At 43.3% G+C, this 143711-nt stretch overlaps 4 protein-coding genes and 1 pseudogene across 4 annotated transcripts; 3 read left to right on the top strand and 2 right to left on the bottom strand.

Annotated features, from left to right (window-relative positions):
* Positions 1-4295: 4295 nt before the first annotated feature.
* On the bottom strand, positions 4296-6129 carry FOXE3 (forkhead box E3). The gene is made up of 2 exons (XM_037500730.1): positions 6112-6129; positions 4296-5270 (listed from the first exon to the last, which is right to left on the bottom strand). The coding sequence occupies exons 1-2, from the start codon at positions 6127-6129 to the stop codon at positions 4296-4298; spliced, it is 993 nt and encodes a 330-aa protein (XP_037356627.1).
* Positions 6130-34716: 28587 nt separating this feature from the next.
* On the bottom strand, positions 34717-58452 carry CMPK1 (cytidine/uridine monophosphate kinase 1). The gene is made up of 6 exons (XM_037499538.2): positions 58224-58452; positions 40912-41058; positions 39968-40120; positions 38307-38383; positions 37990-38086; positions 34717-36823 (listed from the first exon to the last, which is right to left on the bottom strand). The coding sequence occupies exons 1-6, from the start codon at positions 58392-58394 to the stop codon at positions 36782-36784; spliced, it is 687 nt and encodes a 228-aa protein (XP_037355435.1). The 5' UTR covers positions 58395-58452; the 3' UTR covers positions 34717-36781.
* On the top strand, positions 49344-50135 carry LOC119235817 (60S ribosomal protein L6-like; annotated as a pseudogene).
* A 14426-nt stretch (positions 58453-72878) lies between the features above and the next one.
* On the top strand, positions 72879-116633 carry STIL (STIL centriolar assembly protein). The gene is given in 18 exon segments (XM_037498929.2): positions 72879-73021; positions 75538-75614; positions 79864-79971; positions 81692-81804; positions 82145-82332; positions 83335-83582; positions 86540-86623; positions 88126-88212; positions 89786-89936; positions 92621-92730; positions 95656-95770; positions 97185-97654; positions 97656-98148; positions 101208-101373; positions 103643-103871; positions 107672-107882; positions 109450-109700; positions 115083-116633. Coding segments are annotated over 17 exon segments (3849 nt in total). The 5' UTR covers positions 72879-73021; positions 75538-75579; the 3' UTR covers positions 115873-116633.
* A 14319-nt stretch (positions 116634-130952) lies between these two features.
* On the top strand, positions 130953-143501 carry TAL1 (TAL bHLH transcription factor 1, erythroid differentiation factor). The gene is given in 6 exon segments (XM_037499864.2): positions 130953-130991; positions 133641-133796; positions 137203-137399; positions 137402-137642; positions 138785-138879; positions 143020-143501. Coding segments are annotated over 4 exon segments (981 nt in total). The 5' UTR covers positions 130953-130991; positions 133641-133796; position 137203; the 3' UTR covers positions 143469-143501.
* The last annotated feature ends 210 nt before the right edge of the window (positions 143502-143711 follow it).

Genomic DNA, 143711 nt, shown 5'->3' with positions numbered 1-143711 from the left:
GGTCAACTAATCTTTGACAAAGGAGCAAAGACTATGCATTGGAGCAAAGAAAGTTTGTTCAATAAATGGTGCTGGGAAAACTGGGTCGCTACATGCAAAAGAATGAAGCTTGACCACTACCTCACACCATACACAAAAATCAACTCAAAATGGATTAAAGAACTAGACATAAGACCTGAAACCATAAAATACATAGAAGGAAATATAGGCGAAACACTACGGGATTTGCACATCAAAGACATCTTTACGGACACATCACCCAAAGCAGTGATAGTGAAGAGAAAGATAAACAGCTGGGACTACATCAAATTAAAGAGCTTCTGCACAGCAAAAGAGACAATAACAAAAACAAAGAGAAACCCCACCAACTGGGAGAACATTTTTGCACCCAACACTAATGATAAAGGACTGATCACAAAAATCTGCAAAGAGCTGATGAGACTCAGCAACAACAAAGAAAATAATCCAGTCAAAAAATGGGCAGAAGAGCTAAAAAGAAACTTCTCTGAAGAGGAAATGCAAATGGCCAACAGACATATGAAAAAATGTTCAACATCACTTGTAATCAGGGAAATGCAAATCAAAACTACCATGAGATACCATCTCACACCAGTGAGAATGGCACATATTAAAAAAACTAGCAACAACAAATGTTGGCGAGGATGTGGAGAAAAAGGAACTCTTGTGCACTGTTGGTGGGAGTGCAAACTGGTCCAACCACTATGGAGAGCTGTGTGGAGATTTCTGGACCTACTAAACATAGAGCTTCCATATGATCCAGCAATTCCACTCCTAGGTATTTACCCAAAGGACACAGAAACATCAATTCCAAAGAGCACCTGCACCCCTATGTTTATAGCAGCACTGTTTACAATAGCTAAGCTTTGGAAACAACCCAAATGCCCAAAAATAGATGACTGGATCAAGAAGATGTGGTACATATATACCATGGAATATTACTCAGCATTCAAAAAAGATAAACACATGCAATTTGCAGCAACATGGATGGCACTGGAAGGGATCATGCTCAGCGAAATAAGCCAAAAAGAAAAAGAAAAATACCGGATGGTCTCACTCATAGCAGGAATCTAGAAAACTTAAATAAGGGACCAGGAAAATGAATATAAGAAAGTGAAAATCAAAATCAACAAAAAACTATGAACCAGAGACACTTGTTGGGGGGGGGGGCGGGAGGGGAAGGATTGGGGTCAGAATGGGGCGTTTGCAATTGTATGGGGGAATATAAAAATAAAATTTAATATTAAAAAAAAAAAAAGGCTTTTATTTGACTTGTTAGGTTATATGCTTCTTTCAATTTAATAAAAACAAAAAATTGTTTAAAATGTGCCTTCAGATTATAGATGAATTATAGATGAATTCTAGTTTCCTAAATAATTCTAGTTGGATTATTTTCTCCAAACAGAGGGAAAATCTCACATCCAGAGAAAAAAGTGTTTGGTTGCTTTTTAAGTACAGAGTTATGGTAGGACTTTTGTTCTGGCTTTTCCCCACATCTACCACAGTGTCAAAATTTTTAGGGCACTAATGACAAATCTTTCCAGACAGTAAACTCCATAAGGGCATAAATAGTCTCGCGTTTGCATCTGTATAGGCCCTGGCAAGTAGTAGAAAGTCTAGCTCTCCACTATTTGAGTACAGCTTCTCAAAAATCAAAATAAAATTTTCTTCTTCAAATGGTGTTACACACCGCCTCTTAATAAGTTCCTTGCCAATCCAAGATATGTCCAAGGAAGGCAAGGACCCCTTCCCCTCTACTGAAGCCCTGAAGTGCTTCCTGCTACTTGCTGGGCCACAGAGAGAGGCAACTTCCTCACTGACAAATGAGGAAATAGCCTCCATCTCTACGTCTTTTACTTCTTTTTTTTTTTTAAACTCTTTTTTTTTTTTTGATTGATTTATTTATTTATACAAGCAGTGGGTACAGTCAGAAGCACGGGAGGGTGAGAGAATTCACCAGAGCCAGAGCGGGGAGCAGAGCAGGCAGAAGGACCCAAGTACACTGCTGAGGGGAGCAGCGGGCGGCAGGAGAGGTCTGCGCGCCATGTGGGACCCTGCCCGGCGGCCGGGGATCGAGCTGATGCTGCAGAGGCTGTGGGCAGCTTCGCAACCCAGTGCTCAACTGCTGCGCCACTGGGGAGGCCCTCTACGTCTTTTACTTCTTTTGCAGACCACTGAAAGGATTGCAAATGAGAATGTGTAGAAGGTGCCAGAGAACCGTCAACTCAGTCATTACTCAGTACTAGACACTGGTGTTCATTCATTCATTCAACACATATTAGGTGAAGGGCTGCCATGCATCAGGAAAATAAGTCTGACTTGCTCAAAGGGGCTAATAGCTAGGGGGGTGATGTCAATCCAGAACATTTCATTCCCAACTGCATACCTACTGCCTTCCCAGTTCTTTTTCACATATCCCACACCTTTGCCCTTTGGGGGCTGCCTGCTCCCCACCTCACCCCCCATCACCACCCTGGAGCTTTAAACTTGTATATAAGGAGGTGCATCAGGTATGTCCAAAATGCAAATCACATTCACCCTGGGCTCAGGATACACTGGTCACCCCCCCTCACTCTTGCCCCTACCTAATCTGGAAACTGCTAGACCCAGCCCTGGGTCTGAGGGGGGGGGGGGCTAGGAAAATCCTGATGCTTTTGGCATCAGGCCATTTGGGTCAGTACCAGAAAGCAGGACAAGATCAAAGGTCACTCCCTCACAGGGTAACCTCTGAGTCCCTCCACTCAGTGCTGCCCTGTCCTTGGTATTGTGGACAGCCATGAATCAGCTCAGATGGATGCTGTCCTAGCTCCCAATCCAGCAGGGGAAGTAAGATAGGAGGCCTAGCTAATGGTGCCACATCTAGCTCCAGAAGCGTGCAGGGGTCATGTGGCTCAGTCCCACTCCTTAAAATAGGGGGCCCAGTCCCACTCCTTAAAATAGGGGGCATCAGTCATTAAAATACCCCAGTCTATGCCCAGCACCTTTCCTCTAGAATATTGGAGGAAATCACTAGAATCTCATGATTCAGTGAGTCTGAATCATGGTGAGTCTGAGAGTCTGCATTTCTAACAAGCTCCCTAGTGATGCTGAAGGTCATGTTCCACACCTTGAGAGCAAGGCTTCAGCACTCCTCTCATGTCTCTGAGGAGTAATTGGAGTCATGTCCTTTCCCCACTGGTCCATCAGCCAGAGGTCTTTCCTATTTGTTTACTGATATATTTCGGGCCTAGTACCATGCGTGGCACACTCAATAAATATTTGTTGGAGAAATGGCCAGTGCTCCCTTATCCATGGGAGCTGGAATAACCCCACAGAGCAGACAAAACCACTACTCAAATAAACTCAGGAGAGCGTGTACATGTGTGTGCACACCCCCTTCCCATCTCTACCAGGTTCTGGGACACACAGTTATTGGCATTTTATTAGGGCTACTATGGGTGCAGCTACGTCTTGATCATGTCCTAATCCTAATCCAGATCCTAAACAAAGCTCACTAGCTCCCAGACTACTCCCCGAAGTCACCAGCCAGCAATGGACCCAGAGGCAGGTTTCTGCTTCCATTTTAATTAAACCAGCTTTAATTAATAATAACCTAACAAACCCTAAAATGTCCAGATCTTGGGGCAGCCCACTAACTCCTCTTTCAGTCAGAAGCCCTCGGTGTTCTTGGGTCAGAAGTCTCGGAGAACTGTCCGCGGGACCCCGGGCGGAACAGCCCGGCCAGAATTGTCTGTGGAAGAGGAGCTCTCTTCCAGAGGAAACTGAGGACAAACAAGTAAATGGGGGTGGGAGCCTTGTGGGGAAATGAAGGGAAGACAGCAAAGGCGTCCTGAACCCAAGTGCCTGCCCTCTCCTGCGCTGTAAAAACAAGAAGGCGGGTAGAAGAAAGGAACCAGTCGGGAGGCGGCAGCTTGACACCGAAGGTCTGGGTTCCCAAGGCTGGGGATTCACCCGAGACCAGGGGTGCGGCTCAGTGGTGGTGACCCAGCTCCCGGCCAGGGCCCCAGAACAGCGCCGCGGGAGTGCACGGCGGCCGGGGCCCCGCCGCAGAGGGAGAAGAAATCAGGGACGCACAAATGGGGGTGCAGGGAGAGAGGCACTGGCCCGATGGAGAGATGGCGGCCGTCTCCCCGGGACGGGGGACAGGAAGATGTAACAGGTGTGCTTCGCCCGAGAGGCCAGGCCCGCGCCCCAGGCCCCCGGAGGCGCAGTCGGGCGGCGCTCCCCGCGGCGCGCCAGCCCTGAGGAGACGCGCCCCCGGGCTGCTGAGGGGAGCCTCACAGGTAGCGCTCCAGCCCCGGCGCGAAGCCCGGCGGGCTCAGGTAGGCCTCCCCCGGGCCCAGCGGGCCGAACGCCGCCACGGGCCCCGCCAAGGCCAGGAGGGGCTCAGCAGGGAGGGGGCCGGGGCCGGGGCCGGGGCGCGTCGGGGGCGGCCCCAGGCGGTCGGGGGCGGGCGAGTAGAGCGGCGGGAAGGCGGCGCCGGCGTCGGGCGCGGCGCAGCAGGGCGGCTGGGGGGCGCCGGGCCCGGCCGGCTCGGGCGGCGGGCTCACCAGGCTGTGGACGCTGAAGAGGCGCGGCGGCGGCGGCGCGGGGCCGGGGCCGGGGCCGGGGCCGGGGCGGGCGGGCGGCGGCGCGGGCGGGGCGGGCGCGCAGGGCGCGGAGGGGCGGGGCGGCGGGCGGGCGGCGGGCCCGGGCGGCGCGGCCTCGGGCGGGGGCGGCGGGGCGCGCTTGAAGCGCTGGCGGCGCCGCAGGAAGCTGCCGTGGTCGAACATGCCGGCGGCCGCCGGGTCGAGCGTCCAGTAGTTGCCCTTGCCGGGGTTGCCGGGCTCGCGCGGCACCTTGACGAAGCAGTCGTTGAGCGTGAGGTTGTGGCGGATGCTGTTCTGCCACTTGCGCGGGCCGTCGCGGTAGAAGGCGAAGCGCTCGCTGATGAAGCGGTAGATGGCGGCCAGCGGGAGGCGGCGGCCCGGGGCGTGCGCCAGCGCCATGGCGATGAGCGCGATGTACGAGTAGGGCGGCTTCCCGCGCTGCTGGGGCCGCCGCCGCCGCCGGCCCGGGCCGGGCGCGGGGTCCGGCTCTCCGCGGCCGGGGGCCGCCCCCTCGGGCTCGGGTCCAGGCTGGGCCCCGGCGAGCGGCGACGGCGGCGGCCCCGACGGCGCGACAGACGGCAGAGCTGGGAAGCCCGGACCAGCGGCGGACGGTTCCATGTCGCTGCGCCCGGCCACTGGGGAGCGGCAGCCCTGGCCTTCGCCCTGGAGAGCAGCGGCTGCTGACCCGCCTTATATGGCACAGCCCCCCCGCAACCCCCCATCCGGGAGAGTGCGCTCGGACCTTCCCCCCCTGACCAGCGCGTCCCCTCTGGTTTGCTTTCCCAACCCCCTCTCTAAGCCCACAGCCCCCACCCCACCCTGTATTTCGCCCCTCCCTTCGTCTCTTCCCTTCAGGCCAGTCTTTCCCACACCCAGGCTCATCCCTTCCCCACCAACACTGGGTCAGCCCTCGCCTAGGCTCCATCCATCCTACTGGGGTCAACCCCTACTTCCCTTTTTGCGCCTTGCCTTGCTCAATCTCCTCCTCTTTGGGTCAATGCTAACCACAAATTCACCCATTACTTTTGGCACCCCTTCTCCGAGCCCCCCTTCCCTTTCTGCTGAGTCCCTTCCCCTCCTGCCTCCTCTCCTAGCCTCCTCCAGGTCCTTCCAACCCCAGCTGAGGCAGAGATGACACCCCCTCCTTGGCAGCGTAGCCAGCCATCAGCATTCCTGAGGGTGACCTGGAGGCTGCGCTGGTCAGGGAAGTGTCAGGTCACCCTCGGAGGGACGTTAGTCAGTAGAGAAAGGGTAGGGTCCAGGAAAAGGCAGAGCCACATGTTTGGCTTTGTCTAGGGGAGGATGTTGTCAACTTCAGGGTAACCTCTCCCTGCTACCTCCCCCACACGGGAGTCCTGTTCACCCTACATTCTTTGAAAAACACAAAATCATGAGGGTTCAGCTAACAGATTTGGGAACCAGAGGACTGGTTTAAATCAAGAGCCTCCAGAAAATCTTTAACGGGAAGTTGCTATTCTGGCATGTCCCTTCTGTTGCCCCCCACCGGGGAGGAATCTCCCATTGTCACCCACATAGCATGCAGGGACCATGCACACACCACAGACTTGCACTGCCTCCTAAGTTCCCAGGTGAGTTACTGGGTCAGAGAGAGACACCCCCATCACCCAAGTGCTTCCACAGACTGGAATTTGAGAGAGGTGCTTACTGACCCAGAATGAGCACACTCACATATCACAGAGGCTAGAAGTGGGAGGGGGAATCATAGCTATTTTTATTAAAAACTCTGGGAAACACCCCCCCCCCCCACCATCCAGAGGCAATGCTGTCTTAACACCATTTCAGGAAACTTCCAAAGTGACCAGAGAGCCAGCTGGGCTTGGAGGGAATTATTTGGTCAAGGAATCTTGTCTCAAAGAGCCTTGTCTAAGGGACAGAGGAGATGGGGAACAGAGTGATAATGGGTGAGGCAAGTGGAGTGCCTACAGTTTCTCTCCAAGGGGACCCTGTCTGGGTGGCATGCAGGGCCAGCCCTTGAGGGCCAGGACCTCCTTCAATTTGGGGCCTTAGTTGCCTGGCTTGCCTCACTCTGGGCCTGGTTCTGGCCCTGGCATGGAAGACTGGGTTCAGATGTTTAAGGCTAGCTGCAGCAGGCCTGTGAATGAGCTCCACCATCTCCCTGGGAGCTCAAGGGGCGCCTTCTCCCTGCTCCAGTCCAGCCACTGTTAAAACAGCCACAATTCTGCATATTGTGAACAAGGTCAGCACTTGATGCCCATTATCCCACTTAAGTGTGAACACCTTGTGGGGGACTTGTGAGTACCCCAGTTTTGCAACTGAGGAAAGTAAGGCCCTTAGAGCTTACGTGACCTAGCTAACTTCACACAGAGTTGGTGGCAGAAATTCAATTGGAGTTCAGAGCACTCTTTTTAGAACACCATCTTTTAGAAATAATTTCCTCTAGAATTCTCCCAGCTCTCACAACTTGAGCTGCTAGTCCCTCTCCTGGCCTCCAGGTCAGCAAACCTAAGAGCATATTGGATAGCAACCTTCATGCAGCACACCCTTCAAGCCAACCCGCTCCCCTTCCCCGAGTTCCAGATCTCAGCAGATGGACCTCCTCAAAACCTACCACCCAGAAATGTGGACAACATCTGGGCTCCTACCTCCCCCACATCCAGGCAATCTCTAAACCTGTCAATTCCACATGGACTCCATGTCACCCCTCCTTCTGTTCTGCCTCAGCTTAGCCCACATTGCTCACCAGACACTTCGCAGTGCTCAGAGGCAATGTTATAGGACAGCCCTGATACAAAACGGGGTGCCTGACTGTGGGTCCTCACCCGCGTGCTTAAAAGGACTTATCAAAACTCTACTGCAGGCACACGCGAAAGGTTAATAAAAGGTTTATTTACAAGGGAAGGGGAAATGAGGAAATGTACAACTCAGGGAGAAAAGTGGGAGACAAAGTTTTAAATGCATCCTACCCAATCCACCGATCTGGAATCCCAAATGGTGCTCTGAGAGCTGGCTGCAAGCCAGGAGCCGTGAAGCCAGGAAGTGAGCGAGAGAGTGAGCCCACGTATTTTGTTTTTATACCAAACCTGGCTGCTTAACTCCACCTTCAGGTCCCAGCCACCTTCCCTTTGGTGGTGACGGGATTTGTCTTTCCCAATGTCTTGACGGTTTTGGTCTGGAGTGGGGGTGGAGTCCACAAAGCCTGCATGGAATTAGCTCAGGACATCCTTTCCCCCTAACAGCAAGAGATGAAAGACCCACAATCTGCATGATCTGGTAAAGAGATGGGCACACAGACAACGGCCACCACAAGAGAGGTGGGCAGAAGGGTTGTAGAAGCAGAGGAAGGAGATGACACTAAAATCTAGAGGCCCCACCCCACAACAGATGAGCAGTCAGCCCAGTGTATTCACCGAAGGCCCCACCCCACTGCCCTCTCCACCTCTAACTCTAGGGCCTGAGCCCAGTTCACACCTCACACAAGACATGGTGAACAGCTGGACAGAAAAAGCTAGACAACTGCAGCAGCAGTTTCCTTGCCTGTCGAAGAGGAACAGTGATGAACCCTCTCCTGGTTGGTATGAAATTCAAACGAGGTCCTGGATGAATGTGCCCGGCCTTCATGGGCACTTGGTAATAAGATTTTTTTTTTTTCAATAACACAGCTGGCATTTCCAGTATTAACCCAGAAATAGGAGAGAAACAATTTCAGACTCTGCATGTTTTTTATTTTTTGTTTTTTTAAAGATTTATTTATTTATTTATTTATTTATTTATGCAAGCACTGGGTACAGTCAGAAGTGCAGGGAGAGTGAGAGAATTCACCAGAGCCAGAGCGGGGAGCAGAACAGGCAGAAGAACCGAAGTACACTGCTGAGGGGAGCAGCGGGCGGGCAGGAGAGGTCTGCCCACCATGTGGGACCCTCCTCCTGGTGGCCTGGGAGCAAACAGGCACTGCAAAGGCTGCGGGCAGCTTCGCAACCCAGTGCTCAACCGCTGCGCCATCGGGGAGGCCCTCAGAGTCTGCATGTTTTCAACCAGATTCAGTGTACCCCTGCAGCTCAACTCAGGCACCGAGGCACCATCTTGTCCCACTTTCCTTTAGGGACGTAGCCCCTGGAAAGGTGCCTGGCACAGCCCCTGTGTGGTATCTGCAGATGAGGGTAAAGAGTGCTCTTCCTGCTTCCCACGACAGCCTGCCATTTTCTTGTCCTTTCAATTTTCTAATCCATATGTGGAGCATGGGACATAGGATATTTTCAGTAAACGGTACTGACTATGGAGTAGGCCATACTAACCCTGGGGAGGGTGGGGGTACAGAATTTGGTCAAAGGGGTGAGAACCCAGACTTTTCTAGCTCTCAGTGCCTGCCTGACCCCCTCCAATGGCCTGCTTCCCAGAGCCAAGCAAGCCGGTGTCAGGGGGTAGCCCAAGGGCTAATCCATGTTTTCAGCGTGGCTGGGCCCTCTGTTCACAGGCCCTGGGCCGGATGGGATGTGGCTAAGCATCCGGGCATAAGATGGCCAGTGAAGGCGGCCCCTTTCTCATGGGCCTGGATCCCAGGCAGCCCAGTGTCTGAGTGAAGCCCCTGGGGCAGGAGGAACACAGCGGCTGGGCTGGGCAGCCCTTTGTCTGACCACGCTGGGTGGATATTCAGGCTGGCAGGAGGGATTAGTGGCCAGGGATTGGCCCTGGGGCCGGCCTTCCCACTGCCCTTTGGAGGCCAAAGGCCCAGGTCAGGGCACACAGTGTTGATGGCTCCCTAGATAGGAGAAATTCCCACCCTGTCCAAAGCTGTTAGCATTAACCCCAAGGCTCCCTGCCCCCAAACCCACCTCTATAGTGACACCAGGAGCCAAGACGATTTCAAGGCAAGGAGCAGAGGATGCAGGCAGAGCTTCCCCACCACTCTGCCAGGAGGGAAGTCTGAAGCTGAATGCCACTTTAGGTCCTTAGTCCAATTCCCACCCCCTCTGCAAGAGCCCCATATAAAGATGGGGGGGGGGGTGCAGTGGCAGAACTATTTAAGCTGAGCTATCACCAGACCACGAAAGGGTTCCTGGAATATTGCTCAAACCCCTTTAGTTTGAGTTCACTTCAGAATCACTTCCTCCCAAAGGCCCCCATCAGAGCATCCATAGACCCCATGGCCCAGAGGCTACAGAAGGGGCTTAGGAACCAAAGGAAATCTTAGGGATACCCTCACCCCACCCCCTGCACCCTGTTATCCTTAGGGCTGCTGCAGGGCCTCCTTCCCCTAGCCCCCAAAACTGGAGCTGCCGAGGGTCTAGTTCTTTCCTCGCGAGCCTTTGACCAACAGTTCCAAGCTGGTTGAGGGGCACATTGGGACGTTTGTTGGTGTAGCCTTTTCTAACCAGGCTAGTCCTGAATGAGGGATAGAAGGAGAAGCCCCAGCCTTATTCACACAACCTGACCCTGTTGGTGAGCCCAGTGAGCCGAAGGACCTGTTCCAGGCTCAGGAAAGGGGCAAAGATAGGCCTGGCTTTGGGGAGAGCATCTGTGAAGAACCCAGGAGGAGCCCCACCACCATCACCATCCTCTTGGCGACTCTTCGTTCCTCAAGCACTTCCATTCAGCCGATCCTAAGAGACTGTGTCCAGGGTGCCCAGTGCTCCATCAGTGAGGAGTCCGACTCGTCTCTGCCTTCACTGTGCTCAGCTGCACACACTCCCCATACGAGTTGGTAGGTGTGCAATACAGGCAGAGAAGGGACTGTGGGGTATAAAAGAGAGACCTCATCCAGCTTGGTGAAGTTGGTAAGGCTTCCTGGAGGGCATAAAATTGCAGCTGTCCAGCGTGGCAGCCCCAGGCTGGACGAGAGGCTCACTGTCTGTGCCCCGTGCTGTCCCATCACTGTGCTTCCCTGATTGACTCTTCTGTGTCTGGTTCCCACACTAGACTGTCTCCATGGAGGGCAGGTGCCATATTGCACTCATTTTGGATGCCTGGCTCTCTATTTAGTCAATGACCCTACACAAGCTAATGGTCAATAAACACGTGTCATATGACGGAAAGGGCGCTGGATACCCCAGACCGAGAAAACTATAGATGTAAAGGTCTGAAGGCAAGAGAGTCTGGTTCATTCTGCAGAGTCTGGTTCATTCATGCAAGACTCCGTATTTTTCTAAGAATTACATGAGCTAATATACGTCAAGTTCTCAGGACATATCAGTGCTGTGTGTAAGCTGTTGTTGCTGCCGTAGTGACTATTCGCTGAGCCAGTGTGCAGTGTTAAGGGACCGAGAAAAGAAGGCAGACAAGGTCAGATTGTAGATGACTTTATTTCCAGGTCAAGGAGCTTGGATTTTTCCTTTGAATTGTCAGCAGCCACATGACATAGTCAGATCCCTTGTTCAGATCAGTGTGGCACAGACAACCTGGAAAGGGAAGGGGCTGGAGGCAGAAGGGAGGCTGAGCCTGAGATGGTGTGAACCATGGCTCTGGCTCCAGGGCTGCATGAGACCCTTTGTTTCCTTTCATTCCAGATCAGGACAAAGAACCTCCAGCCGTCTATCCTAGACAATGTCTTAAACATCCACTCTGTCACATAGTCCAGGGACTGACCATCATCCTCTACTCCTTCCTTTCCCTCTCCCACCACCTCCAGTTACCAAGACCTGTCAGTTCTTAGAAATTTCTCTCAAGTCCTTTCTCCTCTCTTGTCCTTTGTCTCAGTTCTTATCCAGGTTAATTGTCACACTGCCCACTGCAGTAGCCTTCTGGCTGGTCTCCACACCTCCCCCTCCTATTCCTTCTCTACCTAGCAACTAGAGAGATCGCCCATGTGGGCCCTGCTTAAATACCTAGAGGGGCTCCCCGTTGCCTCCTGAGTCAGATACTGGCAGGTTCCATACAAGTGACCTGCAGCCTGACTGCCCGACCCCTCCCCACCTCCCTTGCCCAGCTTCCCCTGCAACACACGCATTCTACACGCAGCTACTCTCAGCCAAAGTGCCAAGTCCTCTCTCATCCTGAGTCTTTGCAAACTGAAATGAGCACAACCTGCTTTCCCAACTTTAGATACAAATACAAACTCATTTGTTTTTCCATTGCCGTCTCTTGATCTCCTAACACCTTTATTAATAAGAAGTCCCTCTGGTCCCCCTGAAAGAGTCCCACTCCACTTTGTCAAACAAATAACAAACAAGTGAACAAAAACCCTGAGGGTGTTCCCCTGCAAACCCAGAGAGGGAGATCACCACTTCTCCCCCCAGCCACTGCCTGGAAGGCCTTGTCTTCCTTGACCTGCCTGATGCACACGCCTTCCTCCCTGTCCTTTGAGAACTGCTTACAGATATAACCTCTTAATCCTCTAGAAAATATTCCCCAGTGTCTCTTTCCCTTTCCCTTCCACAGGCAAAAGGCCTATGGTGCCTCTGCCCTGGCCTACTCAGAGAGACCTCAGCACATGCCCCATGTCTGCCTCCTGTGCCCACAACATCCTAGACCCAATGCCAGACTGCAGAACTGCAGGACTCAGTGCCCACTAGTTGACTGACAGCCTTGCTGAATGAATGAATGAGTAATGAATGAACAAGGGAACAAACAACCACATGTGTCTGGAGCGGCTAAAGTTCCCGTGCCTGACTTCCAGCTAGGAATCTGCCTCCTGCCCTCACTGCCTCTCTGCTCTGCTCTGCAGCCCTGGGTGAGACCCCCCACCAGGTCCTGCTTCAGCAGGGTCCAGACTCAGCACGGGCTCAGACTCAGACAATGTTGGCTCAGCCCTGAGAGTGTAATTCCAGCCGCTCCTAAACCACAAACTCGGCATCTGAAGTATGTTCCGTGTCATTTTGGGCTGTCAGCGTTCTGCCATCTACCTCCTCCCTGCGCTCTAGTCTCAGGGCTCTCCTAGTGCCCTGTTTCTTATTTCCAGAGAAGCTGAGAAGCAGTAACACTGTCGGCCAGGCTGGCTGACCCAAGGGAACCCAGGCTGAAAAGTAAGTTTGAATTCACCGCTTAGTTGCAGTAAGATCCTGAGCAACCAGCACGACTCCAGGGCCCCTGTTAGACCCGACTGCCCAAGAACTCTGAGATGATTGAAGACAATGACTCCCAGTCTATGGGCCCCTTCACTAAAGCAAAGTATCTGGAAACCACGTGGCACCCACTACTCTCTGTAAAGTGGAGGCACAATATGTCTCACACACGCAAGTAGGAATGTTTTTCCAATGTATGTCGCTGCTGTGGCTGATAACCACATTGAAAAGCTTTGAGTCATTTTTATTTTAAATCCATAAATGGATGCTAAAAGCACAACCGCTATCACATGGAATGATGGAGAGGCATTTTTTTTAATGCCTACTCTTAAGTAACCACTTTAGTCCAATATGCCTTCTTTACAGTTTTGGAGATTGAGCCCCAGAAAGGGGAGAGACTTGCCAAAAGTCAGTACAAAGTCAAAAATAGAGGCTTAATTCTGACCCCCATCTCCTTAGCATTTATTCAACAGTATTTACTAAGTTCCTGTCTTGTGGCAGACTCTGTGCGAGGCACTAGGGAGCCAATGAAAGACCAATACTCCTAGGATCCACATCTGTCTGAGAGGGGGGTGAGTGTTCTGCAGGGAAAGGGGACATTGAATGAAGACTTTATCCAACTGGCCAAAGAAGTCATTGAAGGACTGGCCCTCCCCGGTGGCGCAGCAGTTGAGTGCTAGGCTGTGAGGTTGCCAGCAGCCTCTGTAGCGCTGGTTCGATCCCCAGCTGCCGGGCGAGGGTCCCACATGGTGCGCAGACCTCTCCTGCCACGCTCACTGCTCCCCTCAGCAGTGTACTTCCATCCTTCTGCCTGCTCTGCTCCCCACTCTGGCTCTGGTGAATTCTCTCACCCTCCCGCACTTCTGACTGTACCCAGTGCTTGTATAAATAAATCTTAAAAAATAAATAAATAAAATATACTTGTCACTTCTTTAAAAAAAAAAAAAAGTCATTGAAGGACTGGAATCAGAAAGTGATGTGACAAGATTCCTCCTGTACTATAACCACTGTATTTGCAATGTGGAAGATGGAGCAGAAGGGTTTTATCATTGAGGACACTTGGATTCAAGTAACAGAAACTCTCAACTCAAAGCAATTTGGGCTGTCGGGAAATACTTTCTCCCCAACAAGAAGACCAGAAGCAGTGAGGGTTCTGTGCCCTTTCTCACTAGACTCTGCTATCCCCCATGGGTTGCCTTCATCTTCAGGCTGACAAGATAATCACAGCACCCAAAACTAGGATAGCCCAGTTCCTAGAATCAGGAGGAAGAGAGGTGGTCTCTTTCAGGAGAGGAAGCTCTCCTCTGCTCTCATTGGCTAGAAGTGTACCACGCCCCCATTCCTAAACCAATCACTGCAAGAAGGTGTGAACACCAGGCTTGACTGGGACTCCTCGGAACCACCTACCCCTAGTCTAGGGATGGGTCGCTTTCCCCTGAAGCAGGTTGCTTCGTGGAACACAGCGGACACTGAAAAACAAAAAATAAACCAAAAAAAGCACCAGTTCCCTTAGGGAGGAGGAGAGGAAACCTCAGCGAAATCTGCTATTATGAGGCAGGCAGATCAGACTGGAGTCGACAAGACAGGGCAGCTTCTATAGAGCCTTGCCCGAGAGGCTCCTGTGGTGTCTCCTGACTTGGTCTCAGCTCCTTAATACTAGACCTGGCACCCATCCTCTTGTGGATCTGGGCTCAGGAGTCCCTGAGAGGAAGAAGAGTGGTCAGAAAAGACCATGTATTTCTTCAGTGGGACACACAGGCGCCCATCTGAGAAGCAGAGACCAGGGAGTCAGATCTGAAAGACCATCCGGCTGGGTGACCCAGGCAACCATCCTGACCTACTTGAGCCTCCGTTTCTCCTTAGAGAAATGGGAGAGGACATTCTCATTCTTGAGCAACTTTCACCACAAAATGTTAAATCTTTATCACCAAGGATTGGGGGGGAAGGGGGGTGGAACAAGGGTTTAAGAAGGGAAGGGGAGGTTGATAGGAGGGTTAAGAAAAAGCAGGGTAGAGAGGCTAGAACTGGAGTGGCTCCCCTCAGCTTAGGAGATTTAGGCATCCCATCCCAGCTCTGCTTTCCGATTCCAGGCAAGTGTTGGTTGTTTGAAATTGGCCACAGTGGGAGTTTCTACCTCCCAGAAATTGGCAACTGCTGCAAATCAGGATGCCCCTCCTTCCCTGTCCTGAGATCCAGCTATTAAACCCTCAGCAGTCCACCACTTGACCAGACTCCAACCATTAAAATAATAAAGCTCAGGGCCTCCCTGGTGGTGCAAAGGGTTAAGAGAGCACAAATGAAGCTCTCCACAGCCACTGCAGCACGAGTTCAATCCCCAGCCAGGGAGCTACCCACATGGCACAGCAGACCTCTCCTGTCTCGCCCGCTGCCCCCTTCAGCAGTGTATTTCAGTCAATCCGCCTGTTCTGTTCCCCACTCTGTCTCTGGTGAATCTTCTCACACCTCTGGCCCGTACCCCAGTTCTTGTATGCATAAATAAACATAAATCTTTAAAAAAAATAAAGCTCAGAGGAGATTGAGATTCTCAGGTTGTCTAGAGCCGGGGCCTTGAGAGACAGAGGAGCTATCTTTGGGACGGCTAAGCTCACACTCTTGGAGCTCTCTGTGCCCAGCTCCAGGCCAGAGCCTTATGTACCACCTCTAATGTGGGATTCTGTGAGTCTGACTGACCTCCCTACTTCACCCTGAGTTCTATTATAGTTCATTCTGTTTGACTCAGTCGCCTTCCAGTAGGATTTCATGTTGTGGGACATGCTCAGTGAGGTGTGGTAAGGATGGCCATCACTGTTATGGGGGAACATGCTGTGTATCTGGGTGGACAGGCCTAATGCCCTGCAGGAAGTTTGGGTCCACTCCCTGAAACACTGGGCAAACCCTGGGAGAGGTAAACCTTTGAGGAATGCTTGATAACATGAGGATGTCTTCATGATATTAAGTTAAATACCAAAAAACAGTACAAAAGTGACATGGGATGCTTCTGATGTTCATGTATATTATATGTACATAGAAAAAAATAGGAAGTAAAGATACTAAAATATCACAGTTATCTCTGGGTGATGGAACTGGGGTGCTTTTTCTTTTTTTCTTTTTGGGAGTTAGAATGATGAACATTATTGACCAAGTTGTCAGATTGTGCCCTTGAGACACACACCCTTTGCTGTACGTATGTTAACTCTTCAAAACACAGATTTTTAATATTTGTATATATTTAATACACCAGAAACCAATAACAATGGTTGCCTTGGGGGGAGAAAATGGTATGGGATGGGAGAGGGAGATTTTAGCTCTGCACCATTTGTATCTTTTGAACTTGGAATCATGTGAGTATCTCACCCGTTCAAAAATGGGTTGATTGAATCCCCCTACCCTCAAATAGACACTAAGCATGCAGGAGTTCTTCAACCAGAAAAACTGCTAATTTCAGAAACATCCCCAATTTACAAAGCAGGAAATGAAAGTTCATAGAAGCAGAGGCAGGCTCCAGAGTTAGCCTCCCTAGAAAGCATTTCCAAGCCCCAGGGCTTATCCAGTGGTAGCAGCCCTCAGTGCTTTGGGGACTTTGAGTTTACAAATTTCAGCTTCCCTACAAATGAATGGCCACTTGCTAGATGTAGAAATTGAAAACTCACCCCTTATCACTTAGAGCATTAGTTCCTGGTCTCCCGCCTGATACCTCACTAGGCCAGCAGGCATAGTCCCCCCAACAGTCTGTTAAGGGAAAGATTCGGTAGACTGTCCCTAGGAGGCCTGGAGAGGGCAGCCACTTACTCCAAAATCCTGCAGCCAACTATATGTGTCATGGAGGACTAGAACCCCAGAATGGGTCCAGAACCTCTAGCAGGGAGAAGGATGGTCTGTCCCAGAGGCGGGAAGCACCATCTGGAACAGTTTATGCCTTTGGAGTAGGCGTGCAGTCATTAGTAGGGCTTTGGGATGTTTGGGGGCAATAACTGCATGTTTTTCCCAGGGTGCATTGTGAATTGCCTTTGCTCAGAATGTAATGAGTATGTTTCCTACAAGGGACGGATGTTTACGCTGCTCCTCCCAGGCCTGCCTGGGCTGCTCTTCTGCTGTCGGCTTGGCACTGGGCTCCTGGCATTCCTATTTATAGATGGGTCCAACAGCCTTAGGACCACTCACTGGATTCAACTGGGAGCCTCGCTTCCCTGATGGGACCGTGGACTAGTGGGGCTGGCATGGGGAAGACTCATTCCCTCCACTACTTTACTGTGGTCAAGAGTCACTTCTTTTCATCTCTGTTCAAAGACTCCACCCTAGGGATTTTCCAAGCTTGAAAAATGGAGGTTTGTTATTGTTGTTGTTTCCCCAGAAATTACATGCACAGATTATGCAAATAAGTTCCACTTGTGTCCCTTCCCCTCCCCTCCTAGGCTGCCGCTTTGCTCATTCTCCTTTGCACCCTCAAAAAGGTGGGTTCTTCTGCCTGGACTGCCTTTCTTCCTCTCTCCAGATCCACCTGCATCTGAAAGACTCAGCTTCTGCCACCTCCTCCAGGAAGCCTTCCAAACTATTTGTCTCCTTTGACTTCCCCACAGCTCTTGTGCTTCCCTCTGTCACAGCCATGACCACATTCAGTGCTGAAGCCTTGCTTAGCTCCCTCCCCTACCCAGCTCTGTGAACCTGAGAACTAAGTATATGAGCTATTCCTCTAGTAAGAGTGCCAGTGTCCAACATTGAGCCAGGGACAGAAAAAATGTACAGTGGATGCTGACTGACTAATTGATAGTCAATAGAGCATCAAGGACAGGGCCTCCCTGAGAGTGCAAGGGGTTAAGACACAACACGTGACGCTGTCCGCAGCCTCTGCAGCATGAGTTCAATCCCTGGCCAGGGAGGTGACCCACATGGCACAGCAGACCTCTCCTGACTCACTCGCTGCTCCCCTCAGCAGTGTACTTCAATCAGTCTGTTCTGCTCCCTGCTCTGTCTCTGTTGAATCCTCTTACCCTCCCACATCTCTGGCCTGTACCCCAGTTCTTGTATGCATAATAAATTAATCTTAAAAAAAAACAAATAGAGCATCAAGGACAAAGGGGCAGGGTGTGACCCCATCATTTTATAGATAAGGATACTGAGACTTGAAGAGGGAAGGGAGGGATCAGGAATTGTTGGCACAAGTGACAGGATACCAACTCTAACTTTAAAAAATGCATGAGGGGAGATAGATTGGCTATCAACTCAGGGTGAGGATGAAGCTGGATTTAAGGATGTCTGGAACAAGTTCTCAAACATCCGCTTCAGGTCAGCTTCCCGTTCCCAGGCTACTTTCTCCATGAGGTTTGGGAACCTGGCCGTTCCGTGCACCCAAACTTACAATTCAGCAAACAGAGGTAAAAGAGCTGCTGTTAGAAAAAGGACCTGGACAAGCACTTGGCTCTAGTGTGGGATCCAGTCACCATGACTATGGGGATGTAGCCGGCAGTCGTGACCCTTGCTCCTCTTCCCCTTCCCAGAGTGGATTAACTCAGAGTTGGACACCTGCTTCAGTGGAACCAATCACCCGCTTTTAGGAATTTGAATATTCTTTCCACCTGTCTGGACCTACCAGGTGCCAGAGATGCAAAAAAGGCCAGGCTGGGAAGAGACTAGGACAGAGAGAGAGGCAGGGAGATGCCTCCCAGGTTCCTGAGGGCTTTCTCCAACTGCGTCAAGTCCTTCTCTGGGTTAGGTTGTTGGACACTCCCGGACATTGTGATCCAGCCCTTTCTTTGTGGACACCACTGTAGTTGATTTCTTGTTGCGATAATAGGATTTTTTAGCACACACCCCAGTGCCTTTGTGGAAAACAAGATCACTGTGTGAGTCCACCGGGATACTTCAGCCTCTGTAGGTGGTCTGGTGAGGAGAGGTGAGGAGGGCTTCCCTGGAGCAACAGGACTCCTTGTCCTTGAAGATGGGAGGGCTATCAGCAGAGAGGAGAGGTAGGAGGGCTTCTCAGGGGACACCGGAGGTGATGCAAGGGAGTCCAATTTGAAGGAGCTGAATGGACAGCCAAGCACAGAGGTGAAGTAGGGGCCAAGAAAGACAGTGGTCTCTGGCCCCCTAGAAGTTCCTCCAAAACATCCAAGTGTCTGGAGCATGTCGGGAGGGTTAGGGAGACATTCACCTCGGATGCTGGTTACAAATCCAGTCACTGCAGTGAACACGTCCCTCCCAAGCTAACCCACCAGACACCAGGCTATTTGCCATTTCTGGACCTGCCCCTCACGACCCCTCCCCTAGGCCCTTGTGCAGTTCCACCAGCCCTTCCATCCTACCTCAGCCTCCTCCAAAGCCACCTCACCCCAAAAGCTTTTCCTGTGGCCCTCCCCCAGCCTCAGACTGAAACCCGGGCTCTCTTTCTGGCTTCCCCAGGGTCCCTCTACCATGTAGTTTATATTATAATTATCTGTGCAGGAATCTGTTTCCCCCACTAGAATGCGAGCCCCGGGGCTAGCACTCAGATCTGATTCATCTGCTTCTCTATTGCCCAACAGGGGGGCTGGTTCACGGAAGGGAAGTTTGCTAAATGCCTGAGTGTATCCACTGTCTGAGCTAAGCATGGAAGAGTCATTTTGCTGCCTCCTTATCAAATTCCCTCCCCGACCTACCAGCCCAGAGAGGAGCAAGATGCAAGGGATGTGAAGGAGGCGGTCCTCCTGCAAAGGGTGGGTGGTGGGTGTGGGTCTGTGTGCAGAGACACGCATGTGCTGCATGATTGTGAGCCCTGGTAGGTGTGGGGAGCACTCTCTAGGTCACAAGTCAAGGAGTGTACCCCCCAGGGTGAGGCAGCTTGACTAGGTCTTCAACCTCCTGGGCCCATGCTTCATCTAGTCACATGGCCCTAGGACCCACAGATAGGAAACCTGGAGTTTATTGGGATATGTAGTCAATGGCTCCAAAGCCAAACACAGCTGGCCTGGAGTCCAGGAGGATCTGGGGCACAAGGGTCGATCTAATCTACCAAACCATTCTCCTGGAAGATCCTGCTGCTCTTGGTTAACCTGTAGTTCCACATCCAGGTTGATTAGATGCTTCCCTTCCTTATGCTGCTCCCCAAGTCTCACAAATGGCCGGAAGAGTTTGGAGTGGCAATTTGAAAAGAAACTGGATGTTCAAAGGTTGGACAAAGCAGAAAGAAGCAGGAAATGAGTACTTACTGAGTGCCTGCCCGTTCCACCCTTGACTAATTTCATCTCTTCGTCCCCACGAGCCTAGCTGGAAGTCCTTTCTCCATGTGTATGGCCAGAGAGACAAGTGCCCTGGCACCAGGTGGCTTGCCCCAGCTTGAATAGGTGAGGGGTGGAGCAGGGACTTGAACCCCTTTCGAAGGTGGTGCCCTCTCTTTATGGCTTTCCATCATCTTTAGAGGGCTGGAGGTGGCAGCCTGGCTTCCTCTTTCTCCTAATGCTTCATGGCGCCAGGCCCTCCTTACCCTGCATGTCTAATCCTCTCACACAGACCTCCAGACAGAGTTCCCAGACTGCCCTCCGGTCGCTCCCACCTGCTGCTCCCCCTCCATGATTTAGCACAGTTGCAGTTGCTTAGTCCACGGGTGACTGCCTGTGTGATGTCCGTCTCTACCGTCAGGCTGTGAATTCCATGAGGGTGGGGCTCTGTCTCTTGTGCTGCTTTATTCCCACTTGTTCATTCAGTCCCCGATGTGACAGCACTGAGCTGGGTAGTGGAGAGACAACCCAGAAAAGGAAAAAAATCCCTTCCCTGTAGAGCTACCAATGTAGAGAGACGCCAATAAGCAAATCGTTTAGTGCATTAAGTCTTAGAGGGTAATAAGCACGATGGACAGAAAAAAAACAGGGAGATTAGAGAGAGGGAAGGGTGGGATTTTACCTAGGGAGATCAGGAAGGGCCTGGAAGGAGAGAAGGGAAAAGAACCATTGGGTGCGTGGGGGAGGACATTGCAGACTGTGGGAACAGCAAGTTCCAAAGAGCCACAGCAGGAGGCTGGCCCTGCAGGCAGAGCGAGGGCAGGAGGCCTGAGTGGCTGGAGGAGAATGAGCCAGGCGGGAGCACTGAGCCTGCTACCACTGGGGGTGGCAGAGTGACGATCTGATTTAGCTTTAAAAAGGATTGCTCTGGAGGCCTCCCTGGTGGCGCAAGGGTATGAGAAGACACAGCACTATGAAGCTGTTCGCAGCCACTGCAGCACAAGTTCGATCCTGGCCAGGGAGTTGACCCACATAGCGCAGCAGACCTCTCCTGTCTCGCCCGCTGCTCCCCTCAGCAGTGTTTTTCAGTCAGTCTGCCTGTTCTGCTCCCCACTCTGTCTCTGGTGAATCCTCTCACCGTCCCACACCTCTGGCCTGCACCCCAGTTCTTGTATGCATAAATAAATCTTTTAAAATAAATATATAAATAAAAAAGGATTGCTCTGACTACTGTGCTAAGAATGGATAGTTTCTGATACACATTAGGGACTTTTCAGACACTCTTGAATGAGTGAGTGTGGCTTGTGAGAGAGAAGAAGTTGCTGTCTCAGGGAGAAGCTGGAGAGGCCCTGGCAGCCATTCCTAGATTTGCCGTCCCGTGATCCTGAGCCCACTTACATCCTAACCTTGAGAGTCAGCTTTCAAGGTCCAGTTATAAGTGGATGGAACAGGTTTCTGCTGAGCAGAGGGTGAACCTCCGTGCTATCAGGCCATCTTAGAAAACCTCTCTTTTCCAGGAGGTGTGTGAGTCTAGACCAGGTGGCCTCAGAAAGGCCTTGTGTTTGCCACAGGCCAGGGACAGCCTGTGTCCCCCGACCTCCCTTCCTGTCCTTTAGCTCAGACGTTGCAAATGGGTTCATAGGCCCCTGCTCCTTGTGGGCCTCCACCAGCCCTCAGGCACGCAGGCCTTCTCGGCACATTGGGTCTAGCTTCCTTAGCAAGGCTGGGCGATGAGGCCAAGAGCACTGGCCTGGGAGGCCCCTTTGGCAGTGGAGCACTGGCAGTGGCATTTGGCTGTCCAGGGCGGCAGGCTCCGCGTAGGCAGTCCCAAATTCCAGGGAGCCAAGGCCAAGCAGGCCAGGAATTCCTTGCCTTAAATTTTGCCTCTAATTCCTCCCAGAAATGAGGCATGTCAGTCTTTAAATTCTCGGGTTTTTATGAGGCGATTATGGTGATTACTATAAATCTCCCGTGTGTTGTTTTCAAAGGGGCAATTAAGTGGAGGAACCAGGCACCATTTTCATTTCTCATTAAGTGATTAGGGTTTGTTTGGCAAATCCCGACATCTGTGGCTAGAGGCAGGCTCTGTTGAGCTTGACATGGGCAATACGTAGCCTCCACACATGTGACGCATCCAGCACTTCCCTCAGCCCTGGCTTCTAGCCCTAGGGGGTTGAAAGGAATATTTTCATTGTACAGGTGAGGAAACTGAAGCACAGAAGAGGAAACCAATTTTTCACCAATGGCAAGCAGAAGAGCAAGGCTCGGCCTCCATGAGGAAGCCTAGCCATGACACCCTGTTTCCTGTATAAAGAGCTTTGGGGGGCCTCCCTGGTGGTGCAAGGGGTTAAGCACAGCACTATGAAGCAATCCGCAGCCTCTGCAAAATGAGTTCGATCCCCAGCCGGCTAGGGGCAACTCACATGGCGTAGTAGACCTCTCCTGCCTCGCCCGCTGCTCCCCTCAGCAGTGTATTTCAGTAGATCTGCCTGTTCTGCTCTCCACTCTCTCTGGTGAATCCTCTCACCCCCGCACCTCTGGTCTACACCCCAGCTCTTGTATGCATAAGTAAATCTTTAAAAAAAAAAAAAAAGAATGGGCTTTTGATAAACCTCAGAGGCAACTCTGTTTCAGGAGGAGCAGCGAAGGTCCCTTTGGCCTTGGGTTATTTTCCTACCTGATTCTTCTTTCTCCTAGAATAACCACCACATCAACAAGTATGGCAGACAGTGGCCCACCCACAGTCACTACCAGCCTCCTTTCCCTTCACCTACTTCTCACTAATGAGGCTCTGCCTCAACCTTTTTAGTCCATGGCAGTCCGCTTGACCCCATTCTGGCCAGTGAGAAACGTGGGGGATTCTCTTGGAGGACTTCGGGGTAAGATTTTCGTCCCACTTACAGTCACTCTAGGAGAAAGTCTTTGCACCATCCTCATTTTCTCTTCTGCTTTCAGATGTGGTTGTTCGAATTGATGCTTGCAGCTGAGGCAGCCATTTTGTAACTTGAGGCACTGGGCTAGAAGAAAGCCAACTAACTATTCTAATCATCTATTGCCACATAACAAATCGCCCCCAAAGTCCAGCATCTTAAAACCACAATGCATTACATCTTTCATCCTTCTGTAGATTGACTGGGCTCAAATAGTCGGCTCTCACGTGAGGTCTCTGATGTGGTTGCCATCTGCTGGGGACTGCCCAGGCGCAGTCTAAGGCTCGAGCAGCCCGGATGTCCTGGATGGCTCACTGCATACTCAGAAGCTCATGCTGGATGTCCAGAGGCAGTGCAGCGAGGGATGGAGGCCAGGACATTTTCATGTGACCTCTCCATATGGCCTTGGGTGTCCCACTGCATGCAGCTGGTTTCCTAGGGCAAGTGTTTCAAGCATTAAGCCTTTTTTTGAGTGTCACACAGATGCTGCAAGACTTGTGACCTAATTGTGAAAGTTCAAAATGTCAGTTCCAGCACATTCTATGGGTTAAGCTATGAATGAGCATGGAAGTGGGGTCTTTCCTGAGCCTTCTGATGAGAGCCTGCCCCAGCCAGTATCTTGATTTAGGCTTTGTGACACTGAGCGGACAACCCTGACTTCTGACACACACCACTGTGGGCAGCAAGTGTTTCAAACTGCCACGCTGTGGTGGTTTGTCATGTAGCCACAGGAAATGCAAGCACCTAGCATGCCCCCCTCCCTGTCCGCCCCTTGAACTCTTACTGTGTTTGTATTGTTTTGGTATCACTTATACGTGGCACCTAGAGAATCCAAACAAAAGGTCAGATTAAAACCAACCCTTGAAAGCTGAGGTGTCCAGCGGGGGTAGGGAGGCACATGGACTATGGTGGAGGATTGTGGTGCCTCAGTGGAGGGAGAGCTCTGGAGACCATATCTGAGGGGGGATATCCTATACTGTCAAAACCCTAACAAGGATATAAAACAAAAAACAAAAAGAAGTGTTTTGGCTTTCCAGCCCAGCTCAGGACACAGAAACTGCCATAATGTCAATGCCAAGAAGCACAGGGTTGACACTTACGAATTGCTTTTTAAGGAGGGAGGGCTGGTGCCCAAGAAGCATGTCCACATGCCTAAACACCCAAGCTTTGAACAAGAATGTGCGCCATCTTTAAGATAAGAAGGCCTTCAAATCAGGAGACTCCATGGAGGAAGTTTGCCTGGAGACTTTTTTTTTTAAGATTTATTTATTTATGCATATAAGAACTGAGGTACAGGCCAGAGGTGTAGATGGTGAGAGGATTCACCAGAGACAGAGTGGGGAGCAGAACAGGCAGATCTACTGAAATATACTGCTGAGGGGAGCAGACGGCAAGTCAGGAGATGTCTGCTGCACCATGTGGGTTTCTTGCTCCCTGGCCAGCCGGGGGATCGAACTCGTGCTGCAGTGACTGTGGACCACCTCATAGGCTGTGTCCCAAACCCTTGCGCCACCAGGGAGGCCCGCTGGGAGATATTTCTGCAGGCACCTGAACAACAAGGGTGTCTGGTATGTCTGGTAGCATCTCCCTCCACCTGCCCCCTGAGGTCACTGCTACCCTGTGCGGCAGCCAGCAGAGTCTAGCAGGACCCAAAGCAGTCTGCGGGACCCCCAGGAGAAGCAGCAGCACTTACAGGCAGACGCTGGGCCCTTTGGTGCCAACAGGAAAAAGACAGGAGCTGAGTCAGCAACCAAATTCCAGCTTAGAGGTGGATTTGGTCTTGGATGTGGTCCGTCACCTCAGTGAAGTTGGAGATTATTTTTGTATGGAATAAACCTGTAGCCAGGAGGGAGAGAGAGAGGAGAAAGAAGGCGGGAGGGAGGGAGGTGTTTTGGCTTAGTGGTTCAACTCTCAGACGGTGGACAGGCAGACCTGGCTAGAATTTTTCCTCTGTGAGGATTAGCAGTCACGAACACAGTAAACAGTCAATAAACAACCGTAATTATTGTTCTTATTCATGCTGTGAGTGTCTGTGCAGCTCTCACTCCCTCTGTAAATGTTTCCCTGACTCCTTGCCTCACTCTGGGAAGTTCCTCACACCTTCTACACTCTGTACTGGCTGACTGCACAGCCTCCTGCTGTGCTGGTTACCCATCCTCTCCAAGCTGTTAGCCTCTGGATGAACAGAAATCTTGTCTTTTCCAGGCCAGTCATGTCCAGAAGAAGAGGCTCTAGGTATGTTTAAGGAAGAGGAACACAGAAGCACTTTCTTGAAGTCTGAACTGTCTGGTGAGGAGGGCTGTCAGGGAAGGTGGGTTTCTGTTTCTGGGGGGTCTACCTGTCAGGGAGGTACAAGGCACTGACTTCATGGCATGTTGAGTTTTTCTGGCCTCACTGTGTCCCGAAGCTGAGGTTTGTTTCATACAAGCACACGAATACACAGCAAGCCAGGAGGCAGGTGCCAGAGGGTGAGGACCCTCTCCAGCTAGGGTTGGTGGGGAAGGAAGAGAGTGTTAGCTGGCCATTAACTCATTCATTCAATTATTTTAACATGCATTGTTAATTTGGGCAATCCTGCACTGGGGGATGCTGAAACAGACTTTGAAAAATAACTGGGACTTTGACAGCTGCTCCTGAGGGAGACGCTTTCAGTAAAGGTCAGATTATGATCAAGACTTGACTGAGCAGTTCTCCAAGGAGCACTCAGAGGACAGGGCAGGGGCACTGAAGTCTGCATTTAGCTAGAAGGGAGATGGGATGGGGAGTTGTGCTTTTTTTTTCAGTGGCAAGAATGAGCAAGAAAGAAAAGAGTGAATACAGCACATCTTAGAAAGTTGGTTCTAGGAGCAAGGAGCCTCCCAGCTCTGTGCAAGGAGGCAGAACAAGATTGCTGGCTTGCGGTTGCAGAAACAATTGACTGGCTGACAAACTAGTGAAAGGTGGCAGCAGGGTGGATCCTGGGCGCCCCTTAGTGGCCATATTGAGCCACTACATCTGATGCCTCTGACAGTCAAGCGCCCAGCTGATTGCTTCTCTTACATTGGGCCTGAGCACCCTCTCTTCCACTCAGTAGGAGTACTTTGTGCAGTGACAACGATTTGTGCAAATGCACCCGTGTATGGGGTTGCATGTTTGTGCTTCCCAGTCGTGTGGATGTATACATGTATAATGTGTGTGTGTGTGTGTGTGTGTATAGAATGTGTCCTGGTGATGGGCACATGTGTGCGGGTTGTGCGTGCAGGTATGTGCTGGCTGCTTGTGTACAAGCCTGTGTGTATGCATCTCTGTGTTTGTATATATGTGTATCTGTCGGTGTGATTGCTTGTGTCTAAATGCATGTGTGTTAATGAAACTTTTGGGGCCTTGGCTTGCTTTTCTGTTACACATTGAAATAGTTAAGCTCCGTAATCTTATTGTTTGTTTAAAGTTTGCTCTTGGATGGAGGCCTGTTCCAGAATAACTAGCAGATGCGAAAAGCATCCATTATGTATTTTTGCAATTAGCCGAAAACCCAGAAACTTTTCTTAAATAACAGACACAATTCTGTGGGTTGCTTATTGCTGGGAGCCACCTCCTCTCCCCGGCTCGCTTGAGCCGGCCCCAGGCCCAGACCCAACCCAGGCCAAGTCAGGGAGGGTTTGCAAACTGTCCCTAGTGAGATGGAAAAACCATTAAGTGTTCAGAATAGAACTCAAGGGAGCTTACCATGAGGAGGTAAAGGAGAATAAGGGAAGGGTGGAGGAAACAGCCTCCAAAATCTGAGAAGCCATTGTCAAACGGACTCATCCAGCCCGGAAGTTACCCAGCGTTCTCATTTGGACCAACATCCCTTTACCTGTCCATTCTATCTCCCCACCTTATCTTCACATAGTCCTATCTCCCGTTGGTTGGTACACGGGTCCCCCACTCCCCCACCCCTCACTCATCCTCACTCCCTCTTGCTAGTGCTGTTTCCCTCCCAACCGCCAGTAGCATATCTAAGAAGCTTTGTTGAGTAGGTATTCCGGGCCTCGGGAGGACACCTGAGAGGCAGAGACAGAAGCCTAGGGAAGGTTCTCAGGTTTGGGCCCTCTGCAAGGCCCTGTCTATCTGTAGGGGCAGGAAGACCACAGTGCAGGTTTTCTAAGATCCAGCAGACCAGGTAAAGGAGGAGTCAGCGTCCTCAGTGGTTTTTGCAGGTCTTTTATTGGGATTTACCCGGTACACAGCAGGCAAGGGTGCTGGGGGTGCTGGGGGGCCAGTAGGCTGGCAGGCCTCCCAGCACCCAGCAGGTTTTCACTCTGGGCTCTCCGGCCTTCTCTCAGCTTCTGCTTCTCTTGCTTCTCTCTTGGCTTCTGCTGGTGTCCCCGTGATGCCGCCCTTAAAAGCCCAATCGAATCCCACCTATGCCACACCCTACTCCAGGTGCCCGCCATCAGGCATGCATTCAGGACCGCAGGGTTCCATCATCTATCCTAATGGCAGGAGGGCAGAATAGCCTGATACCTTTTACATTACCCTACACTATCACGATGTTCCTTAGCCTTTCCTCCCTGCTCCTGTGGCAGAGAAGTCCAGGGGGACTTCAGAATTAGATAGCCACACTTTCAATAAGATGGTCCCCAAACCACAGAATCTCAGGGCTAGAGGATTCCAAAACACCTGCCAAGTGGGCATCCAGGCTGCGCTTGGACACTTCCAGTAGCGGCAAGCACACCTCACATCCTCAAGCAGCCCAATTCACTGTGGGTGGCCCTGACTTTAAAAGGTCTCCCTTGTGCAACCATGCCAAGCCAGGTAGGTTCACCATCAGTTCTAACAGTTTAAGAGAGAATTTGGGGGCCTCCCTAGTGGCGCAGGTGGTTGAAGCTGTCCGCAGCCTCTGCAGTGCGGGTTCTATCCTGGCCGGACAGGGAGATTCCGACATGGCGAGGCAGACCTCTCCTGTCTCGCCCGCTGCTCCCCTCAGCAGTGTATTTCAGTCTGCCTGTTCTGTTCTCCACTCTGTCTCTGGTGAATCCTCTCACCCTCCTGCACTTCTGGTCTATACCCCAGTTCTTGTATAAATAGATCTTTTTAAAAAGAGAGAATTTGGAGCCCTTAGCATCATCTTTACAGGTTTTAATAGTGTGCAGAGAAGACAGCTGGCGGGAGATAGCAACTTGACCCCCCTCCCCCAGGGTGACGCCACCTTTTTATCCCCTCCCTCCTAGGCACAGGTGTGCACACTTGCACATGCGCGCGCACCCATGCTCAGGTGTCCACAATCAGGCACAAGTGCCCTACACCCACGCACCTTCTGAGTTAACATAATCAAGGCCACAGGTAATAGCCACAGACGCTAGTGGCATAAATATCCTGATTAAGTCACTTACCCTACACTTCTGTTGCTTCTACTGCCTTAGCTGTGCCCTTACGCCCACACCGATGACATCTTCTCCACCTCCCTTCAGAGGTCTGCAGACAGTGGCTCCTTGCCTCTGCCCCATCTCACCTAGACAGTGGCAGCTGCTGTGTGAGATGAGAGCAGCCCTACTATGTCAAGATGTTATCCACTTGACAACCTCTTTAGTAGAACATTTTATGGCCTTGCAGGACTTCTCTCCCTTCAACCCATGAGCTTCTGAGATAGTGAACTTGGCAACTGCTTGATTTGCAATCTTTCACTAAGGTCATCATGAATTTATCATTCATCAAGCACTAATTTCACACACTCTGCTGGGAACCGTAGATAAAAGACAAGATCGGGCTCTTGCCCACAAAGATGCAAAGCTGGGATCTGCTCTGATCATGTTTAGCGCCATGGCTCCCAAAGTCATCACTTTGAGAGTTCCAGCTGCATCACTTGGAACTTTATGAGAAACAGTGATATAAGAAATGCAAATTCTCGGACTGCCCCAGACCTACCGAACCAGTAAAACATAGGGGTGCTCTAGCAAGCTGAGTTTAACCTTCCAGCTGGTTCAGATACAGTGCAGTGTGAGAACCATTTGTTTAGATACACCTGTGGAAACTTTAAAATTCAATTAGAATCTGGAGGGGGTGGAAAAGGGAAGCCTGAGGCATTAATTGCTTTTTATAATGTTTTAAAATATATGCAATGTGTGTTCAGCACATTGAATGAAGTGCTGTTAAACAGTAGTGACTTTGGGGCATCACGACGTATAGTTTGCCTTCTTAGGCCTTGCTGTAACTAGAGATAAAAGCATAATGGTGTAGAGGAATGAGAGGTAGGCAAGAGGACAGCTGGTTTCTGGGTCATGTTCTTTTTCTAACTAGCTAAAAGACTTTGAGAAGGACACTTTCCTTCTTTCAATTATCAGTAAAATGCATTGATGTATTAAGAATAAAATGTATTAAGAATCTTCTCTGTCAGGTAAGAGAAAAGAGAACTACAACAAAGACTTTCTTAATCAAGAACTACATGGCATAACAGCAGAGAAAGGCTGAAAGCTTCTCACTTTCCTTCCCCGATTCAGTAAACAGTGAAAGTGCTGGAGACACTGTAGTCTCGTAGGACTTTGTTGTGCAACCATCCCAGGCCAGGTAGGTTTATTCAATTCTTGCAGATAGAGAGGATTTTTGAGCTGTGGGCAGATTTTTGCAGGTCTTTAATACTGAACAAGGGGACAGAGGCTTTTTCTTGCTTCTCTCTGGCATTCTCAGTCTCGTGTCACAACTCACTGAGCACGCCACCCTTTTATCCCTCCTGTAGGGTCACAAGACCACAGTGCAGGTTTTCTAATATCCAGCAGACCGGGTAAAGGAGGAGTCAGAGTCCTCAGTGGTTTTTGCAGGTCTTTTATTGGGATTTGCCCAGTACACAGCAGGCAGGGGTGCTGGGAGGCTGGCAGTCCTCCCAGCCCCCAGCAAATCCTCACTCTATCTGGGCTCTCTGGTGATCTCTGCTTCTGCTTCTCTCTCGGCTTCTACTGGCGTCCTCATGACACCGCCCTTAAAAGCCCAGTCTTAGCCCAGGTGAATCCCATCTACCTATGCCCACACCCTACTCCAGGTGCCCGCCATCAGGCATGCATTCAGGACCGCAAGGATCCATCATCTATCCTGATGGCGGGAGGGCAGAAAAGCCTGACATTTTTCCTTACACTACACCGCCCTTCCAGGCTCAGGTGTGCACATTTACATAAGTGCACACCCCGTGCTCTTTGGCTTCTCAGCCCAGTGTCTGGAATCAAAGGTGAGCGTGCCCGGCACCCAGGCCCCTTGGCCCCAGATTCACGCAACCTAGCCGGCATACAAGACCACAGGTGGTAGCCAGAGGCCAGCAACAGTAGGTGAAAAAAAAAGCCTCATTCACCTTATTTGTCCTACAGATTTCAAGTAGAAAATTACACTAAACCATTTCAGATCTGTTAACAAGAACCAAAACCTGTCAAAATCTTCCTAGAGATTCTCTGTCATAACACTGTAATATTAAAGTAGTTACAATAGGTCGAAAATCTAGCAACGAAGATGAATTATGGGTGGCTACCAAGATTTTTGTCAAAACATTGTTTACCTTCTAAAACAGTCTATGGGTTGTGTACTAAAAGTAGGAGGAGGATGGTGGGCTCGAAAATTCATCTCCCCTCTCCCGTATTTCATGGTTATCAGCTTCTAACTTTTGGGCAGGATCAAAATAGAACCCTCAGATCACAAGCAGGCCCAATTGGGATCTAAAGTTCAGTGATGCAACTTGTAGCTAGTTATGTAGTGTAAGCAGGCGCAGGGCAGGCCGGGGGTCAAGGGGCTGGCAGCAACTAAGCCCCCCAGCCCATCTTCTACACTCTTTCTCTGGGCTCTCTCTGGCGTTCTCTCTGGTGTCATCTTGTGGTCTTGCCTCTTCTGTAGTCACACCGCTCATCCTCCTGTAGCCGCCCTTATAGCCCTGGCCTCTAGGTTCGGGTGTGCACACGTACACATGCCTACACCACACTCCAGGTGTCCATAGTCAGGCCCATGTGCCCGCGCCCATGCTAGCAAGCACTTTCTGCATTAACAAGATCAAGGCCACTGGTGATGGCCACAGAGGCTAATGGAACAAAAAGCCCAATTAATTCTTTTACCCTACAAGTTACCACCAATTTTTTCCGAGAAAAAAAAATCGAGTGCCTATTAGGTGCAGGCACTGGGAAACCAAGATGAAGAAGACAGACATCATTTTTGCTCTCCTGGCACATGTACTTAATCTATCAGGGGAGTTATACGGTAAGCAGACACTCACAACTGGTCGTAGGTACAAGGGAGAAAATGAAGACTTAAGAGGCTAGGGACTGAGGAAGCATGGTGGGTATTAGAGGTTACTCTTCAAAAGTGGGCTTTATTACAGGTAGGCAATGCCAGTCAGAGGCACATGGCCTAAGACCCAGAGGTCTGGTTCCAGTTCCAGACTCACAACTAAACAGGTCAGTTGATTTGGACTCCGGGGGCCTAAGTTAAACCATCCAGGAAACAAAATCATCCCAACCTGCCTCACTAGGAAAGCAAAATGAGATCAAAATGTTTGTCAACATTAAAAAGGCACTACAGCAACATGGATGGAGCTGGAAGGGATCATGCTCGCAAAATAAGTCAGAAAGAAAAATAAAAATAAAGGATGGTCTCACTCATAGCAGGAATTTAGAAAACCTAAGTAAGGGACCAGGAAAAAGACTAATTAATACAAAGTAAAAATCAAAATCAACAAGCAACTATAAACCAGAGACACATGACGGGGGGTGGGGGGGAGAAGGATTAGAGTTAAAATAAGGGGGAGGTGCAACTGTATGGGGAATATAACCAAATGAAAATGCATACATTGTGCAAAAATGAAAAATGATGTAAGAATTATATAAAATAAAATTTTAAAAAAGCACTATAGAAACAATACAGTTAAGAAACTACTAGTCTTGAGCTTACTTAGTGAGTTTATTGAGGGCAGGGCTGTATACAGATCATTGTATTCCTAGTAAACCTGTCTCGACATATTTTGAATGAATGGCCAGCCAACTTTTTGGTAATGTCATCATTTTAGTGCTGTTGTCATCTGGTCTGGTGATTGGAGGTGCTGGCTCCACCCCCAGACTCAGAACTTACCCACAGAGGTCAGTATCTCTGAAATTTGGTTTGCTCAGTGACAGCTCAATTAACATGTCTGATCCCACGTGAATGTGACTATACACTGTAATAACACCTCCTACTTGCATCTAGCTGTCATTTCTGCAGTTAGTCATGACCTGCATTCCATCTTATAAGATAATGATTTAGCTGGGATAAATAGCTGTTTTCTTAGGTCAGATATACAAGCTAATACCTACACTCAACTACAAACTAATATCTACACTCTACTACTTAAGCCACAAGTTTAGGGTAAATAAAGATAAATAGTGTTAAGGGAATCACATTCCTGAAACCCATTTTCAGCAACAAACTACTCATGGAAAGGAGCAGGAATACAGTCTGGGATTACGAAGAATTTGGATTAAGAAATGGTGGAAGTCGTTATGGCATATAAATCGTTCCTACAAGAGCCATCAGGTATGACGTAGACTAGACTACTTCTCTCTCTTGTTCTCCCCACCCCATCCAACCTCATCCCATCCCATTCTTTAAATTCTGAACCTTCCATCCTCCACAGAAGTAGCAGCCTCGGGCCTCACTGGTGGTGCAAAGGGTTAAGCACCGCACTGTGAAGCAATCTGCTGCCTCTGCAGCGAGAGTTTGAACCCCAGCTGGCCAGGGAGCAACCCACATGGCGCAGCAGACCTCTCCTGACTTGCCCACTGCTCTCCTCAGCAGTGTACTTCGGTCTATCTGTTCCCCACTCTGTCCTTGGTGAATCCTCTCACTCCCCACATCTCTGGCCTGTACCCCAGCTCTTATATGCATAAATAATCTTTAAAAAAAAAAAGTAGCAGCCTCAAGTCCCAGTTTCTGTCTTTCCCTGAATAGTACTTCTCCAGACCTAAGTCAAGACCCTAAACAGGGACAGAAATACAGATAGCCTGCTCTTGTCATGTCTGACAGACATTCTGACACAGCTATTTTGACACCAGGGGGATTCTGATGTTTCTAGTGATCATTTTGATGTGGGACTATTTTGATACATCTGAAGTTAACTATTAAACTTTAGCAATCCCACCCCCAAGTAATATAAATAATGTGTCCATCTTGACCACTATTCCAAATGAGGATAGGATGAAGCTAGTGCCTACTGTGTCCATTACCTGGTAACTAAAAAGAAAAACAAAATTACATTTGATAATGTCATTTGGGCCTGCCTTATGATCAGATACTTTAACCAGGTTCTGGCAACATCTTTGAAGCCACTTGTGGAAATTCTTCTATATAAAACTAATAAATAACCTAGGGTAAGCCAGGCACAAGTTTTGTGCTTTTAAGTACTGATCGCTGAACAACCCCGTGTCTATCTCTTCTGGCCCTGGAAGCCGTTTGAGTCAGTGGCTGAGAGGGCCAGTTCCACCCAGAGTCCTCAAAAGGCTGCATGGGTAACATCCAATTCCAGGGTCTTCATGGACACCATCTTGGGCCCAGTGCATAAATTTTTTCTCCTTAATTTCATAGAAGCAGATACTAAGTTTATTTCTTCTAGGAAGTCTTCTAAAGGGTAATAACAGAGCATTCCCAAAGTTCACATACATGTTTTTTTCTGAATTTTACTTTCTTTTTAAATGTCTTTACTCAGCCAAAAGAGACTGCATCTGCTACTGTATATACAGTATGCTAGTTAGCCACTTGATTCTACTGTGGATAAAGCTGGCTGGATTATCCACCTTAGGGATAAAATGCGGTAGCCAACCCTGCAGATGCTTTTCCTCCAGTTGGTTAGGCTGTCGAAGGCCAGTGTTCAGAAGCTGTATAGTTAATTAAAAAATGTATCATAAAAAAAGTTTTCTGTGGCTGAAAGAACCTCACCTAGAGAAATGCTGCTATATTACCCTTTACTCCCAAAAGGGAAAAAAATAACTAAATCCTCTTTTCTTATGCCTGGGTTTTTAGGAGGACAAAGTTATGAAAGAAAAGCTTCTTTGAAGAAGACAGGCCCAAGAGAAACATGTTTTGCTCTGATGAGCAGGGATCCCATAAGAGCTTGGCTGCCCCCTGATGAGAGCTTGAGAGTCTGGAGCTGGTACTGTTGGCAAAGGGTATGTAGGGTGGTAGCCAGAAATTCAACTCAGTCCTTCAGCCCTTCCTTTCCCAGGTCAGGAAAGAGGGTGAGCTGAGCACTCCCAGGAGGTCCACATTACAATGGCACTCCTTCAAGGAAGGAACACCCGGATCCCAGAGAGTACTTACATTGGAGTCATAGGTGAGAAAATAAAGGGATAAGTGATTAGGATAATTTTTACCTTTTTCCTTTGGTACACAATACATGAGCTTCCTTTTTGTTTCACATTTTAAAAATGGCTTAGAATTAAGAAGTACATAATTTAGCTGTAATACACAGGTAGGCTAGATAATTGAAATAGGATATACATGAATGACTGAGCTTAGCCAGCAGAAGACAACTGAAGGTCTTTTCATATTAGAGTGCAACTTTTAGACAGGAAACTGAGGCAGGCAGAGAATGTGTTTGTAACACTATGGTTTCTGCAACTGTTTTGTGTTTGAAGAAGAAGGGCCAAATCTCCAGGGAAAAGATGCTGACCTAGTCTAGTCTGGTCAATACTTTCTGCCATTATTTTCTCCAGGGACCACTGGAATGTCAGGCAACCACTTAAATTACATGGACAAAGCCATAAGCCCACAAAAAAACCTGCATCTTGAGATACATTGCCTGCTGCCAATTTCCCCCTCAAAGAGATGAGCAATTTTGACGCTGCGGGCGGGTAATGAAATAGGCTGCTTGTGCCTCAATCCAGATTACTTCTTGAAGGAATGGGATAAACTCATGCTTTCTGCTTAATTCAAGACGCACAAACATAACACACAGAGCAGAAAATTCTCCTGGATCCTGAACTGTTTCTGCCGTGCAAGGACCCATATGTTAAATATGATACTTCTTGATCTTCCATATGCTTGAAGAATAGAAATCTGAACCAGCAAACAACAAAGGCTATAGCACAAAATTTATTGGATTATTTACTAAATAATTCATATACATCCAACATCACTGAATGGAAATAATGTTAGTTAATTAAAAAAAATAGCAATGCTTCCATAGGGGTCTTTCAAGAATGTCAAAATCTTCTCAGTGACTGTATCTTTAACAAAAGGAATAGCCAAACTAGTGAAGACAGATTTATCTCAATCAAATTTTAAACTCAATATTGTCAATATGTTTTTCTACTTAAAAAGCAAAGCCCCATAATTTAGTAATTTTATGTTTCTTGGATTCTGTTCTCAAATGTCACAGAAAGATATTTGATGAAAGGAAGCAAAGCACCTAGTTTTAGCAGTCTTCTTAAAAACCTTAAGGTTATCTTCACAATACCAGTATAAATATTTAGATTCCCATCTGATAGGTGTTTTCTCATATGTGAGTAGGGATGCCCTCAAAACTTTATTCTTCATACTCTTGCTTCATATTACAGCTGTTTGATTAAACTACCAGCAAAGTGTTCCTATCCTGGCTGGACTGAATCACTAGATCAGAATTCATTACAATCTTTTCCCAGATACCAAGATAATATCAATACAAATTTTGGTGGCTGGTATGTTACAATATTTATGGATATTTTGTTTTCTAATGGCAATATGTTAAGAAATTTATCATTAATAAGTGAATTTCATAACACAATCACACATAGAAACAATTTAATCTTTTATAATGTGGCTACATCCATAAATTGTCCTCACTATTCCTAATGACTTTAAATATAAAATCTAATTATATAAAGATAAAATTTCTTGCCTGATTGAACCCTGTATGCCAAAGTAAGTGTTAAAAATGAGAAGTATTTTAATAAATATCATGTTAAGAACCTTGGACCCTCCTTTGTATTCGTGATGGCAGAAAAAGGCAAAAATAAATTTCTCAGAGATTTTTAAAGGAAGAATGGACTTAAGAGAAAATTCCCTTGGACTCTATCTGCTCTTTAAAATTCTGTACCTTTCAGTGCTTCAACATGATGCCCCCAAAACAATTTACTAAATAAAAGTAGCCAGGGAGGGAATCAAACATTTATTAGATATATTTATCATTTTTTTGACCAAAGTGCAATGATTTTTAAATCTTCTTAAACAAATAACTATGAAAAAAATATTCAAGAAAATAAAATACAAATGGGAAATTTAACCATTAGATTTCTTTTTACTAACACTATATTTAGTCAGAAAACAAACAAAAAAAATTTTTGAAGTGTTACTGAAATGCTAACCAAATCATTTTACCGTCAATCTAATACACACACTTCAAGGTTCCACTGCTAAGGAACATATGTCATTAGACACAGTCCTTGCTCCTTACCCTCAGATTTTTGTCAGAATAAAGCTGACAATTCTTCCAGGCTCTGAACCCCCCCGTATCTTCATCCCCATCCCTGGAAGTAAAGAATATGCCCTATCACACAACTTTGTACAAGTTGTGGTACAACATAAAGCCTACGTTTCTTTATCATTCTGTAGGAAATGGTCAGTTATTTGATAAATACTAAAACACTTCTAGGAATTCATTTCATGAGTTTGTTTACCAAACACATTGTGCAAGAACTGACTACACAACAAGTTCCTTTGGAATTTGGTCCACAAATTCACTTAGCAGGTCGGAAATTTAAAACCTGCAAGAAAGAGGGGAAGAGGGTATCCCTACACCTAACATCTTGTAATTACTAAAGGGATGTACACATACACTAAAAAGTTTTGCTCACAAAAAGGCACAAACTATAAAAGGGATATTCTTTTCTAATAAAAAGAACTAGCCGATATCCTTCTGTTTTGCGAGCACCATAGCTAAGATAAATTAAACCCAAATTCACTGTCTACCCCTAAGACCAAAAAAAAACTGTAGATAAAAAAATGTAATTTGTCTTTCTACATACCTTCCCACCATTAACTGAGATGTAATTACCAAAGGTTAAAATCGCCTTAAAAAGGGTTTGTGATAGCAGCTATCAAAGCAATATTCAAGCATGATATCTAGGATGCTTTCAGGTTTAGAGTTAGCCTTCTTTGTCAAAAACCTTCACAACTTCATCAAAAACCTGTAAAGGAAAAAGATAATAATAATTTTTAAAGTTGGTATTATTAAATCATCATATCACTAAGTTCCTGTTAACAAAATCACTTTCATACCACAGAGGAAGGGAAGTAGAGGGAGAGGGTGAAATGGGTAACACGGGTCAATTATATGGTGACAGATGGAAACTAGTCCTTTAGTGGTAAGTAAGCTACCATAGGGTATAAAGGTGTCACATTATAATGTTCACCTGAAATTTATGTAATATTATAAACCAAAGTTAACTCAAAAAAACAATAAAATAAAGTCACTTTTATATAAATTTTCAAAACATCACTAAAAGTTATAATTCTTTAATTTCATCTATATTTCTTTAGGCTGTAATACATCATAAATATATATAAAAAAGAAAGTGAAAATCAAAATCAACAAAAAACTATGAACCAGAGACACTTTTTGGGGGTGGGGGGCGGGAGGGGAAGGATTGGGGTCAGAATGGGGCGTTTGCAATTGTATGGGGGAATATAAAAATAAAATTTAATATTAAAAAAAAAAAATAAAAAAAAATAAATATATATAAAATTATGAACATGTGCACTCAATTTTATTAGTGCTTTTAAAACAGAGAAATGGTAGGCTACCAATAATTTGATAAACGAAAGGGCTTAAAATATAAACTAGAGTGGTTTATCGCCTTTGTAATGATTCTAAAACACAAAATTTTCTGATATATTAGTTTACCTCATGAGTGGCAATGAATTAAAAAACGAAAATGATTATTTAAAAAAAAAGAAAGGTCCAGAGGAAGAAGACTCAGGGAACAAGAAAAAGGGAGATTAGGTAAAATGAAAGAAGCTAGAAGTATCTTCCGGGCACTGAAGTTTTCCAACCCCCTCAATGTAGAGATAGCACTGACTCCTGTGGAGCCATGGAAACCCCCACCTCTGGAGCCACGTGCTCTGTGATGGAAGAGATGAAAACAGCAGGGGCAAGCTAGATGACTTCTCATTCATGTAATAGATTCTTTATCTATCCAAAAAGGACTACATTTTTTATTTAGTCTCTGGTGTCTGATAAACCAACTAATTTGCCATAGTATTTCTTTTTCTCCTGCCCATCCTCTCAAAAAAAAAAAAAAAATCACAATTAAACTTGACTTCTTGTTTTTAGTGGCAAGCTAGGGATACTCACTTCATCAACAGATTTAGAAGCATCTATTTTCTTTACTTTCCCCATTTCTTCATATAGGTCAATAATTGGTTTTGTTGACTGAAGATAAGTTTGAATTCTGCAAAGAAACCAATATTGCAAAGTTTTAAGAAACCATCCACTGTCCTCCATGTTACAGGATAGCTCAGAAGACGTCACAGACTCAACTGACTCCCTCAACATCTTCTGAGACAAGTTTTGTTACCTATTTCAGCCTGGACCAAAGTGCGGCAGGTATTTAATGTGACTGAAGTTCCAAACTGAAAGTGAGGTTGCTATGTGTAAAAACTGCAAAGTACCTCTTTTCCAAGCTCTCTCTGTTGTCATCACTCCTGCCACTACTCTTCCCCCTCTCGAGACAGCGTTCAATACAGATCTAAAAAAGAAAAATAAATTGAAAGTTATTAAGGGCCTCCCCGTAGCGCAGGAGTTAAAGTCTCAGGGTTATCAAACTATTGCCAGCCACTGTGGCATGAGTTCGATGCCGGGCGAGGGAGCTAACCCACAGGGTGCAGCAGCAAACCTCTCCTGTCTCTCCCACTGCTCCCCTCAGCACTGTATTTCAGTAGATCCACATGTTCTGCTCCATACTCTGTCTCTGGTAATCCTCTCCCCCCACCTCCGGCATCTCTGACCTACACCCCAGTTCTTATCTGCATAAATAAATAAAAATAAATCTTTTTAAAAAGTTATTAAAAAAATACAGAGATATAAATTTGCCATTCTCTTATATTGAAAAGAGAATAAAGTTTGAAGTGATTTAAAAAAACACCCTACATTAAACCCAATGCGTCTAATTTATTAATCAACATGCAAAGTCCTTTTAAATTCAAACATGTGGTTCAATTTATATAAACTAGGTTAAGTAAGTACAGAGCATAATAAGAATTCATTCATGACTCAGTTTTTCCTGTGTATTTTTTTTCAAACCGCAATAAAAAGAAGATCTGTATGTATATGGTTCCATCTAGGATATATTATTAACTTATTAGGTATGAATTACATGCCTCAAACTTTGCTCCATTTTTGCTTACTTTTCGACTAATTCCATCAATACCCAAATATTTAAGAGTCAACATATTTGCATTTGAATAGAGTATCCCTTGTTAATCGTGAATAAACATTCCTTAGTTATAAAGTTGTGGTAACATTCTAAAGTTAACTTTGAAGAATAAGTGAAAACATATTTTTGGGGGTTGGAAGAACAGAGTTACATTTTAAAACAACTCAAAGGCTGCAACAAGTCTCTACCAGAGGCACATTTGTGATTCAACCAAAGAAGAGCCAACTTCCTTCAAGGCACTATTTCAGATTCTTATTCATTCAGGCTGTTGGCATTAATGTAATGAAATTTATATTACAGCTGTCAAACAGTCAGGCCTTTTAATTAAATGATTCCGAGAAATTCATTTAGTTATTCAAAGGTATGTCTGGGGTGTGTTATTAGAAGTTTCTGAGGGAAAAGGAATGTTTTCCTGCTATTCTCAAGATCATTTCATTCTTAGAAGACAAACAGGCTATCATAAATATATACACATATACATATATATGTATATGTGTGTGTATGTGTATGTGTGTGTGTCTTTTAAAAAGAGTTTTCTCGACTTCCAGAAATGTGAGTTTGTTTTCCACAAATGACAACCTAAGGTGAGATGCTCTGGTAACAGTGCATACCTAAGAAAGTAATAAGTCAGCTTCATTACTTAACATTATTGTATAAGTCAGTTGTCAATTTAAAACAGAACTTCCTTTTTTCCTCAAAATTTAGGTCCATAAGGTTGCTGATGTCAAACAGATTTTAATATTCCAACAGCAACACAGTGCTGTTCTGTCCACTCCGTCTACCAATTCAAGATATCAATATAAAATGTAAATATAAATTTAAAAACCCACACTTTTTCTTTATTAACTGACCAGTGGCTGCCTAAAGCCCATGCAGGCAAAAGAAGATTTTCATTACCTCATTATTACAGTCAAAAAACAGAACAAAAGATACATCTGCCTTCCCATCCATGGTCTTATTCCACCCTTGAAGGTTATCTTGGTTTCTTGGAAACCCATCAATCAAGAATTTATTCTTCTGTGCATTGACAGCCATTGTCTGATCCATTTCCTAAAGGCAAAAGATGATGCAGGTTGAAACAAAATGCAATTTCTTAAGCAGGGTGGTAGATATATGTGAGTTTTATCACTCACCTTAAATCATAAGTAGAGTGAAAGGTGCAGAGAAAGAAAAAAAAGACTTAAAGGAAATGAACCAATGCATTATGGCTGCTTCAAGTTGGTGACATTTGGGTACTGTACTCCTCCCCCATTCTATACACTTACTTTTACACTAGTTTTTTCTATAATGTGTATTTTCTATAATAAGCATATATTACTTTCACATATTATCTCATATATATATGCTTATATATATATATATATATTTTTTTTTTTCACATATACAGTCATGAATAGTGTTCAGACACAAGCCCTATTTTTGCTCCAGCTACTAGAGAGCGTGACTGGTCTTCCCTATCGCCTTCCTAAACCACCATGCTGTGATGGGAAGCATGTGCTTCTGAAGGCCTCAGATTCTCAGAGAAAGAAAAAGGAGAGGAGGAGGAGAAAAGGAAGAAGACATTGAAATAGAAGAGAGAACTGTGCATTGGGAAGGAAGGGTCCAGTGTACATATATGGATGGTAAGTTCAGCTGTAGCTGCTCCTGGACCAAGAAACAGAATCCCTACTACTGCCCAATTTCTTCCCAGGTGAAAGTGGAATTTCCACTTCTGCCATTCTCAAACACCAGGACACAAGCAAGAAGTTCAATACTCTGATTCCTTAATTACTCAAAGCAAAGGTGCATTTAATTTCTCATTTCCTTTCTGGTTTAAACTGGTTGGCATTCACACTCCTTACCCTCTTTAACAAACTGATGGTTATCTCAACTGGCACTATCTTTCCATCTTTAATGTACTTCTCAATGAGTTCACCATACTGCGAATCTGGGTTTTTCCTTTCATCACGAAGAAGTTCTCCTGCAGAAAGATGTATATAGCCATATTTCTGAAAGAAATAACATAAAGAAAAAAAATGAGAATACATTTACCTCAGTGGTAGGAATACAGGATTTGTTCCCTTTCTCAATAAGCAGCAACAGTCCTAACTCCTCCAAGAAATCAGTTTTCCTGACTGCTCTGGCGTGTGGATTTGCAGTCTCTCCACCTGGACCAGTATCTTTCTTACCACATTCAAAGGCCCCTTCCTCCCTCTCTAGAGAGATCTTACCTATAACATGGGAATACAGACACCTCTTTCATACAACTTAGTGGTGATGGTGAAATGAGCTAAAATATACAAATTGCCCACGAGAGAGTCTGACACATGGTAGGGGATAAAAACCATCAATTAAGACACTTATTTTTAATAATCTGGAAGCATTTTTACATTATATTTTTCACTTAAATGATTTTGACAAAAAGACCAATCGAGGAGCTTAAGTGAGATAATAAATATAAATATCCTGCACAAGATCAATAGATAGGGTTATTATGATTGTGACTATAACTTATTAAGAACATACAAAGGGTAAATTAGGTCAAAGTATATAGTAAGAGCTGAGCTGAGTCACGTAAGATGCTATGCTGTTGTTCTATCATTTCCCCATGGTTGAAATAAGAAAACAATACAGCTCTAAGAGAGACTTCTGAATACTGAAAAGCATCTTCTTCCACAGGAACGTGATCACATTCTCTTTAATTAAATCAAAAGAACCAAAAAGTCTATTTTTAAACTGTTTTACTCTTAAATATTAGAACATCAAAACTATATTTAATATTCAGTTACAACGATCTCATCCCAAATTCTTACGACACCTTGCATGTTTCTTTACCTTATCCATAGAAAGTGGATCATAACTATTTGATAACTTAAATTTTCTTTAATTTCAAAGTTAAGATTTGAGGCAGCCCATACTCCCACCTCTGTAAACGTCATGTTTCAATTTTACAGAAACTCTTTGAATCACTCAAGCTCTGGTGATTTTTTTATTTTTATTAGAGACTCCATATTCTCTTTCCATTCCAAAAATTGTTGGCTCAACTTGTTCTTGCTTACTAAAGTAAGCTAATGGTAAGATCGTTAGCAAAGGCAAACAAACTCTAAACAGTTTATTTGCTGACTAAAATTGGGAATAAAGTTTGATGAGAATAAAAGAAAACCATAGTATCATTCCTGTGTCTTAGTCACACAGCCCTTTCCATGAGAAGAAATGATCAAATGTGTTGTTACTTGTAATAGGCTTTTTTTAAAAAGCCATTGCTGGGCCTCCCCTGGTGGCGCAGTGGTTGAGTGCTGCGCTGCGAAGCTGCCGCAGCCTCTGCAGTGCCAGTTCGATCCCCAGCCACCAGCGAGGGTCCCACATGGCGCACAGACCTCTCTTGCTGCTCCTCTCCTGCTGCTCCTCTCAGCTCCCCTCAGCTCCCCTCTGCAGTGTACTTCGGTCCTTCTGCCTGTTCTGCTCCCTGCTCTGGTGAATCCTCTCACCCTCCCGCGCTTCTGACTGTACCCAGTGCTTGTATAAATAAATAAATCTTTTAAAAAAAAAAAAAGCCATTGCTTACAGAAAATGGAAAAAATGCAATCGTTTAATTATTTAAATTGTTATTTTAAAATTATTTCCACACTACACCATTTGTAAGTGACTACTTTGATCACTGAGCATAAGCAAACTTTTGAAAGATGGGTGTAGAAAGGACTTTATAAAAAATGAGTTGTGACCTACTTTTCCATTTATTATGTACCATTTTCAAAAAACATTCTGCAACAGTTGTCCACAAAATTTTATTAGAAGCTTCATTTCCCACCGCTTACTTTGGCTCACACTTGAAGTCTACGCTTGCCGGATGCTCTCATCTAGTGTAGAGATTATAGCATATGGGAATATTGAGTAAATGAGGAGACAAACAGTACTAAACAAGAGCAAATGCTCAGTGAAACACCAACAGTACAGACTGCTCTGTATAGGTGGCCTCTGCTTTATGAGCAACATATACAGTCAGGAGCCTAGCTAGTAACTGAAAAATTAGTACTCAGTTTGTTTCCCGACACTGGAAAAATCAAATTTGAAAGCTTTATATTACATTAAAATGGATTTTGGCATTACTGCATTGTAAATTATAGAGATATAAAAATGGTATTTTAAAACATACTATAAAAAAGAGAGAAAACAACCTCATCTGCAAAGTCCAAGGAAACAAGGAATTTAAATGAATGTAACAATGTCAAACCTATGCATGGTTTTCTATTTCTCATCCACATTCCCTTTTTTTCCCTTTAATTTGCCACATGCTTTTTTGTATTATATTTTTCTTAAGGAGTTTGCAGAAGTTTTCCTCTTACCACAGTTTCTACAACAAAAAAGCAACTGTCACTCACACACAGTTATTATGGTATTTTAATAATAGCTGGACTTTACAGAACATGTTTTCAAAGTATTCTGCTGTCATTAAGTAGTCACTGATGCCAACTTTGAGGAAAGCAAGAATGGATATTTCCTAGGGTTAACCACACTTTTTCACATTTTCTGAAATTTCCTTGCAATTAAAATCTAGTGGGTCACTAACTACAGTCTTAAGAGTAACAATCGAAACCATAGCAGGTTAAACATTCTATAAAATACAGAGGCTGGATCACAAGGTATTATTCAACTAAAAATAGAATTCTATTGACAAATGTATAAACTCAATTCATTTAGAGTAATTGTCTCAATTTTTTACTTTCATTTTCTCCTTTAATAAGCTGAAAAACAACTCAATAACTTTCATGAATCATAACTAAGATTTGGAGGGAGGGGGGAAAAAGCATCACATTCTCAACAAGGACAGAATGGCACTCTATTTTACTACAGCTAGCACGCACTGACTATTTTATGGTATCAACTCTCAAATCATCTTGATCAGTTTCTCTCAGTTATTAGCAATTGTCTTTCCTTCTTTCCATATCCTGGTAAGAGGTTCTATGTGAACAAAAACAGAGTTCAAGATACAAATGATGCATAAATGGCAAGTCCTTGGAGGCAGGAAGAAAACTGGATACCAGTACCCTCCTTCCATCCACTGGTCTGCTACTGAATTATCAATATATATAAGGAACACAGCAGAGACAGCAGATACAAATATTAATATATGTTAAAGCAACTGAGTTAAAACCACTGGGTACTCTTTAAATAGCTGACACATCTATGAAGCATTTAAGTCTAAACTTACTTTATAATCCCTGTAATATTGGTGAACCTTAAAAATCTAAACTCTGGATATGTACTGTCAACAAAGTACCTTCAGCACAACACCCCAAAATGCTGCAGGGACTACTGCAGAATTATGCAGATTCACCCATCTGGTATTTATTGCAAAAAGATAGCTTTAGAGCCTACAGCACCCCAACAAAATTTTAAGTCTAACATTTATTTTAAAGGCATTATTTCCAATAGAACTTTTTCCAGTTGCTCTAAATGAGACTTCTGATAAAAGGGCTTTCCAGAACAGTATCTGGCAGTCTGGGGAAACTTTCTTTTCTTCAACTGTAAGATGCTACACAGTACACAAATACTTAAAACTGTTCAACTTTTTTTTTTTTTTTATAGAGGCATGTTTTATTTATTTATTTGTTTGTTTGTTTTGTTTATACAAGCACTGGGTACAGTCAGAAGCGCGGGAGGGTGAGAGAATTCACCAGAGCCAGAGCGGGGAGCAGAGCAGGCAGAAGGACCGAAGTACACTGCTGAGGGGAGCAGCGGGCGGCAGGAGAGGTCTGCGCGCCATGTGGGACCCTCCTCCGGTGGCCGGGGAGCAGCTGGGGATCGAACCGGCGCCGCAGAGGCCGCGGGCAGCTTCGCAACCCAGCGCTCAACCACTGTGCCACTGGGGAGGCCCAAAACTGTTCAACTTTTTAGGATTCCTTTTAAATTCCTTAGAATTTTTCCTGTTACCACCATTAAGGAAAAGTTATCATTAAAAACAAAGACTCTGAGTGTAATATCTAAAGTGCTAGTAGGGCCTCCCCGGTGGCGCAGCGGTTGAGCGCTGGGTTGCGATGCTGCCGGCAGCCTCTGCAGCACAGGTTCGATCCCCGGCTGCTCCCCGGCCACCGGAGGAGGGTCCCGCATGGTGCGCGGACCTCTCCTGCCGCCCGCTGCTCCCCTCAGCAGTGTACTTCAGTCCTTCTGCCTGCTCTGCTCCCCGCTCTGGCTCTGGTGAGTTCTCTCACCCTCCCACGCTTCTGACTGTACCCAGTGCTTGTATGAATAAATAAATAAACAAATAAATAAATCTTTAAAAAAAAAAAAAAAATAAAAAAAAATAAAGTGCTAGTATATTTCCCATCTCATTTTTAATCCGCCCTCATTGTATTTCAAATGCATTTGACCTATTTAATTGCAAATCCAAATATTAACTATATACTATGGAAAGTATAAACCAAGTCAAATCTTTATTTAAGCAACAAGCTTTAGTAGACAGACTCCAAACATTAAGCATACTTCTTTCTCTAATTAGTGACATTTTATTTAATTTTTTAAAAAATATTTTATTTTATATAATTCTTACATCATTTTCATCTTTGTAATTAGTGACATTTTAAAAGCTTAAATCCTGCAAAGGAGAAATGAGGACTATAATCTATTCAACTGCAGAAAATTATAGCACCATTTCATTTTTCTCAATGTTTTTCCCTTCATGTAAGAAAACCTTAATTCAGGCAATACCTGACATTTATTTTAAATCCATGCATTTTTACTGAATGTCAGGCAATGTGCTGATACAGGGGCAAACATAGGTTTATTCATAAAGGATGTAAAAGTGACTTTGCATATATAAAGTGACTTGAGTTCTGTTATTAACTAATGAGGGCAATTATTCATATTTGCATAACTTTTCCTAAGGAATTAATTCTTTACCAGCACTGTCTGCTTGTGGGAAAAGTTGATTCTTCAGAGGAAGTGGCAAGAAGACCAAACAATAAATAAAATTTGAAGAGTGCGTTACAAGCCACCAAACTGTTACCTCATTTTTGTAGGCCTGGATATCCCTCTAACTTTTTGCAGATGGTTTCTCAGGTACTTGAGGATTCTGGTGTCTTATTTACACACCAAATGATCCCTCTAGCAACTATGAATTAGAATTTTCACACTTCAATTTCATTACTTTTGCTCATTTCCAGTATTTTTCTTTCAATTCATTTCAGTTCTGAATATTCTGCATTCCTTGAATTAGTAGGGAAGGAAAATGGTCAAAAATGAAGACTATGCCAGATTCAAAGATGAATCCCAGCAGGGATTCCAGGAGCTCAGAGGCAATAATTTGAAAACTTCCAGCATTAATGGACAGGCACAGGGGTATTGCTGATCTTAGGAAACACTCGTCTGATTTTGTTAATTAAAAGATCAATTCTCATAGTCACTAGAAGCTGCATACTCACACCACTGCAACCTAAGCACTGTTGCAGGTGGGGCATGAGCCTAGCACTCAGTTCTTGGAGTTCCTGTGAGAATCCCTGGAGGACATACATCAAACCACTTCGATGAAACCCTAACCTCTATTTCACCTTAGGAAAGAGGTTTCTTAGCACTGAGTAGGACCACCAGTACTTGTTTCTTGTTTTTAAAAGAAAGGAAATAACATTAAAATAAGAATGTCATTTACATAGGGAGTAAAAAGAAAGTTTAAGAGAGAATGACTTGACATTGCAATTTGCAAAGAGTATCATCACAAAATAGAAACTTTTTAATACCTCAGCTTCTCTTTTAAAAATAGAAATGTAAACAAAGGTGACTAAATTCTGAATGTAATAACATACTAAAACATAACATTTAAGCATCTGCAAAATTATCAAACTAATGGAGAAATGCATTTAGAGAAACAGAATCAGCAAGGATCTCAAGACCATAAAAAACAAATTTTTAAAATTAAGAGAGGGGCCACCCTGGTGGCGCATGAAGTTAAGTGTCAGCACTATGAAGCTGTCAGCAGTCACTGATGCAAGAGTTCAATCCTGGCCAGGAAGCTAACACACATGGCGCACCAGACCTCTCCTGTCTCGCCTGCTGCTCCCCGCAGCAGTGTATTTCAGTAGATCTAACTGTTCTGTCCCTGGTGAATCCTCTCACTTCTCTCCATCTCTGGCCTACACCCCAGCTCTTGTATGCATAAATAAATCTTTTTTTTTTTTTTTAAAGAGAACCAACAAGAATTTACTGTACTGTATTTGAATTTTCCACAAATTAATCTGTAAGTTTATTGTAACCTCAACCTTCAACTGACCGGGGTTAATTTTTTAATGAAACTTGATAATCTGACACTCAGGTATATCAGAAAGAATAAATTTGAGAGAATGACCAATATTGAAAATAGTAACAACTACAAATGGGAACTTGTTTACCAGGTGACAGAAAATATAAAGCTACAGTAATTAAAATGTGTGATACTCGTATAAAATAGAATAATAAAACTCAACAGATTCCAAAAACAGACTCAAGTATAAATGGGAATTCAATAAATGATACAGAATCAGCATGTAAAAATTAATGGCAAAAAGATGAACTATTAATAAATGATACCCGTACAAATGGCATCCAGATTAAAAAATAAATAAATTAGATCCCTGCATACATTATGGAAAACTAAATTCCACATGAATTGAAGTTCTAAAACAACACAATTTAAGCAAAAGCCCAAAGACAGTATGAGGAAAATAATCTCTAAATAGGGAAAGGTATTACTAAACAAGAACCAAAATGCTAAAATCTATGTTTGACCACATAAATAAAAACTTCTGTACAAAGACATCATAAATGTAATCAAATGACAAGCGACAGCCTGGAAGAAAATGTTTTCACCATACAAAGGTGACAGGATAATATACATTATATATAAAGAGATTCTACTAACAAGGAAAAGACTACCACAAAAATAAGCAAAGGATAAGAACAAACAATTCACAGAAAGAAAAAAAGAAGAGTTGTTCAACCTCACTAGTAATCATGAAAATGCAAATTAAAACAATGTGATTCTATTTTCCATCCTTCAGACTGGTTAAAATAAAAAGATGTTATATCCGGCTAAGGCAAAGATAGTCTAGGAGGTTTGCAGGCGAAACCAGCATCCTCATATTCTGTGGGAGTGTAAACTGGTTTAGCTGTTTAAGAGGGCAATTTGGCAGAGTCTACCAACATTTAAGCTTGCATACCCTTTGGCTCAGTAATTCCATTTCTAAGAGCTATGCTACTGAAATAGTTGCACATGTACATGAATGTTCATAACAGCATCATGTGTAAACAGAAAATCCAAATGCCTACCCAATATGTAAACTGCAAAATAAATTACTTATATATAATGAATGATATGGAATTATTCCATATGTTCTGATATGGAAAGCTAGCCATGATAAATGGTTAAGCAAAAAAAAAAATCAAATCACATGTATGCACACGTGTGTGTGCTTTATATCTTGTGTATAAAAACATCTAAAAAGGAACAGAGTGGCACACATAACAAAACTTACACGTGATTACACATAAGGAGAGTAGGTGTGGTTGACAAAAGAGAACTTTTACTTCTCACCTTATGTACTTTTAATTTTAAGCATATATAGTATCCACATATCTTTAAAAAGCAAATACCACAAAGAAAGATTAATAATTTAAGTGTTTTTTTTAATGTCATAACCTAAGAGTACAGGCAAAATGAAATTCCAAGTAACCTCACGGTAAAGATTAAAATTCCCAAATAAAAACACCACCCAACTTCAAGAAATAAAGGAAACAGTACCTTGGACAATCAAAAACTTAAAATTTTAAACTAAATCATTGTAGAGAATAGCAGCAAAAATCAAATCAAATGTTTAGATAAAAATTTCTCTGGAAAGAGATCCATTCCCTAAACAAAGGAGAAACAAAAGTATAATATAGCAACATAGAAACACACTGCATGGGCATGGAGTCAAGAGTTATAGAAGGAGACAGAAAACAGTCCATTTTTATATCCTAGAAACAGATGGAAATTTAGAGACACATTCAGTTGACAAGATCCAAAAGGCACAGCTCAAAGACTTAAAAGAAAACATATTTCAATGAATCCCTACTCTAGACACTAGAGTTCAAAATTATAAGCAAGATATTCTGGAAATGACACCTCCATACACTGCTTCTAGCCTCCTTGGAGCATTGGCAGAATTTTATTGTGCCAAGCAACATCTCAACTGAATTTTTAGAGAAAATGAATCTTCTTGAACAAGAAACCATTTTCATTTTTAGTCCAACAATCTGTGCCAACAGAACATGTTCTATTAAGGCCAACATGTTGGCCTTAATTCTCTCCCCCATCTTGCAAGATGGTGGCGACAAGGCTGAGAAGCCAGCTAAAGAGAAGAAACCTGAAGCCAAGGAGGCTGACGCGGGTGGCAGTGTTAAGAAGAATAACCTCAAGGCCAGATGCCTAAGAAAGGAAGCCCCACTGCAGCTGAAACCCTGGCCTAGTCAGAGGAATCAGTAGATCTTCCCAACCTGCTATGTATTCCAGAAAGGCCATGCACAAGAGGAAGTATTCAACATCCAAACCCAGAATTGAAAAGAAAACAGAGAAGGTTCCTGCTACCATCACAAAACACATTAGTGGTGGAAAGAATGAAGAACCAGAGTGATTAAACTTCACGAAAGACCCAGATACTATTATGCTACTGAAAATGTGCCTTAAAGCTGTTGGGCCATAGCAAAAACCCTTTGCTCAGCATGTGAGAAAACTGAAAGCTAGCATCACTCCTGGACCCATTCTGCTCAATCTCACTGGGCACCACAGAGGTAAGAGGGTGATTTCCCCTAAAGGAGTCAAACTGTGGTTTGCTACTTATGACTGGACCTCTGTCCCTCAATCGAGTTCCTCTGCAGAGAACACACCACAAATGTGTCATCACTACCTCCACCAAAAGTAATACCACTGAGGTGAAAATCCCCAAACATCTCACTGATACTTAACTTCAAGAAAAAACTGTGTAAGCCCCAACAGCTGGAAGATGAGCTCTTTGACACACAGGAGAAACAGGAAATTACAAAGCAGAATATAAGAGATTCCTGGTCCTTGATTAGAGTCTAATTTCTTCATACAAGGAACTGCCCTAAAACGTGGTTAGCTTACAGGAAAAAATTTTTCCCGTCACGTTACATACCAGGAAGAATGCTGAAAAACATCTGCAAAATAGGCAACTTCTCCCACCTACCAGCCTCTGCATCACAGGCAATAGAAAGTATACTATATGTATTAATACGCAAGATAGTAAAATATCATTGAAATAAAAAACTTCTGTGCTTCAAGGACACTACTTAAAAAAACTGAAAAAAACAAAATCAAAAGAAGATAGGAAGTGTTAGCCAGTACCCAGAGCAGTTAGAACTCTCATGCCCCTGCTGGTGGCAATGTAAAATGATGCAGCAACTTGGAAAAGCAGTCAAGCAACTCCTCCAACGGTTAAATAAAGTATTTGTACAACATATATCTTATAAGGACTTAACATCTAGAATCTTTAAAGAACTATAACGCAACAACAAAAAGACAAATAATTTAAAAACGGGCCAAGGCCTTAAATAGACATTTCTCCAAAGAAAACAGACAAAAAGCTAACAAGTCCACAAAAAGATGACTACATCATTAGTCACTAGGGCAATGCAAATCAAAACCACAATGAGGTACCACTTCATACCAACTAAATTGGCTATAATTAAACAAACAGCAGCAGAAAATGGTAATTGGTGAAGATGTGGAGAAACCAGAACTCTTGTACACTGCTGGTAGGAACATAAAATGGTAGAGCTGCTGTGGTAGACGGTTCAAGAGTTACTTAAGAACTGAAAACAGTATTGTCCAAGCTATCTGAGTAGCTTTTTTAGGACCGAGTTAATGTATCAGTTAATATATCAATTGATGCGTGTGAATTGTAAACAACTATTTTACTCTGAAGAACTAATGAAAATGTAAAAACAATGTGAATTAATAAAAAGCTCCTAATGAAAAAAAAAAAAGAACTGAAAACAGGGACTCAAACCAATGCTTGTATGCCAAGGTTCATTACAGCATTAGTCACAGTAGCCAAAAGGCGGAGTAGCCTAAGTATCCAACAACAGATGAATGGATAAATGAAATCTCTCTCTCTCTCTCACACACACACACACATGAACAGGTAGAAAAAGGAACAAAGGAATTCAGGTAACATGGATTAACCTTAAAAACATACTATTCATAAGGCAGTCACTAAAAGACAAATATTATGATTCCCTTTATACATATGTGAGTGTGTGTATATGCATTTGTGTATGTGTGTGCATGTGTATATACGTGTAGCATATATACACTTATATAAGTACTTTAAACAGGCAAATTTATAGAGGCAGAAAGCAGGTTAGAGGTAACTAAGGACTTGGGGGAGAAAGAAATGGGGAATTACTGCTTAATGGTACAGTTTCTGTTTGGAGAGATGAAGTTTCAGAAACGTAGCTATGGCTATACAACACTGTGGATGTAATTAATGCCAATGAATTGTACACTTAAAATGGTTAAAATGGCAAATCTCATGTTACATTTTGCCACAATATTTAAAAATTAATGCAATTACCAACTCCATTGAACTATATACTTCATGGGTAAATTGTATTATGTGTTAATTATATCTCAATAACACTTGATTTAAAGCACAAAATACAATAACTGTAAAATAAAGTTTCCAAAATAGGAAATAACTAAGTAATGTGTCCAATTTGTAGAACATGATAGTGACATAAATTATATGACAAAAGTACATTTACTAATATGTCCATATGTGTTTGTGATATTGTAAATGAAAAGTAGGTTTCCAATAAATTTGAGTAAATATAAGTTTCCAGTAAATTTGAGTAAAAGGTTTCCAATAAATACGCTAAGCAATGAAGGACCATAATCTCACTTCATCTTTATAACGACCCAGTGAAGTTGACATTATTATCCTTGCTTTACAAATGAAGATTCAGAATCAGAAAAGTGAAGCAACAAGGTTGTAGATGGTAGACTGAGATTCAAACAGCTGACATCAAAATCTACATTCTAGGGCCTCCCCTGGTGGCGCAGCGGTTGAGCACTGCGAGGCTGCCCGCAGCCTCTGCAGCGCCGGTTTGATCCCCAGCTGCCGGCGAGGGTCCCACATGGCGCACAGACCTCTCCTGCCGCCCGCTGCTCCCATCAGCGGTGTACTTCGTCAGTCTGCCTGTTCTGCTCTCCGCTCTGGCTCTGGTGAATTCTCTCACCCTCCTGTGCTTCTGACTGTACCCAGTGCTTGTATAAATAAATAAATAAATCTTTAAAAAAAAAAAAATCTACATTCTAATACCATGCCTCACTGTAAGACTATCAGTCTAGGGTGGGGCGGGGAATAGGAGGGATTATGTCAAAATAAGGAGGGTGGGAATTGTATGGGGACTATAACCAAGATGAAAATGCATACAATGTGCAAAAATGAAAAATGATGTAAAAATATATATAAAATTAAATTAAATTAAAATTAAAAGACTATCAGTCTAACTCCTATTTCTTAAATATTTTTAATTGAAAAAACCACACATACACAATTGTTCTATTTCAAAAATATTCCTTTACCTGACTTGGCACATTCTTTATTACCACTCTGAAGTTCCATGTAAACATGAAATTTATTTATTTAATACAATTCTTTGATGCTCCTATACATACCACATAGAAAGGCAAAGAAGGCACAGATATTCGTAGCAATTGGAAATCTGGCTGCTTATAGTGTTATATACTACCTAACACTAAAGACCATTGCCACACCCCTCATTTTACAAAAGGGGAAATTCAGATAAGCTGACTTGTCAGTGGAGAGGAAACTTGCTCTTGAACTCAATCTCCTGACTATCAGTGACTCTATTATTCCCAAAGTGGGTCTCTGACATAATTCTTAAGTGACAGACATAGAGATGCAGTCTTTTGCCTTCAAATTCCTAACACCATTGAATAACAGAAGTTGATTGGACTTTATTGTTTGCTTTGTTGTATGCTAGCACAGAGATGAGACCAGGAACTTTTAACAGTCAGGCACACTTGACTCACCCTCCAGCCAGTTTCTGGTCACCCTTCATTGCAGCCCTTTTTCACCTCTGACACCATTACCATTTCCACTTTCCTCATCCAATGATCATTAAACAGGTAGTAAATAAAATTCTTTATTTAAAAAGCTAAATTATTTATTAAGTCAATTCTCAGTTACATAATTAAAACATCTTCTAGGCTGTCTCTCTACTCCTAGTAGACACCAAGAAAACAGAAATTCATGTTATTATCTAATCTAAACTATACATAATTATAAAGGCAAATAATCCTTAGGTTAAACACTTACTTTCCAATGGCAAACATTCATGGCTAAGACAGTCTAGAAGTTCTAGCAAAAAGTGGACAGGGAAGCAGTCTCTTGTGTAGTCTTAAGTTAGGCGTATTTACTTGCTTGTTGATATATGATAATAGCCTAATGACAAGGAACTCACTATGGGTCTTCTGGAGACTGATGGAAACCAGGCATGAACGTGCTTCACAGGACTGAGTCCCTCAAAGTGAAAGTTTCTGATAATGGTAGGTAACACCTGGTGCCTTTTCCCTTATCAAAGTGATGCTGTTACAAGGCAACCCCAATGTGAAATAGGTTGGCTTGGGAGGTCCTTACCCGCGCGCTTAAAAGGGACTTATAGTGAGACTCAACTGCAAGTACACAGAAAAAGTGTAAGGGTTTATTTACAAAAAAGGGGAAATGAAGAAATGAATAACTCAGGGAGAAAGAGAGGGAGATAAACTGGTGAATGTGTCCTACCAGTTCCGCTGATCTGGAACCCCAATAGCACTCTGAAAGGTGGAGAAAAACCAAGGCCCCCCAAGGCCCACATGTCTGGTTATATACCAAACCTGGCTGCTTAACTTCACCATCGGTTCCCAGCAACCCTCCCTTCAGTAGTGATGACATCATGGGATTTGTAACCCTTGGTGTCTTGGATCTCTTTGGTCTGGGGTGGGGGTGGAGTTCATAAAACCTGTTTGTGGAGTTTGTTCAGGACATCCCTTCCCCCCAACAATGTCTTGTTAGCTGTGTTCACCAGAGAGCATAAAACTGTCAGCAAACAATATATTTCCTTACACCTGTTCTCTATAAAGTTCTAAATGCTCTAATGGCATGTTCAGTCTATAAAAATGTTGTCAGGTAAAAGCAACTGAAGTGTTAGAGCAGATACATTTTCATATGTAACTGGGTTAAAAGTATTAGCTTTAAGGCAACAGGATACAGGAGTCAGAGTGGTGAGGACAACCTGATGCAAAGAATAAGACAGTTATGCCCTGCCTCCACCCTTTCTCTCTTATCTGGTCGTAAAGTCCCAGGACTAAAATGACTTCTCTGAAATGCTCTGAATTTCAATTCAGAAGGACAAATGCTAAAATACTTTATTCTATATGATTTTGGGAGGTCTTCACTGACTACAGTCCTCTATCATTAACTGAAAGGTGGTGCTTAGATTAACCAATTGCTGTCACTGAAACATTAACCCAAAAGGTGTAAATCAAGCAGATTTCCAAGGGAGTAAGTTTAAGAGGAAGAACAGATATTGAAGAGGGGCCTTGAGCAAGGCAAATGTAGGCAGAGTCAGTAAAAAATAGGATAATCACATTTAAAGGTTAAAAAAAGGCAAATATTTGCATTTTGACTTGTAAGAACATTGAGAGAGAGAGATGTAGAAGTAGTTAATACCAGACAGTTAAAATTGGTGACCTCAGGATTAAACATTTAAGAAATGTGTATTACTTTTGAACACCTCCTCTGGGTTCTCAACAAAAAACTACCATGATACAAATATTAATGGAAGTGTAGTGCTTTAGAAGAGTCAGGGATTCTGTGGGCTATCCTTTGTACAGGTAATATAAACTTTCTATTAAACAAACAAATACCTATCTCACTCTATACTACCCCACCAAAAGGAGATTCTTCTATCTAGTTTCTTCTACAAGTGGTAATATGCTTTGGGGATTTGCAATCAAAAAGCTTGGAAATTTTCGAATGTTCAACAGATTTTCACAAACCTATCAATTTTATTCAACGAGAGTAAAGTGAAGTGTTAAAGGAGAAATCTGCCTGAAGAGCTAGTAGTTCCTGATATAGGGAGAGTAAAGTGCTACTTGGGCGCCCCCTGGGGACCAAAGTAAAAACTATTTCACATCTTAGGACAAGCGAGTGTCCTGCATAATTTGTTTAGATTAAAAAAAAAAATGCCCTACCACCTTTAAAAGAGTAGACGTTTAAATATCTCTTCCAGCTAACAAATGCAAAAAGACAAGTTTAAGTTACAGCACCATAATTTTTCTTGGGCCAAAACAATATAAAGCTTAACTTTAAAAGCTCAAAAATGACACAGTACCCACATAATAATTTTTTTGTAACAAGTTATTCCACAATAACTCCACTCTGAGCACTCAGCTCTAATAAAGTATTATTGCACTGATTTCAAAGATGGCAATTTTCAAAACCAAATTGCATATGAGAGGATACAGGTTTATAAACAATTAGAAAGTAAAACTGAAAAAGATCAGTTACAAATCAACAGGCAAAGTCAACCGAAACCCCCTCAAACCTAACCTTTCCAGTTTAGAACACTTTCAGAAGACACTGTATGTCAGAATTGCCTTTTCTTCCTCAAGGTGTGAGAGAGCAAATAGCAGTGGTAGAACAATCTCCAGAAGAAAAAAGTGTATGTCAACTTCCCTCTGGTCACACCCTCATAGCTAATATTAATATCCCTGGACATCTGACATGAGTGTCAAATCATGCTCTGTAGCCAGGGCCCAAAGATGTACTTCTGGCAGCTTAACATGGAAATCAATGCAATTTTTCCAAAGAAATAATTCTATTTCAGCAACATTTCAGGCAACCTGTGAATTACATCAGTACTGGAGTTATGGCAGGGGAATTAACCTTGATTTATAAAACTTTACTCCACACAGTAACAGTATTTCAGATTCAGCTTATGTTTGCCTGAATAATAAAAAAATGAGTCAAAATGCAAGACACTGAAAAAGGGAAAAAAACCTCTGACTTAACGGACTGTAGACAATTTATTGTCTGATTTACTTAGCTATCTATGGGATAGCAACTGTGAAATTATACAGTATTTGTAATTTGTAGATAACAATTTCATGTTTATGACAACTAAATTCAAGAGTAAATATTTTCGTGAGAAAAGATGATCATTTAAAACAGTTTAAGCTCGTATAATTTGCGAAATCCTCAAGAATAATAAACATATCTCATCTAGAAATCTTATAATTAATCATTAGGTCTAAAATATCATTATTAAATAGAGTAAATACTAGTTCCAGAAGGTAGATTATTTTTAATACGATGGAGTAACATAGTATTATTAGTTTGGGTGTGGACATTTGGTAGCATTATGATTCAGAAAAAAATATTTCAATGTTTTCAAATGTAACGGTCATAAAACTATTTATAAAAAGTAATACAACTTCAAAGTAAAAATAACCAACCTCATAGATTAAGAACAGGAAGTTCAAGATGAAAAAAAAAGTATTTGCATCTATGTGTACCACATATTTTACTTCATTTAAAATTCACAGATACCAGTAGATAGGTATTGATTGTTACACCCTTTTTACATAGGAACTCAAGCTAAAAGTCATTTCTCTGAGCCTAAGAAACTGAAAGTGATAGTTTGGGCTTGAACCCTATCTGTGTAACTCTAAATCTTAGTTAATCTTAGTTCCTCTCCATATCATGTTATTTACATGTATAAGTCATTTTATAATAAAGCAAAAAAATTGAAACTATCCAATTGTCACTTGTCTTTTAAAAGTGAAAAGAACCAACAAATAAGTATATATATCCATGTATTTTTTTTGTTGAATTAGTTCCACTTTTATTCCTAAAAATGATCGATTATAAAAACAGCTGTAGGGCAGATAATGAAGGAGATGTTACCATCCAACTTTTTCTGAACGCTCTTTAGGGTATAAAATATAGGACAGTATATTTGGATTGTGTAAATACAGGAAAGGAGTGAAAGTCCAAAACAATATAAGTCATATAAGTGATATATAAGTCATATCCTGGAACAGAGGAAGGAATTACTTTAGAAGTTCTGGGTCAATACTTTTTTTGGTCACCGAGATTCTTTGGGTGTTTCACAGCACCAGCACCACTGACTCTCTCTTCTATTTCTACATAGCTTTGCTTTTCTCCCAAACATTCCTCAGATTCTCCACTGTCTTCCCCCTCATAGTGTCACTGCAACTAACCACGTCATCTGCTCGAGAACTGTTATCAGAATTGAACTGATAACCTATAGTACCTTGAAGGAAAAGGGGAAAAAAAAAATCTTAGAGTTGGGAGGGATTTTATATTGAGTTTAAATCTGGCTGCACATCCTCTCCTAACATTCTAGAAAGGGCAACTGAGACTTGGAGAGAGGAAGTGACTTAGCGATGGACAGAGCGTGAGCTGGCAGCAGGGCCAGAGGCAGAAGCTCGATCTCAGTACCAGCTTCTGGGCTATTTCCACCCGACAAGCCCAGGCTGAGCCTCTTTGCAGGCTGGTACTGCCAGAGCCGGGGTCAGGAAGAGCTAAGGGCATATACTGGGACATCTAAAGAAGCACCCCGCCCCAGAGGCATCTTTCTAGGGTAAACACTGGTAAGTGGAGGGGTTCGGAGTTTAGAGGGCCTGCGGGGAGGGGCCAAGAGGAAAAGCCAGTTTCCCCTCCAGGAGCCTCTAACCCAAATCTACGCTCCTGCTGCCCTCACCACCACCAGCGCCCCGCTGACTGCGCGCCAGGGGCCCCTGGATGCCGGCCCTCCTGGGAGCCCTCTCCCAGCCCACTCTCGAGACGAACTTGGTCGCCAGAATGTACGGACAGAGGGGCGCAGAAACAAAGCGACCCCAAGCGGTCCCCTTCCATTCTGGGCGCCCCGGGGCCGGCGAACTACCAGTCCCGACATGCCGCGCGCCAGGGGACCCCCGACCACCGCCACGCGGCCGGCGCGTGGGTCGCCGGGGCTCGTAGTCCGCGGCCCGCGGGTGCGCACAGCCGGGCGCGCCGAGACAGGCCGAGCCGACGTCCGGTCCAGCCCCGGAGCGCGTCAGCTGCCCGGGCCTCACCTCGACAATGCGGGCGCACTGGGTCCCCTTGCCGGCGCCAGGACCGCCGAGGACAAACACGACCAGCGGCTTCATGAGGCGACGAGGACAGAGGAAAAGCGGCCGGCGAGTCAGCAGGGGGAAGTCAAGGCCCAGGACGTGCAGCAGCCGGCGGCCGCAGCGGCTCAGCATACACCGCGGCTCTCCGGGACGCTGAGGGAGCTGACAGCCAGCGGCTGGCCGCGGCGGCGCGGGGCGGGGCGGGGCGGGGAGAAGGGGGCGGGCCGAGCCGGCGCCCGCAGCCGCCCCGCAGCCGTGGCTGCCCTGGCGTCCGCGCCGCGGCCGGAAGGGGCGGGGCTTCCTCGGCTTCCCGGGCTAAGCGCGGCGCCCCCGCCCCTGGCCGGCCCGCGTCCGTCGCGGGTCCGCGCCCCCTGGGCCCCCGGTCTGCAGGTGACTCGTTCCGCCGCTATCTTACCCCGCCCTCCTCGGGTCGGGCCTGTGCTGGAGTCTGGGACGTGGTGCACGACAGAGCAAAGGCCGTAGTCTCTGCTCGCTGGGAGTGTCACTTCCAAGGGGGAGGCAGCCAACCTAAACAATTCCACGCGAAGCGAAAAAGACAGCCACGGTCTTTGAAGGAAAACAACGAAGGAATAGCAAAGGATGCGTGTCATTCTGGGAAAGAATCAGGGAAAGCCTCTGAGAGGTGACTTTTTTAAAAAAAAGATTTATTTATTTATGCATACCAGAACTGGGGTACAGGACAGAGGTGCAGGGGGTGAGAGGATTCACCAGAGACAGAGTGGGGAACAGAACAGACAGATTGACCGAAATACACTGCGGAGGGGAGCAGCGGGAAGACAGGAGAGGTCTGCTGCACCGTGTGGGTAGCGACCTGGCTGGGGATGGAACTTGTGCTGCAGTCTTAACCCCTTGCGCGATCAGGGAGGCCCTGAGAGGTGATGTTTAAAACAATAGCTAGGAAAGAGCAAAAGCAGGCAAAGACTGGGAAAGAATGTTCCAGAGAGAAAGGTACATGCAAAAGCTGTAAAGACTTGTCTTGTTGGAGCAATTGAAAGCTGGCCAGCAATTGAAAGAGGGTTTCTGAGACCAGATCTCTATGAGTGGGGGTGGAAGGTGGGAGAGTTAGGCCAGTGACAGGTCATTTAAATCCTTTGGTTAAGGAAGTTTTCAGTTATAGTCTAACTGCAATGTGAAGCCTTTTAACTATAATTCCATTTCCTTGCCACCTGCATTAGGATTAAACCTTAAGGAAGAAGAATAGGAGTCCGAGGAATGAGCTTTGGTAACAGACCTTTGGAAGTTGGAGAAAGGAGAAAGGTTCTGAAAAGGAAAAGCCAAAAATGTAGGAGGAAAATTAGGAGAATGTGGTGTTCCAGCAGAGGAGAGAATTTGGGGTAGGATTGTGTTGATGTAGAGGTCAACACTGTTAAAAGCAAATGAGTACGTATGCTTGCATATAAAGCAAATATACCCTAAATTGGATTTGGTAACTTTGAATCTTTGGATTTATGAATCTACTGCCACACATTATATTTAATTTGAAACTATATTAAAAACAAGTAGATAGTAAGTGAGGAAATGAAGACAACAGAAAGAATTAGGGGCAAAAGGAAAAGTTTATTTAGGATGGGAGACAAGAACCGAGTGTCTAATATGGTAACCACTAATCACATGGCAATTTAATTACATTAAGTAGAATTAAAAATTCAGTTCCTCAATCACACTAGCCATATTTCTAGTGCCCTGTAATCACATGTGGCTAGTGAAGCTGTATTGGACAGCACACATACAGAACATTTCCATCATCACAAAAAGTTCTGTTGCACAGTGTTACAATAGAGCTTGCATTGAAACTACTGGAAATGATTTCCTCAGAAGGAGAGAGTTAACCCCTTGAGAAGAAAATCGGATGGATTCAAAGGGCGCATGGAGAATCTCAGAGGACTTACAAGGGCTTAGAAAGGAAGAACTTCATTTGTAATAGGAGCTGCAAGAAAGATATAGGTGCAGGAAAGTTCCAAGGTAGAAAGGGTTCTAGCCTGATACTTTTTCTCATTAAAGAAAAGGCAGTATCAGGACCTCCCTGGTGGTGCAAGGGGTTGAGTGTCAGCACTATGAAGCTATCTGCAGCCACTGCAGCACAAGTTCCATCTCCCACCAGGGAGCTGACCCACATGGCACAGCAGACCTCTCCTGTCTTGCCCGCTGCTCCCCTCAGCAGTGTATTTCCATCATTCCACCTGTTCTGCTCCCCACTCTGTCTCTGGCGAATCCTGTCACCCTCCACACCTCTGGCCTGTACCCTAGTTCTTGTATGCATAAATAAATAAATCTTAAAAAAAAAAAAAGGCAGTATCAGCTGAGGGTGAAGAAATGGGAGAAGGATGTTTGAAGAGAAAGGATGAAATAAACATCTTTGAGAGTAGAAATGTTGGTCTTCTAAAGAAAATTATGCAGTAGGATTTCTGAGCAATATTAAGAACTCATTTGGTATTTGAGATCATGGATCTAAATCAAAAATGTTTGATAGCTCAGGTGCAAGCACCTAGAAGACAGATTGTTGAGTTGGTTCAGGGTTGTGTTTTGCCAAAAAGGTGCTTGGAAGGGAATGTTTATGATGGTGCATCTGGAATCAAACCCATACAGAAAAGCTAATGATAGTACATGAGGGCTGATAGTGAGAAAAAGGGGAGTCAGGAAAGAGGCCAAAGTCTTAGATACATTGATGTCAAAGAGTGGTTGCATAGAGGACTTGAGCAAATGAGCTAGCAGTACTGATGCTGGTCTGAAGGGGAGATTTGGAACTGAGATCCCAGAGGTGGTGAGTTTTTCGAGGTCTGGGGTGAGCCCATAGAAACAGAAGGCTGAGGTAGAATGCATACCCTGTTGTTAAAATTGAGAGGCCAGGGTGTTAGATGTATCATCCTTGTTGAAGTTTAACTCCAACAGTCTTTGAGAGAGAGACTATGAGAGAGAAACTAAGTTATTGAGAGCCTCTAAAATGACAGGAAGTTTGGTAAGTGAAGGCGGAAGGGAGCCTTGTCTCTGGCTACCCCCACTCTCCCTTCCCTCTACTAGCCCTTTCATCTTCCCTCACCCAGTATTTCCTGCCCTCTCCCCACCTCACCCTACCAATTCTCCAACTTCTCGCTCTCTTTTTAAACTCTCACCCATCTGTCCTCTTCTTTTCCCATTTCTAACTTCTCCCCATCTACTTCTTCTCCCCGCCCTCTTTTCTTTCTTTGTCCCTTTTAGCCCTTTTCCCTTCAGTGTCTACTTCCTTTCTTTCCAGTTTTACTCTTGCCTTTTCCACCATGGAAGAGGGAATGGAATATCTCAGATGATCACAGCTGAGAAAATCTTATAATTAATAACTTACTATTCATATTCCTTTAGGAGATTCCTTTGTTTATTGAGCCCTATCACAGTGACTATCTCATGATCTGCGGACATAGATGTTACTGTTACACTCATTGCAGATGAAATCAAAGCCAAAAGTCATCTAAAGACTTTCAGTAAAGCAGCAGGAGCTGGAATTCAGGGCTGCTGAATTATGCCTCATGTTGTAGACTAGGCATTGTCTCTTTTAAAAGTAGAGCACATCAAGGATGAAAGGAAACAGAGTTTCCTAAGTTAAAGAGTCTTTGTTTCCAATAGAGAAACAGGAGTCCAGATAAAGTAAGTACCTTGGTCAAGATCATGCCCCTCTTTAGTACAGCCACTGGGACTTGGGGAGGATGAATAGATGGGCATCTGACCAAAGGATAAGAGACCCATTTAAGTCCCTCTGCTCCCAATCAGTTGCTCTATCTGGAGGGATCTCCTGGGGATCTCTGAACTTCAGTTTTTCATCTTTAAACTGGGAAATGGAGAAAAGGGTAAAATGAAGGCTTTGGTCTGTTTAGCTGAATTATAAGAGTCCTGTCATGTGCATGTTCTTCAATGAGAAAAGGGACAGTTATTTAATGGCTGCTACGTAGCCTCTGAAGGGCATATCTCTGGTACCTGGCACAAGGATTTACAAACTGTTCTGTAAAGGACCAGATAATAGCTTTGGTTATGTGGGCCACATCCTCTCTCTTGCAGATGTTCAACTTTGCCATTTAGTTCAAAGGGAGCTTCAGATAATACATAAAGGAAAGAGCATGATTATATTTCAATAAAACTTTTTTATGGACACTGAAATTTGAATTTAATATAATTTGTTCTTGTTCCAAAATGTTATATTGTTTTATTTTTTTCATCCATTTAAAAATACAGAAACTGTTTTAGCTTGCTGGCTATACCAAAACAGGTAGATATAGGTTGTAGTTTGCTGACACCTGACCTGGCAGAATGCCTGGTGTTAGAAGCCCAATCCATGCTCCTCTGCAGAGAAGGGGCTAGGACATACATCACCTGAAAACAGGAACAGCTGGTTATATGACTAAGTGTAGTGAGAGCACAAAAAAAGATAATACTGAAGCAAATGTGTCTTCTTTTCCCCTGTGCATGTTCTCTTAAGGCACTTTTCTGTATCTCTTCTAGCATAATTGCCAAAATTCAAATATATTAAGGGTATGGGGCCTGTGAGTATCTAAGAAGTGCTTCTTAGTGAAGGCCCTCGTGCCTGTTTCCATGCTTTCTTGCTCCTATGATAGTATCCACAGAAATAAAGATTTCACACAGGAGGTAGATCCACATTGTTTGCCTACTTGCAGTGATGCATAGTGACTTTCCTCTCTATGCCTCCCTGCAGTTAAGGACTGATTGTCCTGTGCCTTGCCCAACTCCTTCTGCTAACCATTCTAAGCATCTAAGGAAAATACTAATGTGGAAAAATATCAGGACGTGAAATCCAGATACCCATCTCTGCCAGGGGCCTTCTAGGGAGTTATGTCCAGGAAGAACCAGGCTAGGCAAAAGAAGAGTTTATTCTTTGTTGGTTCTTTGGGCCTGTTCTGGTTCTCTATTACTATGCAACAAACCAATCCCAAATTTAATTACTTCCAACAACAAGAAATGGTGTGAATATCACAGCCCCATCCCACACTCCCCCGTGATTTGGTGCTCAGAAGTGTTCAGTATGAGTAGTTCTGTGAATGAAGAGAGGAGACATGTGAAGAGTTTTTTCCAAAACACCTATTTTACCACATCAATCTTAGGGAGCCAAACCAAGGGTGCGAGGAGTCATTGGAAATACAACACTGCTACCATCCTCTTGTCCACAGTGACAGGTCTACTCTTAGCACTTTGGTCCCAGTTTGTCCCCAAAGAATTCATTTTGTCTTAGCCTTTATCAGTGCTCCTGCTCCTTGGAGGTGGCAGAGAAACAATGAGTTACTACTAGATGCAAACAACCAGACCTTTAATGATAATATCGCTCAATAAGCATCTATTGGATAAATGGATCTCTCCCAGAAGAGAGCCATTCCTTACCTAAATCCATAGACTGAATCTATAGATTAAGTAAGTAAAGGCAAATGGTCTTTAAAAAACAAATGTGTCAGGGCCTCCCCTGGTGGTGAAGTGGTTGAGCGCTGGGCTGCAAGGCTGCCCGCAGCCTCTGCAGGACCAGTTCGATCCCCTGCCGCCTGTGAGGGTCCCACATGGAGAACAGACCTCTCCTGCCGCACCCGCTGCTCCCCTCAGCAGTGTACCTCGTCGGTCTGCCTGTTCTGTTCCCTGCTCTGGCTCTGGTCTTACCCTCCCGCACTTCTGACTGTGCAGAGTGCTTGTATAAATAAATAAATCAAAAAAAAAAAAAAAAAAAAGCAAATGTGTCAAATCCGGCAATAAGTAATAGATCTACCTTCCTGGGAGTGACTGTCAGCTGAGCTCTGACAAGTTTGTACTGCAAAATGGTAGGCTGATCATTGTCTTTGGCAGATCTTACAGCATCTTTACTTATTAACTGTGCAGGTTAAGGTAGATTGGTTATACCTCCAGTTTCCTTGTCTGCAAACTCATGATGATGATAGCTTAGTTTAGCTAAGATATTAAAAAATTTACTGGTATGTGTTGTTTGATCATTTTAGTCTTCATTCTGAAGAATCCATGCTTTAAAAAATTAAGTAAAATAAGTCAACATAACCTGACACATAAACTGTTAGTGTAACTTTCCCAAGAGATTTAAGAGTCTCAGTGAAATTTTGCATAAATGGACAAATTGGCACTCCCCCTTAAAAATACCACGTTCCTTAAAAGAAAAACTGTAGTTGTTTTTGGAAAACAGTAGTCCAGCTTACCTCGGAAGTGTAAATAGAGAAAGGGAAAGTTGGGGAGCCTCCCTAGTGACTCAGGGGTTAAAGTCTCAACGCTATTAAGCTGTCACCAGCCACTGTGGCATGAGTTTGATCCCTGCCCAGGGAGCTGATCCTTAGGGTGCAGCAGACCTCTCCTGTCTCACCCACTGCACCTCTCAGCAGTGTATTTCAGTAAATCCCCCTGTTCTGCTCCCCACTGTCTCTGGCAAGTCCACTCACCCCCTCTCTCCCAACCTCTGGCATACACTTCTTGTATGCATGAATACATGAAATAAAGCTTCACAATAAAAAGGAAAGTTGGGTGTTAGGAGAACTTTAATAAACAAGGAAGAGAACTGATAGTTGATTCCAACTTCCTTCTTCCTGGTGAGAACAATAGCCCTTTAATTCCCACTGCCTGGCTATTAGCAGGCATGTCAGGGTTTGTAACATTGAATATTTACCCTGTCTAAATATAAAGACCATGCCACATGGATAGGGACCAAAGGGAATAAGGAAAATTAAAACAATTAATATGTCAGAATGTAGAATTTGGGGTTAATTTTTCCCTTTACATTTTTTTCTTATTATAGCATTGTTTGTACAGCAAGTCACACATTATTTAAAAGTATGACATACTAGAAATGATTCACTCTGAAACAAATAAAGAATTCGGAAATTTGAACAATTAGACTGGTAGCTTTTCTCTATAGGAGCCATAACCATAGCAATGCATTGTATCCAGAAATATAATAAACATATAATCAGGGATCAACAGATAGCAGAGTGTATATTCAGTCTATTTAAACTGACCTGCAATTTGCTCTGGCCAACTACCTCTTATTACCCCACTTATAAAAATGTGCCTTCCTTATTTGTCTGCTCTACCATTTCCCTACCATCAAGCACAAAGCTTTGTGCAGTAGGTCTTTGGAACAGCATTTGTAGGTTTTATTTCACTAAATTGATTTTCTAATTTAACAAATCAGTTCCCTTAGTCTTAATGAATATATAAAAATGTGTTGCTCCTTTATTAACACTGCCAATTGTCAGTATACCTGAAATAATAAATGATACAGGCAGCCTTTTAATTAATATTCATACTCATTATGGATTAAGGCTTTATGCTGATGTATAATATGCAAATGAGGAAAATTAATCATAGATTTAATGGCAGAATTAGGGCCATATCCTCTAAATTATACTTATTTTGCTTTATCTTTGTTTCCTTATATTACTTCTATAAGTGAAATTGTTCAATGTGCATTTCTGGCTTACTTCGCTTCTAAAGTGCCATTTTCATCACATATATAAAGTGTACATACTACCCAAAATGACTTATGGCTTGGCCTTGATTATCTGGTTAATAGTGTTTGTCAGATTTCTCCAATGTAAAGTTACTCTCTCCTACGCGCTCCACCCCTTTCAATACTGTACACTTGGAAGGATGTCAATATGCCCAGCCCAATATGCCCTAAGGTGGGGTAAGTTATGTTTTATTCTCATTCTTTGCTTTTTGTCTAAGTTATATAATCCTACATTTCTTCTTTAGAAATCTTTTTGAAAAATATATATCCAAAAGGGCAGATTTGTTATAAAAAAGGAGAGAAGAATAAAGGACACTTGCACAGACACCAGGGGGCAGAAAGAGCTGCCCCTGAAAGGGACAGGTTTGTTAAGAGAGGTCTGCATAGTCACAGGTGGGCAGAAGGGCTGCTGCCTCTTTTAGATATCTTAAAGTAGTTAAAGAATCCATACAACCATAAACTAACTTTCTTTTACACCCTTTATTCAATTTTGTCATCAAAGCCTGTTAATTCTACCTTCAAAATACATATAGAATTTCACAGCTTCTCACTACCTCCATTGCTACCATTCTGGTTGAAGCCACTATCAGTCACTCCCCTAGATTATTGCAGTAGCGTTCTAACTCATCTCCTTGCTCTACCCTTGCCCCTTACAGTTTAATGTGAATATAGCACCCACCGTTGTCTTTTTATTTATTTTTCATTTTTTTAAATAAATTTTATTTTTATATTCCCCATACAATCGCATCCCCCTTATTTTGACCCCAATCCCTCCCCTCCCCGCCCCCCACTCCCCCATAGAGTGTCTCTGGTTCATAGTTTTTTGTTGATTTTGATTTTCACTTTCTTATAGTTATTCATTTTCCTGGTCCCTTATTTAAGTTTTCTAGATTCCTGCTATGAGTGAGATCATCCGGTATTTTTCTTTTTCTTTCTGGCTTATTTCGCTGAGCATGATCCCTTCCAGCACCATCCATGTTGCTGCAGATTGCATCTGTGGTCTTTTTAAAACCTAAAATCAGATCATGCCAGTCTCCTATTAAAAATCTTCCAATGTCATCTTTCTAAAGAACAAAGCCAAGTCCTAATCTCATCCTGTAAGACCTTCAGTGATCTACCAACACCTCCTCCCCTTTCAACTCTTAATATTCTCACTCATTCTTAGCATATAACTGGCCTCCTTGTTCTTCCTTGAAAATGCTGGGAAGCTCTCACTCCAGCATCTGTGCACATATTATCACCCAAGACAGTCATCAAGGTGTGTCACTGGGATCTCTTTCCAGAAATAACTTTCCAGTTAGCAAAGAGTACTCTTGGCTGATAGCCTCTTGCTATGACCTTCAGGAGTTGCCTTAGCTTTTGTACTTGCTCTTTCTAGGAAGCCCCAATAACTAAGTACAGCAAGGCTTCCAGCCATTTCTGTGTAATGTGGGACACTTTAGTGGGCAGTCTGCTTCTGAGCTCCACAGTGGGTTGGCCAACAGTTTGTCAAGCATGTATCACCACTGAGACCTCCTGCTCTCACACTGAGGTTAAACCCAACATCATTTCCTTTAAAATGTGTGCTCTAGATTCCAGGAATTTTTCCAGGAAAGCAGAGAATAATATTCTATTTCTTGCTGTGCTTGATACATTTCTCAAGATAGTGTTTTTATGCTCACAGAATACAATGCAGTTCAGATTTGTTGACACCCCCATATTGCTCAGGAAACTTCAAAGTGGAGTCTATAGGAAATTAAGTGGTATCTCCAGTGCTGACTACACTAATGAGATGTGTGATCTTTCAAATGTTCTCCCTTTAAGAGCTGTGTGGAGATTTCTTGACCTACTAAACATAGAGCTTCCATATGATCCAGCAATTCCACTCCTAGGTATTTACCCAAAGGACACAGAAACATCAATTCCAAAGAGCACCTGCATCCCTATGTTTATAGCAGCACAATTTACAATAGCAAAGCTTTGGAAACAACCCAAATGCCCAAAAATAGATGACTGGATCAAGAATATGTGGTACAGGGCCTCCCCGGTGGCGCAGCGGTTGAACGCTGGGTTGCGAAGCTGCGCGCGGCCTCTGCGGCGCCGGTTCGATCCCCGGCTGCTCCCCGGCCACCGGAGGAGGGTCCCACATGGCGCGCAGACCTCTCCTGCCACCCGCTGCTCCCCTCAGCAGTGTACTTCGGTCCTTCTGCCTGCTCTGCTCCCCGCTCTGGCTCTGGTGAATTCTCTCGCCCTCCCGCGCTTCTGACTGTACCCAGTGCATGTATAAACAAAACAGACAAAGAAACCAGCAAACAAATAAATAAAGCATGCCTCTATAAAAAAAAAAAATAAATAAAAAATAAAAGTTTAAAAAAAAAAAGAATATGTGGTACATATACACCATGGAATATTACTCAGCATTCAAAAAAGATAAACACATGCAATTTGCAGCAACATGGATGGAGCTGGAAGGGATCATACTCAGCGAAATAAGCCACAAAGAAAAAGAAAAATACCGGATGGTCTCACTCATAGCAGGAATCTAGAAAACTTAAATAACGGACCAGGAAAAAGAATAACTATAAGAAAGAAAATATCAAAATCAACAAACAACTACGAACCAGAGACACTCTATGGCGGGTGGGGGGTGGGGAAAGGAGGGCTTGGGGTCAAAATAATGGGGTTGTAATTGTATGGAGAATATAAAAAATAAAATTTAAATTAAAAAAAGTTAAAAAAAAAGTCCTCCCTTTGTTGAGGAGGGATGATAATACCTACTTTGGCTGTTAAGACAATCATTAGATAATGGCAGGGAAGACACAATTACTAACATTAAGTGAGGAGATAACTACAATCACACTAACATTAATATATATGAACATATGTATACCAACAGCATACATAACACCAATATTAGTGGTGGAGAAAAGGATAAATGGCTTATAAATTTAAGTTACCTTCTGTTCTGCTCAAGGAAGGAATTTTTTTTTGTCATTGAGAGAAGATGCTTCTTAAAAAAGAAACTAGATTTATTTCACTGAGCATAATTCCTTCTAGTTCCATCCATGTTGCTGTGAATGGCATGAGTTATCTTTTTTGATTGCTGAATAATATTCCATTGCCACATCTTCTTGATCCAGTCATCTAATTTTGCGCATGTGAGTTGTTTCCAGGTTTTACCTATTGTAAATAGTGAGGCAATAAACATAGGTTTACAGGTGTTCTTTTGAATCAATAGCAGGAATATAGGGGAACCAAATAAGACATCAGTGTGAAAAAATAATAACAGTACAAAAACACAACAAAGCAAAACCGGACAATTATAAATCAGAGACATACTACAGGGGAGGAGGAGGGAGAGGGATCAGAGGGAGGGAAGGAGGAGCACAGGGGACTGAGGTGATGGTGCCCGGGTGCACTGGGGAAGGAAACTATGGGGACTACACCTGAGGAGGTGGGGAGAAGCAAATATTGTTTAAAAATGATCAGTGATGTAAAAAATAAAAAAAAATAATAGAAAAAAGAAATAGAAAAAAATAAAATAAATAAAATAAAAAGGTTAAAAAAAAAAAACTAGAGGAAAACTAATCCTTCTGTTATAGGACAGGGAGAGGGGCAGCCCAAACCCCGCAAACCTGCCTGTTCTACATGGGTTCTGCCATCCGCCGCATCAACACAAAACATAGGAGACTTTAATGGGAAGGAACTTTAATAAAACTAGGAAACAATACAGGTAAGGCAAAGAGTCTAGTTTCTAAATGAAGCATCCAGAGTTACCCGTCCCCTCGTGGGTAAAACTCCATCCATATGGGATCGGCCCAGAACAAGGCCCCAAAGCCTGCCACAAGTCTAAAGCATCTTCCAGTGGGGACCCACAGAAAAGGGTCACAAACAACCGGACAAGCCCAGAAGGAAAAGAGCAAAATCAACATCAAGATAAAAGCTGCCATTGTCACCTCCCCACGGGTCTCACCCACATCTGTGTCACCCAGTCCACGACCAAAAGACAAGCACAGTTTCTTTACGTGTCTCTAGGCTCCATGCGCCTCCTCCAGGTCTCCTTCTGGCTCCATCCTGCTTCCTTCCTTCCTCAGTCTCTTCTGCAGCTTCTTCTCTCCCTGCTCAGCTCCACCCTTCCTTGGGTGGGGCAGGGAACCTCCCCCTTTCCTGGGGACCACCCTGTTGCAATCCCCCCTTTTAATTTTTATTCCACCATATCTATGGTGGCACAATCTCAGGGTGTAGTCTTAGGAGACAGTCTTTTTTAGGGTTACAATGTGTGTAAGAGAAGCAACAATTAGTCAGCAGCATTGTCTATGAATGTCCAGTATGACAGTTTTCCATTCTGAAAAATAGTCCATTATACAAGCCGAAAGAAAAAAAAATTGGAGCGTTAGCTAAAACAAGACAGCAAATATATCAAAATCACAGGGAAAAAATGTTAAAATGGTTCAACTTATGCAAAAACGAATTCTCTCAACCTTGATCCCAAACTTTAACAGCATAGCAAAAGTTTGCAAACTAAATCTACTTTTAAACCATTTTTCCTATTTTTGCATAAAATCACAGGGCAGAAAATAACTAACAGCAATTTTTAGCTGGCTTTGTTGAAATACTCCACACAGGATCAGAGCGAACTGGTGGCATGCAGTCGATGTATGCTTCAGGTATAAAGTTGGTCTCATCAGACTCCACCTGGGCTTTCCTCTTCTCGAGGGTACCAGGGCATTTTCGTTGGCCGGGTTTTCCAGTCCTGCCAATGGAGGCAAGCTTCCTCACCTTCTTTGGAGGTCTCTGGAACCCTACAAACAAGGCAAACAGGTTCTCCTCTTCTTGGTTCAGCTCTTTTTCAACTTTTTGGAAGAACTCCACACAAAGCCACACAATCAAACTCACGTCCAATTTTTTTGTTAAAACAGACAAAATCCCTATGGAAGTTATGCAAAAACAGACTCTAAGATAAGTAGCAAAAATTACTACCACTATTTGTATGCTGTGTTGGTATCAAGGGGAGAGAAAATGTGACAAGTTAGTTTTGCTGGAAAAAAATTACAACCTTTCTGCAGATCCTGGTTACTCAAAACAAAACAAAACAAAACAAAACAAAAACTTCGTGGATTCAGGACAGAATGCATAAAAAAATTTCCAGTATGTCAAAGAAACCTTAGTAAATGTCAGGTGTATTTCCAGGTCTATTCAGTCCTTTGTAGGAAAGTTTTTTCCTCTCAACAGTTCCATCAATAGGAATCTGTTGAGACCTTTTCTCCCTATATTTCCGGAAACAATTTCTGTAGGTGTGAAACAATTGAATTATACAATATTACTAGGTGACAATCACCATTGACAATTTACATACATACCAGATACTACTGTTAACATTTTGTACATACCAAAGTTTTACCATTTTCCCAAGTGACAATGCTTCCCTTCCAGTTTTACTTCATTAGGTAAAATCCAAATAGAACAAATTCATCTAATGCCTTCCCAGGAGGAAAGGGAGAAACTTCGTGGAGTGTCTCAGGAGCTCTACTGAGGTTCCACAAAATTTCCTTGCATCAGTCAAATGACAGGCTACCAAATTTGTACTTGAATTTAGATTTCTGGGAAGATTTGCCATAAATATCAGAAAATTAACAGAAACAACAATATTCAATCTCTGTGAAGGCACCGGCTTAGTTCAGTAGCACAACGTTGACAATCAAACCATAACTTTTTTGTTTTTATCATAACTGGAGACTTTTTTTTTTTCTTTTGAACGTCTATGGGCACCATGTATATCAATTCGTCGATCACTGGAGGTCAAGACAGTTAGACACAAGGACATACAGACATACAACGTATAGACAAAAACATTTTTTTTTTTTTAGTTATGCCACGTAGAATGTTATGTAACTTAAGTTTTACTCCGTAGGCTCAGAAAAAAAAAGTCAAAGTCCAAATTTGTGTTTTTACATCAGTTGAACCATTTTAAGATTTTTTCCTGAAATTTTTACATATCTGCTGTCTTGTTTTGGCTAACGCCTCCAGATTTTTTTTGGCTTAAACTGATGAACTATTTTTCCTGGAGTGGAGGACTTTTGCTTTCCACAATGGACAAATACCTGGAGAGACTGGTTTTCTTTCACACTGGAACCTGACAAAATGTTCATCTGAGACTGCATCCCAACCTCCATATATTCGATCTTCATCACCATGGAAATGGTGGCAAAAAGTGAAAGGGGGGAATTGTTAGGGGAAAAAGGCTGTCCCAAAGCTAATTCCATACAGGCTTTGTGGACTCCACCCCCACCCCAGTGTTAGGGGGAAAAGGCTGCCCCAAAGCAAATTCCATACAGGCTTTGTGGACTCCACCCCCACCCCGGGCCAAAGCCAAAGACACTGGGAACTCTACATCCCATCACCACCCAAGGGAAGGTGGCTGGGACCTGAGGGTGGGGTTAAGCAGCCAGGTGGATACAAAAGGCAGACATGTGGGCTTTGGGGCTCTCTCCATTTTGGGGCCCTCGGCCAGCTCGCGGCGTCCGTCTAGCTCTGAGAGTGACTTTGGGTTTCCAGGTCGTCGTATCGGGTAGGACGCATTAAAGACTTTATTTCCCTATTTTCTCCCTGAGTTGTACATTTTCCTTATTTCTTTTTCTCTTGTAAATAAACCTTTTATTAACCCTTTTGCGTGTGTCTGTAGTAGAGTATTCATAAGTCCCTTTAAAGCGCGCGGGTGAGGACCCACAGCCAGGAACCCGTTTAATATCGGGGTTGCTCTATAACACTTCCTCTGGTCCATTCAAATGAATGGCTCAGCTTCCAGTCACCAAACGAGGATTAGGGCAGCGGATACTTCCGCTTCCTCTGCCACCCTAATTGCAGCCAGGCTGGAATTTTCACTGCGCGTGCGCAAGGCCCGCCCCACCCCGGAACTTAACCGTTGACGAAAACGACATGTTTAAATCCTCCGGATCTTGGCGCTGCAGCGCCGCTGAAGGCCTCAATTCTCCAAGAAGACTAGGGATTGGGCGAGCGCGAGACCGATGCGGAGCTCTGATTGGCTGGCGCAGCAGCCTGTCGCGGCGCTCGTACGTGACGCCTCCAGCACCGCCCCTGCTCCCTGACGGGTGGGGTTTCTGGCCAGTCAGCGGGCGCGGCGCGGGCTTCGGTTTCCCTAGCCGGGGTTTGCCGCCGCGGTTCCCGCGACCCCAACGTCCCAGAGGCGGGGCAGAGTCGGCGGAGGCGCTCCTTGGAGCCGACCTCTGTTCCGGCCCAACAAACAGACCCTGGATCGGCGAAGGTTGCGGTGAGCGGGGCTTTGTGCTTGCGATTCCCTCGAGGGGTAACCCCGGGACTCGGGGTGGGGTGGGGGTGGGGAGGATGAGCAATAATCTGGGCCCGGCGCCGGGTTCCCTCCAGGAGCTTGGGGCCCGTGACCTGATAGGGAACTAGTGGGGGAAATCAGTTAGGCGGAGCACGGATTCCTTGACACTGTTGGGAGGTGTGTTCTCTGTAGTCGATAACGTGCCTTTGGAAGTTGTTTTTATTGTGATGATTTCTTGAAAACTGAAGCCCATTATGTTCCTTCTTGCATTTCTCACGTTATCTTGATCTGGAGGAGCTACATAGTCAGGGATCAGTTAATGTTTGGAATTCGTGGTCTGCTGGAAGTAATGTGTAGACGTTATGCTGTGTGTGTGAACACTGGCGGGAGGCACCTCACCAAGGGATGTAGGAGGTGGTTTCACGAAGGAAGCGAGTTCCAAGTAAAGGAGACAGCCTGTGCGGAGATACCAAACTCGGCGAGCTGCAAGTGTGTCGTTCAGTTTGGTTGGGATTTAGGATGAGTGGCTAAGGCAGCAGGTTGGAGTCAGGGTGTGGGGCCAGAGTGTGAAGGCCCTTTATTCTGTATATAAAGATGAGCCATCAGCTTTATAAACAAGAGAATGCTTTGATTCATGTGTAACTACCCTTCTAGCACATTTGTAGGGACTTTTGGGAAATCTGATCTGAGTTGAAATCAGAAACTAAGGTAGTGGAGTTGGAAAGACAATTTATATGTTGGAAGAGGGAAAAAAAGGAGACCTAAGGATGATTTGATGGTTTCCATGAGATAAGAATGCCATTATCAGGGAGAATGTGTTTTGCTAGGTGTAGGTATTATGTGGTTTTAGTTTCACTAATTGCTTTTGTGAGACTGTCAGAATAAACTGTAGCGTGTGTAGTGTTTTAAAACAAGAAATGCATCAGCATTATCTTTTTACCCTAACACATAAAGGAAGAAGAGGCAAACATGGCATTTAAAGGCTCTTTAGTGAAGAAAATATGGCACTTTATATATTTCAAGAGTTGCAAGTTTAATCTGTATGTTGTTATCCATGATAATTAAGTGGCACAGGACTTTAGATTCAAAAACTGCATTCCAGTAGAAGCTGCAGGGAGCTCAGATATTTCCAAGGGTGACTTTTTAGTCAACTTCACAAAGGCACTTTCTGTAGAATTTTGTTGTAAATATTTTTAGTCTATCTAAAAGAATCTTTCCTTTTTTTTTTTTTTAAGATTTATTTTTATTTATTTATACAAGCACTGGGTACAGTCAGAAGCGCGGGAGGGTGAGAGAATTCACCAGAGCCAGAGCAGGGAGCAGAGCAGGCAAAAGGGCCGAAGTACACTGCTGAGGGGAGCAGCGGGCGGCAGGAGGGGTCTGTGCGCCATGTGGGACCCTCTTCCGGTGGCCGGGGAGCAGCCGGGGATCGAGCCGACGCCGCCGAGGCCGCGGGCAGCTTCGCAACCCAGCGCTCAACCCCTGCGCCACCGGGGAGGCCCTAAAAGAATCTTTTCTAAATGACTTCTGCAACTGCACTCATACTGCCTTTCTTGCTTCAGATTGTTCCTTTTTGCTAAAATGAAAGAATGTGTAGGGCCTTAAGGCACTCTCACAACTTAATAAAAGAATATAGGAAACATTGAATTTTAAGAAAGGATTATGAGGCTTGTATTTTGCTTTGATAATATTTAGATGGAAATACCCAATGGGCAATCAGAAATAAAGGTTTGTAGCTCAGAAGAGAGGTGGAAGCTGAAAGTTGACTCTGGATGAGTGTGGAAGCAATGGGAGTAGAGGAACCTATTCAGAGAGAGCAGGTGTTAATGTTAAAAAGTATATTGTTGATTTTGCACTGATACAAGTTAATTTGTGGGGATGCAGTATTTGACTTCCATCTTCACACAATTTAAGACATTGACTTTATTATAACCCCGTAACTGTCCCAAATTGTTCTTATCTGATGCTTTGTGATTTTCTGGATATTGTGAGTTTTTTTTTTTTTTTTTTGAAAAGACCATTCATAAAACTTTTATTAACTTATGTGAACTTAATACACATGTTCTTAACAATTATGCATCAGTTGTTTACGAAAATTTCATAAGATATTAAACAAAGCTAGCCATCATCTCAAGTTATTTCCCCCTTATTTTTACAGCACATGCATTATTGTGAGATTTTTGATTAAAATATCATGTTAAATTCTTCCTGCTTTACCTAGTTCACTAAGTTGAGATAAAGATGGTAGGATAGAATCTATGCTTTCTTTAATAAATAGAAGTAATAATGGTAGGTTTTTGCTAGGTTTAACATTAATTTATAGGCAGAATGACTATAAAATATGAAAATGATCACAATCACAATAAGATTTTATCTTATTAGTCTATAGATGATGACATTTTATATAAGTAACCTAATTTTGCATGTAATTTTGTGAATATGTGGTAATGATTGATTTTTTTTGTTTTTATCACTCATTAATAATCTCTTTACTCTAGGATACTGAGCATTTGAAATTGAATAAATCATTACAAAGAATTATGGAGACTCTTGCAGGATCGCAGATGAATATCAGGTATAGAAATATTTTTATACATTTTTTTCCCCTACCTGTTCACGTAACTTGTAAAGTAGGTTGGAATCAAATAAAAATAATAATCTTTAGAATCAGGAAATTCTGGGTCCATATCCCAGCTCTACCACTTGTTAGTGGGTGACCTTAATCAAGCTGTTTAACTTCTCTAAGCCTTGGTTTCCTATAAATTTGGTTTAATAATTTCTGTCTAACAGATTATTATGAAGGGTTAAATATGATTGCTCAGTAAATACTAGTTCCCACCTTCCCTTATTTTAGTTTTACAGAGGATCCTATTATTGATGGGAAATAGTATCTTACCTCATGATGCTAAAAATCACATTTATTTATTTCCCAAGACTAGTGGGAAAGTGGTTCTAAATCCTTATTCCTTAATGGAAAAAAATTTGCATTGGATATACCAAATTTTCTTAAATTTCCTTAAGCTTTTTTCTTACTTAGGTAGACTAGGAAGGAGGAGTTTAACACCTGTCTCCTAATTTTCTCAATCTGTCATTACTATGGGGACCAAATAAATTGGCTTGTGTTATTTGGCTCTTTGGCTCATTTATTGTTCTTTCATTCCCCTGGGGGAGAACAATTAATATGGATGTGAATTTTCTTTCTCCTAAACTAGAATTGCACACAAGTCACCTTTCTTCTTATCTGTATTATTTTTCTTTTTGCCAGATGTTCTTAATGAAGACAATGGGAAACATGACCTGAAGAGGGTATCATGTTCCTTTCGTTCAGCTTTGGTCCTTCTGTTCTTTCCTACAGCCAATTCTTAATCTTTGAAAATTTATCAGCTTCTGGTCTTTAAAAATCTTGTTGCATCTGTGCAAGTATAGAGAGATTAACCAACCCAAATAGAGTTGGTAAGTGGTATAGCCAGGATTTAACCTGACTTGACTTCTATTCTATATGATACTATAAGGAAGTAAACCTAAAGTTGTATAGATTAGGTTTTAAAGGTATGATAGATCTCTAAAAGCAAAAAAAAAAAAAAAAAAAAAACATTGAGCACTTACAATAAACTGGGAATTTTGTAAGCATTTTACATATATTTATGCATTTAATATTCAATACAACTCTACCAGGAGATACTGATATTACCCTGTTTAACAGATGAGGAAACTGAGGCACAGAGACATTAAAGAATTTGATTAAGGTCACATAGCTAGTAAATTTTTTTTTTAAAGCTTAATTTATTTATGCATACAAGAGCTGGGGTACAGGCCAGAGATGGGGGAGGGTGAGAGGATTCACCAGAGACAGAGTGAGGAACAGAACAGGCAAGACTGACTGGAACACACTTCTGAGGGGAGCAGCCGGCGAGACAGGAGAGGTCTGCTTCACCATATGAATTGCTCCATGGCCAGCCAGGGATCGAACTCATGCTGCAGAGGCTGCGGATTGCTTCGTAGTGCTGTGTTTAACCCCTTGCGCCACCAGGGAGGCTCCACTAGTAAATTCTGAAGCCAGGTTTCACCTAAGCATTTGATTTCTAGACTTCTTGTTTTTAGCCCTTACATTATACTGTCGCTCAGAGTTGGTAAATGATAGATGTATTTGATATAGAGACAGATAAGCTGATAGTTTGTCCATTACTATCTTTGTGATCTTGAATAAATTTCTAAAACACTATATCCTTTTTCCCCAAAATGGGAGATTAAAAATCCTTATTATTGGATTAATTTAGATAAGGATTTGAAAGCACAAAGCTTGGAATTGGTAGAGCCAGAATTCAATCTAGGCTCTAAGCTCTTATACCACTCAGCTTCTAGAACTATAAACTTTGAAATCGGCCATAATTAATTAATTTATGCCCCCCCCCATATACTTAATTTAAGCTCAACTCTCGGCTCTGTTACTTAATTGCTATATGAAGCGAGGGAAGTTTAGTTTATTATCAGTGAAGTGGACAATAAACTTTCTGGAACAGTTTTAGTGAGAAATAATGTGTCTGTAAAATGTGTAGATAAAGTGCCCAGTACAATGCCTAGTACATAGTAAACTGTGGCTAGTATTTTAGTTGAAAAGCTTTATCAGATCATAAATGAAAGTAACATCTAGAAGAAGGTATTCTTTTTTTTTATAATACATTTTATTTTTATATTCCCCATACAATTGCAACCCCCTTATTTTGAGCCCAGTCCCTCCCCTCCCACCCCCTACCCCCCATAGAGTGTCTCTGGTTCATAGTTGTTTGTTGATTTTGATTTTCACTTTCTTATAGTTATTCATTTTCCTGGTCCCTTATTTAAGTTTTCTAGATTCCTGCTATGAGTGAGACCATCCAGTATTTTTCTTTTTCTTTCTGGCTTATTTCACTGAGCATGATCCCTTCCAGCGCCATCCATGTTGCTGCAAATTGCATGTGTTTATCTTTTTTGAATGCTGAGTAATATTCCATGGTGTATATGTACCACATCTTCTTGCCAGTCATCTATTTTTGGGCATTTGGGTTGTTTCCAAAGCTTAGCTATTGTAAATAGTGCTGCTATAAACATAGGGGTGCAGGTGTTCTTTGGAATTGATGTTTCTGTGTCCTTTGGGTAAATACCTAGGAGTGGAATTGCTGGATCATATGGAAGCTCTATGTTTAATAGGTCCAGAAATCTCCACACAGCTCTCCATAGTGGTTGGACCAGTTTGCACTCCCACCAACAGTGCAGAAAAGTTCCTTTTTCTCCACACCCTCGCCAACATTTGTTGTTGCTAGTTTTTTTAATATGTGCCATTCTCACTGGTGTAAGATGGTATCTCATGGTAGTTTTGATTTGCATTTCTGTGATTACAAGTGATATTGAACATTTTTTCGTATGCCTGTTGGCCATTTGCATTTCCTCTTCAGAGAAGTTTCTTTTTAGCTCTTCTGCCCATTTTTTGACTGGATTATTTTCTTTGTGCTGAGTCTCATCAGCTCTTTGCAGATTTTTGTGATCAGTCCTTTATCATTAGTGTTGTGTGCAAAAATGTTCTCCCAGTTGATGGGGTTTCTCTTTGTTTTTGTTATTGTCTCTTTTGCTGTGCAGAAGCTCTTTAATTTGATGTAGTCCCAGCTGTTTATCTTTGCCTTCACTATCACTGCTTGGGTGATGTATCTGTAAAGATGTCTTTGATGTGCATATCATGTAGTGTTTCGCCTATATTTCCTTCTATGTATTTTATGGTTTCAGGTCTTATGTCTAGTTCTTTAATCCATTTTGAGTTGATTTTTGTGTATAGTGTGAGGTAGTGGTCAAGCTTCATTCTTGTGCATGTAGCGACCCAGTTTTCCCAGCACCATTTATTGAACAAACTTTCTTTGCTCCAATGCATAGTCTTTGCTCCTTTGTCAAAGATTACTTGACCATAAATCTGTGGGTTTATTTCTGGATTTTCTATTCAATTCCATCGGTCTGTATGTCTGTTCTTGTTCTAATACCATGCAGTTTTGATGATTATGGCTTTGTAGTATAGTGTGAAGTCTGGGAGTGTGATGCCTCCATTCCCTTAGAAGAAGGTATTCTTAATGAATGACATGATGAAAATTCTTTCAGTTCAACCACTTAATGATCTCCAGTCATGCAAATGCACTGTTATACATAGCTTACTGTCAGAGCTTTCTTGATTTAATTACATATGATTTTAACTCATATTTTCTTCCCAGTCCTTTTTTTCCATTGCCTTTTTCTTAATGTGATTTTGTCTTTACTCATATAAAATAAGTACTTTGTGGTGGTACCCTATATGATTTAGCATTGAAACCTTGTGTTTACATAGCCAATATTATCTTTGTTGGGAATTACTTATAATAATCATGTTTGATGTTTCAATAATAAAACTTAAGTGATAGGTCCAGGACCCTAGATACCAAATTTGGAGACACTGAAAAATGAACAGTCTATTATAATAAAGTTTTTGTGCTTTTATAATTTTATTGGGTATTACCTAGCAATTAGTTCAGAAGGACTGGTTCATACTCATTTTTTTACTAGTTAAGTGGGGTTTTATAGGATTGATGCTTGATGTTCTTTTTCAAAAGCTTGTGTGTATGTAAATTTATATGTGCATACAGGGAAAGACCAAAAAACTTTTTTGAGTGCTTTTCTCCTGATAGAGTTACAAGTCATTTTCTTTCTTTTCACAATATTTTTCAGCTCTTTTAAAATTACAAAAGTAATCATAAAAAACCCCATTACTTAGTTTTTTGTTTTTTTAAATAAAATTTGTACTGCTTTTAATTTCAAACTTTTTTTTTAAGGTTTCCTACAAGCAAGATGGTACCTTTCTACTTTCCGCCATCAAAATGTGCACTTTGGAACCCTACACCGATTGGAGATTTCATCTACTTACGTCTCAATTACTACAGGTATTTCTTTTTTTCCACATCAAACCAATGTAAACAGGAGTCAAAGAATGTGTAAGCAAATCTGATTACCATGGCTATTTGAGTGGTTAAGTTTTTTTTGGCTGTTTTTTTTTTACTTATGTATTCAGATTCTGCACCTTCTTAACTCTGTTGCTCATGATTTTGAGAAACAACTTAATTTCACAGTTAAAATACTCTGCAAAGAATTATAGGAATTCAAAAGAGACAAAATATAATAAAAACTTGAAAGGACATTACTTACAGAGTATTAAGAAGATAAAACTGATATGAATAGATAGACCATATTAAAAAGAATATCAAATATTGGGCCTCCTTGGTGGCATAGGGGTTAAGTCTTAATTAAGCATTATTACCACGATGGCCTGAGTTCAATCCCTGGCCAAGGAGCTAACCCACATATGGAGAGGACAGCAGACCTCTTCTATTTTGGCCACCCTTCCCTCAGCAGTGTATTTCAGTAAATCTGCCTGTTCTACTCCCCACTCTATCTCTGGTGAATCCTCTCACCCCCTGCACCTCTGACACCTCAGTTCTTCTATGCATAAATAAATAAATCTTTAAAAAAAAAGAATATCAAATATTATGGTTATGGTCAGGGTCTTGAAAGAAAGACATAGAAGCTTAGTTTTAAAGTAATAGAAAATTGAGATCTATTGAGATTTTGTATGTAAGAAGTTGCTTATTAAAAGTAGAATTCTTCTAAGAATTCTGGATCATAGTAGGGAGAAGCTAGAGTCAGTCTAGTTATGAGTTTATTTTTGGTAATGTTAACAACACAGACTTATGCCACAGTGGTTTAAGATGCTGTAATTGGAGTCAAATTCCTGGAGGGTCCAATCCTGATTCTGCCAGTTCTTTATGTGACCTTACTGAAGAAGCCATTGTTTAGTTTCCTAATTTATAAAATGAGTATAATGAGAACTTGTTTCATAGTGCACTTACATGGATTAAATGAGACAGACTCTATAAAGTAGCAGTTGGCTCAGTGCCGACATAGGAACTATTCAATATATGGTAGTATTATAAGGATTTAAAGTAGAGTAGCAGTATTAACATTTAGAGGAAATAGTGAAATAAGGTATTTTAAAGAAACAGGTTTGTAGCATTTGATATTCTAATAAATAGAGGAACAGAAGGAAAAATAAGTCAAAAAGTATTTAAGTTTTAAAACACTTTGCATTGAAGGATGGTCTCATTGACAAAAAAGGCCTGGGATTTCAATTAAATATTTATTAGACTTACTCATTTTCCCTTCCATGTCTCTTAGCCTATCCTATACCCTGCCTTTGACCATAGGATTTCCCAAAAATGATCTTTCTATGCATTTTTTTTAAAAGATTTATTTATCTATGCATACAAGAACCAGTGTACAGACCAGAGGTGCAGGGGGTGAGAGGACTCACCAGAGACAGAGTGGGGAACAGAACAGGCAGATTGACTGAAAAACACTGCTGAGCGGAGCAGCGGGTGAGCCAGGAGACGTCTGCTGCATCATGAGGGTAGCTCCCTGGCTGGGGATCAAACCCATGCTGCAGTGGCTGCGGATTGCTTCATAGGCTGCATCCTAACCTCTTGCACCACTAGGGAGGCCTCAATACATTTTTAAAACTGTATGTTATATTTTAGGTAGCATTTTGTGGAAGGAGGGTTTTTTCATGTATCAGATCATGTTCATAAAAGACTTTTTCTTATTTTTCAGAAATCCAAAACTTGTGGTAACTGAAAAGACCATCCGACTTGCTTGTCGTCATGCTAAGCAGAATAAAAAAAATTTGCCATGCTTTTTACTTGGTTCTCTCACAATAGATGAAGGTAACATACTTAAAAACATGTATTTATATGATTATAATAGACATATTTATTGATTTTTGACTATAGTAGCGTTTATGTATACTAGTGAGGATTATTATAATTGTTGCTGATTTTCTTTGCTGTATACCAAGGTTGTGAAGATGAATAAAACTTGACACTACCCATCACAGACTTCACAATCTGGTCAGATGGAAGAATATATATGCAAGTCATTTTTTAAAATAAGAGTTTAGTGTGCCATTAGTATGAATGACTTGCTTTGCTATAATGTAGACTTGCTTGATTAATTTCACCTTTTTAATTGGCATGCTATATAGTAACAGCTATTTTTGTTCTTCAGATGAAGAAGGTGTGACATTGACAGTAGATCGCTTTGATCCTGGTCGAGAAGTACCTGAATGCTTACAAAGAATCCCTACTGCTTCTCTTCCTGGGGACTTCGTGATTCCATGCAAAGTTCAAACTCAGGGACTTTGTTCAAGAGAAATAATAGTTCACAATGCAGATGACTACAGTTCAACTTTTAAAGTGAGATTTGTTGATAACTTGATCTTTGTGTTTGTGTGTGTGTGGTATAATTGACATAACATATTTAGTTTTAGGTGTGATTATTCTTAATTAAGCATAAGAAACAAACATTGTATACTATGCTATATTTTAATGAACCCATACCATACATATTCATCATAATTTCTGATTGGATGTTGACTTAAAATGCAATTAAATGTGATTTGTGAGGTAAAGATTATAGGATGGGGATAGGGATAGTATTCCAGAAGAACAAACTGTGGCCAAGATAGCAACATGCAAAATGTATTCAGGGAGATGTTAAGGGTAGAATTTTGCTGGATTTGTGGGCAGTCGGACTGGAGTATTTGTTTGACTATAGAGAGAACCTTATCTTCCAGGCTAAAGAATTTAATTTTTATTGAATGGGCCTATATAGTCATTGAAAGTTTCTGAAAAGAGAAAATACTTTAACATCCAGGATAATTAATCTAATAGGACAGACTAACTATAAAGTCAGAATGAATAGTTAAGCTATTATAGTAGTCAGGTATGTATTTGAGAAGGGACATTAACATGTAAGACTAGAGAGGACACAGTGGGCATAAGCAGCTATTGAGGGAAAACTAGCTTGGCAGTTTGAGGTAACAAGAAAAGAATCAAGGAGAAATGGATTTCAGATTCTCTGAAACAAATTAACTTAATGTCCATTGTTTTCCGTGTAATATTTATTGGAAGTGATGTTACCCAGTAAGAATTTGAAATGCTGCTGGGTGGGACATTGGACATTGGAAATATGTGGTGGAACTTGATGTAATAAATCATATTTACCCTGATATAATTACACATGTAACCTTTTGGTCACATGGAAGAAATAAGAGAATTTAAATGTTGCAAATCAGAAGTCATTTATTTTTGTTAGTGTAAGATATATATGTGTTTATATACCAGTATGAAACAAAACCTTTAAAGATATGGACACATTTCAAAGTTTTAATGTAATTGCATAATACTGATTCCCAGGCTCTGCAGCACCATGTATGTAGCAAAGATTCCTTGGATTGTGGTAAACTGCTTTCCCTGAGAGCACATATCACTTACCGGGAGAATTTGGACAGTGTGGATTTTGACTTGCATTGGGCAGCAGTAACTCTGGCAAATACCTTTAAATGCACACCTGTGAAGCCCATCCCCATTATTCCAACAGCTCTGGCAAGAAACTTGAGCAGTAATTTGAATATTTCTCAAGTTCAAGGTACCTATAAATATGGGTAAGTAAAAGATCTGTTAGTCCAAAGTTTTAAATATTGGTTGCATTGGTACTTTTTCATGATGTCCATATAATATGAAATGATTGCACAGTTAGTTTACATGGAAGAGAGCTGTGGTAGTAAGATAAATAACCAAGAAAAGTGACAAATGAAGTTGTTAATTTTTGCTCAATATAATTTTCTTTGAGTTTGCCCATCCCCAAGAAAAATTTGAGTATAAATTATATTAAAATTGGTGTATTTTGTGATTTCAAAATATGAGGAGATGTCCCCTATAACATTTTACCTAGGTTTTAGGACATTGTCTTTTTTTCTTCCTCCCCAGTTTTGTTGTTTTATTTTAATTTTATTTTATATATATTTATATATATATTTTTAAGGATTTATTTATTTATGCATACAAGAGCAGGGGTACAGGCCAGAGGTGCGGGGGGTAAGAGGATTCACTAGAGACAGAGTGGGGAACAGAACAGGCAGATCGACGGAAGTACACTGCTGAGGGGAGTAGCTGGCGAGTCTGGAGAGGTCTGCTTCACCATGTGGGTTGCTCCCTGGCCGGCCGGGGATGGAACTCGTGCTGCAGAGGCTGCAGACAGTTTCACAGACTGCGTCTTAACCCTTTGCACCACCAGGGAGGCCCTGTTCCTTTTATTTTTTAAACTGTACTTTGATTATATGCCTAAAAGTGGCTGGAGAATTTACTTACAAGACTTCTAATTGTGAATAATTAGGATTCCAGATAAAGGACATAGTTAAATAAAAATTTACATACTTTGTAGTATTCTTGCTTATCAAATTGTCAGCCAGTTGAAGGTGGAGTTTCCTCGTGCAGCTAGGGCAGCATCCTCTCTAGCTTCCTATCGTCACTCTTAGTTTCTTAGGAAATATAAGCCAAATCGCACTCTCTGATCCTCAGCAGGCCTGCTTCCCTGAATATTCATTTACTTTTTTTAACCATTGTCTTCTCAGCTGTGTTAGACAATGTAGGCCAACCTTTGCTTCAAAGTCTAAGCAATTGGCTCTGGCTTCCTTTCCACTGACTCCACCCTAGTTCCTGTTAGATCTCTACAGCCAAAATGTTTGCCAAGGTACACTCAACTCCAAGTCTTGTCTTCTGAAAGTGCCTCTTCAAACAAGGATAAGAAACAGAGAAGATTTTTCTCTTCAGAGGGTCCCTGGAATAGCAGGAAAGGATTTGAGACTCAGGTGCTGACCAGACAGAATACCTTTCTGGTTGGACTAGCACAAAGGAAGAAGTGTTGGTATATTCCAGAATAATGGAGTTGAAGTAGAACATTCAGTTAATTAAGTGGAACCTTTATTTCTCTTACAGTAGTAGAGAGCTTCTTATTGGGGCATGAAAATTTGCTTGAAATTAACAAAAAATTAATTTCTTTTCCCTAGTGCTATGTTCATCTACTAATGAACCATAAATTTGCCTTTCTTTGAATTTTTCTGTGGTCCCTTGGGATGCCAGTAGTAACACAAAATAGTCTATTTTCTAGTTACCTATTCTTCTCACCCCATCCTACGTAAAATTATTTATGAAATTTGTGACATTTATCCCTTTCTTTGACCACATTCATATGTGTACCCTAGTATTTATTAGGATCCATATGGAGTAGAAACTTTTAGAAACAGGAATTTAAAAAATTTTAAAAGGTTATGTTTTCTGTTCATTAGTATGTTAACATGCAAACATCATGTAGGTGAACATAATGGGGACTTATATATTCAGGGCAAGGAAAGCAGAAAGATGTGTCCAATTCACCTGGGAAAATCACAGGAAGCCTGAGAAAATCACAGGAAAGCTGGTTCTTTTAAAGAATAGGAATTTATCAGTTGATCAAGGCAGAAGAGCTTTCAAAGCAGGTGTGTTATTGTTCCATAAATCTGCCAACTCAGGCTTAATCAGCTTGTCACATGGCCTGATAAAATCATTATCTGTGTGTTTTACTACTGTTTTTTTTTAAGATTTATTTATTTATTTATACAAGCACTGGGTACAGTCAGAAGCGCAGGAGGGTGAGAGAATTCACCAGTGCCAGAGGGGTGAACAGAACAGGCAGACCAATGAAATACACTGCTGAGGGGAGCAGCGGGCGTGGCAGGAGAGGTCTGTCACGCCATGTGGGACCCTTGCAGGCGGCCAGGGATTGAACTGGCACTGCAGAGGCTGCGGGCAGCTTTGCAGCCCAGCGCTCAACTGTTGCGCCACAGAGGAGGCCCTGTTTTACTACTATCATAGCAACAAAGTATATTCTATTTGCTAGTACTATCAAGTGTTGGTATCGCACATTATTTGTGTGTGTTTTAAAGCCACAATAATAAAATTAACTCTCAACAATCTTGCATTTATTCATGTCCTTAAAACTTACTGTCATTACTGAATCACAAAGTATGAATGTAACGTGGCCCGTTTATGGAAAAGTAGGCTTTTGGATTCTATCATGATGTCGCCAAAGTTCTTTGAGAGTGGTTGGAGGAATATAGAATATATTATGGTACATGGAAGGTTGAATATTCCTCATCTAATTGACTTTAGTATGAAGTCATATCTGTTGCAGCCTTATCAAGTCACCTGGATACTTCCGCACTTCTAGTAATAGGAAAATCACTCTTCTCAGGGAAACCTATTCTATTTGATTCTGAAATTGTCAGCCTTGATTTTAATAGTACTTTTGATAAAAATAACTTGATACTTACAGAGCAAAACTTTTTTAAAAAGGTGTGTAATCTTTAATGTCATTACAATAGTGATATAAAATCTGTTTAATCTTTTCCTCTCATTGGAGTCTTTGTATTTTGAACTATTTATGTATGTGTGTGTGTGACTGAGAAAATATCATTTAAGTCAGCTCCCCTGCCTAAAAGATGCTTCTTTAGCACTCAGGTTATCTTGCTTAGGTAAAAAGGACCTACTTTCAATTGTTTTTACATGAATGTTTTCCATTTAGATATCTTACCATGGACGAAACCCGTAAGTTGTTGCTTTTGTTGGAATCTGATCCCAAGGTTTATTCTCTGCCATTAGTGGGAATGTAAGTATTGCATTATTTACGGAAACCTTTCAGCCACAGATATGTTCAAAAGTATAAGCACGTGAATCAGCTGTACTGTGAATATATAATACTTAGATCACCTTCATAAGCCTTAAAGACAAATGAATCCTGAACTTTCTTGTCATAATAGCAGAACTTGTTAAAATGCAATTTTGTCCAATTTAAGAATGCTAATATATGAAACCAACAAAGTTGAATTTTTCTAGTTGACATCGAAACCTTAGAACCCTATTTCTTTAACCTTCCCTACTATCCTGATACCTTGAATAACCCAAGGCCCAGAATAGCTGTTTAATTTCACTGCCAGGCAATTTCGCAGAAATTCTTTTTAGTGTTAATGACTTTCTCTTTCGAGTTAATAGCTAATGACATTTAAACAAATTATTCAGTCAGAAATTTATGTTCAGTATTTACTGAGTGCTTACCATTTGCATAATATTATGTTTGGAACTGGGTTGGAATTTAAAGCTCCTCAAGGAATTTATAATCAAGGTAAGGTGATAAATTAATTAAATATTCATATACAGAAAGATAAATGGTGAGGAAGATTATGATTTATTATCAATAAGCAGTATGGATAGAGAGCACTATTAGTGTTTGTAAGGGAGACTAGGAGACATTTTGTTAGAGGAAGGCAAACTTTAGCTGGGCCTGAATAATAGGTAATAATAGAAAATGTCTGGATAATAGAAAGGAGGCTTGGTGGGGAGAAAACCCATATGGGAATAGTATGTGCAAAGTTAAAAAAAAATGAGAGTGTTCTGTAACATGGGATCTATTACAGTGTATTTGCTGTGGTCCTGGTATATGCTATGGGTTTTGATGCTAAGTGTGTATCTACTAAGATCCTTCTGTGTTTCAGGCTACCTATATATGTAACAGCATTTAATCCTCTCAGTAACTATAGTTTTAGGCTGCTAACTTCATTCTCCCCTAATTTAGCCCATTTTTCCAGGCCAGACTGACTCCAATTGATTCCTGTCTTCACCTCTACTAACCACTTTTTCTCCTACCACTTCCCATTTGTCCTTCATCTCAGATGGAAAAGGAGAGAAAGAAAGGAGAACTACCTACCTAATCATCTATTTTCCTTCTTAATAATAAGCAAGGTCAACATTCATAGATTTCTTATATATGAGGTCTGGTTTTTTTTTTTTTGTTTTTTTTTTTTTGTGGGACCCTCACTGGCAGCTGGGGAATGAACTGGCGCTGCAGAGGCTGCGGGCAGCCTCGCAGCCCAGCGCTCAACCGCTGTGCCACCAGGTGAGGCCTATATATCTATATATATAGATATATAGATATAGATATATAGATATAGATATAGAGATATAGATATATCTATATATATATATATATAGTCTTTAATGTGTTTCTGGTGAATGCCAAAAACCGTTGTCATATTATTTTGAGAATATAATCTAAAGTATATTAAGTATCAATATGTAAATGGCTATAATTTTAATTTCTACTTTTTGTTTTAGTTGGCTGTCTGGGATTATACATATCTATAGTCCTCAGGTATGGGCTTGCTGCTTGCGATATGTGTTTAGTTCTTCCATTCAGGAAAGGCAAGTGATATTTTCTTTAGTCATATGTGTGTATGTATATGTATATATGTATACAAAGTTTTTTTTTCCCACCAGACTGTCTTTTACTTGGGTTAATTATATTTTTCCTAGACATTTTTATAAAGCCAGATTAATCTGTCTTTTTTTCTATCTTGCTCAGAAAGGATTTGCCCACATTGGAAGTATTTATTGAAATAAAAAAATGTCTTGTATTAAGATGTTTTTAAAGTTCTACTTTTTACATTTTATTTCATTTTTTCAAGACAATTTTATCTTCAGTAAAAGAAATGTTTATTGTAGTGTATTAGTTCAGCTAAGTCTTATTATCCATGATTGGTCATGTTTTAAGTCCTTTTTTTTTTTTAAGATTTATTTATGCGTAGAAGAACTGAGGTGCAGGCTAGGATGCAGGGGGTGAGAGGATTCACCAGAGAATGAGTGGGAAGCAGAACAGGTGGATCTACTGAAATACACTGCTAAGGGTAGTAGCAGGCGAGACAGGAGAGGTCTGTTGCACCATGTGTAGGTTAGCTCCCTGGCTGGGGATCAAACTCAGGCCACAGCAGTGAGAACATGATAGCGCTGAGACTTAATCCCTAGGCCACCCTGTTTTAAGTTCTTATTGACAGTAATTGCGCGATAAAATTAATTTTAAAATTCTGTTAGTCTGTGTTCAGTCTGGAACATAGGCAATTTCTTTGATATTTGAACTCTTTAATTACTGCCAATCCTTTCAAAGGAGGTTTGAACCAAAGTGGAGTCAGCACCACCTAGCATAGTTTATATGGTAATATATAGCATTCTTAGTAAGTGGTGCAGAGCAAGTGGTCTGACTCCAAAAGAGGAGATGCACAGAATAAGAGTTCTTGTCTCTCCACTGTTTGGTTTTATTAGTATTCTAATACATTCCCAGATTGTTTTTCTTTCTCATTTTACAAAAAAGCAACAACTACTAAAAGTATTTTTAAATAGTTTTAGTATATGCTTAGAGAACTCTTGATGATTTTATAAAATTTGAGTCATGTAGTGATTAATAAAATTAATATTCATTTTATCAGTTTGTAATAGTCTAATATTATAAATAATTTAAATATCTACTTTAGAACTCTAGAGAATCAATAATGATAATGTTGGATGGATAGTCATTAACAAAGAATAAGGAGGTTTGAGGGATAATATGGAATAGTAACTTGGGAAAAAACCCAAGATAGTCAAATAAAAAATAGCAGCTGCAAATAGTTTGTATAGTATGGTCTCATTTTTGTTAAATTGTATAAAATATTTGTGTATGCCTGTGGTGAAATTCTGGAAGTATATACACAAACTTGAGAGTAGGATGGGGTGGTTTTCACTTTCATTTTATACAATCCTATTTTATATGAAATTTTATAGGAACTATATATTACATAAAATAAATTTTATGTCTTTTTTTTTTTTTTTTTTTGCTGTCAAGTTTTCTTCTAAACTTTGACTCTTTCATCAGTCTGTTAACAGTACTGAGAGACTCATATGGGACTGAGTATACTCCTGCTATTCTCAGAAAGTTTTAATTAAATGTGTTTTTTTCCCCCAGAGTTTTTTCAGAATCTGGAAATTTCATTGTAGTTCTCTATTCTGTGACACATAAGGATCCTGAATTTTATGAATGCCTCCATTGCAATGACAGGTTACCCAACCTTCGATTCCAGCTAATAACCAGCAAGGAAACACTACATTTTTTCAAAGTAAGTCATTTGTTTATCTAGTCCATTAGTGACCTAGTGTTCATTACCCTTTAAAATAGTAACTCAAACTATTTGGCTTTGTTTATTTATAATCAGTGTTAGTGAATATTAGCTTTATTTGCTTTAGGCTAATTTTGTTTCATAAAATTTAGACTATATCTTCAGAACTGAATTATATTACAGGATCAGATGTTACCCACAGAGTATCTTGCCCATGTTTTTCTAAAGTCTTCAAAGACTGTATCAAGAATTTACATGTATTATTTTATGATATTGAAGGTTAATTTTCATCTTGGTGGTTTCTTTACCCTGATTGTTATTTTTAAAATGTATAGGTATGCAAAATTAAAATGCATATGTTGTGCAAAAATGAAAAATGATGTAAGAATTATATAAAATACAATATATTATAAAAAATGTATAGGTATGACAAATAGCTTCTTACCTTTAAAATCAATGTCTGTAATAAAAAGTATGCAATAGCATTATGGCTATTCTGGCAATAAGAATATGTTGTTTTATATCTAAATACATATATAAAAGTACACTTAGGTGATGGTCACAGAAAAAGTAGATCATCAAAACCCTAAGTGTCATTTTATGAAAACATTCAAAGAGCTCAGTAAAATGAGTAGTTCTATGTCTCAAACCAATGATTTAAAAAATTCTTAAATACAAAACTACTGATGCCTGTTCTGCTCCCCACTCTGTCTCTGGTGAATCCTTTCACCCTCCTGTGCATCTGGACTGCACCCCAGCTCTTGTATAAAGATAAAATCTTTTTTAAAAAAAAGAATGAAAATGAAAAGTTCTCGGTATACAAAAGTAGGCACTAGAGTTCATGATGTATTAAAAAAAAAAAGAATGTTGTGATTTGATCTTCTATCTATACTACTATATTTTTCTCCATGTCAGTGTGAGACAGTTTCTCTCTCTCATCATTCGTATGTTCACTGTAGTAGTACTTCTAATTTTCTTCAAAAGTTTATCCTTTGTATTCATAGCCTGGCTAACTATTTGGAACAAGAGGCCTAGCTTTTAAGCCTATCTCATCTTTTGACTTATCTTCCTCACTAGCTTATTTCTAGCTTATGATTTTAAAGTGAGAGACTCATGACTCTTCCTTTCACTTGAACACTTAGAGGCCATTGTAGGGTTGTCAGTTACCTAATTTCAATATTGTGTGACTAGTCATAACACACAAAACATCTGTTAGGTTTGTATCTTACATGGGTATGGTTTGTGGCCCCTTCAAAATAATTATCGCATCAACATAATTACAACATAATATATCAAAAATGACTGAACACAGTTGCTAATGAGAGATAAAATAATAATGAAAAAGTTTGAAATATTGCAAGAACTACAAAACGTGACACAGATATGAAATGAACACATGCCATTGGAAAAATAGCATCGACAGACTTGCTTAATGAGGATCACCCACAGACTTAGAGGTTGCAAAGAATGGCGTAACATGAAGCACAGTAAAACAAAGTATGCAAACACAAGCACAATGGAATATGTTTCAGCCATAAAAAAAGGAGGAAATTTTGTCATTTGCCACAACATGGGTGGATCTTGAAGTGACTTAAATCAGACAGAAAGACAAATGCTGGGGCCTCCCTGATGGTGCAGGGGGTTGAACGCAGTGCTGTGAAGCTGTCTGCAGCCTTTGTGGTGCGAGTTCAATCCTCGGCTGGGCAGGAGCAACCCACATGATGCGGCAGACCTCTCCTGTCTCACCCGCTGCTCTCCTCAGCAGTGTATTTCAGTCAGTCTGCCTGTTCTGTTCCCCACTCTTTTTCTGGTGAATCTTCTCACCCCCCGCACCTCTGGCCTATACCCCACATTAAAAAAAAAAAGAAAAGACAAAAAAAAAAAAAAGAAAAAGAAGATTCTGTGGAATCTTCTACAGAAGAAAAAGCAGTTGGCCCTCCATGTCCATGGTTTTTCATTTGTGGATTTAACCAATCTCAGATTGAAAATATTATGTAATTACACCTACATGGTTGTATTTGTACTGAACGCCTACAGTCATTCTCTAGACAGTGCAGTGTAACAACTATATTAGGTATCTATGTGGAGGATATGGGTAGGTTTATGCAACTAATACTCCCTTTTATATAAGGGACTTAAATATTCTTGGATTTTGTTATCTGTGGTGAGTCCCAGAACCAGTTTCCTGAGTATATCAAGGGCAACTGTACCTGTAGATCTAGAGAACCAATTGATAGTTGCCAAGGAGTGATGGGATTGGTAGTTTTGGACAAAATTGAGTGACAATGGTCAGAAGGTACTAAGAAGTCCTGGGGGTGTGATGTACCACATGGTGGCTTTAGTCAATATTTGTGTTGTGTATCATATATTGTATATTACATATTGAAAGTATCCAGGAGAATGGAATCTTAAAAGTTCTCAGTATAAGAAAAATACATTTATAACTGTATGGTGATGGTTATTAACTGAACTTGTTATGGTAGGCATTTTGCAATATATACAAATGTAAAATTATATGTTTGAAACTAATATGTTATATGTAAAAATGTTATTTAAAAAATAAAGGAAGGTTAAAGTTAATAGAAATCATAAGTCCTTCTCCCAGTGTTTCAGAGATACTTTTCATCTAATAGAATTTTCTGGTGTTAAGTAACGTCTCAAAATAATGACTTGCTTCTTTTCAGAATGTTGAACCTTCTGACACAAAACCAATCCATTTTGAACTGAGAGCTGAAAGCCAAAATGCAGAAACAGAGTTTTTCAACAAAGTTTCCAAGAATCTTTCAATTAAGAGGTAATAGATATGTTTTTATTATCATTTACTTTTTAAGTACACTCATTAGTTTTATATGAGTAATTAAAGTAACTTCCTAGTTACTTCTGTGTATGTTATGTATGATACGTATCTTTGCTTTAAATGTATTCCTTCATATTCAGATTTTGGATGATAATTTTAATGAAGTAACAACTCTAATATGGTTCTCATTTGAGTTGATTTATTACATGGGGAGAAAGGTATTTGTCAAGAAATCTTGCTTTGGAGGAAACATCTTGTTTTATTTAATTTGCCTTCTGTTTATTTTTCTCATCATTGTTATATTTAAGCCTGAACCATCAGACAAACTACCATAAAAAAGAATTCATGTACCTAAAAAAGGTGTAGTTATTTTGGGTTTTGTTTGTTTGTTCGTTTGGTGAAGGGGGTTTTTGCATCTATTGACATGGTAAAATGAGGTGTTTGCTTTTTTTTTTTAGGTGGAGGATGACAGTTTCATTTGTGGGGTGGGAAGAGAGCCTGGATTTTAAAACAACAAAAATCAAGGTCTTGCAAGCCAGATAAAATAGAAAACAGCTTGTTTTTTCTTTCTCTCCACCAAACCACCTATGCTCATGACCCAAACATCTACCCCAAATGGTTTTTTAAAACTTTTGGAGCTTGGGAATATTGATTAAATAGCAGTGTTTGTTTTTTGGGGGGGTCATTTTATATCTTTTGTGGTAAAGAAAATATTTCCTTGCATTAGTCAGGGTTCTCTAACAAAACAGAAGTGACAGTACACACACAGATTTTTTTTTTTTTTTTTTTAAGCAGTTGGCTCATGCAGTTGTGGAGATGTGGTTAAGTCCAACATTTGTAGGGTAGGACAGCAGCTGAGAAAAGTTGCAGTTAGATTCCAAATGTAGTTTCCTGGCAGCATTCCCTGTTCTTGGGGAGGCCAGTCTTTGTTTTCTTAAGGTGTTCAACTGATTGGATGAGGCTCACCTACATTAGGGAGAATAATCTGCTTTACTCAGAACCTACTGATTTAAATGTTAATCTCTTATAAAGAAAATTTCTTCACAGAACTATTATTCTAGATATAGAATAATATTTGACCTAATATCTGGGTCATGACAAGACAATGACAATATCTGGGCAAGGCATGAATGACTTTGCCAGGCTGACATGCAGAATTACCTCTTTGTGCTCCTATTCCAGCCTTCTCATGCATTTTATTTCATGCCAGGTAATATGCTAAGGACTGGGGATATGGTGGCAGACATGATCCCCTCCCTCATGGACTTCATATTCCACTGATGGAATGTTGAATATTCTCCTTACTATGAGTCCATAATTTAATATTTGCAAATAGTTAATGACCTCAGTTAAAAGTTACCTTAAAATGATGGTTTATTTTTTGTTCATAAACTTTTGCTTTCTAGTTCATAAACTATTGCTGTTTTTATTTGCTTTTGTGGGACTGGTGCATTCCTTTCTGCTTAAACACACCATGCAAACATTCTGGTTGTTTCATTGCAACAACTTGGCATATAAAGAACTCTGTGTGGCTCTGCGGACTACCGGGGTTTAGGTAGAGGTCTCTGCTGCTGACAGATCTTCCAGATCGTCATGGGGTTTACTCTGCTAGGGAGACAGGATACAGGACCCTTTCTTAGGGACTCCATTAGTATCTAAACTCTCTTAACTTCCTTCTGACTTTTCCTTCATTTTCCTAATCCATCCTATTGATACTTTGTCCAGTTTAGGATGCAAAATAAATTTCATTTGTATAATCTTAAATACTCATTTCAATTTAACTCAATACCAGCACTCAAAATTTTCCTGTGTTCTCCTAGAGTTTGTGACCTGTGACATAATCACTACAACTGACTAAAAAGGAGGAGGTGCCCCAATTAATGCCTCAAAGTAATGTCTCAAAGATACAAGTTCATAGGAAAATATAATTTCTTACTTGATTTTCCTCTTATATACAGTGAGTGCTTAATGCAGTGTGTTTAATACAGTAAGTGTACAACTCATCAGATTACAATTTTTTTATGGTCATCTTTTTTTTTTAATTTTACATTCCTCAAAGTGGTTAGTCAGAAGATGCTCAGTGACTGTTGGTTTATTGTGACACTAAGAATAAGTGAGTTATATGGAAAGCTGTGTGGAGATTCCTCAGACTGCTAAAGATGGAGCTTCCATATGATCCAGCAATTCCCCTCCTAGGTATTTACCCAAAGGACACAGAAACATTAATTCAAAAGGGCACCTGCACCCCTGTGTTTATAGCCGCACTATTTATAATAGCTAAGCGATGGAAAAAACCCAAATGCCCAAAAATAGATGACTGGATCAAGAAGATGTGGTACATATACACAATGGAATATTACTCAGCAATCAAAAAAGATAAACTCATGTAATTTGCAGCAACGTGGATGGAGCTGGAAGGGATCATGCTCAGCGAAATAAGCCAGAAAGAAAAAGAAAAATACCAGAGGTCTCACTCATAGCAGGAATTTAGAAAACCTAAATAAGGGACCAGGGAAAAGACTAATTATAATAAAGTAAAAATCAAAATCAACAAGCAACTATAAACCAGAGCCACACTACAGTGGGGGGAGGAGGGAGTAGGATCAAAACAAAGGAGGGTGGGAATTGTATGGAGACTATAGCCAAGATGAAAATGCATACATTGTGCACAAATGAAAAATGATGTAAAAAATATATAAAATATAAAAAATAAAAAGAATAAGTGAGTTAAACTTGTCCTGATCAACCAAAGAGTTAGCTTTCCTGAGCAACTAACATTGATTTGAAAAATAAAATATTTGTGATTGTCAGATGCTAAATTAAATGATCCAGATACTACCATGGCTTATTAAAGCACTTTATTCAATTTCAAAAAGAAACAAACACTAAATTACTGAAGACTTACTATCTTCCCCTCTATAGGTCTTCCCAAACGTTATCTCCAGGGAAAATGCCAATAAATGATCCTGATTCTGGTGTTGAAGATGAAGATTTTTCTCCAAGACCAATTCCTAGTCCTCATCCAGTAAGTCAGAAGGTATCACTCATCTTGTGTAGAACTCACTTTTGTAGTTAGAAACCTGAAAGTCTCTTTATCTTAAAGGACTCAGTATCTTACTTACTAAAGTAACTCAAAAACTTAAGTTTCATTCTAAGATATGTTAGGTGTCTATATTGTTATGGCACTATATGTAGAGATATCATTCCTCTCAGGTACATATAATCATTACATGTAACCATAAATGTGATTTTATATATACATATATGCACATGTATAATAAGTGTGCATACTTACTATTTACAGAGGAAATTGAGACATAGATTGGTTAAGTTACCTACCCAGTGTTACTCCACTAATATATAGCAAAGCTGGAATTCTAACTCAGATGTTGTTAACCACTGTAGACTCAATATTCTGTACTATCACAAGAGCATGATGTTGGTTTTTATTATTTTGTTCTGAAAAAATAGTCTACTGACTTTTGGAGATTAATTCCTAATAACCCCTGTTATAATTTTTTGATTGCAGCCAACTAGTGGGTTATTTTAGAATTATTGTAGCTTAATTAGACTCATTACTATTAGAAAGAGAGTTGTTTTTTTAATATCAAATCACACTCAATTTCACCACAGTGATTGAGTATTTCCTCTTTCCTGCTGTCTTCCAACTCTCTTGGTTGGCATTAGTAGAAGGAATAATGGTGCATAACTTCACATAATAGAACAATATTCTGAAATATTTATTGAAGGGTCCTTTGTTATTTAACATACAAAAACATTTTTTGCTACTAGATCTGTTGAGGTATACTACCTATGATAAATTTTTTTTTTTAAAGATTTATTTATTTATACAAGCACTGGGTACAGTCAGAAGCGCGGGAGGGCGAGAGAATTCACCAGAGCCAGAGTGGGGAGCAGAGCAGGCAGATGGACAGAAGACATTGCTGAGGGGAACAGCGGGCATGGCAGGAGAGGTCTGCGCTCCATGTGGGACCTGGTGGCCGGGGATCAAACCGGCGCTACAGAGGCTGCGGGCAGCTTCACAGCCCCGTGCTCAACTGCTGCACCACCAGGGGAGGCCCCCTGTGATAAATTTTGCTGAGAAAGAGTTAAAAAAATGCCCTGAATATTATGAAACAGTTTCCTATATTGTGTTCTGTGATATAAGCAATGTTAGTGTTCCAATAAAAGGAGTTCCATTGTTGAAAAAGTGTGAAATGCTTAGTTCTGCCGAGTATAAGCACCTTGTTTATTTTGCTCATAATTGTGTTCCTAGTGTCTTACACATAGAAGATGCACAGAAAATATTTGCCAAGTGTTTTCCTGGAGAATAAATACTTTTTAATAAGTAACTGTACATAATTTGGGAAGGACTGGTCTAAGGAAAGTGAAGCACATCTCTTTCTGCTAAAAAATGCTTTTTTCCTCTTTTATTTCTTTCCCAATTGTAGGTTTCTAAGATCCAACCATTAGTTCCTGAACTTTCACTTGTGTTGGATGGCAATTTCATGGGATCAAACCCTCTGCCCAATCCATTGGAAATGGTGAATAATGAAAATCCTTTGTTGAATAATCACTGTGAACACTTGGAGCCTTTGCAATCCCAGCTTTATGATGAGAAACAAAGCCCGGAAACTGAAGCTGGAGAGCCTTGCTTGAGAGGACCACCAAATCAGTTGAACCAGGGCACTGTTCCTTTGAGACACTGTAAAATAAGGCAGTCATCCTCCTGTAAGAAAGGGAACCCCCATATGAGGAATGGTGTTAAACCGTCTTCTCTTAATGGGCCATCTCCTGATACATCTGAAAAGTTTCAAACAATTTCTGCTGGAAATGTACACAAAGAAGAGTATCCTATAAGATCCTCCACACTTAATTCCAAGCCTTCTTCTCTTGCCCCACAGTCCCACCCACATAATTTTGTTTTCACCCCATAATTCAGGGAGACCAATGGAATTCCAGATACCTACTCCCCCTCCACCATCTTTCTATCCCACAAATGTTTGCAGTTGTTGTCAGCATCATGGGCCTATTCAATGTACTCCAATAAATTCTTGGCAAGGAATGAACACTGTAGGATCCATTCAAGACCTCCAGTCTGAAGCTCTTCAAAAACATTCATTATTTCACTCTAGTGCATGTCCAACTCTGTGCCATAATGCTTTCTACTCCTCAAGTAGTCCTATAGCTTTGAGACCTCAGGGCAGCTTGGGTGGTGGTTCTCCACACGGCAGTGTAGATCCATTGCCTGCTGCAAGATTACCGTCACATGTGGACACTTGTCACCCACGGCCTTGTGCAGCTTGCATGCACACACCCAAGACTGGGTCAGAGGATGGAATGATGGGACTCTCTCCGGATGCTTATAGATTCCTCACAGAACAAGACAAACAGCTGAGACTACTTCAAGCACAGGTTTGGTTGAGGCTTTCTTAGTTCTGATGAATTCTTGGTGTTAATATGATTTCTTAAAAATAACTGACAGCTCTGTAGTCATTTTTTATGGAGTAGAACTATAGAATGTCACAACTAGAAGGCACCTTGGAAACTAAATTCTTGTCTCTCTTGTTTCATAGATAAGTGAAATGAGGATAAGAGATGGAAAATAATTTACTCAATAGCACATTGCTAGGAGTACAACCAGGACTAGAAAGCAAGCCTTTTCTGTCTTGTGCATATCCTAACCTACAAAATAATTGAATTTTTCTTTCATTTTTTGCCTCTTATGAAATCTGTATTTTACTAAATCTTTATATACAACTAAATATAAAGACTGCAGAGTGGATTCTGATGTAATTCTAGTTTGTTTATAGTATGTATGCTAACCCTTTTACCCTTAGAGAATAGTTCTAGAACCACTTTCTGCATATCTTTACTTGTTCCACTCATTTTATTAAACTGAAATGCTTCCTTCATTCCTTGGGACACAGTTCTTAGTCTCAATATATCTTTACATCCTTATTCAACTTAATTTTTCCTTTTTTTCCTTCCTTTATGATAGCCTTTTTCAACTTATCTACTTCCCACTGTTCCCTCCATTACCAATGGAATAACACAAAATGTACTTTCATGTTTTTCCATGATCCTGACTATATCCATGCAAATATATGTATAATGAGGTATACATGTGAGATCTTTCAGGAAAAAAAATCTTTGTTTTATAAAATTGAAGTCATAGTGTTTACAGTTTTCAAAAACAAAGATACTATTTTTCAGATTATGTATAACAGTTGAGATAGGATACCTGAAGAAAATTAGGTTTGCTGTTTTATAAACTTAGCTTTAAATTCTTTCCAGTTGTAAAATGTAAGTTGGATTTTAACAAATGATTGTGAACATTTGGCAGAAATTTTAATGTAGCTAAATATTTCACATTGAAAAGAATTTTTCTCATTTATTTCCTGTCTTGTTAGGAAAAAAAAAAGACTTGTAGAATTTCTAAAAGATATCTTTTACGCTTATTTTGAAGTCCTAGTTGCCTGAGATCTGTATACTTAAAATGAAAATTGTAGAATACTAGCTCTTGTGTAGATTATTTAACTCGTCACACTTGGGAAATACAAAATATGTAGGAAGTACTTTTATGATAAATACATGGTATTTTGTTGATGTGAAAGTTTTTTTACTTTTTTTAAAGATACCATCTTATGTAAAATTTTTGAGAAGCAGGGCCTCCCCGGTGGCGCAGCGGTTGAGCGCTGGGTTGCGAAGCTGCCCGCGGCCTCTGCGGTGCCGGTTCGATCCCCGGCTGCTCCCCGGCCACCGGAGGAGGGTCCCACATGGCGTGCAGACTTCTCCTGCCGCCCGCTGCTCCCCTCAGCAGTGTACTTCGGTCCTTCTGCCTGCTCTGCTCCCCGCTCTGGCTCTGGTGAATTCTCTCACCCTCCCGCGCTTCTGACTGTACCCAGTGCATATATAAACAAAACAAACAAACCAGCAAACAAATAAATAAAGCATGCCTCTATAAAAAAAAAAAAAAAAATTTTGAGAAGCATTACAGTATATTTTCTATAAAAGTATATAGACTTATTTTAATGATATTATAAAGATATACAACAAATTTCTCATTGGCTTCCTATTGATTATTTCAACAGTTTAAAGTTTTACTGTTACAGTGTACATTCCTATTACTTGTATCTTCCTTTATAATTATATATCTCTACAGCAGGATCCCTAGAAGTAAAATTGTAACATCAGAGAGAACATATATTTTAAAGGTTTTAAAGATAACTAAACTTGTTCTTCTCCCAGTATTCTGAGTCATTTTGATGTAGTAGTTAAAAAGGTGGGCTCTGGCACCTAATTTCTTAGGCACTAATCCAGTTTCTATGTAACCTTAATTATGTGCAATCTTAGGCAAGTTTATGTTATCACTCTGCTTTTCAATTTTGCATTTTTAATTGTATAATGAAAGTATCAAGTGCTTGCATCTATGTCTGTACTGTATTCTGTTCCATTCATCTGTCCCTCTGTTTCAGCCCCAGTACCATTGTCTTTTATTCAAGAGTTTCCTATATGATGCCTAAAGCTAACTTTTCTCATCTGTAAATTGGGAGTGATGATTGGTACTATATTTAGATTTGAATGAAATTAAATGAGTGTGTATGTGTGTGTGTATAGATACATAGATTTAGTGTTAAACGTAGGACCTTGTTATAGTAAGCATTTAACAAATGACAACTCTGTCTTATTTATGTCTTAGTCATCATAGCTGTCTTAGTTTTAGGTGATACTGAAGCTTACAGTACTAAAATAGCTTTTCCAAAAGTTTAGCTGAGTAGGATTTAAACTTCTAACCTCCCATAATAGATGGTTCTGTTTATATATAATGTCCAGAGTTAGGGATACTTATTAGTTATGACTTGGGCACATAACTTTATTTTTAATGCTTCAAGTTGTCTTATCTGTAAAATGTTTAATAGTACATTCTTAATGGGGCCTGTTGTAAAAATCATACATAAACACTCTTAGCACAGTGTCTTGTAAACAAGAAGCACTTAGTAACTGTTGCTACTATTATTCGTATCTCCAGTTTCAGTATAGCCAAACATAAGCAATTCTGATTAACCTTTATAAGAAGACTCTTAGGTAAAAAATATTTGGTATTTGGAATTAGAGTATACTTCTGATCTTACTTTTGATTTATAATTGAAATAGGAATAAAAGGTTGCTTTGAAGTGTGAGCACTCAGGTTTTTCTATATTAGTGTCAATTATGAGCAAACATGAATACTGATCTAAACACCTTTGTGTTTTTAATTTTTAAATTTATACTTAGCTCAACATACTTCTTAATAATGAATGATTGATGGTTTCTTACACTGATTACATTTTATGGTTATGATCTAGTTGAAATGAGAAAATAGTTTATCATTAGTTATTTATAACTAGGGTACTTTGTGATTCATTTTTAAACTCTTGCAAATTTTGTTGGTTACTTGATTGTGAGTTTAAAATATGTTTTAATTGCTGCAGATTCAGCGTTTATTGGAAGCACAATCTCTGCAGCCCTGTTCCCCGAAGGCAGCGGCTGTTGAGGACACAGTGCAAGCTGCAAGACAAATGGAGTTGGTGTCCATGGAAGCACAGTCTTCCCCTAGTTTGCACATGAGGAAAAGTGTAAGCATTGCTGTAAGCACAGGTAATTTAATTTATTCATAAGGAATTTGTTTTAATGCTTTTCACCATTTGCTTTCTAAATTTTTGTATTAAATTGGTTCATGGTCCAAATAGAACCAAAACCAAGATGATGAGACTATAACTTGCTTAAATCTTTGTGTCATTTTATTACTTATGAAATAAAACTATACCTGAAGTCAGATGTGAAACCACATAAAACATTGTTTTTGCTACTTTCCCAGACTGAACCCAATTAATAAGAGAAATCATCTGTGATTTGAGGGATCGGAAAGGTTTCATTTATGCAGTATTATTGATTCTGGGCCTGGAGGGTATGGAGAATTTCAGTAAGGGAATTGAGAGATGGCAGGACAATTGGGTAGAGAAAATAGTATGGGCCCACTGTGAAAAGGAAGTGCTCCAAGTCATCCAGAGTCTCGACATTACTGTTACGGAGAGCCTTTATTAGAAATGTCTACTTTGGTAGACAGTATTGAAGATCTTTTATAGAAATCAATAACATAAATGACATTTATTTACATGTGTACTTATCTCCAGGCCATGAGATCTTCAAGAATGTCTTTGTATCCCCATGATCTAACAAGATGTCTAGGACATAAACTGGTAGTGATTTAAAAAAGAAGTCATTAAGGGTGCTGATAAGATTTGAGTACTGACTGAATGTGGCAAATGAGGAATGGTGGCGAGGAGATTAAAAAGTTATTCCTGCTAAATGCAAAGTGATGACCTAAATTGGAGCCTCAAACATAAAAAGGGTATTAGTGAGAAAATTAGTGAAATTTAAATAAAGTCTAGAGTTTTAGTTAATAGTAATATGCTAATGTTGGCTTCTTGATTTTGAAAAATGTATTAGATAATGCAAGATGTTAGCATCAGGGAAAACTGGATGAGGGAAGGGTATATGAGAACTAAAATTATTAAAAATTAAAAGATTTATTAGAAATGAAAATAAAAGGAAAAAGACTAATTAATAGAAAGTAAAAATCAAAATCAACAAGCAGCTATAAACCAGAGACACACCACGGGGGTAGGGGGAGGGAAGAGGAGAGGAAGGACTAGGGTCAAAGTGTGGGGGGGTGCAATTGTATGGGGAATATAACCAAAATGATAATGTATACATTGTGCAAAAATGAAAAATGATGTAAGAATTATATAAAATAAAATATTAATTAAAAAAAAGAAATGAAAATAAAAGTTACTCCAGGATTTTAAACCTGGGTGACAGAGGGAAAGGTGATAGCATTAAACAAGAAGAGGCAAGTTAAAGACACAGAGAGAGGGATGAGTTCAATCTAAATATCTGTGGCGATTGAGCTGCTTTTGGAAATATTTATAGTGATACTCATGTCAGAAGAATGCAGGTGAATTGATGGCATAAAACTTGCAAAAGTAACAGGTGAAGATTTGAGCCTAGAGAATAAGAATTTGAGAGGGAGAATAAAAAAAGAATATAGATTTCTGTATATTTTTTTAATCCATACATTATCTAGACTACCCATGTAGAGGGAAGCAAGAAAGGAGGGTAAGAAGAAACTCATCTCATATACCTTTTAAAGTTAAATTCCGGTATTACCCAGTATTAAGATTCTTTGGCTGCAAGTAATAAAAAACTTGAGCTAACTTAAGCAGGAAAGGAGAATTTACTGGAAGCCAACACCAAGAATGTGGCTGAACATAAGGAAAAAAAATAGAAATCGGAATACCATTAGGTCTATCCATTTATTCTTCATGACTGTTTTACAAGAACCAGGGTACAGACCAGATGCACGGGAGGGTGAGAGGATTCACCGGAGACAGAGAAGGAAACAGAAGAGGTAGACTGAAGAAATACACTGCTGAGGGAGCAGCAGGCGAGACAGGAGAAGTCTGCTTCACCATGTGGGATTCTTGCCGGCTGGCCGGGATCGAACTCACGCTGCAGAGGCTACAGACAGCTTCATAGTGTGGTGCTCAACTGCCTGCGCCACCAGGGAGGCCCTCAGAACAACAGTTTTAAGCACACAGATCCCCAAATTGTATTCAGGACCTTAATATGTAAAATACAACATCAGAGAACCTCATTTCTTGAAGAGGCAGAGCTTTGAATGCCCCCATTTTCTCTTTTTGCCTTTTACCCCTTCCTGTCATTTTTAAGGAAATATAACCTAAAAGCAGTTCTAAGTAATTGTGTTAAAACAGTATAGCCAGTCTTATTTAACAAAGATTTGTCAAAGAATTATTTTCATAGCTGAATATTTCTTTTAATATCTTTTAAATCATTTAACCCACAGGCGCTAGCTTGTTTTGGAATGCAGCAGGTGATCAAGAGCCTGAATCTCAGCTGAAGCAAGATGATACCAAGATTTCCAGTGAGGACATGAATTTTTCAGTTCATATTAATAATGAAGTCACAAGTCCTCCAGGTAGTGCATCTTCATTAAAAGCAGTTGATATTCCCAGTTTTGAAGAGAGCAACATTGCTATAGAAGAAGAATTTAATCAACCACATTCTGTATCCAAGTAAGGTTTCCTTGATTCAATATATACCCTACTTCTTTTTTCCTTTTAAAATTCTAATATTCTTTTGGTGTTCTAACTCTAATGGCATTACAAACAAATGACAAAACCACATGAAGGAATGAGGGAGGAAAAAACTAACCTAAATAATCATGGGAAAAATATTTTCATGGGATATCATAAAGCTGAAGATAAACTGTAAACAAATATCATACTCTAATAAATCTTTCAGAATTCTTAATTCTGAAACTAGTATAGCAAACATAAAATGAGAATTTTTTCACTCTTGGTGAAAGAAGTTGAAAAGGGGTATTAAATTGGAATCAGAGGCCTGATATGAAGTCAAAGGATTTTCAAAGATAGATACCCATAGAAGTAAATACAGATGTGTATGTATGTATGAGTTAGTATATATACACATACCTCTAGCTGAGGGGCTTAGAGGCACAGATACAAAGAAGCGCATGCCAGTACCCAGATCTTGGTTTCTAAATACTATTCTCTGATGCCATTGCTACTGGTCTCTGTGGTTGCTTCTCTCTGGGGTAGAGAAAATAAAAGATGAACATGGAACATCTTATGGTGCCAGAAAATAAGAAGATGCTCCCATGGTTTTCCTGAAAGAAACATGGCAATCTGGAAAGAGCTTCCAGTGTCCAAAACAGAAACAATTTGAGCAGCAAAATAAATAATGATAGTACTGAGAGAAAATACTTGAGGAGAAGATATTTGCAGAGTCTCTATCTCCCTCAAAGTATTTACTAAGTACAAAGGGAAAAAATTAACTTTACAGTGGAAAAAACTGGCAGATTTCACCTTATCCCAGTGATCAAGATCAAAACATAAATGACATCATATACCCCCTGATAGGGTGCTTTGAGAAGGTCAGAACACCAGTTCTGTGGTATTCTTGCCAAAAAGTCAAAAGTTTAAATTACAAGAAAGTATCAGACAAATTTAAATTAGATGACATTCTACCAAATAGCTGATTAGTACTTGTCAAATGTGTTAAGATCATGAAAGACAAGGAAAAAACTGAAAGTCTGTCATAGATTGGAGTAAGGAGATATAGCTACAAGGTGGGACATTGCCGGAAAAACTGGTAAGGCTAGGATTTGCAATTTAGTTTATATAATATTTTACTGATGTTAATTTCCTGACTTTCATATTTTTACTATGGTTATAAGGTGTTAACATTAGAGAAAGCTGGCTGAATATACTATTTCTTTTTCTTTTTTTTTAAAGATTTATTTATTTATGCATACAAGAGCTGGGGTGTAGGCCAGAGGTGCTGAGAAGTGAGAGGACTCACCAACGACAGAGTAAGGAGCAGAACAGGCAGATCCACTGAAGTACACTGCTGAGGGGATCAACGGGCGAGACAGGAGAGGTCTGCTGTTCCATGTGGGTTAGTTCCCTGGCCAGTGATTGAACTCCAGCTACAGTGGCTGCTGATAGCTTCAGAGTGTGAGACTTCACCCCTTGCACCACAGGGAGGCCTGAATATACTATTTCTTGAACTTTTCTGTTAATCTAAAATTTCAAAATAAAAATGTCTCACACAATATAAAATTCTACATTAAGTTCCTTTTACTCAAGTGAAGTTTGGTAAGGAAATCAGAGATCCTAAAGAAGGGAAAATAAAACAAAAAATGACAGTGTATGTATACTATAATCACCGTGTTGTATCTCAGACACAATGACATGTTGTTCTTAAAATCAGGACTCTTCCAGTCCATACCATTCCTTATGGTGAAACTGCATTTAAACCAGTAAAAGGACAAGCACATTTATCCTAAACTCTAAAGGCCTGCAGGGAAATTACGTTGTATAGTTTGTTTTAGTGTTCATATTTGTACACTTGAATAGATATCAAGAATTATATGTTAGGAGGCCTCTCTGGTAGCCTAAAGGTTAAGTCTCAGCGCTGTCACCACAATGCCTCGCTGTGGCAGCCTGAGTTCGATCCCTGACCAGGGAGCTAACCCATATATGGTGTAGCAGACCTCTCCTGTCACGCCCGTTGCTCCCCAAAGCAGAGTATTTTCAGCAAATGAACCTGTTCTGCTCCCCATTCTGTCTCTAGCGAATCCTCTCACCCGCCTGTACCTCTGGCCTACACCCCAGTTCTTCTATGCAAAAATAAATAAAATCTTAAAAAAAAAAAAAGATTTAAATGTTATACACAGAGAAAACATGCCTATTTAATAACCTTAAGGGAGACGTAATTGCAAATCAAATATCCAGAATATATAGAGAACTCTTGAAACCCAACAACAAAAATTTAAATAACCTTATTAAAAATAGGCAGAGGACATTGCTCTCCAATGATAAGACCAACAGGCATATGAAAAGATGTCCAATTTCATTAATCATGAGAGAAACACAAATAGAAAACAATGAGATGTCACCTCATTCCCATTGGGATGACTACTATAAAAAAAAAAACAACAGAAAATAACAATTGTTGGCAAGGATGTAGAGGAGCCAGAACCCTTGTACAATGTTGGTGGAAATGTAAAATGATGTAACCACCATGAAAAATAGTATGGGACTTCCAAAAAAAACTTTAATGGCTCTACCATATGATTCTGGGTGTACATCCAAAAGACTTGAAAGTGGCTATCTCCACACTCATGTTCACAAGAGCATTATTTATAATAGCCAAGTGTCAAAGTAACCCAGATTTCCATTGATGTATGTATAGATGATGAAAGTGTGGCATAGACATACAACAGAATATTATTCAGCCTTAGGAAGAAAATCTTGTCATATGCTACAGTGTGGATAAATTTGAGGACTTTATGTTAAGTAAAATAAAGTACTCATAAAAAGATAACTATATGATTACACTTGCCATGTTTCTACCTGGAACTCTTCTCCAGATACTCACATGACTGGTCCTTTCTCATCATTCAAGTCACTGCTCAAGTGTTACCCCTCAGGGAGGGCTTCCTACACCACCCTACTTAATATAACCTCTCGCTTCTTTGTCCCTATCCCAGTTACACTCCACTTGATCACCCTGGTTTATTTTCTTCAGAGCAGCTGTCATTCTGTGAAATTATTTGTTGCATATGTGGTATTGTTTGTCTCCACAACTCACAGAAATGCCGTGCAGTTAGGGATTTTTTAATCTGCTCAATCTGTTGGGTCTAGTTCTGTAGCAGCACGTACCATAAGTTCAAAGAATATTTGCTGGGTTTGTTTCCAATTTATGGAAGACCTAATTACTTCGGAATGGCCTCCCTGGTGGTGCAGGGATTAAGATCTCAGCACTGTCGAGCTATATAGCCAGCCACTGCTGCATGAGTTCGATCCCCAGCCAGGGAGCTAACCCACATGGCACAGCAGACCACTCCTGTCTTGCCTGATGGTCCCCTTAGCAGTGTGTTTCAGTAGGTCTGCCTGTTCTGTTCTCCACTCTGTCTCTGGTGAATCCTCTCACACTCTGCACCTCTGTTCTACACCCTAGCTCTTCTATGCATAAATACATTAAAAAATCTTTAAAAAAAGAAATTACTTTGGAATCCTTTTTTAATTGCAAATATTATAACAACAATTTTCAAGCATAAGATTATGAGAATAGTTTAGCAAGCCACTATATATAATCAGTTTTAAAAATTTCCTACTCATAATCCATCTTATTTCAGTTATATCCCTAGCCATTTCAGCTTCTACCAGGTTATTTTGATATAACTCTCAGATAAGATTTCACATATAAACATACAGGTTGAAGTTACAGCACTTCAAATATATGTTAAAGGTACCTCAATAACTAACACATATATCCTTTCAAGCAGCTCTTCTCCACTTGTAAGAAAAGAGCCTGATGTGCCTGTGTTCTTTCCGAATTCCCTGCTGGCAGAGAATGTAAGCATGTGTTTGCAGACTGGACCAACAGAGGGCACCAGTAACAACTCTGTAACATCTGGGGAACCAAAAATTGAGCAAGTTACGCAATCTTTGCCTCATCAACCATCAGATAATCAGAAAATATATCAGGATTTATTGGTAAGAAAATGTGAAGCATTTCAGCTTTTGTGAGATGGTTATTTAGTCCAGGGCACATCATTAAAATCTTTCTTAGCCTTAAATGATCAGCACCTTGATATTAAAAAGATTTTTTTTGAGATTTGAAGATATATCATTTGTTTCTTTTAGTTTTTCATAAAACATGATAACCTAATTCATCAGTTTACTGTAAACACACCAGTCAGTCATCAGGTACTTAGATAACAGAAAAAAAGCCTTATTTTAAAATATGTGTTGCTACTGCACCAAATTAAAGCTAAAAGTTAGTATCAGAAAAAAGTAAGCGAGATTTTACAGAAAATTTGAAAATTCAAAAGTAGTAGAACAGTTATGATAATATTTACTGATTTCAGTTCAAGTAAACAGATTTTTATTGAATATACTTAGCTTAGTCTAATAAAGAAAACTAAATAAGGAGAAAATGTAAAGATGCATATGGCAATCTCTGCCCTTGAGAACCTAGAAGTAGTATGTGGATACTAGGTGACAGTTATAGGACAGTCTGGAAAGTACTTTTGGAAGCAAAGGCAGTACAGAGAAAAGGATAATTCTGGTTGGAGGAAAACAGTCATCTTGGAAAGGTTAGAATTTGAACTTAAAGGTTTAAATGACACTGATTCATTTCCATCCAAATTGGAGACTGGAACATTTGATTCCTACATTTATAAGTGAAGGCTAATTTAACATAATTCATAGATCCCCAAGTATTCATCAATGAACATATATTTGTTATTTGCCCACTAAGTCCTAGGCCTGGTTCTGGCTAGTAGTTGTGGGCTTAGGAAATGCAATATGCTTTAATGTCAGGAAGGCAGAATTAGGATCACAGGGCATTCTCATTCTGACTGAATAAACAAAGGAGTCAAATTCAAATGAAGATCTGTTTTGTGACTGAAACAACCATTTTTCAAATTTTTTAAATAATTGTTGTAAGAGTACTTGAGATATTCAAGTAAGAATACTTGAAATATTCAAATGATTTAAAATCTATTGGTTTTAAAATGAAAAAGTTTTGGAACCTCCCTAGTGGTACGGCAATTTGAGTGCCGCGCTGTGAAGCTGTCCTCAGCCTCTGTAGCACAGGTTCGATACCTGGCCGGCTAGGGAGCAACCCACACGGTACGGCAGACCTCTCCTGCCTCGCCCGCTGCTCTCCTCAGCAGTGTCTTCAGTCCATCTGCCTGTTCTGCTCCCTGCTCTGTCTCTGGTGAATTTTCTCACCCTACCATGCCACTGGCCTGTACCCCAGTTCTTGTATAAATAAATAAATCTCAGGAAAAAAAAAAGATTTAAAAAATAAGGAAATAAAATGAAAAAGTTCTGAACAAAACATTTTAGGATCTTTAGAGTCTGGTGAAATAATTCATTAGGAAGGGGTTCTTTTATAAAAATGTCATAATACTTGCAAATGTACTTGATACTTTGTAGAATTTCACAGGATGTTATTTTTCATTTCCCTTGCTTTACCATTGCTATTATTTATACTTTTGTTTCCTAAGAATGTTACGCGTGATTTTTTAAAATCTGTCCTTTTTCTTTTCATTAGGGTCAAGTGAACCACCTATTAAATAATTCCCCCAAAGAAACTGAGCAACCATCTACTAAAGCAGTAATTATCAGCCATGAATGTACCAGAACCCAAAATGTCTACCATGCAAAGAAGAAAAAGCATGATTCAGGCTTGGTGGACAAAGATTGTGTTCTTAATGCAACCCTTAAGCAACTAAGAAGCCTTGGAGTAAAAATTGATTCTCCCACTAAAGTGAAGAAAAATGCACATAAAGTAGATCATGCCAGGTAACTTCAAAATTTATTTTAATAGATTAATAAATTTTAGATGTATTGCAGTGGTCTCACAAGAAAAGGTATAAGCTTGCCAATCAATTCAATTTAATTCATTATGTGTTCAGGGCCTCATATATGTGTGATGAATAAGAGATCATCTCTACCCTTTGGTTATTCAGTTTGGTAGGAGAGAGGGTTACATACTTGGGTAATTTGAGAGCTATTGTGGGATGTCTCCTGAAGATGTCAACAGAATGTTGTGGGAGTTGAGGAAAAATGAGCTTTTACTCATTTGTGCTGTCTGGGTAGGCTTCTGGAGTGACAGTTTTCTGTGCCAGGTACTGCACATACTGTTATGCAGTTATGCCATCTGTAATGCAAAAACATTACTTAGTGTAGGAATTGAAGAGTCTAGTTACCCAAACCTTCCTTATTGCTCACCAGTTCCTTTTGGCCATACCGTTCAGTTTCTTCTTCATTCCAGGTGGCCTTGGTGCATATTTGCTTTTAAAAAGAGGGCCAAATCTGGAAATGTATCACTAAGTTTCGCATGTTGTCTGTTATTTTTGCTGTTGTTTTCTAATTACAAAAGTAATACAGCCTCATGATTTAAAAAATACCAATACCGAGGCCACCTTGGTGGTGCAAGTGGTTAAGCGTCAGCACTATGAAGCTATACACAACTTCTGCAGCATGAATTTGATCCCCAGCCAGGAAGGTGACCCACATGGTGCAGCAGACCTCTCCTGTCTCGCCTGCTGCTCCCCTCAGCAGTGTGTTTCAGTCAGTCAATCTGTTCCCCACTCTGCCTCTGGTGAATCCTCTCACTCTCCCGCACCTCTGGTCTGTACCCGAGTTCTTGTATGCATGCATAAACAAATAAACAAATAAATAAATAAATAAAATACCAATACTGAGAATATCAGATGAAATACAAAAGTCCCCAACTCCCAAACTGACTCCTCCATGATTATTTCTCTTAACTGTTTTTTATTCTTCTAGAAACTTTGTTCTTCATGCTCAAGTATATTATGTATGTGATGAGTATTGTAGTTTGGCTTTTTTGCCTAACATTATATCTTAAATCCTTGTAGACATATGCAGTTGTTTCTTCTGCATCTTAACAACCGCACATAATTCTCTTGTGTTCCCATTACTGGAATATAGTGAATCCCAGTCCTTTATTAATGGACTTTTAGGCTGAATCTGTCATTTCTTATCTTAAACAATGCTGAATGAACATCATTCTATAGGTATATGTACACATATCTTCATAGGATAGATTCTTACACAAAGGCAGGATCAAAAAATTTGTGCATGGGCCTCCCCTGGTAGCGCAGCCGTTGAGCACTGGGCTGCGAGGCTGCCCGCAGCCTCTGCAGCGCCAGTTCGTTCCCCGGCCGCTGGCGAGGGTCCCACAAAAAAAAAAAAAAAAAAATTTGTGCATGTAAAGTTTGGTAAAGGTTAATTACCATTGTCCACCAAAATCAATGTATCAGTTTATATTCCTACCAACAGTGAAGGAAAGTGAGGCTAGTATTTTCAAAGGTCTGGTTTCCATACTGTGAGATAGAGGCCATATAATGTCTGTTGGAATGGTTAAATTTTGGCATTACTGCCTTTGGGCTTTAGTTTTATGTGATGTTTTTCTTCATTAGGCAGCCACTCTATTTTAATGTCTTTGGTATGAAATATTGCCATTAATATTTTCAGTAATGAACTTGATTCATGTTTTAAATGCCTGGAATGAAATGGAAAATAAAGCCTTTTTCAGTAAATCAGTGTGGCATAATCAAATTGTTTTAATCAAGATTATCCTGCTCATACCTTAACAATTTATATTATTTATAGTATAAAATAATATATGCTCGGGCCTCCCTGGTGGCGCAGGCGGTTGAGCACAGTGCTATGAAGCTGTCCGCAGCCTCTGCAGTGCCAGTTCAATCCCCGCCGGCCTCGGAGCAACCCATATAGCGAGCAGACCTCTCCTGTCTTGCCTGCTGCCCGCCTCAGCAGTGTATTTCGGTCGGCTGCCTGTTCTGTTCCCTGCTCTGTCTCTGGTGAATCCTCTCACTCTCCCATGCATCTAGCCTGTACCCCAGCTCTTATATAAATAAAATAAATTTAAAAAAAAGTGTGGAGCTCTTTAAAAAAAAAAAAATAATAATAATAATAATAATATATGCTCAGGGTTGGAATTTTAGAAAATGAAAAAGATGCTATCTGGAGTAATAACACCAAAAGAAATAAGCTTTTTAGGAAACACAGTTTTACTGTCTGTATAATTTTGGCTTTTTAAAAACATGTTAGCATTTATGAAATAGGAATTTTCATTTAATATTGTGGACTATGAAGTATTTTCCTAAAATAATAGCCTGGCAGAAATTTGCAATACCATAGCTATATTTCCATATAAAGAAAACGTTTAAGTTTTATAATCTGGTATAAATTATATAAAATATTATATAGAGCTCTAGAACTAGAATTTGATATTTGTTTTGTTCTGATTATCAAAGTAATGTAATATAAGCTTATTTTCAAAACTTTGGAAAATTTAGAAAAGTTGACCAAAAAACATGTTTGTGCCAGCCAAACCTAGTTATTACTAAATTTTTCTTTTCTTTTTTTTTTAAAGATTTATTTATTTATACAAGAATTGGGGTACAGGCCAGAAGTGTGGGAGGGTGAGAGGTTTCATCGAGAGACGGAGCTGGGAGCAGAATAGGCAGATGACTGAAAACACTGCTGAGGGGAGCAGCAGGCAAGGCAGGAGAGGTCTGCGGCGCCATTTGGGCATCTCCCTAGTGGGCTGGGAACCCGCTGCAGTGACTGCGGACAGCTTCACAGTGATGGCGCTCAACCCGCTATGCCACTGGGGAGGCCCTAAATTTTGCTTTTGCTTTTGCTTTTCCTTCTGTTTTTCTGAAGTATTAATAGGAACCATTTATTGAATGTTCAGAATGTGTCAGGAATTGTATTAGAGTTTTAAGCAGCATTATTTTATTTAATCCTTTTAACAATCTATGGCATGTAGAAACTGTTTTTATTCCTGTTTTATAGATGAAGAAATTAAGTATCAATGTGTTCAAGGCCCCTCACCAATGATTTTTTAAACCTGCTGTTCTACTCCAGGGTCCATAACTTTGAGTTTTTTGTTGTTTGTGTGTTTTTTGACTGTTTTGTTCTTCTGTTTTCTGTTTGTTTAAATTTTTTTGGTGAAGTCTGATTATGGTTTATATTTTGCTGCTTTCTGTTTTATGCTCAGCCTACCTCTGTTTTTGTTTTGTTTTGTTTTTTGTTTTCAGGTTTTATATTGGGAAATAAGCCAGGTTGTAATAACCCTTTCTAAGAATCATCTTTAATGGGAATATAATAACTTACCAAGCAGGACAGAATGAAAAGAACTTGTCTAGCTGGTTGCAATTTCTTACTATTTCAAATATTGCTATGATGAACTTCTTTTTGCCAATATTGTAATTTTTAGTTTTAGGATTATTTCCTTAGAATAGACTCTCAGAAATAGTCAGACTAAGTCAAAGTGGGAGGGAAATTGTAAAGCTGTTGCTACATTGCTTTCTGAAAGTAAGACTTTTTACTTCTACCAGATACATGTTTCACTATTTCACCAGTACTTTCATTTTATGTAAATAAGTATGTATTGAGCTTCTACTCTGAGCCAGCTATGAGCACTATCTTGGTATGCAATATAACCTGTTAAAGACAGCTTGCTCTCACAGAGCTTATAGTTCAGTGAAGATATAAAGATTATTTATCTTTGTCAATTACAATATATTCTGATATCCTCTAAGACATGTACTGTGATATGAATTAACATTACCTCAATAAATATAATATAAATAAATATAAATATAACCTAACAACAAAAGCCTGGCAGTCAAGTAAACACAGCAATTAATTAAATGATGCAGTGGCAACCCTCAAAAATTTTTTTTTACCTTTTTAATGGGAAATTTCCTATATTTCTTAGATTTACTAAGTATAAGAAATACATTTCAATATCCCTTGCACAAATTGTGGTATTTAAAAAAGAAAAGGAAGGATGTAATATGCTATGTAAGCCCATAGGTGAGGTATCTGACATTAGCAGTATTTTTAGTCTGTATTATAATTATCCTTTATTAAAATTACCCTTTTTAATGATCTGTGCTAATTTAGATCAAAGACATCTTAAATTGTTTATCATTTCTATTTTATTAATTGGCTCTGTGTTACTGTGATCAAAAATAAAACTGCACTAAAAATTGTTGCATCTCTAACACATGAAAGTCAAATTTTGTCAGTAGTCTTAAATCTTAAGTTTGGAGTATCCTTTCCGCCTGTCTGATTAATTTACATCGTTGCATGGTGTGTCATAAACTCAGTCTTCTACCACTCTCACCAAGTTCCGGCTTAGCCACTGTTGGCATTTGCAAGGTTTCTTCCTGTTACTTTTATCTGGGATATTCTTTTTCACCCAATATCTTGCCAGAATCCTTCTTAACCTTCAAAACTAAACTTAGATGTCACCTTCCTTGTCACTATCATCTGTACCCCTCATCAGAATATTGATACTTTGTACTCAGGATACTTTATTCCTAATAGATTATAGCATGTTCTTGTGGTAACCTTTCCAGGAAGATTTATGTGTCTCTGAATTCTCATTGCCTTTACTGTGCTTCATAGACTTCAGTGAATCATTTCCTGAATGAAGCAAATCCCACCTACTCAGGTGATCACTGATTCTTAAAATAAATGCTTTATTTTTAGTACCTCAGTAGTACTTATTGGCAGTATTTACTATTATATTCTAACACACATGGCTATAATATAACTGGAATGCTAAAAGTTTATAAGGCAGTTCAGAATTTTAGACATGTTTTTCTACAGATACAGTGTTACAGATTGTAGTTTAGTTTTCTGAGGATCTTTATAATCCCTGTGATCCCTCCTATTCCTCTAGTTCTTATAAAACAGCTATCCTTTGCCATTGTGTCCAGGTGAAAGAACTGTAATAGATTTTTAACGAAGTTGAACAGCTAGTAAGAGCAAGTTGAGATCGGGTCTGACTTACTCTCTGGGGCTCTTTCATTATATTGTATAAAGCATTTTGTTGTAAAGGGGTTTTTCTGTTCACTAAAAATGAGTGCCTTGTGTTTGATCTTAAAACCATCACTAATGTATAAATTTAGGAAAACTAATTTGTGTTTCTGTTTCGGTCTGTGAATCGTGTATTACCTTCTTGAATATATCTAGATCATCAAACTCAGATGAAAAGCACCCTGAAGGCCAAAGCTGAAGGCTTTTTGTTCCTTGCACGAAATGGAACACATTGAGAATAACACTGTTTAGTTTCAAAACAAGACAAATGACAGCCTACCCCTTTGTGTCTTTCAGTGTATTGGCCTGCATCAGCCCTGAAGCAGTGATCTCTGGATTAAACTACATGTCATTTGCTAATGTTGGCGTGAGTGGCTTAAGCCCCAATGGTGTGGATTTGAGCATGGAAGCAAATGCTATAGCTCTGAAATATTTAAATGAAAATCAGCTGTCACAGCTGTCTCTGTCTCGATCAAACCAAAATAACTGTGACTCATCTTTTAGCCTTTTTCATATTAATACAGACAGAAGCACAGTGGGGCTTAGTTTAATTTCACCAAACAACATGTCATTCGCAACCAAAAAATACATGAAGAGATATGGACTCATACAAAGCAGTGACAATAGTGAAGATGAAGAGGAGCCCCCAGACAGTACAGAGATCAAGAGTGAACATTTATTGAATCAAAACCCTACATCCATACCTGAACAACTTGGTTGTCAGAAAGAGCCTTCTCGAAATGCCTGTGAAATAATTAATTGTTATAACTGTGACTCTGTGGGCACTTACACAGACATGCCAGTATTGAAAAATATTACAAATGAAGTTGTTCAGCCAAAAGCAACACGGCAGTTGGATGAAAACCCAGCCTTCTTATTAAAGAACCTAAAACCAAGTCCTGCAATGAATCTCCGACCTGGAAAAGCAGAGTTTACCCCGCATCCTGAGAAAGAAAATGAGAGGGACATTCCTGTTTTCCCTGAAAGTTTGAAACCCTCTGAAAGTTTAAAGCAAATGAATAGTATGAATTCAGTAGGCACTTTTCTAGATGTAAAGCGTCTCAGACAGTTGCCAAAATTGTTTTAAATATTTAGCTCCCTACTCTCCTGATAGGAGGATGGACTGTCCCTTGAAGATATTTAAAGAAACCAGTGTCTTTGGGTAGTTTGGGGATTCCTAGTCATTCTAGGAGTTACCTGTTTCTTGGCAACAGCTGATTACAAAGAGCTTAACAAGTGACCTGATGAGATATTTACTAGTAGGGTGCTAAGTCCTCTTTGTTCAGGTAGAGTTATTCAGCGTCACTGAAACCTTTTTTAAAAAAACAATTCCTGAGATCAGTTATTTCAACAAATTTAGGCGAATTTTGATTCTGGACTCCTGTTTTATACTCTGCCATTTGAAAAGTAAGTCTTTTCCTAGTGTGTTGCATCTGTGCATCTGTTTACCCAGAATCACCTAAAAGAACGGGTAATAACATTATCATGACCCTGACTAAATTAGCTGAGTCGACCCTTATTGAATTTAAGGGGAAACTTTTATTTTAAAAAATAATAACATCTTTTATACAAATAGTGTATATGTCCTTAATTAAGATGCATCTTTTGCAATCTGGTGGGTTGTTGTTAATGTAATCTTTTCAACATACAGCACTAGCTATCACAGAATAAGAAAATTATTAGGTATGAGTGTGTATTATAAACTTTGTTTTCAAATGTTTTAATTTTTTAATAGAACTTAAATAAAATTGTCTACACCGACTGTTTTCTTTTGTCCTCAGCAATAGTTTATTATTCCCCACTTTAAAAAGCAAAACTTTTAGGTTCCTAAATAGTTACAAGTTTAGAGTTGAGGTATACCATTTACCCAGGGACCCCAGTGTCTTATATAACCATAGGAAATGATCACAGCCAAGAAATTGACATTGGCTACAATATTAGTAACGATACCACAGACATTCCAGTTTTCACCAGTTTCTACACACACTCATTTATTTACTTTTTGGTGTACAGCACTATGACAGTTTTGTCACATGTAGGTTAGTATAATCATCACCACAGTCAGCATACAGAAAGAAATCATCACCACAGTCAGGATACACAGTCATCACCACAAAGAAACTAGAGCTCCCCTTTTCAAACACCCTCCCTCAAATCTCAACCCCTGACAATCAATGGTCTCTTCACTGGAATTTTTTCATTTTGAGAATGTTAATGTGAATGGAAACACAGAAAGTAACTTCTTGAAATTGATTTTCATTCAGCATAATGTCCTTGAGTTCCATCTAAGTTATCAAGTGTGACAATAGTTGCTTCCTTTATCCCCCCACCTTGATAGGGGTTAAGTTTTAAATGGTTATTTATGATGATTAATGAAAAAAGTCTTCATTCCCTTGAGAGATGAAGTTGTGCTGCTGAAGTTAAGATGTCCTTGCCTTATTTCAAAGTTGGATATGTAAAATGGAAAGAAAGAGACTTGGGCCTCTTACTACTTTCAACCCAGCAGGGGTCTTCTGAGGTCAACTGACAAAACAACAGTTAGCAAGCCCAGGTAAAGCAATGTTGGGACTGCTGTTCCCAGAGACCCATGGCATTGCTCTTCATGTCTAAGTTAAGATATAAGTGACAGTGATGCTTCCAGAGGCCTCATTTGGGACTTGAGTTATTTTAATAAGTAAGATAAAAGACCACTTGCAGGTTTCATTGCAGTAAATTTTTAAGTAACAGAATTATCGATACCACTTCAAGTGTGCTCTTTTAACTTTAGCCCTCAATGCTTCACCCAGGAATTGAATGTAGGTACAATTTATATTGCACATTATTGAAAAAACAGAGAATGTTGGTGTATTAACTGACAGCCTCATTAATTAGACTTATCACTGAGAACCCTGTAATTTTCACACCAAACAAGAACCTCTCTAGCTGAACAATAACTGAACCTGAGGTTTTTTTAAGCAAAATCTAATTCCATCACTTGTGTTATCTGAGACTGAATTTAAACTGCAGGTTAATTCCACAGAACATGTCTTTACTAAATACAGCTCCAAAGAAAAAGGACTCACTGAAGCCCACTCTAAAAAATTTCTCTAAGAAGAATGTTTTACTGTGGGAAGTTATTTGTCGAGTTTGTTACTGTAATAGGTTTTAGTCATCTTGGGGAAATCACTACTGGGAAAATTGGATGAAAAGGCTTTAGAAATGATTGCATCTTGAGTGACATTTTCTCAGAATTTTTTTCTTTTATTCTGTCCCACAGCATACTGTTTATGGACATGTGGGTGATACTTAAAGTGGAATAAGAAAATGATAGTGCTTCTGTTACCCACCTTCTGAGAAACAGATCCTTCAGTCCTGGTCCCGGCCAATTGGCCCCACTCCCCACCTTCTTCAAATGTCTCTTCACTCAACCACTGTGCCCTTCACTGGCTACGTTGTGCTCACTTGTCCTTTGCCTACATTGTGCTCTGCCTGTGCTAAGCCCCATAATCTGTGCCCTTTGCCAGCTGTAAAGACAGGAGAAACGAATACCTGGAAGCAGGTCACACAACAATAGGAAACAGTGTATGATGAAAAGCCACAATGAGACATTCAGATTTCCAGGAGCCACAGCGTGTGATCATGATAGCTCACATCTTTTTAGGCTTATCACGTGTTTATAGGATGCTGTGCAGAGCCCTTCCCAAGCATTCATCCATCTAAGCCTCCTGCTGACCCAGCTGGTGTGTCACCCTCCTAGTTGAGAGAACAGCCTTAGGGAAGTAACCAAATAAGTTGCTAACAGAGATTCGAGTTTTAACTCCAGGGCTCAAGCTCTTATTAAGCCACTGCAAAATAAACTTTCTCAGTTCTATTCAGGAAGCACTTTCCATAAGAAACAGACCTCAAGCTCAAAGATGATTCTGAATACTATAGTCAATGCTGTTCTCCTAGTTGCCCTGCCTTTTTTCTTCCATGAAAGGGTCCCTTCACCCTTCAGCCAAGACCAGAAACTTCTATTTTTACTCGAGTCCTGAAATTAGCAACCCCAGCTATGTTAATGTTCAAAGATTTATAAACTTTAGTGATTTTACAATGCGGTGGTGAGCTACTGTATTGGGCTCAGGAAATTAAAGGAACAAAAGGTTTTTCTGTGCTCTTGTTTTCTAGACATTACTCATGGGGGCAGAACCTTTCTGAGCCTCCTAGATTAAATGAGAGGATTTTATGTCTGCAAAATAAATGTAATGATAATGTCTTAAAGTTGCAGACTGCTTCATACTTTTCAAGTGCTTCCGCAAATATTTCCTCAGAATTCTCACAACCAAAACCTGACTGAAGTGTGTATGGTAGGCATAGTTAATCCTCTCCCTACCCCACCCCCAAGCTAAGAGACAGACACTGTTGGGTATAACGGGGTCAGGGACATCAGCCTAGGTCCTTCCATAGCATCTAGCCCAGCAAGAGCCACTACCTTTTGCTCTTCCTCTCATCAGCACCATTTATTCCCCTCATCATTCAACAGGTAGAGGATACTGATTCAGAATGGGCACAAGCTCAGCTCTCAGCATCGGGTGATGAACAAGACAAACTTGCTTCGAAATAAGTCAGTCCAATGAGGGAGAGACATGCAAACAGTGAGGTCAGTGCTGATAATAAATAGAATGTGTGAGATTATATCGGAGAAGCTTGGCGGTGGGTTATTTTGAGACTGTTCCACAAGGATGGTGACGTTTTCCCAGAATCTTGCAGGAGCAATATAGGGAAGAGAAGGAGAACGGGCGATCTTTCTGATGGAAGGAATAGCTTGTTGGAAAGCACAGAGTGAATAGGTCTACAGCATTGGAGGGTCTTGAGGGCAGGATACGAGGATTGGAAAGGGAGAAAACATACAAGTGGAACACTGAATGAGCTATCAGTCACAATGGGTTCCCCTCGTCATTGCTTTGGCTCAAATCTGTGACATTGAGCAAGTCACCTCCTATCAGTAGACCTCAGTTTCTCTGTTCTGGAGGTGACAGTGCTAGCCATGCATCTCTGACATACTGTGATTATGTGCCATGTGATCCAGCGCAGTGTGAGCCGTGGTTTACAAGCCCAGAGGGAAAGGCTTCTGCAAGTGGAGTCAGACCTTGGAGGATTTTGAATGATTTCCACAGGCAGAGATGAGGAAAAGGAGATTGCCCTACTTTGCATAAAAATTTTAAAAATACAAAGAGGATTCAGTCTTCCCCACCAAAATGTTGAGTGACATCTGTCCCAAGTGGTACCAAGCATTCTTCAGCTTTGAATGACACATTCCCTGTTTTTAGGCAGTTCAAAGTCCAGTGTGGCAGAAAAACATCAAACCCACAAAAGGGGCTTTCGGGTTTGGAAGCCTGGGTGAGGCTCTCTGTCTCCTCTACGCTCCCCAAACCGGAACTGTCTGGGTCACAGAGAACATCCTCAGAGGAAATCCTGCTTTCCCACTTCCTGGCCAGGGGCTGAACTCCAGGAAAAGGATGGATTTGGGGAGAGCCCTATGTCCTGCCTCTTCGTAGGAGGTTTGAGACCAGGTGGGCAAGAGGGATTAGTTACAAACACAGTGGAAAAGATGACACCAGGTGTCTGATGTTTCTGAGCTGCAGGGCCCTCATTGTACAAATGAGGACACTGAGGCCCAAAGAAGAAAATGGACTTGCTGGATCCAGTTCCCACAGCTTAGTGAGCACAGAGCAGGGCCCAGCACTCGGGGCTCAAGCCTTCCAAACCATTGTATGCCTTGATAATGGGGTCAGTAAGTTAGGTGTCAAGCAGTCAAACCTAGACCCTCCCTTTCTCCCCTTGTGCTAGAAAGGGAAGGAAAGGTAGTGTACAAGCGTGTGCACCCCAGCCTTCTTCTTTGCTCATGTTCCCTTTGCCTCTAAGCCCTCCGTAGTTTCAGAAGCCCTGTGTGCCCTTCAAACCCTAGAGTACAGGCTGTCCCCACCCATGTCCTCTCCCCATCTGGAATCCTCTTGAGGGGTGATATTTTCCTTCTCTGACTTTCCATAACCTTCTCTCTGGTCCTCCTCCTCTGACAGATTTATTACAAGCTGCTTGCATGTTGGTTATGTGTACCCATGGCTGGGAGCTCCTGGAAAGTGGAACCACGTAAGACTCGTTGTCTAGTGAAAACAAGTCCTGCATGTTCCCAAAATGCATTTGTGCATACATCTCAGTCATCTCTCACGTGGGAGAATCATCCATCTAACCTGCACCAAATTCCTACCCTCCCACTCTCATTTGGACCACACATCTGCACTGTGACCCTCCACACCCTGCTGCCTGCACTCCCCTCCCCCCACCTAGCCAGCAGCACACTACCTCCCTCCCCCCTTCAAAGCCTGCATTTCCTGGGCCACCCCAGGAAGGGGCTGTGGCTCAGCCCTTGTAATCATGGAGCCATTTATCTCTACTACAAGGGCTTACAGGATACACTTGCACATTCTCTATGGCTGGTTTCTAGCCCCAGGAGGACTGGCCAGTTCCTGCTGGGTGGTGTCCCTCCCCTCAGTTTCTCTCTCCTGCTCTGTCTCTGTCTCTTGTCTCTTCAACATACATTTGTGGTGCTCCTTTCTGTCTGTGATATGCTGGCACATAGACAGACCAGATAGTCCCTGTCTTTGTGGGGCTAAGTGGGGCATACAGGCACCCAGATAAGTGTGGTTGGAGTCATGTTGAAGGGATGTTTAAGCGGCACAGGAGAAGGGTCCAGAGGCTGGACTGTCTGCTGGATTGTCTGCTGGACTGCTGGACTGCTCTTCTGGAATTCCAGGGTACCCAAAGTCCATGTCTCCTCAAGGTCTTCACCCTGCCCCTTTCCCTTGCCCTGCTGCCCAGTGCATCAGGGCCCCAGCAAGCAGTCCTGGGGTATCAAGAGACAGGAGTGCTGGGAGTGAGCCAGGAGAGGCAAAGGGCCCAACCAGGTGCTGCCCTAAACCCTGAGTTCAATTCCTTTCCTTCCAGTTTCATTCCATTCCTTTCAGTTCTCCAAAGCCAAAGTAGATGTGCACCTCAGCTCCGTGAGGGCAGCCCAGATGGGCTCTTAGTGCGCCCCATCCCCAGCAAGCAGTACAGGGCCCGGACCACTGCTCAAAAAGTGTCTGTTTAAAATGAACAAATAGGGGGCCTCCCCGGTGGCACAGCGGTTGAGCGCTGGGTTGCGAAGCTGCCCGCGGCCTCTGTGGCGCCGGTTCGATCCCCGGCTGCTCCCCAGCCACCTGAGGAGGGTCCCACATGGCGCGCAGACCTCTCCTGCCGCCCGCTGCTCCCCTCAGCAGTGTACTTCGGTCCTTCTGCCTGCTCTGCTCCCCGCTCTGGCTCTGGTGAATTCTCTCACCCTCCCGCGCTTCTGACTGTACCCAGTGCATGTATAAACAAAAACAAATTAAATAAATAAATAAATGAAAAACATGCCTCTATAAAATAAAAAAAAAAAAAAGAAAAAAAAGAAAATGAACAAATAGGGCCTCCCCGGTGGCTCAGAGGTTGAGCACTGGGTTGCGGAGCTGCCCGCAGCCTCTGCAGCGCCGGTTCAATCCCCGGCTGCTCCCTGGCCACCGGAGAAGGGTCCCACATGGCGCGCAGACCTCTCCTGCCACCCGCTGCTCCCCTCAGCAGTGTACTTCGGTCCTTCTGCCTGCTCTGCTCCCTGCTCTGGCTCTGGTGAATTCTCTCACCCTCCCGCGCTTCTGACTGTACCCAGTGCTTGTATAAATAAATAAATAAATCTTTTTTAAAAAAATAAAATAAACAAATAGCAGGGGCTAGGCCCACTGTGCAAATGAAGTGGCAGTTCCAGAGAGGGTGGGTGATTGCCTCTCCACCACTGTAATAGAGTGAGGAATAACCTAGATTCCTTAGCCTAGTACAGGACATGCTATCCAAGAAAGGGGAGCATGTCATTCACCTTTGTCATCCAGACACCTAGAATTTTGTCTGGCACAAACTAGGTGCTTAGTGAGTGTGGAATAAAATGAATGAATGAAGCTGGGTGGGTGTGTGCTTTGGCTGCCCAGGCACACTATCCTCAGCCATCTACCACAAAGTGAGCCACAATCTCACTGAGCTTCTCACCTCCACATGTGCCCTTCACTTCCCATCCCTGGGTCTCTGCACTTGCTATTGCCTTTCCAGACCAGCTTTCCAGACCAGTTACTCACAGTCCATGATGGATGGCACCCTTTCTAGTCTAGTCTGATCTTTTCCAGCCCTGGCTGAAATCTCTCTCTCTCTCTCTCTCTCTCTCTCTCTCTCTCTCTCTCTCTCTCTCTCTCTCTCTGTCACACACACACACACACACACACACACACAGAACTTCTGGTTCCCAGAGCATTTTGTACCCTCCTCTCCGGTAGACTACGTATTAAGCTACACTATAATTCTCTGCTTTTGTGTCTGACTCTTCCACCTTAGTATTCCTAGGTCTGATGACAGAGCTTGCTATGGAGTAGAGGCTTCTATTTTGTGCTGAGTTCTTTATATATGTCTCAATCTTTTCAACAGTTCTGTGAATTATGTATTATTTTTACCCCATTTGAGAGATGATGAAACTAGGGCCCAAGGAGTGATGTAACTTGCTTAGGACCATTACTACTACTAAGGATCATTACTGGGGCCTCCCTGGTGGCTCAAGGGTTAAAGTCTCAGCACTATCAAGCTATCACCAGCCAGTGCTGACATGAGTTCAATCCTCAGCCCCTGCTAGGGAGCTACCCACATGGTGCAGCAGACCTCTCCTGACCCACCCACTACTCCCCTTAGCAGTGTATTTCAGTAGACCTGCCTGTTCTGTTCCCCATTCTGTCTCTGGTAAAGCCTCTCAAACCACCCCCCACACATACACACCTCTGGTCTACACCCCTGTTCTTGTATGCATAAATAAATAAAAATAAAGATTTTTTTTAAAAAAGGGCCATTACTTAGCTACTAAGCCATTAAAAGGAATTCTATGCCAGGGCAGCCTGGCAATCAGTCCTCTACTCCTCACCACACCATCCGTTTCTGTTTCTATGCATGGGTTCTGCACTGGGCACATAGGACTGGGACATACTGACCAGAGGGCCTCCGGCCACAGCCTCTCCGGGTGATTCAGCACTGTGTGATAGTTAGTAGGCCTGTGTGTCTTCTGAACAATGGCTTTAAAAATTCTCCCCTTCCCTTTCCATCCTTTCCATGGTCCCCTCACAACACACCATGTAGCTGACAGACCAGCTGATGACTTTCTATCGGGTCCAACTTGTTAGAAATGTGACTAGAGAATGGGATGCCATGTTTCTACAGGCACCTTTGGGGAACTGGCGTTTTCACTGAGAGGCTCAGCAGAGACCAAAAAAGAGGAAGGAGGCTAAGATGAGAGCCAGATTAAAGACTGGGCCAGAGACACAGGGCCGGAGGCAGGAAAGAAGAGCAGAGCGAGAGAAAACGAGAGCGAGGGCTTGAGATAAAGATGGCAGACATGAGAAGCGGAGTGAAAGAGTGATAAGAGATAAGAGAAAGAGCCAGATCTTTGTGGTCCCCTCACCCCATCCCTAGTACAGATGGGGAAGCTCAGGGTCAGAGGAAGAAGTGACCCTTGTCCCTAGCGTATGTGGCACTTTTCGAAACACCATCATTTCAGTTCCTCTGTTGTCCACCTGTGCTTGGCCCTGAGCAGCATGAACTGGATGGTAGTGAAGGCCTCTGGGACATGCTAATCAGGACAGCAAGATGGGAGAGAGAGAGATCAATGGAGGCTGGAGCAGTATTGATCAGGGAAGGCTTCCTGGATGAGATAAGACTGAAGCCAGGCTACAGACAATGTTTGTACTCAACTTTATTGAGGAATACAACACAAAAGTCCTATTATAAGTGCACCATGTATTGAGTTTTGACATGCACACACTCATAACCACCACTGCCATTAAACAGAGAATATTTCAGTCATCTCCTTTCTGCCATCATCCCTGATCTGATCTGTCATTATAGACTAGCTTTGTCTTTTCTAGAATTCTAGATAAATGGAATCATATGCTATGTACTTCAGTTTGGCCTCTTTCACTGAGCAAAATATCTTTGAAGTTATGCCATATCCTTTTTTATTGCTGAGTAGTATTCTATTGTGTGAATATACCAAAGTGTTTATCCATGCACCAGATGGTAGACATTTGTATTGCTTCTACTTTTTAGTTATTATGAGAAAAGCTGCTGTGAATATTTGTGGATATATATTTTTCAGTTCTCTCAAATAATTGTATATTTATACAAATATTGTATGTTTATACAAATATCATATATTTATAAACTTCATGTTTATAAGGAACTGCCAAAGTATTCCTCAAGGTGATTGTGTGATCTTTACATCCCCTTCAACAATGAATGGGAATTCCAGTTGCTCCACATCCTCACTAATATTTGGTGTTGTCAGCCTTTCATGTATTGACCATTTAAGTGGATGTGTCATAGTATATCTTGGTAGATTTGTGTTTCCCTAATGCAAGTTTGCGCATGTTTTAATGAAATTTTTGCCTTTTTTTTTTTATCTTTTAAGGCAATGAGGAACATAAAGTAGTATAGATCACAATGCTATCCAAAGTGCTGAAGATTTTTATGTCATTCTCCCAATGCAGCAAATATTTAACTACAGCAAACAGGAGTGGAGAGAACATTAGGTCTAAGCAGACATGAGTGCTGACCAGCTGAGTGGCTCTGGGTGAGATGAGCCTGTTTCCTCATTTCTACAGTGGGGATCGCCAGCACTTCCTACGTATCTATTCAAAGAATATAAAAACACTAAATATAAGGGCCATATGTACTACTACATTCATTACAGCTATGTTCACATTAGCTGAGTTATGGAAACAGCCTAAATGCCCAAGTACAGAGGACTAGATCAGAAAAATATGGCAAATATATGATGAAATACTACTCAGCTATAAAAAAGGACAAACTGCTGTCATGGATGGAATTGGAGAGAATAATGTTCAGTGAAATAAATCAGAAGGACAAAGACAAATACAGGATGGTCTCACTTATAGGTGGAATATAGAGAAACATAACAAAGTATCAGTCAAAACCAAACCATCTGACTGCAAAACTGAGGCAATGGGTGGTGGGATGGTGATGGGGTGGTAGCTGGTGGGGGGCTCAATGGAACAAGGTGAAGGGCACTAGTGCTGGGCAGGCTGTGAACGTATGTATTTGTAGAGGTTTGAATCTATAACCCTGGAGCAGACACAAAGATGGAAGACTACTTCAATGTACATAATTTGGAAAATAAAGTGGGGCTCACACTAGCAACCAGCAGGGTTCTTGTGGAGGATGAAGTGAGGAGCAGGGCAGGCATATACCAGGTCTCAGTACATCTAACCTTCAGCCATGCAGGGGTCCTGCCCATAAGTATGTAAGTGTATACACCAGCCCGGGGGTGATCGCCAGCAACTCTTTGCCAGGTAGAGGGTAGGTGGCTGAACACATTGTCTTTTACTAACAGCTCTGGGAACAAAGCCATTGGTAAACAAACTCTGGGGTTCTCTGCTCATAAGAAGGAGAGGAGCTCAGGCAAACGCCTACCTCTATGTCTGGGAGCAGTTTCAGTCTTCTATGTGTTCCTGCAAGCACAGGCTAGAGAAAAGGAAATGGCTTCAAGGCAGTGCAGTGCTTTAATACATTCAACCATTGCACACTGGCCTTTACTACAGATGAGGGTTGTAAACGAGAGCAGTTTTCTCACATTTTTTATGTACATCAGAAATCATCTGGAGGCTTGTTAAAACAGATTTTTTAAAAAGATTTTATTTATGCATACAAGAGCTGGGGTGTAGGCCAGAGGTGGGGGTATGTGTGAAAGGATTCACCAGAGACAGAGTGGGGAGCACTACCCAGGGAAGCAGCGGGCAAGACAGGAGAGGACTACTGCACCATTTGGGACAGCTCCCTGGCTGGGGATGGAACTCCTGCTGCAGTGACCTCAGACAACTTCACAGTGCTGAGCCTTAACCCCTGGCGCGCCACTGGGAGGCCCAAAACGGATTTTTTTACATCGCTGGAGTTTCTGATTTAGCAGGCACGGAGCTCTAGGGGATTTACATTTCTAAGTTCCCAGGTGATGCTGATGGTCCACTTTGAGAATCACTGATTTGGAATGAAGTCCTTTCATCCCTGAGAATTGTGATGGTAGTGTTGGTGCTTGGAAGCACAGGGCTGACTCTCCCCACTTGTACAAGCTTGGAATCCCAGGACCAGGAAGGGAGCCAAAAATGGAGACCCTGGTCATATGGCGGTGAAAAGGAGAAATAATGACATCACTTCCTCTCAGTTTTTACCTTTAAAAATAATCCCAAGAACACAATGATGCATGGTCAATTATCTCCTTCCTTTACAGGAGGAAAGTAAAACCCAGAAACTAACTAACTTTCCTTTAAACACCCAGTTGGCAGGTAGAGGCGCAGGGATGGGGACTCAGGACCGCCTGACCATTGGACTTGTTGCGCTACCCTTGGAAGCACCACAGGCTGAAGCCAGACAACCCCAGGTGTGAAGACCACCACTCACCAGCTGGGTGTTCTCAGCCACCTGCTCAACCTCTCTGCGCCTTCCTTAGGTACCTACAAAATGGAGGTAACAGAGTTCGAGCTGTGCTGGGTTGGTGTAAGGGTTAACTTGGAGGTGCGTGATGGTTAATTAACTTGAATTAACATGCGTGAGGCCTAGGACAATAAGTACCTGGCACATAGGCGCTGCATAAATGCATTGAAAATAAACATGACTGGTCTGGTACTGCGCACACACCGCATCACCCCAGGGAAGCTGGGGAGGGAGCCTAAAAATCAGCTCGGATCTACAGTGAGGCTAGGCAGAAACACGTGAAAAATGTACATAGTCTGGGATTCAGGGTGTAGGAAGAACTCAGCCTTTGGGGGTGGGGTAGGGTGGGGTGGGGTGGGAAGACAGCTCTGTTAGCAGCTCAGGCCTAACGCCAGCCTGGTCTGTTCCCCGCTTCACCCCAGGACTGGACTCCAGACTGACCACAGTGTGGGACCCGCCGCCCCTCCCCCCTTTCGCCACCCCCCCCAGCCCAGGCGCTCCGAGTTTCCTGCCCCCCTGCCCTGCTTGGGGCGGGCAGAGGAGGGGTGGCATTTCCTGGCGGGCCCGCCAGCCGCCTCACTAGCTCCTGGACGCTCGGACAGAGCGCTGACCGACAGGCACCAGATGCTATTTCGGGCGGCGCCCCTCTCCGCGCAGTTTCCGTTTTTCCACCGACTGTCGGAAACCAGAGAGGAGGAGGCTGTTGACGTCATGAGCCCCCAGCCCCAGACGGAGTGGGGGGTGGGGTGGGGTGGTGGAGGTCAGGGATGGCTACCAGACTGTCAGAATCCGAAGCCTGCGGCACAGGAGCAAGGCGAACCCCACCTTCCCTCCCGCCGAGGGTGAGGGTCCGCGCACACGGCTGAAGGCTGACAAAATTCTTTCCACCTGTCCATACTCTTTCCCCACAACCCTTGGGGTGTTAAGCAAGTCATTTAATGCCCTGTAGGATGACCCTCAAAGATATCAAAACCAAATGCAGAATCCCTCCGCACGCCTCTCCAAGAATACCACCCCCATCTAAGCAAGCAAGATAACCAGAACACCAAGGGGTTCATGGATTTCCCCTTCACCCCCAAACCCGATTCTTACAAATGCAGTTTTGTATTCCAAACACACGCCTTCTCCATACACCTCTTTTCATCTCTTCTGCCAGCTCCCTCGTCCCCTGCCCAAACCCGCACCTTGGACCCCTGCATTGGCCTCAGAACCCATATTTTCACATCCTTCCTCCTGCCCCCTCCAGGCTTGCAGCCAAAGAGCTTTCTAAAAATGCAAATTTGATTCCGTATAAAACATTCGCTCTACCCCAAAACCAAATAAAAAAAAATGGCTCTCCCCAAAATTCTTCCAATGGTTCATCAGTTTGCTCCAACCATACTGGACTCATGTCCCTTTCATGAGCCTTAAACCCTTATGCTCCAGCTCTCCGCCCACCTGGAAGACCCTGGTGCTCACTGTTCTAACCCTGCCCCCTCAGATCTCAAGCTCAGTGTGGGCATCACTGCCTCAGAGAGCCACCGTGATGATGAAGGACTGGCCAGGATGATCAGACCCGGCCACACACCAGGCTCAGCCCCTGACTGGGACTTAGCCTGTGCCACACAAGGGCTTTCTCCTCGTTCTCAGGCTCCAAAGGAGCTCAGCCACAGATGCTGGGAGGACAATGCAGCCTGGCGCGGTGGGTAGAGTCGTGGACTTGGAACTGGATACTTGAGTTGGGTCTTGGCCTTTTATCTGGGTCACTGTAAGGTCCCCCACCCCTCACATTTCTCTGTCTTCATTCCCCGCTCTCTAAGGATAACCAAAACACTCATGCAGGTGCTCTTGATGTCGTCCTGGGCTCAGGACTGGGTGAGATGCTACAGATTAGTACTTAATTCACCACCTTTTAAAGGTCATTTAATTCAATCCTCATGACAACTCTGTGAGGAAGGCTTTATCCTTTCCATTTTATAGATGAGGAAACTGAGGGTCAGAGAGTGCTAAGTGACTTGTGCTAAGATTTAAGCCTATGCTGTTTCTAGTCCAAACTAAAAGAATGAACGCAGATACCCTCCATAGGCTGAACCCTGAGCCCCAGTCACCACCCCTGCACTGAACCCAGATTTCTACCTTAGAGTATAGGTGTTTGTACTATAAGTTAACTCAGATCCCTCCTCCTAGCCCAGGCTCCAGTATATTCACCAGCTGAACTCCAGTAAGGACTCTGGTGCCAAGTTTGCTTCAAACGCAGGCTCCACCACTTAATAGACATGTAACATTGGGAAAGTTGCTTTTATTCTGAGCCTTGGTTTCCTTATCTGAAAATGGAGAATAATAATAGCACCACCCTCTCAGAATTGTCCCTGAGGACTAAGTGAGTTAGTATCTGTGAGCGCTCAGAACAGCGCTTCAGTAGTAAGATTAAAGTGTTTAAAATATTATGGGGGTGGGGGCATGTTCTTGGGTCCTGGGTTCAGCCTGAAACTCAGTAGAACGGGCATTTTCATCTCTCTGCTGACACTAGTCCTGCCTCTATAGAGTCCTGAGTTGGAACTCAGTCCATGACATTAGAGGCAAGAGGGTCATTTTAGAGCAATAAAGGATCAGGGCTGAAGGGGGAGAGGCTGGGGGGGCTGGTGTTGTCGTTGGGGAGAGCTGGTGAGCTTTCTGGAATGAGGCGCTGACCATTGAAATTTGGGCGTCTGGGTCCTCCCTGGTGGCGCAAGGGGTTAAGACGCAATCTATGAAGCTGTTCACAGCCACTGCAGAGAGTTCAATCCCCCAGCCAGGCAGGGGGCTACACACATGGCTCAGCGGACCTTTCCTGCTTCACCTGCTGCTCCCCTCAGCAGTGTATTTCAGTCAGTCTGCCTGTTCTGCTCCCCACTCTGTCTCTGGTGAATCCTCTCACCCCCACACCTCTGGCCTGTACCCCAGCTCTTATATGCATAAATAAATAAATCTTTGAAAGAAAAGAAAAGAAAGAAAGAAAGAAAGAAAGAAAGAAAGAAAGAAAGAAAGAAAGAAAGAAAGAAAGAAAGAAAGAAAGAAAGAAAGAAAGAAAGAAAGAAACAAACTTGGGTGTCTAGGACACTGGCCAAAAAGAAATAAACGAATGGAGCGAGGATGAGGAGTTGAGAGTGATGGTTCCGGTGCCTCGGTCTTCAGCAGGCCGGGCACAGCGTGCTGGGCTGAAAGTCGCTGCAGAAAGGCGTCTGGAAAAGGAACGAGAGGACGCGGAGCAGGGGTCCGGAGAGGCCTGGAGATCAAAAATGCGGCTGGACCCTCCCGGTCTTAGCGCGCCCAACTCTCCCCGGAGCCGACGCTAGCGCCGCGCAACCAGTCCCCACTCCCTCCGGTGAAATTGCCAAATTAAAATGAATCATTTGGCCCATAATGGCCGAGGCGCTTATCGGGGGCGAGCGGACCCGCGGCGGTGCCTTATCTCCGCCGCGCACACGGCCCCGGCGCGCCTCGGCCCATGCTAACGAGGCTGGAACGTGAGCGGGATTAGAGCGCGTCGGTGCAGGCGCGGGGCGCGGCGCGGGCGGGGGCGCGGGGCGGGGGCGGGGGCGCGGGGCGGGGGGCGGGGGGCGCGGGCCTCCGCACTAAGCACCAGGCCTCAAAATGGCCACACGCTTCCCCCCGTGGCGGCAAAACGTGAGCATTCTGGCCTTTTTCTAGGGTAAAGCAACCTGCGGCCTCCCACGGAGCTCCCCACCCATTGACCCCCTCTTGGCCCCCACGCGCAGAAGGGGAGGTCGAGCTGCTTTTCCCTCGTGTGTTCCGACGGGGGGCACATTCCTCGGGCGCCCTCGCCGCGGCCCCTCCCGACTTGGAGACTCCCTTCCTTCCCCTTTTTCCTTACGCAATAGACAGAAATGCGCGAGGCGGTGGTTGGTCTCATTTCTTGCCCGCGGGTGTTTGCATGCGGCGGGGTCATGAGAGTGCGTGCGTGAGCTGTGGGGATGCGGCCTGCTTCCGAATGTGGTCTTCGGGGGCAGGAGGTTGCGTGTCCGAGTGCGATGGTGTCTGCGCCGCTTGGGCGTGGGTGTGTGGACTGGGTCTCTCCAAGGCCCGTCTGCCCGCGCACCGCTGGGTCTCATTATGCTCCGTCGCGCGCTCGAGATAGGTCTGTGTGCTGGGTGCTGGGGGCTTGGCGCCCGTGTTTAGGGGCTTTCGTTGTGGTGTGGGGCGCGTGCCATCCCGGCTGCCCTGAATTGTGTGTCCCTGAACGACAGCATCGGGCTGATTTCGTTCTGTGGCGCCTGGCAATGTGCGGCCCCGGCGCGCCGGCCTGCGGGGCAGGGCTGGGCAGCGTCTTCTCGCTTCCCGTCGGTGGGGCTGGGCGCTGTGGGGTCCTCGCGGCGCGGGGTGTGCGCCAGGGTGCTGGTGCCCTTTAGGGGCGCCTTCACAAGCCGCTGGGGGGGGTGGAGGGAGGGCGAAGGGGCGATGGGAGCGCGCGTTGAGGAGGTGGCTTGGGGGCGGGGAGACGGATTTCACATTTTATTCCAAATTATGATGTATTCGGAAGCCAGTGCTGGCTTGGATGGGCAGACAGAGCCCTATCGGCGGCTGCTCTGTCCGGAGACCAGTCTGCGCCTGGGCGTTTGAGGGGCTCGTTAGTGAATGGGAGGCTCTTCCAGGCTCGAGGCTGAGCAGCGTTCGCCCAGGCCCGCACCTTCACGCCCGCGGCCGCCGGCATCGCGTCCCGTCGCCCTCGGGCTTCGTCCATTGCTGGTCAGTTTCTCGGGCGCGGCCGCTGGGGTCTGCGGGAGAGGCCGGAAAAGACAATGGGAGCTTGCTCCAGGCCGCTGCTCGCGGGTGGGGACCCCCGGGGATGCCTCGGAGGAGCATTTTTGCGCCCCTTCTCCGGGTGAGCGCCACTCCCGCGGGGGTGGGCGCTCGCTGCGCCGGAGCCCGCCCCGGGCGGTGGTGAGGCCGGGGCGGTCGTGCCCTAAGCGCCGGAAGAAAGAATTTTGCTTGTCAGTTATTGTGGTTGCTAATGTCATCATCATCACCATCATCAGCCGATTTTAATTAAAAGAATCCTCCAGGAGCAAGCCCAAGCAGCCAGGAGCTTTTGGTTCCTTTGGAGGGATAACAAAGCCGCTGTCTCCTCTCCCGGCCCCCCACCCCCCTCTCTGGTTTTTAAGTTGCTGGATTTGGGGTAGGGGGAGAAAATGGGACAGACACAGAGACTCGGTTTTAAAGCAGAAATTACCCCCGACCCAGCGTCCTGGGCTCCTCCCTTTCACCGCTCTCCGGGTTTGGATTAGAAGAAAAGAAAGAAAATCTCCCTCCTCGGACTGAGACCGCGGAGAAGACTCATTTCTATATTTCAACCAAAACAGGGGCAAAAGGGAAGCCTTCGCGGTTCATCTAAGACTTCGATCTAAGACTTGTCCAATTAAACGGGACAATTTAAGCAAAACAAATTAAACAAAACCCTGGCCTGGGGTGGGGGAGGGAACAACGAAATCCTGCGACCTACACCCAGGGCAGCGGCCTGGGGGGGGTTGAACCCTCCCTCCCTGCGCCCTGGTTATTGCTGCAGGCAGTTGCCACAATCCCCCTCCACGCTGCGGGTCTGAACACCAAAAAATCGAAAGTCATTGTGTGGAGCGATGACTGAAGTCGGAAAGGGATTTTTCTTTTTCGGGTTTTTTCTTTTTCTTCATCGGTAGGAAGAAAAGCAGGGCCCGGAGCGCCCAGGTGCCTCTCTCCTTCCGCTTCTTGGAGCCGCGCTGCCCCGACTCCATTCTTGCGGGACAGAACAGCTTTGGGATTCGGTTCTGGTTTCACTTTGGGCTCAGGGGGGTCGTGGAGCTCGTGGGGCCTCGGAGGCTCTGCCCCCACCGACCGGAGTGTGAGGACAGGATTCTTGTTTTTCCATGTCCCCCCGCCAAGCTGCGAACCCCGCTTTCCCTAGCCACCCGCGTAGACGCGGTAGTGCTTGAAACGAGCCCCGCCGCGCTGAACAACAGAGGGATCCCCGTCGGCGGGTCCGAAAAATATTCCCGACAGTCTGCGGCGGGGCCTTGGTTGTGCGGCCGTAGTTATTCCTGATTGGTCAGGTGTAAGCGGCTTCTTAGCGGGAGGGGCCGGGAGGGAGCTTCAATCAACCTGCAGGTTGGGGGGCCGGAGGGGGGGGCGCAGCAGAAAGCTGTTCTGGATCCCCGGGGCTGCTGGGCGAGGACTTGAGGTAATTCCCAGCCATTGACCCCCCATTTCTCTGTCTCCCTCCCTCGTGCCCTCCCTCTCTCCCTCCACCCCCATCTTTCCTGGAAACTGCTCTGGGCGCGGCAGACCGCCCAGGACCACACCGCGGCCTAACTGTTGGTCTTTCCGCGAGAGAGGGGGAAGCAGAGACCCCCGTCCACCACCTGGACCTCGGCTCCCGCCCTCTTCGGCGGAGGAGTGGAGATCCTGCTCAGAGGGCCGGTCTCTCTAAATATGCCCCAGGTGAGTTTGGGGGGGAATGGTGTAGGTGGAAATGTCCTGGGAAACCTTGCGTTCTTGCTTGGGGGTGGGGGGGGGGTCAGGACAGAAGAGAGCCCTTCTCGGAAGGTGGGGATAAAGGGGGGTAGGGATCCAGAGCTGGGGATTACAGGCCCTGCTGCTGATGGCCTCTGTGGCCGTCAGCAGCAGGGCCTTTTCCTTTTCTGACCCTGGGTAAAAACAGCTGGTTGGATTTGGTCCCCCTGGCTGCTCCCATCATTCCTGGTTCTGTGGACCTTTCACAAGGCTGGAACTTTGGGGCGGCGACATGGATACGGGGTGGGCAGGCTGCCCTAGCCTGGAACTCCAGCAGGAAGAAGGCCGCAGCCATCCTGGCTAGCACAGTCCTGACCCTGGTGGGCCTGACGGAGGCCTAAGTCCTAGGGCGGGGCAGCGCCTGAACACCCACCTTCTGCGGTGGTGGTGGGGAAAGTGATTCTGTTTACTGACAATTTGGGGTCTTCTGCAGGCTTGGGCTCCCTCAGGGGGTTCAGCGGGTGTGGGTACGGTATGAGGGACTCCGGGACTCCGGAGGTTGTTAGGCAAAGGCTCTAACTGGGGTGCAGCTGAGGCTGTTTACACATATTGTAAGAAATTCTCCGCCGGGAGAGTTGGGAGCTAGGGGAGCCCAGTGCCTGCCTTCCAGCAGCTGCCATGTCTGTCTTGGTTAGAGGCTGGCGCAGAGATGTTCTGAGCAGGCACAGCCACAGATGAGGATCTGGTGTTGCCTCCTGTGCACTGGGTCGCAGCGACACAAAGACAGAGGAGTTATAATGGTCTTGTGCATTTAGTTGAAACCTTAACCCCCTCCCCCTTACCTTACCCACATAAAAACAAATAAAAATCTCTCAGCCTTTTTCCCTTTAGTGATCTTAACCAAAACTAAGTGATGCGGTTTGACAAATGAACATACTTGTGGGTCCTCCTGTGGCTTCCTCAGGAGCATAGCTCACCAGGGCTACCCTGGTTGCAGAAGAGCTCACTGGGTTTCCTTGGGGCCCCCCAAGGGGCCGGGAGAAGTGGGCCACAGACCCTGGGGACCAATCGTAGCTTTCTCATAGGGAGCCTCTGAGATACAGATCATTATAGGTGTTTGGAGAGGGCATTCGGGGCCAGGGTCAACTCATCTGGAACATGGGCTCCCTTTGCCCCTGTGCAGGGAGCCCTGGAGTTACTCAGCGAGTATAAACAGTCGTAAGGAGGGCTTGAGTTCATTCTGGCCATTGCGGTGCACACTGTGACTCGGTTAGAAGCTGGGGCCGAAGCACATGTACTGGATGCACAGGAATGAGTCTGGATAGTGAGGTAGAGAGCCAGCACCGGGGGCTGTATATTTCATTACAGAATGAGGTGTTTCTGGTGCATTTCACCAGGGGTGGGGGGCGTGAGTCAGGGGGTCCAGACCTGGTATACATAGGGTGCATTTCTAATGGTTACAGCGCCCTGGTGGTCCCATTCCGTCCATCCAAATCTATTGTCTCCACCATAATCATAAACTCGCTTTCAACGAAGCATCTTAGTCCCATTGCCATTCCAGCTTCGGCACACCAGGTGTCAGGGAGTTTTGTTGTTTCTGGGCCAGGCTCACAGGGCTGTGCCTGATCCGGAGCAGGAGTGCCATCTGAATGGTGATTCTCCAGTGGCTGGTGTATCTGGTGGCAATTGAGCTCAGCTCCAGAGCAGTTTCCTCTCCCTTCTGTCCCTAGTGGTGTCCATTCTCTCTTCTGCGGGGGTGGGGGCGGGTGGGAGGAAGGCTGGCTCCCAGGCGCACTCCTCGGCAGGGCAGCGCAGAGCAGAATGGGAGCGCGCCGGCTGCTGTGAGTGATCAGAAGGACCCCGCTTGGGACTGAATTGGATTTTTATGAATTTATTTTCTGCTATGAAATGCCTCAATTACATAATTCTCAGAGCAGCAACCTCATTTTGAACATCTTGTAAAGCCTCATCGAGTTGACTATATTTTAATTTTTCTAATAACAACAACTCACAAATATCCCCAAATTCTGAAGTCAGAGTCGCATAGATTTTTCTGCTTTTATTTTGTGCTGGGGCCTGGCCCCGTTGGCATCGAAGCAGGGGGATGCAAGAACCCAAGCTATTGCTAGTAGAACATCCTGGAGTGCGGTTGTGAAGAGGGGAACCCTCCGCTCCAGGGGTATATGTGTGAGGGTGTTCAGGGGAGGATAGGACAGGTAATCTGAATCTGTTAGATTTAGCCTCAGTTGAAAACAGGATTGTGTGACCTTGGGAAAGGCATTTCCCTCCCTGGTCCTTTCTCTTTGTCAATAATAATATTTACTCATGCATTTGCACAGTGCGTTTAAATACATAATGGAGTTAGTCCTCCCGAGTCCCAAAGGACAACACCAAGGAGGGAGAGGGGCATCAGGAAGTGCTGGAAGAGGCCAGAGGCCCTGCAGTCACCCCTTGCTGCTGCCTGAGACTCAGACACCAGGGGCCTCAGGGCACTCTGAATGCCTAGGCTCCTGCAGCCTCAGCCAGGCCTCCTTCCAGACCCACTCATTTTGGAATCCAGCAGAGCTGAAGGGGGTGAAGTGCTCAGGGAGGCAGGAGCCTCTTCGCTCCCTGGTGTCTCACCTAGAGGTGGGAGTAAGGGGCTGCAGGAAGGTGGGGGCACAGAATACAGGGTGGATTGTTTAGTGTGAGTAGACACCGCTGAAGTGGCTGACTGTGTTGGAAGGAGCACCTGGTTCCTCCCCTGGAAGCTCTAATAGCCCTAGTCGAGTGGACCCTAGTTCCTGAAGCCTCCACTCCCCAAGCACCCTGCTCCCCTCCTCCACCTTACACTGCCCCCATCTTTTTTTGGGGGTGTGTGTGTGTGGAGATAGACTAGGGGAGGGCTTTGCTGAGGTGAGGAAGGTTCAGAAAATACCCCACCTCCTGGAGACGGATTCCCCGCCAAAACCAAAAGGGGGGGGGGCGGGAAGAACACAGTCGGGGGTTCGCTCCCTCCTCTTCCCCTGCGGCCTGAGAGGGGGACCAGGCGGTGTTGCTTTCTCGCCTGGTTCTACATTTCCTTCCTCCTTTTTCCCCTTCTGTTGTTCTTTCGCTGGCTGGATCGCCTTTCTCCCAATGTTTGTCACCTCTCCCCACCTCTGTCCTTTCGGTCCTCCGCGTCTGTCTCCCGTCTCCCCCCAACCCGCGCCCCCCTTCCGGCCCTCGCGCGCCCCACCGGGCCTCCAGCCCCCGAGGGCGGGCGCCTGTCCACGCGGCTCCAAGTCGGCGGCCTCCCGTCGGGTCTCGGGGGGTGCGTGAGTCTCTCCCCGCCCCTCGCCCTGCACCCCGCCCCGGGCTCGCGGGCCGCGGGCGGTTGTCAGAGCGGGGCGGCTGTCTGTCTGTCTGCCCGCAGGATGACGGAGCGGCCGCCGAGCGAGGCGGCACGCAGTGACCCCGCGCTCGAGGGACGGGACGCGGCCGAGGCGCGCATGGCCCCCCCGCACCTGGTCCTGCTCAACGGCGTCGCCAAGGAGACGGGCCGCGCGGCCCCGGCGGAGCCCCCGGTCATCGAGCTGGGCGCGCGCGGCGCCCCGGGGGGCGGCCCCGTCGGCGGGGCGGCGCCGCGCGGGACTTAAAGGGCCGCGACGCGGCGGCGGCCGAAGCGCGCCATCGGGTGCCCACCACCGAGCTGTGCCGCCCGCCCGGGCCCGCCCCGGCGCCCGCCCCGGCCCCCGCGGAGCTGCCCGGAGACGGCCGCATGGTGCAGCTGAGCCCGCCCGCGCTGGCGGCCCCCGCCGCCCCCGGCCGCGCGCTGCTCTACAGCCTCAGCCAGCCGCTGGCCTCCCTCGGCAGGTCAGGGTCCCCCGCGGGCGGGTGGGCGCGGCCCGCGGCTCCCCTGCGGCGCTCGGGAGCAGAGGGGCCTCTGGACCCGCAGCCCACAGCCTGGAGGCGAGACACGGGCCCGCGGAGGGAGTGTCCGTGTGTGTGTGTGTGTGTGTGTGTGTGTGTGTGTGTAGCACATGGGGGTGCCTTGTGACGCGCGACGTGTTGGGGTGTGTGTAACCAAGCAGGGGGAGGGTGGGCATGTGGCTGGCTGGGAGCCGGCGCCCAGTGCCGAATGGAGGTGGTGGGGGGACAGGTGCCAATGCCCCGCGTGTGGGTACCAAGCAGGGGCGAGTGGAAGGCCCTCCGCTGTGAAGTTCTGGAGGCTGCAGCCCTCTGAGGACAGGTAAGGGATAGGGAGCTGGGAATGGTCGCGAGGGGGCCCCTCCTCTAGCTCTCAGCTTAGGGCCCTCCCAGGGAGTGGTCGCTCCTCTCTCCTCTGTCCCTAGTGTGGACGGACTCTGGGCCTTTACCCCAGCGCCTTTCCTTGCTGGGCTGGGGAGGTGGGAGGAGGGTGGGTTGGGGACAAGAAGAGACAGGGATAGGGGGAGTGGGGGCAGTGAGTGAGGGGCAGTGAGTGTGGGGAAGCCCAGAGAAGCAGAGGCCAGGGTGGGGGTGGGAGCAGGCGGTGATGGTGAGTCAGGGTTTCCTGTCTGGTGTCTATCCATCGGCCTCTGGGGCTGTGTCCTGGGCAGGAGTGAAGGTGGGGTGATGTTGACGGGAGGGGCAGGGCCCCTTCGGTGGTGCTGGAGTCACCCGGGATCTGAGGGCCACGTCTGCTGTGTGAGCATGGTCTAGGAGGGGCGTTGTCTGTGTGGGTCCCGTGCTTGTACCTGGGGAGGGGGTGCGTGTGTGTTCATTTTTGTGTTTGCCCCGTGCTTCACCTCTGATTGTGTGTGAGAGTGTGTCTTCCCCTTGCTGTTCCCCCTGGCGAGAGGCTCATTCTCTGTGTGTTTCATGCGCTTAGTACCCCCAATGCCTGTGGGAAGGGACCAGAGCTGCCTTTGTTTTTCCAGGGTTGGGGAAATTCAAGAACATTGGGGGGAAGGTCCTAAGGAGCCTCTTCCCCCCACTACCCTACATGTGATCTTGTGATCTGTTCCCTCCCACAGTGGATTTTTTGGGGAGCCTGATGCCTTCCCTATGTTTGCCACCAACAACAGAGTGAAGAGGAGACCCTCCCCTTACGAGATGGAGATTACTGATGGTGAGTACCCCCAGCTCACCTTTGTACTCACCCCCTACACTGGTTAGGGCCACCCAAAGGAGGGAACAGCAGAGATTTCTGTCTCAGGTAGATGGGTGCACAGCCTTGGTGCCCCAGAATGCCCTCACCTTGCCACACTCTTCACCCTCTTCCCTTCCTGTGGCTGGCGGGCTCTTCAGACCTGGGACTCAGGGAAGTTGTGGGTGAGGCCAGGGGCAGGCATATTCAGTCCTGGGGAGAGGGGACATGGGTGTGAGGACACATTGTGGCGCTGAGCCCAGACCTCTAGGGTCAGTAGTAGTTACCACACCAGGCTCCATTCCTGCGCTTGACAAGGATGCTGGGCAGAATGTGTGGTGTCCCCTGGTGCTAAGCCAGACCTTAGGGATTCCCTGCACCCCCTCCCAAGTCCTTCTTGGACTCTGGGTTCTGTTCCTTGCTCACAGTTGTATTTCAAGGGTCTCATCCCAGGACCCTATACTGTGGGAACCGCTTGTCCCATTCCACACCCTCGAGCTCTTCCCGACTGGGTATTCCTGGGGAAAGGTTGGATGAGTGGGAAACTTGGAGGACCCCCTGCTTTTCCCCAGGTTGGCCTGATGTAGTAGACGGGCCCGGCACTAGGGGGCAGGAGAGCGGGCTCTTCAGAGCTGAGGGCCTTGGAGCCAATCCTTGGTTTCTAGCGTTTCAGCCTAGGTGGGGGTGGGGGTGGGGGTTCCTGTGTTCCCGGAGCCAGGCTGGGCTTTGTGCAGAGAGCGGGTAGCAGGGATATGTGCAGTGGGCAGAGCTTCTGAAGGGGAGTCCTCAGTGACATTCTGGAGAGGAGGGAGCTGGAGTCTGGACAAGGAACAGACCTCAAAAGACCCAACTGGCCTGGGCACAGGGGTATAGGGAGGAGAGGGCAGGGCTGTTGGTGTCTGTGCTGCTTGGTTAGAGAGGGGCAGGGGTGTGCCAAACAGCAAGTAGGTGGGACCAGTCCTGATGTTCCCCAGGAAAGAGGCGTTTTTTTGCAAAGGGCAGAGGCATCAGAATCAGGTACAGAGGAGAGGAAGGTGAGGAGGGGCAGGAGGGTGAGGGCTTGGAGGAAGTGCAGGAGTGTAGGGAAGCCATTACCATAAATGAGGACTGCTCAGTGCCCAGCTGGAGGGAGATGGAGGAGCTGAGGGGTGGACAGACTTGGGAAAGAGGAAGGTATAGAGAAGTAGGAAGGAGCCTGGGAGGAATAAACAGAAATGGAGGTGGAGGCAAGGGTGTGTGTGTGTGGCCGGGGGGGGGGGGGGGGGGGGGGGGCGGTGGGGGGGGTAGGGTGGGATGGGTGCAGAATATGTCCATGGAACTTAGAATTCAGAGCTTTCATCAAAAAGAGTCCGTAGAAGTAGAACTAATGCAAGATCTAAAGTCAGGACTTGATGTGGATTCCTGTTGTTGAATTTTTCTGGGCCTCAGTTTCCTCACATGAAATGGGGGAGAAGAATAGCTTCCCCATAGATTTTTGAAGGAGCGCAGGGGGTGAAGTGTTTTTCGGGCCTGGCTCTGGGTAGGTTATGAGGACATGTGAAGGTTCATTCCCTCCCCTTCTCTTTCCTTGCCTGTCAGGTAGTGGTGGAAGGTTTTGGGGACCAGTATTCCTCCTACTACTTAACAAAGAGTTTTTTTCTGCCTTGTTCCTGCCTGTACTCCAAGTGCCCAGCACACTGCTCATCACAAGCAGTCCTCAGGCAGCTCTTCGGAGTGGGAAAGGCAGCCAATTGATAACAAAAATGCTACTGCTTTTTGGACATCCACTATGCACTGTGGGTTTTGTATTTTTGATTTTTGTTTAATCCTCACCACAAACCTCTGAGATCAATTAGCATTTTCATTTTACAGGAAATTGAGGTTCAGAGAGGTTAAGCAACCTGTTCAAGGTCACACAGCAGAGTCCTGAATACTCCTTGTAACCCCAGCCCCACTTCTGGAGTCCGGCTGGCCCTAGCTTTGAAAGCAGTCATAGTGCTCCCCACCCCCACCTCCGTGCTCTTTCAAGATCAGTCAGCACCAGCCGGTAGCCGAGGAACTCCCCTCGATGGCCTCCATGCCCCAAAACAGCAAGTTATTTCCCCTGAGGTGCCCAGGGTAGGACTGCTCAGCAGGCGCCTGGTTCTGGCCTGTGGCAAAGAATCAGCTGGGCCTTTGGGGCTTGGAAAGTCTCAGGGGCACTGTGGGCATCAGTGAGCCTCCCTGGGAAGTCACGGGGTGCATATGTGCATGGGGTGCACATGCACGTAGGAGAGAGAATGAGAGATGACCAAGCAGGGAGCGTCAAGCAGGGATGAGCTGGGTCAGGGTCTGGGTCAGTGGGACTGAGGAGAAACCTTGGGCTCTCCTCTCTTCTCCTATGCCCAAGTTTCCACATTCTGAGGACTGGTTTCAGGGTTACTGGAAGAAGGTAAACCAAATATTCCAAGGCTGGCAGTTCCCTTAGGCCCTCCCAAGGACTGCCTAGAGCCAGCTCTGCATCTCTGGGATGCAGAGGAGGGAAGCAGCCACCTCAGCCCAGGATCAGGAGCACTGGCAGGCCCTCTCCTGTCTTCCTCTGGCTTGGGAATCCCAGACCAGGCTTGGACATTTAGTGTGGTGCTTAGCCGAGGAACTCCCCTCACTGGCCTCCATCCCCAAAAACAGCAAGTTATTTCCCCTCAGGTGCCCAGGGTAGGACTGCTTAGCAGGCACCTGGTTGTGGCCTGTGGCAAAGAATCAGCTGGGCCTTTTGGGGCTTGGAAAGTCTCAGGGGCACTGTGAGCATCCTTGAGCCTCCCTGGGAAGTCACGGGGTGCGTATGTGTATGGGATGACATGCATGTAGGAGATACATGCAAGTTGGTGCTTGATACATGCAAGTTGGTGTCTACCTCTGCTCCACAAGTCTCAGTACGTAAGTGCTTGGCACCCAACCTGTAGCCAGCGCTCGTGGACGTGGAGAGGCTGAAGCAGCCCTCAGATGCCTGCCTGGAGCCCACGCCATGCCTGACCATCTACTCCTCCTCTTTGGGAGAGAGCTCACAGGGTGGGTCCTCCCCCTCTGGTCTCTGTTCTGTCCTCCAGTGCCCCTCCCTTCCCCAGCAGGATCAGTCAGTCAGCAGACCTTTGCTCTCCCCTACTCCATGCTTTCCCACACCCCATGGGATCTACACTCAGCCTCCTCTGATTGCACCCATGCTCATCAAACATGGTGGCTTTAGCCCTCTTCCAGGTCAGTCTTTGTTTTTGCACATGCCGTTCCCTCTGCTGGAGCACTCTTCCCACTTCCATTTTGGTGCCTTCTTCAGGCGCTTCTTCAGCCTTAAGTTCTTACCTTATAGGTGTCCTCTCCTCTTGAAGGCTGTCCCTAGCTGCTTTACCTAAATAAGGTCGCTCCTGTCCATCTTTCACTTACATTCAACCTCCTGTTTGTTTGCTACTAGTTCATCATCAGTTACCCCCATTAAAATGTAGACTGCCTGAGGGCAGGGCTCTGTTTTGTTCACCATTATTCCTTAGTGCTTAGAACAGCACCCATTATTAGTAAATAGCTGATTAATAGGTAACACTAGTTGACATTGAATGCTTCCTGTAGGGCAGTTGTTATGTGCTTTACCTGTGTTTGTTATTAGATCCATGTGACAGTCTTATGACTTGAGTTACGAGTATTATCGCCATTTTACAGAGGATGAAGCTCAGGCATAGAGAGTACATATCTTGCCCAGAGTCACTATCTCATGTATAGTAGTCAGGAACTGAACCCAGAAAGTCTATCTCTAGGTTTGTCTTCCAATCTATTCTATATGGTCTGTGGGCACAAGTGAATAAATGAATGACAGTACCCTCAAATGTCTCATAACCCAGAGAGGGAGACAAGAACAGTGGATATCAAGGGATTACAGGGCCCTGGCAGTTGGTTAGATCTATTTGGAGGGGTCAAGGGAAGTCCTCAGAGAAAAGGAAACAAAATGGGTTTTGAGGCATGAGTAGGAGTTTTCTAAGTAAAAGAAACTTTAGGTTTTCCAGTGAATTTTTCCCAAGGTTTTTCCTCCTTTTCCACCAGAGAAGATGCCTTGTGGGGATCTCCAGTCAGTTCCTTTCCCTGCCCATTCCTCCTCACCTTTGCCCTCCTACCCTCCAGGTCCCCACACCAAAGTCGTGAGGCGCATCTTCACCAACAGCCGTGAGCGATGGCGGCAGCAAAATGTGAATGGGGCCTTTGCTGAGCTCCGCAAGCTGATCCCCACGCATCCCCCCGACAAGAAGCTCAGCAAGAATGAGATCCTCCGCCTGGCCATGAAATACATCAACTTCCTGGCCAAGCTGCTCAATGACCAGGAGGAGGAGGGCACCCAGCGGGTCAAGCCTGGCAAGGACCCTGTGGTGGCCGCTGGTGGAGGTGGGGGAGGGGGCAGTGCACCTCCAGATGACCTCCTGCAGGACGTGCTGTCCCCCAACTCCAGCTGTGGCAGCTCCCTGGATGGGGCAGCCAGCCCCGAGAGCTATACAGAAGAGCCGGCACCCAAGCATACTGCCCGTAGCCTCCATCCTGCCATGCTGCCCACCTCGGATGGACCTGGCCCTCGGTGATGGGTCTCGGGCCACCAGGACCAGCCGGGGGTGTGTCCCCAGGTCTTCAGGGCAGGTGGGGGTGAGGATTGGGCAGCTCTGGAGCAGGGCAATGGACTTGAGCTTTCCTCAATGTCTGGACTTTGGGAAGCCCAAACTGCCCCTGAGGCCGGCTTTACCATTTCTTGCCTCAGTAGGAGAACAGTAAAACGGAGCTAAGTGGTAGGTACTTTTTATGAAGACGGCACGGTCTTCCCCCGTCCC

This window comes from Talpa occidentalis, unplaced genomic scaffold (assembly GCF_014898055.3).
Source record: "Talpa occidentalis isolate TD23 unplaced genomic scaffold, MPIMG_talOcc4v2.1 talOcc4.9, whole genome shotgun sequence".
In the NCBI taxonomy this organism is placed as follows: domain Eukaryota; kingdom Metazoa; phylum Chordata; class Mammalia; order Eulipotyphla; family Talpidae; genus Talpa; species Talpa occidentalis.
Note: the sequence above shows the minus strand (reverse complement) of the source record. Positions and strands in the feature narration are given on the sequence as shown.

Excerpts from the sequence above, each read along its gene's own strand:
- CMPK1 (XM_037499538.2), bottom strand. The coding sequence starts at position 58,394 with ATGCTGAGCCGCTGCGGCCGCCGGCTGCTGCACGTCCTGGGCCTTGAC. Across the intron at positions 38,087-38,306 it reads AGAGAGAGCTTGGAAAAGAG|AATTCAAACTTATCTTCAGT; the intron begins GTACTTTGCAGT and ends GTTTCTTTGCAG. Across the intron at positions 36,824-37,989 it reads CTTCTAAATCTGTTGATGAA|GTTTTTGATGAAGTTGTGAA; the intron begins GTGAGTATCCCT and ends TTTCCTTTACAG.